Below are 144,179 nucleotides of genomic sequence, written 5' to 3'. Positions count from 1 at the left end.
TACGCGCAGCGGGCTCGAGAGAGAGACGATCGCCAGCGCTCGTGCGCTGGGCAGGGCAGGGCAGGTCGCAACGGCTAGTTGGCTTTGTTGATTTTCAAAGGAAAGCCAGCCTGCCGCGCTCGGGCTCGGCTTTGGCTATTTTTTTTTTTTGAGACAAAGCTACTAGCGGCTGGTTGTACCCTGACACCACCGGCAGCGGCAGGACTGGCAGCTTTTGGGCTGGGGCCTCTTCTGACGGAAATTTGTTGACGCTGCTGGGGTAGTTTGATTTCGTGCGCCTCCTCTGCGCTGCGTGTCTGTGTGGTGGTAATTGCTGCTGGGCTGGGCTGGGCTGGGCTGGGCTACTGTTTGCGCATTGCGCTGGTGGTGGCTTCTGCCTGCCTGCTGGCGCTATCCTATCTGTCAAGTCAAGTCCAGCTCCAACGGCTACTCCGATCCGCGGGCAACTGTTTCTTCTAGGACGGAGTACTAAAAAGGACTGTGTGTTCATCGCCGAGGTATACATTGGACTATGCCTAAGTTTTGAACAACGATGCCCGTGCAAAAGTTTAGGTCATCTCTAGCCTCTAGCCTCTAGGACGACGCCATGCGCTCAGAGTTAACAATCCGTCCGTTGAGGCGTACTACTACTAGTAGTGTACGAAAGGCTCCATTCAAATCCATTTGCTCTCGATCATTAGGCCACTAAGCACTCTGCCCGTAAAGTTAACCAAGGTGGGGGGTGAAATGGATGGTGCCGGTCCTGTGCCTGCCGATGTTGCGCGTCCAAGCCAAGAAAGCAGCAGCCAACCAAGTGTACTGTATGTGGGTGTAGCTTTGTCAAACCGTCCTAAAAGGCTCAATGACTTTCAGACCCCACACCCACTGTTCCATTTCCGTTCCGTTCTATTCCACTGTATATCATCCCCATCCCCATCCCCGTGGTATGTACTAGTATGTACTACACACTTTTGGCGGATGCGTGGCTTATCTTTCAAACTAAATAAAATAGACTATAACAACATGAGCTCTGTGGTACGAATTTGACCAAACTGGGTCAGGACATTTTGTCACGAGATACATACATCTGATTCTGACCTAATACGTGTGTGTATTCTTCGAAGCGAAGGATCGGGAGAGAAGGATAGCGCAAGTGGGGAAAGGAGCTGAGAAGGAGGAGGGCGACTTGCAGAGTTGCAGTTGCAGGGACGGCAAGCTCGTGTGGCTTGCGGCATGGGGACACGTGCCACATAATTGGATGAGAACAGCAGGTTCTTGTGCGGCGTGGGCCAGCCCAACCCGTGGTCGGTTGTAAAGGTGGTGTGTGTGGGTCGATAGATATTAGATACTGATAGGTACTACCCCGCGTGGTCCGGCCCAAATCAACACCCCATCTGTCTGCTGCAGCTCAACTTTCTCGAGGGAGTAGAGTAATTTCTTCCATAAACCAAGGTAAAAAGACGCAGAATTTCCTCAAAAAAGGGGGTGGAAGGATGCATATAGGAATCCAATTGGTGGGTGCGAAATCCGCCCCCACTGGCTCATGTTTCTAGGAGACGGCATATAGCGCGTCACGCTTTGTGGGCTTGTATATACATACTGCTGCTGCTACTGCTCGTAGTTTATAGACTACTCCACCGCCTGTCTGAAATCGGGTACTGAACCACTACTTACTCGGCTGCATTTTCCGTGTTGCCCCTGCTGCCTGTGGCTTCTTTCTTTGCCGCGCCAACGAAGCTTCCGAATCAGGCTCGAATTTCATCGACGCCGTTCAATTGGAAACGACTAGATCTTCCGTTCCGCCGGTGCCACCTTTTGTTATTTCAGTCAGAAACAGGCCCACCTTTCAATTTGCCGACGCTCATGTTCCACAAAGCACAGACAGGACGCACATCACTCACATCTTTCCACACGCTACAAGTTTAGCAAGGCGTCCCGCACCTGCAGCGCCGAAACACACACACACACACACACACACATTTCTTTCACTGGGCACACCGTAGCGTCGATCCTACGGGTTATCGGGCTTTGATCGCATGCACACAAATCACAAATGAACTCGAGCAACGCGAGGCCCCAAAAGGCAGCGAGCAAAGATGAACATCAGCATACTATGAGACAATGAAGCTGTGAACTAGCATACGCTTCCCGTTGCTTTCTTACAGCATCAAGGACTTTCTCAAAGCGATGAAAGCGACGAAGAAAATCGGGGAGACGAGAAAGAGCATGTACGGGATGATCTCCCGGATCCCGACCTCGGGCTCGTCCGGGTTCGCGTAGTAGTTCCTCTGCCCGCCAAACTGGTCGAAGTACCCCTCGTAGCCCGTGTCGCGCGGCATCGGCACGCCGTCGACCTTCAGGAAGTCCGCCGCCTTCGCATGACAGGAGAGACCAAGGAAATGTTGTTCTGGGTCTTGTTTGAAAGAGCGGGGGAGACGTTGCATGAGCAGTTTGAGTGAGACGCTTACCTGAAAGCTGAACATGAACATCTTTGCCTTCTTGCTGACTCGATCGTTTGGGTGGTACTTGAGCTTGCTATACATGCCCATGGCTTCCTTGGACCTGCCCAAGCAAGATAGATATTCCATGGAAAATACATCCGGAAATGAGAGAACCACACAGATAAGTTTCAAAAGAACAGAAATATGGAGATTGTAACAGACTGACAGTATTGGTGCATGTTTATGTTCATGTGCAGCTTAACTCAAAAATTCATTGCATGCATGCGAAAAATCTGCACACCAGAACATGGATTCACACACACAGTAATCGTAGTAAACCATAGAAAACACCAGGTCCAAAACAGGAGAGCCAAATATATAGTAGGTTTGTTCAGGGGATTGGAATATTGCATCGCGTTTGCACCTTAACAGGAAAAACATGCATGATTGATGAATTGAACGGCCATGCAGGAAAGGACAAAGGGAGCAAAGGGTACCTGCAGAGTGAATCCAGACAGATGGACCACTGGAGCGCAGCCAATCCATGAAGTTCGGTCTGCATGTAACTTACTTTGAGTAAAAGATACGACAAGGACACCACAATGAAGCAGGAATACAGGCATATTACAAGGAGCATCTGTGTGACAAAATACAGAGGTTTCGTATCTGAACTGAAGCAGAGCATACAACGACATGATGCTGCTTACTTTTAAGTATCTACAGCAACTGCACTTGCATTCCTTCAGATGCTATGTCCTAACAAAATAGTCAAAACTAATATCCATAGTAGTTCTAGTGCAAAAATAAGGACTATATATGTACTCCCTCTGTAAAGAAATATAAGAGCGTGGATCTGCGTAGATGTAAATTAAATTGGAGATAGACCCAGCGCACAGATAGAAGTCGGATGGATCTGCCTAGCATGAAGGGGCAATTTGCTGTAGAGGACAGGACTTTCTGCAAGTTGTCCATGCTAGGTGCAGCAAGCTTTGTCACAAGGGTGCAATTTTATTGTCTAACGTACTCGAGCATAAAATGGAAGGGCTATGATGTGCTATTACTGTGATTCGGAACTAAAACAGCAACAATATTGGCTTTCTCACAATTAAAAAGAGTGCAGAAGAGAGGTCCACTTAATTACCACAAGCCAACATTTATTTAATGATAACATTTACCTTAAAGTCCGCAGCCTGCATCACTTTTTCATAATAAGGCAAAGCTTGTTTCAGCCTTCCAGCATTCATAAGTTCGTCACCTTCCTTCAATGCCTTAAACATGCAAAATATAAAAATCATTATCGTAAACCAAAGTATGAAAACATCAAAAGCCCATGACATTAAAGAAGTAGTAATAGGTATATCCATATGGATTAACACGGGGTTCAAAAGGAGAATGTGGCAATTGACTTCAAAACCTGGATATGATCTTAGAAAAGCAAAACATATTCATTAACAAACAATATCCATATGGTTTATCTCAGAGCAGAAGAAAATTAACTAATGCATATACTACACTGATTAGCTTGCCAAATCATCAACAATTTTCCAATGAGAAACTAGCAGTTATCCATGCTCTACAAAAAATTATTTTGCACCGATTATTTAATAACCTCCACCTGAACTTCCTTATTACCTATTATTCTGATTTATCACTAGACGGATTCTAATATTACCAAACAACATCTAATATTTTTCCTACTATACATCACTGCCACCACGTTCGCTATCCAAAAAATGGTTGTGTGAATTTTATTGGTGCAGAGCCCGGAGTAAGAAGCTTCTATTATCTACAAAAAGGTTGCTAGCAAGAAAATACTTGGTTTGTTGATCAGAAGTTAATTCATGAAAAAATAAATATATATAGGTTCTCTATTCAACCACAAATAGATACAGGATATCCTGCAAGTATACAGATACAAAGTGCCGATCAAAAAATTTAAAGGCTCCTCGATTGACACAGGAAAACCCACACATATAGTGTTCACGGGTACTTAATAAACAAACCACTGCCGGTTAATTTACATGGAATGATGTTTCAGTCATGTACCTTGGTGCACTCTGCCATTGTTTTTGCATCGAGTGTCTTGTTTTTTCCACCAATATATGCAGCTAGTAGTTCTCTGGTACGTTTATCTTTAGCTGCTTTCTCTTCAGCACTTAGGGTCTCTCCACCAAGGCTTATATTTCTTCCACCACCATACTAATGAGGAAGTAAGGAAATATCAAAACTGGGAAAAGGTAGCACTACTACGAGCCTATATTCCTAATTGAATTATATCAAATAAATTGCTAATGGTTTTACAAAGGAAACTATTTTGAAACATGTATAGAACAAGCCAAGGAAATGTGCAAAAGAGCACAATCACTACAGAATAATTTTCAACTGTATTTCAGATGTTTTTCCTAGTATATCAATCAAACAAGAAGGAAGCAGTGTAGATAGCAAGAAAATTTTAGAAGTGTTTTTATCTTGTATTTCAGACATGGCAATACCTAAAAAATTGTTAAAAGTCTAAACCAGCCCAAATATATGTGATGTGCATTGCATAATTCCTACTCCTTATATGTGGTTCTTGGACAGTGGCCTAGAGCCATAGTGGATGATGTCATGTTGTCCTTAACAAGGCATATGAAATGTCCAGAACTAGAATCAAACATTGTGCACCAATATGACTGTTCAAATTATATTTTGTGATGAATGGTTATCCTGTAAAAACAATATTACACTGAATAATTTCCCATTTCGTCATAGTGAATACTTCCAATGGATTAACACTAAATATGCTGACCGGAAATTGTTTACAGTAACATTACCAATTTACCATGACTTCAACAAGTTTTTGTTCAAAGAGATAGATGTGCCTCCAGAAAATCCTTAGGTTCAGACACCGAAGTCAAGTCATAACAAATGGTTCTCACTTTCTCCGAGCAAAGTTACAAGAATATTCAGAGTAATTGGCACATAGATATTATGCATTTCATCGTATTCTATCATTCCACTCTAATCAAATCACTGCTCAGTGTAACAGCTGAAAGGGGGATAACCCGGTTCAAAGATAATAATAATTGCAGCATCCTTTAAAACTAGTGGGATAGGAAATTGTTTGATCTTACCGCCTTTGAAATATTTTGTGGCCGTGGAAACATTCCCCACGTTGTAACCCTGGGTTTGTAGGACTCTGAGTTTTCATCATCTTCAGGTTCAGTAACAGTTGAAAGCGGTGTTTCCTCAAGCTTGCTATCTTCATTTTGTTTGCCGTCTTTTGAACGCGAAGTTTCCTCAGACTCGCTAGCATCTACAGGTTGATTTTCAGTTGAACGACGAGACTTCCCAAATTTACTAGGGTCGCCAACTACTATCTCCACCTCAGGAAAATCTTCATTTGAAAAAGGATCAATTCCTTGAGACAGCCCTGGTGGTGGACCTTGATAACGTTTTTTCTCAAAGAAACTGAGGCCCAAAAAGTCGGTCTCATCGTACGCATACCCTCCCTTTTTCTTTGCCACTTTGCCAAATGCACCCTCTTTACTAGTAAACGTGCTTTGGCCTGCAAATAGAACAAACCATGGTAGCTATTGAAATAGGAAAAATAAAATAAAAGAATCAATTATTTGTGCGAATTTAAAGAGCAGTTAACTGTTAATGTGGGGGATCTGATATTGAAGCGATCAGTACTGGATTTTTCTTTTCTTTTTTGGCCAGTACCGAAACAAATTAAACGGCATCGTGGTTTGCTGTTCCAGAATTCAGATGATATGCCAATATACTTTTAACTCTCTGGCACAAACAGAACTGGAATCATTACAGAAAGATAGAGAAACTTTGCAAGTACCTCACCACAATGGCAAAGGCCTCCACTCCAACCAACATTTTAATAATCATGCTTTAAAACACCCTTAATCCTCAGCTCCGACCACATTTTCATCAGCAACACATAACGAGCGATCATAAGAACAGAACGAGGCTTTGACACCTCGATTTAGCGGCTAACACGCTTCTATTCAAAACACGCACCCATTTCCTTTTGATTTCAACAGTTTCTACTATGCCCTGATTGCAAACGACTTCTGCACCCTGCAGAGCGCGTCCTGAGACGACGCGAACCAACCAAGTTAGCGAGAGCCTTGGCGCCTCTACTCACCGAAAGTCGGCGACGGATTGAGAAGCGAGGAGCCGCCGTCCAGTCCTCCCCCGTTGCCGTTCCTGTACTCCAGCGCCCGCTCGAAGGCCTCCTTGCTGCCGCTGGACTCCTTCGCGGAAGGCTGCGGCGGAGGGGGAGGCGACGGTGGCGGTGGCGGTGGCTTGGGATTAGCCCTCTCCTTCTTGTAGGCGGCGGCGCGGGCGAAGGCGAGCTTGACGGGGTCGGTTGGCTCAGCATCCTCAGGCGGAGGCGGAGAGGAGGGGGACGCGGCGAGGGGGTGCAGGAGGCGGGGTGGCTTCGGTGAGAGCGTCAGGGTCTTGTTGGCGGCTAGGAGGGGTTGGCGGGTCGGGGTGGGACGGAAGGGGAGGCGGCGCTGGGAAGTGGAGGGGACAAGGGAGGATGCCGCGCCTGCTGCTGCCGCTGCGGCGGCCATTGCTTTGCGGCCCCGGCGGATCAGAGGTGCTTGGTGCCGGAAGCCGACAAGCCAAGCAAGCGTCTGTTACTTATCCGTTGTCCTGCGTGGCGCGGCAGAATTGACAAATTTAACCTTAAAGTGAAAGTATTTACAAACTAAACTGTTTTTGAAAATATTTCACACCGCTGACTCTTTTATGCAGCTCCCAACAGTAAGGCGCTGCACTCTACTGTGCAACTCCTTACAGTTAGGCGTTGCACAGTGTAGTGCAACTCCTTACAGCTAGGCGCTGCACAGTGTGGCGCCTGTGTGTTAGGCGCTGCATAGTAAGAGTGTAGCGCCTTACTGTTGGGCGCTGCACATTAGAGGTCAGCTGGGTGAAATACTTTCAAACATAGTTTAGTTTGTGAAATAGTTTCATCCTGAGGTTAAATTTATGTTTTTTGCCGCGTGGCGCGGCGAGTGAGCCGACGGCGCCGTGGAGTCTGCGGTTGATTTGCAGAATTTGTCTCTGAAAAAGGTTAAATACTTTAAGAAAAACATCCTCCAATGTATTGATAATAATAACCATCTGCACGACTACAAACCCTTGAAAGAATGTATTGATAATATCATAATAATAACCATTTTCACGACTACAAACACTTGAAAAAGTCAAAGGCGCGTTGCCCGCGTCAAAAAAAACAAACCATATTATAATTGACAGTCGAGAGATTGTCATGCAAAAACCACAAAGCCCAACACATCGGAACAACGTTTGTCACCGATGAAGGAGAATCTAAATCAAAAAGACTATACATGCAAACACACCAACGACTAAGATGATCGACTAAGCCTAGACGATTCCGTTGGAGACCAACGCCGACCAGATCGAAACAGATCCGTTGGAAACACAACTCCACGCGACCTTTGTCGACACTCGGTGCATCATCAGAGCGGGGATAGGGTGGGGAGGACATTATTAACTTTATGACGTCGTCGCCTCACTATCCCGATCATGACACTAAAAGACCATCCACATGTCATATCATGTTTGATAATTCTCATTCTGTCATATGTTATGGACGAGATTTTGAATATTTTCATAATGGTTATGTCATCTCTATTAAATTCAACTTGATTTGTGAATATTTTCTATAATAATGATTTCTGTAAATAGACATGTCAATGTCGGCATGGAGCCCAAGTCCACGCTGTAGGCCAACTGGCCAAGGCATTAAAACTTAGTTTGGTCGTGTCCCGAGCTAGGTGCACTTGACATACTGTTAAAGTTCGAGACCAAGGATGCATTTGGTTACCTGCATCGTTTTTTAGAGGTTACATAAAAAGGGGGGGGGGGGGGGGGGGGCAGGCTGAGTAGAGTCTGGTTGAGCAGATACAAGCCAAAATACGACGTTTGTATGTTGATTGGTTACCTGCATATAAGTTGCCTGCATCATGGAAGACTCCTCTACCCGATATTTGATTGTATGCATGCATCGCCATTAGGAGTTAACAACTAGCAGAGAGGTTAAAGTAGAATGTTCACTGGCTCCTCCTCTGTCGGCTCCCTAGAGCTCCAACACCGTCCACCGTGTCTCCTCGCCGGCCTCCTTCTCCCGACGATAGAAGGCGTTGATGGTGAGGACGACAAGTGTGGCGGCCGTGAGCTGTTGCCCGCGGCCGCCGCGGGGCGGGTCAACGGACGGGGTGGAAGGGAGTGTTGGCAGTGCAGGAAAGAGAGTGGCCCCTGCGCAGCCGTCGCGCTCGGCGAGGGCGGCGCACGCCCGGCGGAGCGAGGACGGTACATGGGCGATGACGAGACGAGGTCAGACGGGGACAGGGACGGGTGGCGGCGGAGGCGGTCGACGCGGGCGGCGATGGTGTTGCAGGCATCGAGGAGCGTGACGCCGGCGTCCAGGTGCGTGGCGACGACGTCCTTCCCCTGCCCGGGGCCGGCGGCGAATGGCGGCTAAAGCTTCAAATATGAACACAAAATTCAACATATAGAGTGAACGAAACTACGATCTGATCGCCTAAATGGAACCAGAACACCGACGTGCATATTTTTCTTGTACAATTTATCACGAATCAAAGCACGATTGTTTAGAAGGGATGAAGGAGATTAGAGAAGTGCTTAGAAAAAAAATACGTGCTAACCACGTACAGGCATGGCTCCCCAGAGCACTCGAGTGCATTGAGCAGGCCTTACTCGCTGGAAATGGTCGATTAGGACGTTTTCAGCGATGCATCCAAAATCAAGCATATGAGAAGAGAGTTTCTTGAAGTTAATTTTCGCTTTGAGTCTAGAGTGTGTAACTTTGAGGCACATTCTTCAGTTAAGGCCGCTGTTTCTTTACCAGCTGGTCGCCACCTGTGGCTAGGGTTTCGTCCTGATATTATTTGTATCCCATACATTGTGGACTTATAATAAAACCCTAGTTCACCTCAAAAAAAAAAATTGCCACTGTCCAAAAACGGTAGCTTCCCTAAGAAGTTAGACAGCCTCCAAGAAGTTTGAGGGAAGGGGATGCCAAGAAAATCATAAAACATTTTATGGGAGGTTCTGGTCAAAAAAATTATGAAAAATACTGAAGTAGCGTAGTTCATATTTTTGCACATGTGAAACATACATGATCATGAGATACTACCATAATTCTCTTGGCAGAAAATAAGTTGGCTAAAATGTCGCTCCTTCACAAAGGGGTTTTCAAAGGAATTTAAAAAAAGTAATATTAAATCAACAAGGCTGGTCGTGGGAAGAACATATGTTGATAACAGGCAGGAGAAAACTTGACTAGTATAACTCCAACTCATTTGAGCCAAGGAAAAGGGTGAAACCAATTTCTGCAATTAAATTCTAAAAGAAAATCCAAAGGAAAGAATATCCATAGAAAACCCAAAAAAGTCGGGAGGTCCAATTTGTGAAATTTGATCTATGACGAGCCCCCAAATCCTCGGATATAAATTCTAGGAATAGATTAGTTAGCAGAGAATAGTGCCATTTTTTATTGTACAACTAAGTCTATCCAACTTACTCGCCCTTCTGCCCAGATGTTCCATTTCTTATCTCACACTTCAGAAGCACGATTTTATGCTCTCAATGAACATCACCTTCTTGACCTTGAAGATGTACTGGTGATTTGTGACTTTTCGGATGTCTTTTCACAGGAACTGCCAGCAATGCATGCCACCTGACAGATGGGTAGAATATTTCATAGAGCTAATCCTAGCACTGCTTCTCAATCTCCAAATGTCCATACAGGATGGCCTCAAACGAGTTAGCTGAGCTTAAGGAACAACTCGAATAGTTGGAAGCCTTTATCGACCCGCTAGCTCGTCGCCATGGGGTTGCCCCGTCCTCTTCGTCAAGAAGAATGATGGAACATACCAGATGTTTGTTGACTATCATCCTCTTAATCAAGAGGTGATACAGACCAAATATCCACATCCTAGGATTAGTTATCTTTACTAGATGACCCGTTGCACCAATGGCGCAAAGGGCGAGAGCAAACTAAGCTTTCGAAGCATGTGAGTTGGAATATTTAAGACACCGGCCGTAAAATTGTTGAAGCATAGAAAGGCAGGAGATTAGTTCATGAAAAGCAAGGTTACATAGGCAAAGATACATCATATATATGGCTTTGGTCACCTAGCTTATGGTAACTCGACATCAATTCATACCACCTCTGTTTTTAAATGTAAGATGTTTTTACAGTTCAATTTAAACTGCAAAATGTCTCATATTTAGGAACGAAGGGTGTACATTATATACAGAAGCACTCGGGTTCAAACAATGAAATCAAAGATGTGCTATGTACAGTGGTGTTTCAAACATATAGTAAACCACATGGCCCTTTTGTGTTTTGAGCAATGCAAATCAGCTTCCATATCTATCATCACTCGCACCAGCAACTCTCATTCAAATCAATTTCTTGCTAGAAAATGTCCTTGTTGTGATGGGCCTCTGCTGGAGGGTGTATCATCCAAAAAAAAAAGTCTACTATGTTTGGGAGGAGCTCACAGCATATGGGAGTCTTGTACCTGCCGCTGGATGTATGAAAACCTCCTGAATTCACCATAGAATAAGATAATGCATATTAAGAATGAAATTGCATGTGTTCATGTACTTATGCTTGAGGACCAATTTGGTGTGAAGACGCAGATTACCCTGAGATGCAGATGGAATGTATGGTCTGAGAAATCTATGACATTGTTAAGTTGCCGGAGTATTGTGCGGGAACATGAGGATCTGGCAACGTTACTTGTAGCAAGGTCAAATCCTTGAACTAAAAAGCGAAAAGAAATAACTCATGTCAGCAATTTGAAGATGGGCATCATCAGAAAACATCGATGCTTCTAGTTACATTTGTGAGTACCGAACACATAGGAAAAACTCTTATTTATATATAATATGTGAATTCTAAGAAATATAAATTTAATATCTAAGCAGCTAGCTATTACAGTAAGCGATAAAACACAAATAACTGTAATACGCCTTATATGTTGATTCCTGCAAGAAATTCTCCACCTTATTGAAATATAAGGTACGCCACTTCAATTGTCTATTTGTACTCAGGGTGGCAAGGTAAGTATCTAGCTCTATACATAGTGCCCACATCCTGGAATAGATTAACCAAGATGTACTAATTAACAAACTTGGCTACTGGATATTCCCTCCTTCCGAAAATACTTGTCGGAGAAATGGATGAATCTACACTTATTTTAGCTATATATACATCCAATTTTATCCATCTCTCCGACAAGTATTTCGGGACGGAGGGAGTATTTTGGAAGCCTCTCAAAAAAGAACTACATGCCCAGCTTTAATTTCTTAGTTCAGACAATCAAATACTTCTCGCAAGCATTTAAAACCTAGTCAATTTGAATTACAATGTGAATTATGGTCAGAAAGGCAATGCAAAATATCCATAACTTTCAGTGATTTTTTCTACCACACCTAAAACTGCTCCGGTGTGTTAATGTTATGTGAAGGGATCATTAAGTAATAGAGGCATGATAAATTACCAAAGGATATGTGCTTAACATAGAGGTTGCGAACATGAGCAATGTGGAAAACAAACAAAATGAAATTTGGCATAGAAGAAGTGGAAAGAACAGTGCCAAACTACCTGATATGGTCCATGTTGACATGCCCATCTCTACTTCGCACACAAAGTCCATATGTGCATCGCCGCTGTTGCTAATGCAAAATTGGCATATCATCCCAATCATCAATGACCCAATAAATGCTACAGTTCATGTTTGCTAATCGTAGGGAAGGGGCTAGTAGCAAGAAAGTGTGGTATGGACCTGTATTAGTCATACAATTTAAAGAAAAGGCTTGGAAGGCAAAGTAGGACCAGATATAATGTAGTTCATCATCTTGTAATATAAAGAAGGCTTTCCTTACCAATACATTGCCCGTGAGAAAAGAGAGTTACAACATATAGCAACCAATTTGTTGACCCAATAATCAGCACATATACTTCTCAACATTTAATTTTCTATATAATAACAAAACTGATTGGCGCGCATATGAAAAATACGAGTACTTGTTGTCAATGTGTAAGAGAATGTATGATTGGTATCTATATCAGTAATGGTGCAGACAGGGGGGGTCAGCAAGGGGTCTTAATTTCCTATGAACAATGCAATTTTTATTTTTCATCTCTAACCAGCCATCCCGAACATGCAAATTCATTGAATCCTGCCTCCGTCACTATATCGATCAGCCTGTAGCACATGTTACATTCCGAAAGCACCGATGTAACATCCTGAATTTTCAATTTGGAATGTTATACATAGTCATCCATGCATATTATATTTTATTGCATTTCCTTTTCGTAAATCCTCGAAATCCTAAGCAATTCAAGGACCCACGGAGAGAGTTGGGGATTTTCCCGGTTCTTCATATTTGATTTTTCTCAAATAATGAAACCAGGATTTTGATTTTAATTATTTTTCTCTCCGAAAAATATTTCTTATCAAAATATATGAGAGGAGATAATATGACTTCTCTAAAATAATTGAAATATTGGAGAAAAAATGTTAAAATCATTTATTTGATTTTATTCGGATTTTATTTGCATTAGAAAAATTGCACGTTTTCAAAGTTGCATTTTAGGGCCAAGAAAATGTTCATCTCGTTCTAAATATTTTATTTAGACGGTGAAATTTGTTTTGGCATTTTTAGATTTTTATTTATTTTTCTAGAATTTTATTTCTGTCGGCGAAATTATTTAAAAAAAAGTTTCCGCGCCCGACTGGGCCTAAGGCCCAGCCGAGCCAGGCTGGCCAGCAGCCGCCGCCGCCTCCCCGCGCGCGCGCAACCCCGCCGCCGCTCGGACCCGGAGTCCGAGCCGGACTCCGCCTCGTCGCCGCTTGCCCCCTCCTCCAAGCAAGCCCCCCTCTCTTATAAGCCGCCACCCCCGCCGCCCAAACCCACCACCACCACCGCAGCCCCGCCGCCTGCCGCAACCGCCGCCGCCAAGCCCCACCGCCCCGCGAGCCGCCGCCCCGCCCCGCGCCCCGCCTCGCCGGACCCCCCCCCCCCTCGCCGGAGGTATCCGTCGGATCCGAGCCGCCGGTTTTTCTTTAAAAACCGTTCGGTTTTTTTGAAACCCTAGTTTTCGTTTTTTTGAAATAGATCGGTTTTTCTCCGGTTTATTTATTTAGCTAGCGTTCTTTCGTTCGTTTAACGAACGGTTCATCATTTAGATCCAGATAACGAACGTTCGTTCGTTAGTATGTTCGTCAGTTTTCTTTTTCTCGGATTTATTCCGCGATTTTTCTGATCGCGATTTCTGATCCGATCTTAGTTTCTGTTTATCTTTTCGCTCGTTTATCGGAATCAGACGATTCAAGCACCTGGAGTTTTGTCTCGAAACCCTCTTTCTGTTTAACCAACTCAAATAAGTTTTTGCTACTGTAAAATTTGACCTAGTAAACGAAGCTTCTTTCTTTCGCCGTTTGAGTTTCGTTGCTTCGTTCGATTTGATTCTTTTGCGAACCGGAGTTCTTAAGTTGAACTTTCTGGTCAACCTCTCTTATTCAAGTTTTTGCTTGTGCATCATTGCTTGTTACTTATGTATGCTATTGTTTGCTTGCGATAGAATTCCCGGAGTGCGAAGCTTGTTACTACGAGTCTCTAGGATTCGCGGATCGTTAGCAAGGCAAGTAACACATTGATCATACTCTTTTTATACCCAGTTTTTATGCATTAGTTCCACTCCTCAAACATTGCATGATTAGGATGTCATTAACATGTGGGTTGGGAAGTAGTTGATGAGGTAGTACCTATTGCCCTGTAATATTCAAACCCTTGGGAGTTACTTCTACGCTTGCTTATATTACTATGCTATGCTATGCTCGTAGACGTGGTTTGGGTTTGAGTGAAATCCATGACAGATGTGAGATTGTTAATTAATGGTTCAACTTAAGGTGGCAACTTAATCAAACATCTGGGTGGATTGAGGCACCTGGGGAACCCAGTGTTGCCTGTATTTTTGGAAATCCCGGAGTACCCGTGTGATCTTCCTATGGACCGCCACCCAGGCTCAAAGGGAACTGAGATGATTTATGCTAGAAACTTCCGTGTGCAGCCACAAGCTATTATGGGCTCTAGCATAGTTGAGTAAGTTATGTGAAGCTCTTGAAGACGCAGATCAGCAGGTAGTGGGATGTAAGTTTGGTATGGTCTGTCCGGAGTAGAGAGTTAATGTTTCTGAAAGGCTGTGTCTCGGTCATCCGTTTCTTAAACACCATGTAGTGCGAGAAATCCAACGGAGGCGATCGAGTCTTGTGGGGAAAAGTGCGCAAACCTCTGCAGAGTGTATAATCTAATCATGGTTAGCCGTGTCCCCGGTTATGGACAATTCTTGAGTATCTAGTACTTGGGTTATCACATGTATCTCATCATGTTTAATTAATACTGTTGGGTTGTTAATCACTTTAATTGGGATTGAGTTGGAGGAACCTTCTCAATGTTGTTCAACCACCATGATAGTTAAATTAAAGTCTATTCCTTTGTTGTAGGGAAAAATTGGCTTTTCGCAAAAACTATAACCATAGAGCTTTCCACTAGCCAAATATGCATGTAGTGATAGCATTATTCCGTTCTTGCTCTACTGTGTTATATTGCCAGCATATTCCATGTGCTGACCCGTTTTCGGGCTGCAACATATTATGTTGCAGACTTTTCAGACGAGGAGTAAGGTTCGTTAGGTCATTGCCGTGCAGCTCAGCTATGCCGTTGGAGTTTATGGACTCGCTTATCTTTCAAGCCTTCCGCTGTTATCGTATTAGATAGCCTTAAGCCATATTATTGTAATAAGTTCTCTTTTGAGACAGTCAATGTAATAAGTGTGTGATTGCTACTCTGTTATAAATCCTTCGAGTACTGTGTGTTTCAGCATTACCGATCCAGGGATGACACTGAAGCACAGAGACTTGACCATCTGAGGTCAGGTCGCTACAAGATGGTATCAGAGCACACGCTGAGTGTAGGACACGACCATTAAGAAAAAAACCATAGGTCACACTTCTCTACTCATTTCTGACTCCTCTCCATTTTCTACTCTTTAGGATGGCGGAGATGAAGAACAAGTTTGCACAACCGGATGAAGACACACCTTTTGGACGCCACTTGAAGGAAGTCACTAGATACTTGAACATTGGAATACCAAGCTTCACCGGGATGTACAATGCCACTTTACCTGAAGAGGAGCGCTGGATGATTCAAGTACAAGTTTCAGGAAGGACGTTCTTGCCAACTTCTAAACCCATAGAGTTTTCTTTCGAAGCATCCACCTGGAGTCTAGGCAAGAGCATGGCAGCCCACATTACCATGGGACGCATTGGAGAAGTATACAACAGGGAGCTTAAGGACACTATCTACCAAATATGTGGGCGCCGAGACGAGCAATGGGAAGTAATCAGCACCAGGAAGGATAGGTCCATTGCAGCTTTCATCCAGGAGTTAAACCAGCACATTCGACATCAAGAGAACCAGATATGCGCGGACATGATGGACTTGAAGAAGGCGAAGACCAGGATCATCGAACTGGAGGAAGAACTCAAGTTTACACGCGATGGATATGAGGAGGAAATCAAGACACTACTGGAGAAGAATGACGACCTGATTAAGAAGATCGGAGTATTCATGGGAGGACTAGCACCGGGAGAAGAAGATGATGATCCCATTTGCCCGGACAACTACATCATCATCGACGACACCGACTTTGACCCTAGTGATGATGACTTTGAAGACGAAGCTAGAGCAGACATCATGGAGTCTTCCACCGATCAAAATTTCTAGATGACCACCAACTATTAGTAGTATTTCCCCCATGTATTTAGTAGTAGTTGAGCACTTTTTGCGATAGTTCTAGACCATTTGTATGCCCTTGCTTGATTGATTGAGTGAAATGTTTGTGTTGTCTCATGTGCATATGGGTAGTGTTTTCTCATTAGACCCCTGTTCTATTCTAATCTCTTCCATCTAAACCCATCAGATGCCTCCGAGACGTGACACCGGTTTTGCTTTCCCACCGGAGCTCACCCAGTTGATCCAACAGCAGAATGCGTTGATGCAATTGCTAGTTCAGAACCAGGGCAACAACAACAACAACAACAACAACAACAACAACCCGCCGCCAGTGGACAACCTAGCCCGTTTTCTAAGGTTACAGCCGCCGGTGTTTTCCAGTAGCACCGAGCCCATAGTTGCTGACGATTGGCTACGCCGTATTGGAAGGGAGTTGACCACCGCAGGATGCACAGATGCTGAGAAGGTGCGCTTTGCCGCACATCAATTGGATGGACCAGCAGCCTCATGGTGGGAGAATTACACAACCACTTTTCCTATAGCCAATGTCACTTGGGACTAGTTTCAGCAAGCTTTCCGCACCGCCCATGTCTCAACTGGAGCTATGCAAATGAAGAAGCGGGAGTTCCGCAACTTACGCCAGGGGAACCGTATTGTGGCACAATACGTGGATGAGTTTAGCAAGTTATCTCGCTATGCCCCTGATGATGTGGCCACAGATGCCATGAAACAGGAGAAGTTTATGGAAGGGCTGAATGATGAGATGAGCATGCAGTTGATGGTAGCAACCTTCAACAACTACCAGGAGTTGGTAGATAAGGCTCTTATGATTGAAGGGAAGCAGCAGCAGATTGAGAGACGCAAGAGGAAGTATGGACAAGGGAAGTACAACTCAGGAGCTTAGCAGAAGCCTCGCCTAACCCCGAACTCGGGAGGACTTGTTCATAACCATGGAGGTCACAACCACACTGGAGGAGGATCGCATAACCACAATGGTTCTAAGAATGAGAATGGGAATGGGAACGGAGCCAACAATAATCAGAACCGCCCCAATCCAGCCACACCCGCCAAAAGGGACTTAAGTCACGTTACTTGTTTCAAGTGCGGGAAGACTGGACACTACGCCACGGAGTGCCTTGAAGGAAAGAATGGAAACGGAAATGGGAGCGCTGGTAAGAAGCCAAACCCATTCAACAAAGGACAAGTGAACCACGTTAACATGGAGGAGGTTGAAGAGCAGCCGGACGCGGTAATAGGTAAGTTTATGGTTAAGTCATTTACCGCTCTTGTTCTTTTCGATACTGGTGCATCGCATTCATACATATCAAGGGGATTCGTGGATAAGTTTAAACTACCAACCCAAACCCTTAGGACCCCTCTTTTAGTGAGTTCACCCGGAGCAGAGTATATGGCTAGTCGATGGTGCGACCAGATACCATTAACCATTGGTACACATGTTTTTCCGTCCGACCTAATTATCTTGGAGTCACAAGGATTGGGTGTGATATTGGGTATGGACTGGATGTCAAAGTTTGGAGGAAGTATTGACTGTGCTAGTAAGTCGATTTATCTCACCACCCCGGAGGGAAAAAGGATTAAGTATGTATCTAGGCATGTGCCTAGGAGGAGCCAAGTGAATGCCCTTACGGGAGTTGTTCAGGAGGAAGTGCCTGTAGTGAAGGATTACCCGGATGTTTTCCCAGAGGAGTTACCAGGTATGCCACCGGATAGAGACATTGAGTTTTTGATAGAGCTGTTGCCAGGTACATGACCAATATCCAAGAGACCCTATCGGATGCCCGCAAATGATCTAGAGGAAATTAAGAAACAGATCAAGGAGTTATTGGAGAAAGGACACATCCGAAGAAGTTCATCACCTTGGGGAGCCCCAGTACTTTTGGTTGAGAAGAAGGTAAATCCCTAAGGATGGTTGTTGATTATCGAGCCTTGAATGAAGTAACGATTAAGAACAAGTGCCCACTGCCGATGATCAACGATCTGTTTGATCAGTTGCAAGGAGCTAAAGTATTTTCAAAGATCGATTTGCGATCGGGGTATCATCAGTTGAAGATACGAGAAAAGGATATACCGAAGACAACGTTCACAACGCGGTATGGACTATACGAGTACACGGTCATGTCATTTGGACTGACTAATGCCCCTGCATATTTCATGAGCATGATGAACAAGGTGTTCATGGAGTATTTGGACAAGTTTGTTGTGGTGTTTATTGATGATATTATGGTATACTCGAAGAACGAGGAGGAGCACAAGGAGCATTTGCGCTTAGTTCTCGAGAAACTCAGGGAACACCAGTTGTATGCTAAGTTCAACAAATGCGAATTTTGGTTGAAGGAAGTTGGATTCCTTGGACATGTTATATCAAGAGAAGGTATAGCAGTAGACCCCAGCAAAGTTCAGTCAGTCACTGAATGGTTGGCACCCACTTCAGTTAGCAAGATCTGCAGTTTCCTTGGACTCGCAGGATACTATCGGAGATTCATTGAGAACTTTTCCAAGATTGCGAAACCAATGACTGAACTGTTGAAGAAGGATACTAAGTTTAAATGGACAGAAGATTGCGAGGCAAGTTTCCAGGAGTTGAAGAAACGTTTGACTACAGCACCAGTGCTAACACTACCAGATATACATAAGGAGTTCCAAGTGTATTGCGACGCTTCTCGCTTAGGACTTGGATGCGTGCTTATGCAGGACGGAAGAGTTGTTTTGTATGCCTCACGACAACTAAAACCTCATGAGTTGAATTATGCCACGCATGATTTGGAGTTAGCAGCCGTAGTGCATGCATTGAAGACCTGGAGACATTACCTTATTGGGAACCGATGTGATGTGTACACGGATCATAAGAGTTTGAAGTACATTTTCACCCAGAAGGAGTTGAACCTTAGACAGAGGAGATGGTTGGAGCTTATAAAGGATTATGACATGAAGCTGCACTATCATCCAGGAAAGGCCAATGTCGTAGCAGACGCCTTGAGCCGGAAGAGTTATGCTAATATCCTTGAAAGCAAGGGACTGCCGAAGGAGTTAGCAGAGGATATCATGGAACTTCGATTAGAGATTGTTCCTAGAGGATTCGTTGCAACAATGGAGGTTCAGTCGACATTGCTAGACAAGATTCGGGAAGCTCAGAAGGATGACAAAGAGATTGCCGAGATAAAGGAGAAGATGGGCAAAGGAAAGGCCAAGGGTTTTCGTGAGGATGAGCACGATACCCTATGGTTTGAGGGTCGAGTTTATGTGCCCAATAACTAGGAGATCAGGAAGTTAATACTTCAAGAGGCTCATGACTCACCATACTCGATACACCCCGGAAACACCAAGATGTATTTGGATTTGAAGGAACGTTTCTGGTGGACCGGTATGAAGAAGGATATTGCTGAGTATGTAGCCGTATGTGATGTATGTCAGAGAGTGAAGGCAGAGCATCAGAAGCCAGCGGGATTGTTACAGCCTATGCCGATACCCGAATGGAAGTGGGATAAACTGGGCATGGACTTTATCACCGGATTGCCCAGGACTAAAGCAGGATATGATTCCATATGGGTAGTAGTGGATCGCTTAACCAAAGTGGCTCACTTCATCCCAGTGAAAACCACTTATACAAGTGCGAAGTTGGACAAGATTTATATGTCCAGGATCATATGTCTGCATGGAGTTCCGAGGACCATCGTATCAGATAGAGGAACACAGTTTACTTCAAAGTTTTTGCATCAGTTACACCAGACTTTGGGGACGAGATTGGAGTTCAGTACAACATTTCACCCACAGACAGATGGACAAACTGAGAGAGTCAATCAAATTTTGGAGGACATGTTGAGAGCCTGTGCGCTAGATTATGGATCTAGTTGGGATGACAATTTACCTTACGCAGAGTTCTCATACAACAATAGCTACCAAGCCAGTTTGAAGATGGCACCGTTTGAAGCTCTGTACGGACGAAGGTGCAGAACACCGTTGATGTGGGATGAGGTAGGAGACCGACAGTTGTTTGGACCAGACTTGATCAAAGAGTCTGAGGAGAAGGTTAAACTGATCCGTGACAGACTGAAGATTGCGCAGTCCAGGCAGAAGAGTTATGCAGACTCAAAACGCAAGGAGGTAGCCTATGAAATTGGAGACAGAGCATACCTGCGAGTATCACCCTTGCGAGGAGTGAAACATTTTGGAGTTAAGGGAAAGTTAGCCCCGAGATTTGTAGGACCGTATCGTATTTTGGAATGGATGGGAGAAGTTGCCTACAAGTTGGAGTTACATGAAGGATTGTCAGGAGTTCATGACGTGTTTCACGTTTCCCAGCTAAAGAAGTGTCATGCTGAGATGGTCGATATACTGTTAAGAGATACAATACCCTTGGAGGCAATTCAGTTGGACAGTGATTTAACTTACGAGGAGAATCCAGTTAAGATACTTGAGTTTGCCAGCAGAGTCACCCGCAGTAAGGTTATCAAGTTTTGCAAAGTTCAGTGGAGCCATCATACCGAGGATGAAGCCACCTGGGAACGAGAGGATGATCTCTGCAAAGACCACCCACACCTATTTTCTAGCCAACCTGAATCTCGAGGGCGAGATTCATCTTAAGGGGGGTAGGTTTGTAACATCCCAAATTTTCAATTTGGAATGTTATACATAGTCATCCATGTATATCATATTTTATTGCATTTCCCTTTCGCAAATCCTCGAAATCCTAAGCAACTCAAGGACCCACGGAGAGAGTTGGGGATTTTCCCGGTTCTTCATATTTGATTTTTATCAAATAATGAAACCAGGATTTTGATTTTAATTATTTTTCTCTCCGAAAAATATTTCTTATCAAAATAAATGAGAGGAGATAATATGACTTCTCCAAAATAATTGAAATATTGGAGGAAAAATGTTAAAACCATTTATTTGATTTTATTCAGATTTTATTTGCATTAGAAAAATTGCACATTTTCAAAGTTGCATTTTAGGGCCAAGAAAATGTTCATCTCGTTCTAAATATTTTATTTAGACGGTAAAAGTTTGTTTTGGCATTTTTAGATTTTTATTTATTTTTCTAGGATTTTATTTCTGTCGGCGAAATTATTTAAAAAAAGTTTCCGCGCTCGACTGGGCCTAAGGCCCAGCCGAGCCAGGCCAGCCCGCAGCCGCCGCCGCCTCCCCGCGCGCGCGCAGCCTTGCCGCCGCTCGGACCCGGAGTCCGAGCCGGACTCTGCCTCGCCGCCGCTTGCCCCCTCCTCCAAGCAAGCCCCCCTCTCTTATAAGCCGCCACCCCCGCCGCTTAAACCCACCACCACCACTACAGCCCCGCCGCCTGCCGGAGCCGCCGCCGCCGCGCTGCAGCCGCCCGCCGTCGCCGCTTGCCGCCGCCGCCAAGCCCCGCCGCCCCGCGAGCGGCCGCCCAGCCCCGCACCCCGCCTCGCCGGACCCCCCTCGCAGGAGGTATCCGCCGAATCTGAGCCGCCGGTTTTTCTTTAAAAACCGTTCGGTTTTTTGAAACCATAGTTTTCGTTTTTTTAAATAGATCGGTTTTTCTTTGGTTTATTTATTTAGCTAGCGTTCGTTCGTTCGTTCGTTCGTTTAATGAACGCGTTCATCGTTTAGATCCAGATAACGAACGTTCGTTCGTTAGTCCGTTCGTCAATTTTCTTTTTCTCGGATTTATTCCGCGATTTTTCTGATCGCGATTTCTGATCCGATCTTAGTTTCTGTTTATCTTTTCGCTCGTTTATCGGAATCAGGCGATTCAAGCGCCTGGAGTTTCGTCTCGAAACCCTCTTTCCGTTTAACCAACTCAAATAAGTTTTTGCTACTGTAAAATTTGACCTAGGTTCAGATTAGTAAACGAAGCTTCTTTCTTTCGCCGTTTGAGTTTCGTTGCTCCGTTCGATTTGATTCTTTGGCGAGCCGGAGTTCTTAAGTTGAACTTTCTGGTTAACCTCTCTTATTCGAGTTTTTGCTTGTGCATCATTGCTTGTTACTTATGTATGCTATTGTTTGCTTGCGATAGAATTCCCGGAGTGCGAAGCTTGTTACTACGAGTCTCTAGGATTCGCGGATCGTTAGCAAGGCAAGTAACACATTGATCATACTCTTTTTATACCCAGTTTTTATGCATTAGTTCCACTCCTCAAACATTGCATGATTAGGATGTCATTAACATGTGGGTTGGGAAGTAGTTGATGAGGTAGTACCTATTGCCCTGTTATATTCAAACCCTTGGGACACTAGTAGAAAAAGGGTCAAACGTGAAGCACATTAGTGCCGGTTTGTATTTGAGCCGGCACAAATGTATACATTAGTGCCGGTTCCAACGGCTAGCCGGGCCGCTCTCATTAGTACCGGTTCGTGGCTAACCTTTAGCACCGGTTCGTGCCATGAACCGGTACTAATGAGAGTGGTGGCAGGATGTTGTCAGTCTGGGCCCCCTCCAGCACCTTTAGTACCGGTTCTTGCCACGAACCGGTACTAAAGGTCGTCCTACATAAACCCTTTGTCCACCCGAGCTCGCTCTGTTCTTCCCCTTTCCCCTCTGCTCTCTGTTCTTCCCCTCTTCCTCTCGATCTCATCACACATTTTGCCCAAAATTTGTCAAGATTTGAAGGCCCCCATCCATTCAAATGATCACAAAGGTTAGCAACTTTGTCCTTTCATCTCTCATTGCTAGATTAGCTCTTGCAATGCTTTATATAGTGATTAATTTGTGAGTTTAGTAATTTGGGAGGAAATATATATATATATATATGTGCTAGTATTTGATTTATATGCAATTTGAGGTCAAAAATAACACTTAGTTTACATATGTAGGTGTGGTTTACTTAGTGCCTTCTAAATCTCCGTCGTAACCACCATCGATCGCCCGCACCGTCCCGTCACCGGCACCACCTTGTGGTGAGCCTCTTGTTCATGAAATTTTATATAAAAATTGATGTTTGTGTGATTTGGATATATAGTTACTCGTATAATTATCTTACCCGTACGTTGTTTGTTATACATATAGTGCCATGGTTTTGATATCCGTCCCCGTCGGCCCTCGTCCTTGTTATGATTAGGATGTGGTATATATATTCTCTTTTAAAACTAGTTGCATTTCGTGTTTATGACAAATTATGCCCATCAAGTTGACATAGAAATTTTTTCTAGGAGGTACGTGAACCGGAAATTCCAACTGACCCTATTGTCGAGGGGTTAAATTTAGTTGAAAGAGAAAACGAGTACTTGAAAGAAAAATTGAAAAGAATTGAGGGGGAGAAGATGGAATTGGAGTTGCATGTTGCCGATGTCGTCGATGATCACAAGATGAAGATGGAGAAAATGTGCTTGAAGATTAGAAAGATTAGAAAATATGACATTGATAGTGAGGCTTGGTATCATTATGCTGTTGGATCAATTGTTACCTTAGTTGCGATCTTGATCGCATTTGTTGTTGCATTTAAATGCTTTAGCTAGAGAGTTATTTGTTTGTTGCATTTAAGTGTTGTATGAACTTTATGTATGAACTTGTATTAATTTGGTGTTTTCGGTGCTGTGTATTGAAGATGAGCCGGCAATGGATGTACGATGACCGATGCTCTCCCGAGTTCATTAATGGCATGCAAACTTTTCTGCTTGCGGCTGAGGCAAACAAGCGGGCGGATGGTTTTATGCCTTGTCCATGTGCTGGCTGTAAGAATGGTCAAAATTACTCTAAGTCAAGAACCATTCACGTCCACCTGTTTGAGTCCAGTTTCATGCCCCACTATAATGTTTGGACCAAGCACGGAGAAAGAGGGGTTATGATGGAAGACAATGAAGAAGAAGAGGACGACGACAACTATCCTGGCCATGGGTTCCCTGAATACGATGATACAACAATGGGGGAAGAAGCTGAGCCGGTAATGCGGGAAGAAGCTGAGCCGGCAATGCGGGAAGAAGCTGAAGGAGAGGCATCAGATGAGCCCGTTGATGATCTAGGTCGGGCCATTGCCGATGTAAAGAGAAACTGCGCAAGTGATTTGGAGAAGAAGAAGTTGCAGCACATGTTAGAGGATCACAAAAAATTGTTGTACCCGAATTGCGTAGGTGACAAGAAAAAGCTGGGCACCACACTGGAATTGCTGCAATGGAAGGCAGAGAATGGTGTATCCGACAAGGGATTTGGAAAGTTGCTGGTAATGATAAAGGATATGCTTCCAAAGGACAACGAATTGCCCGAGAGTACGTACGAAGCAAAGAAGGTTGTCTGCCCTCTAGGGTTAGAGGTGCAGAAGATACATGCATGCCCTAATGATTGCATCCTCTACCGCGGTGAGTACGAGGATTTGAACGCTTGCCCGGTATGTGGTGCATTGCGCTATAAGATCAGCCGCGATGACCCTGGTGATGTCGAGGGTGAGCGCCCCAGGAAGAAGATTCCTGCCAAGGTGATGTGGTATGCTCCTATAATACCACGGTTGAAACGTTTGTTCCAAAACAAAGAGCATGCCAAGGCGATGCGATGGCACAGAGAAGACCGTAAGAAAGACGGAAAGTTGAGAGTACCCGCTGACGGGTCGCAGTGGAGAAAAATCGAAAGAAAGTACGGGAAGGCGTTTGCAGATGACGCAAGGAGCGTATGGTTTGGTCTAAGCGCAGATGGCATTAATCCTTTTGGGGAGCAGAGCAGCAACCATAGCACTTGGCCTGTGAATCTATGTTTGTATAACCTTCCTCCTTGGTTGTGCATGAAGCGGAAGTTCATTATGATGCCAGTGCTCATCCAAGGCCCTAAGCAACCCGGCAACGACATTGATGTGTACCTAAGGCCATTAGTTGAAGAACTCTTACAACTGTGGAATGGAACAGGTGTACGTGCGTGGGATGAGCACATGGGGGAAGAATTTGACCTAAAGGCGTTGCTGTTCGTGACCATCAATGATTGGCCTGCTCTCAGTAACCTTTCAGGACAGACAAACAAGGGATACCGCGCATGCACGCACTGTTTGGACGATACCGACAGTATATATTTGGCTAATTGTAAGAAGAATGTGTACCTGGGACATCGTCGATTTCTTCCGAGCAGGCATCCCGTAAGAAAGAAAGGCAAGCATTGCAAAGGTGAGGCGGATCATCGGACGAAGCCTCGCCACCGTACTGGTGCTGATGTACATGATATGGTCAAGGATTTGAAGGTGGTCTTTGGAAAGGGTCCTGGTGGACAACCTGTTCCGAATGACGCTGACGGACGCGCACCCATGTGGAAGAAGAAATCTATATTTTGGGACCTGCCCTATTGGAAAGACCTAGAGGTCCGCTCCGCAATCGACGTGATGCACGTGACGAAGAATCTTTGTGTGACCCTGCATGGCTTCTTGGGCGTGTATGGGAAGACAAAAGATACACCTGAGGCACGGGAGGACCAGCAACGTATGCACGGAAAAGACGGCATACATCAGGGTCATGCAAGCTACGCTCTTACCAAAGAAGAGAAGGAAATCTTCTTTGAATGCCTGCTCAGTATTAAGGTACCGTCTGGCTTCTCGTCGAATATAAAGGGAATAATAAACATGGCAGAGAAAAAGTTCTAGAACCTAAAGTCTCATGACTGCCACGTGATTATGATGCAACTGCTTCCGGTTGCATTGAGGGGGCTTCTACCGGAAAACGTTCGATTAGCCATTGTGAAGCTATGTGCATTTCTTAATGCAATCTCTCAAAAGGTAATCGATCCAGAAATCATACCAAGGTTAGAGAATGATTTGGTGCAATGTCTTGTCAGTTTCGAGTTGGTGTTCCCACCATCCTTCTTCAACATCACGACGCACGTCCTAGTTCACCTATGCGAAGAGATTAACGTTTTGGGTCCTGTATTTCTACACAATATGTTCCCCTTTGAGAGGTTCATGGCCGTCAAAATGAGGAGGTCATTGAGTTTTGTATTGACTTTATTCCTGACCTTAAGCCGATTGGTGTTCCTGAATCACGGCATAAGGGCAGACTGGATGGAAAAGGCATGCTACGAGGGGAACAAATAATATGTATGGACGGACATTCTCTCACTGAAGCACACTACACAGTTCTACAGAATTCCACCTTGGTGGCTCCGTATATGGATGAACACAAGAATTTGCTACGCTCCAAACACCCAGAGCGGTCTGATGACTGGATTACACGTGAACAAACCAGGAGTTTCGCCAGCTGGTTGCAGACACGTACCATGCATGACACCTCTATTGAAGATGACCTGTACTTGCTGTCCCAGTTACCATCTTTGAATATAATGACTTTCAAAGGGTACGAGATAAATGGTAATACATTTTACACGATCGCCCAAGATAAGAAGAGCACCAACCAAAACAGTGGTGTCTGCTTTGATGCAGAAACCAAGACGGGAAAGGAAACATATTATGGTTATATACAGGACATATGGGAACTTGACTATCGACGTGGTTTGAAGGTCCCTTTGTTTCGGTGCAAATGGGTCAATATGACACGAGGCGGGGTAACGGAAGACCCACAGTACGGAATGACAACGGTGGATCTCAACAATCTTGCGTATGCAGACGAACCATTCGTCCTAGCCAATGATGTGGCACAGGTTTTCTATGTGAAGGACATGTCTACCAAGCCAAGAAAAAGAAAAGATAAGGAAGCGAATGCATCGTACGATGAGCCAAAGCGGCACATAGTTCTTTCTGGGAAGAGAAACATCGTGGGAGTGGATGACAAGACAGATAAGTCAGAAGATTATGAAAAGTTTGATGAAATTGCTCCATTCATAGTGAATATTGACCCGAGCATCCCGTTAAATGATGAAGATTTTCCATGGTTACGGCACAAAGGGACACACGCGAAGAAAAAGTTTCACACCCAAAGATCTGGGATGTGATTGGCTTCACTATCACCACTTTCTTCTGTGTTTCACACCCAGAAGGGAATCTCTGTAATAGTTAGGGTAGTTAATTATGTGTTTTGGCATTTGAAACGCGAAGAAATTTTATGTGCAAACAAATTCTTCCATGCCTTTACTGATTTTTAAAGTTAAGTTATTCACAAACTAGTGATTCACACTAATTTCAAATAATTCAAAATTTAAACTATTCAAATTTGAAAACTACGGGCACCAACAGAAAGTTTGTAATTTTTTGTACCTAAAGCAAAAATATTCACAAAGAAACTCTAAATACACAAAAAACAACTCAAAAATAAATAAAGCAAAAAAAATAAAAAAAAGTCCGCCTACTAGGCCAGAGCGGCCTGCATACGACTAGAAACCCAACATGTTGTTGGGCCAGGATGCAGGCCCGCAAAGGCCCAGTAGGCCAACAGGGCAGCATAGAACATGTAGGCCCAGTAGGCCTGCTTTGGAGAGGAGCTCGAGAGAGCTACCGCATGAGGGTTTATAAACCAGTGCGGTCGCCCCTCGGCTAGCGAGGTGGGACTAAACTTGCGCACTGCACCTGCGCCAGCGCACCCCCTTTAGTACCGGTTCGTGGCACCAACCGATACTAAAGGGGGGCCTTTAGTACCGGTTGGAGCCACCAACCGGTACTAAAGGGGGTGCGGTTCCCGCCGCTTGGCCTGGCCAAAACAGGCCTTTAGTACCGGTTGGTGGCTCCAACCGGTACTAAAGGCGCCTTCTATATATACAACACTTACAAAAATTTCATTCTCCCTCTGTTTGTTCCTTTGTTTCCCCATTGAAGCACCGCTCGCGCGCCCCGATCGATCGACGCCGTCACCGTCGCCGCCCACGTCCCCGTCGCCGCCCCCGTCCCCGTTGCCGCCCTCGTCTCCGTCGCCGCCCCGGGCCCATCCCCGTCGCGCCATCCTCGCGTCGCCGCCCCCGCGTCACGCCCCGGCCCGTCGCCGCCCCCGGCCGTCGCCTCGCCGTCGCCGTCGCCCCACTATGAGCTCTCCCCCTCTAACCCCTCTCCCTCGCCCCCGGCGGCCACCATGGGCGCCGCCCCTCCCTGAGCCCATACACACACAAGCATGATGAACACACACACACACACGTACATATGTATGAATTAATGCATGTATATATTAGTATATACGTATTTTGTATGTTTAATTAGTTTAGATTTTTTAGATTATTATTTTTTCACTAGTATATATGTATGAATGCATGTTAGATGGATATAATTAGTGTTTAATTAGTATGGAATTTTTTTATATAATGTTGTTTTTCAATTTTTTAATGGATGTATAGAAGTTCTGTTTTCTGTTTTTAGTGTTAGATGCTTAATTAGTATGAAATAGCATATAGAATTTTGACATATGCAATGATAGCATAATTAGTGTTATATAGAAATGTTAGAAATTTTAGTTATCAAAATCCAATCATTAAAAAAATGTTACTTTTTGCGGGCATATAGCTAGTATTTGTTCTCGACGATGCCCGGCCCGCATCCTCGCCGTCGACCCGTCCGCGACGATGTCCGGCTGACCCATGTCCGGGACTGGGCTCCGCCGGGCTGGCACTGGGAGGTGCTGCCTGGAGGGGCGCGCCGCTTGATGAGGAACCCGGCCCCGGGTCCCGTCGTCAACCCTGATCTCGTTTGGTGGCGTTCGCGTGGGCCAGTTTCGGTGCGGAGGGAGCCGACCCCGCCGGAGGTGGTACGTCGTCGTGTCAGTGAGGAGGACAAGCACGTCCATCGCTACATGGTTGCGTTAGAGGGCGGAAGGTTCTCCAATACCTGGCAGTTTCTTCAGGGATCTCACTTCAGCTATGATCCTGTGAGGGTTCCTTCTCTTTGGGTGTCCACCGCCCGCGCCGCAGGAACCGTGAGTGTCCTAGATTCTTCTGTAGTATTCGATCTTTAATTAGCTACCTAGCCAGTGATGTACTATTCAATATTATATATTATTCGAGACGATGTATTCGAGATTATATCTATTATTCGAGACGATGTATTCAAGATTATATCTATTATTCGAGACGATGTATTCAAGATTATATCTATTATTCGAGACGATGTATTCGAGATTATATCTATTATTCAAGATGATGTAATTTGAATACTAAATTGTTTTATATTTCTTTTGGATTAGTTAAATAAAAGCTATGGCGGACAATACCGACAGAGAGGGAGAACAGACCATGTTCGATATGATACGCGGGCCAGATGATGATTAGAATGAAGAAGATTATGACGGCTCTAAATTTCTAAACAACACCGGAGAGGGTGATATGATATTCGATCGCGACGACCGAATTGATGAAGTCATGAACTACGATTAGGACGATGACGAAGAACATGTTGATCCTGAAACAACAAAGACCGGCGAGGTATATATATTTATATAAGCAGGCATCTGGTGATCATCACATGTTTTAAATGAGTTGAAGATATATTAACGAATCGATCTTTCTTCTTTCAGCCATCCGGATCGAGCAAATCTTCAGGCAACGGGACGAAATGAGGCCCGGACAAAAAGTTGAAGGAGGGCGTAAAGTACAATATCGAGGCAATCAGACCTAATGGCGAACCATTAGCGCCTAAGAAGATTGCGGACAAGTTCGTTCGTCAGTGTGGAGTTCTTGTGAAGGACCAACTCCCGATCTCCCTTCAAGAATGGAGAGAGCCAGCAAAGCCACGTCCAAATGTTACTTTTGTCGATGACAGACAAAAAAACTGCTTTGGGATACTCTCATGGAACATTTCACCCTACCAGATCATTTCACAGATGCAGATGTGGAGAAAGTCAAGGACGCCGCTCTTAGGAAGATGGCGGTTGCATTCAAGAACCACAAGAATCGTGTATGGGACAAGTACATCAAGGATGGAAGGAAGACTCCAGTATTCGAGGGAACACTAGAGAATCAAAGTGCTCATTGGGACGATTTCGTTAAATTCAAGGATTCAGAATTAGCTAAGGAACGGTCGAGAATAAACAAGAAGAATGCCGAAAAAAAGGATAAGTTCCATAAGCTGGGGCCAGGTGGCTACGCGGTGGCAATGCCTAAGTGGGATAAGTCTGAGAAATAGATGGAGGATGCAGGTGTCACTCCGGTTACTAAGAGCTGGCCCCCCAGGTGTAGGACTTGGTTCTATGCGCATGGGGGGGAGTTGGACCCGAAGACAGGCAAAGTTTCGACGAAGGCATGTCTGAACGGAGCCGACGATAATATACTTGTTGCAATAGAAGAGGCTCGAATGGGGGTGCTCCAGCCCAACAGAGAGAACGACGAGCTTACGCGTGCCCTGGGAAATCCTGAACACCCGGGAAGAACACGAGGCAAGGGCGCTATTCCGTGGTATGAGGGGTTTTCGGACTGGAACACCGACTGCAGAACCCGTGCGAGAAGGAAGACTGCGGAGGAGAAGCAGAGGAAGATGGAGGAGGAGAAGAGGAAGCTGGACTATGAACGCCTTCAAGGCCTAGAATCAGCGCACGCGGACTTGGCAGTCAAATTCCAGTGGCAGCAGGAGCAGATCGACTCACTTAGCCAGCAAAGGGGGTCTCAGCAGCTGCAGCAGCTAGCGGATGATCCAACATTGGATACCACCGCCCCATCCATGCCGAGAAGCAGCATGGGTTCCGCCCCGTTTGACGCAATGCTGGATAGATACCCCGTGGATGACATCGCGGAGAACACTAACTGCGAGCTACACTTCAAAATTAAGAACATATCCTTGAAGATGGCGGACGGCGTTGCTTATACAAATTCCCCCGATGCAACCTTCCATTGCAACCCAATTCCAGCAGGCTATGCTCGTGTCGTGGTTGATGAGGTGGTGGACCAATATTCGGGGCTAGAGCTTGACATTCCTGGAGGTGACGAGGAGCACACACTCGGAGATGCCAAACATCGTATCATCCTATGGAGAAAGGATTGCATCATCTTTCGAAGGCCACCGACACCGCATCACCCGACTCCTCGTCGAAGTCCGCCACCGAGTCAGCAGACTCCCACTCCTCCAAGTCCACCAACGCGTGAGGCCACTCCTCCTCCTCCAAGTCCGGCAAAGTGTCAGGCCACTCCTCCTCCAAGTCCGACACAGCGTCAGACGTTCACTCCTCCTCCAAGTCCGGCACAACCTCAGGCCACTCCTCCTCCAAGTCCGGCACAGCTTCAGGCCACTCCTCCTCGTCCAACTCAGCCCCGTCAGCCATCTCCGCCGCCTCAGCAATCGCAGAAGAGACACCCTGCAGCTATGGTGCGTAGCGGTATGAGTCGAGGTCATAGTACAAGAAGTACAGGCGGAGGCAAGCGATATAAATATGGTCCAAACCTCACTACTCCTCTTCCTGAGAGGGCTTATGACAGGACCGAGGAGCAAACCAATGCCATAGTGGGGGCAGAAGTCGATGCCCATTTTGGACCGAAACCGCCACCGCCGCCAAGGGAGAAAGTGCCTGTGGAAGTAGTTGACCACTTCATTCGTATGGCTCAACCACCAGCTCCTAAGCCTGCTGACACAGACTATGAGCGCCACATCAGGAAGTTACATCGACAACGTCTATAGAAGGAGGCGAGCTCGAGCTCGACCAAACAACAAGCAGCTGTCAAAAAATGTGGGAAAACCGTTGCCCAGCTGGGAGAACAGTGGGCGCAATCGATCCCCCCGCTTGTTGTGCCAACAACACGTGACAGTACGCGCGCCCAATATTATTGTGGGCAAACAGTTTACGTTCCCGAGATGGGCGATGTGGTAATAACCCAGGAGCATATAATGCAGGATGAAACTCTCAACATCACTGTTGGACAACTCCTCGAGATCGAGGACATGCCTATGCTTACAGAGGAGGAAATAAAACGGAAATATGCCCGGGGCCAACCTTTGGTCAAGCCAGAAGAGGTCAAGAAGCTCCCAACAAGAATGTATGAATTGCATCAATGGTACATGGACATAACCAAGAGATCCGATCGAGAGTCCCTCATGGTGCAAGTCAAGAAGGATCATTACTACCATCAGAAACCTGTGACCGTTGAGTATTCTGAACTGTTTCAGTTATACAATCAAGACGCACTCAACAAATCTATCGTCAGTTGCTATTGTCTGTAAGTGATTTCTTTCTGTAATTTAAGTCTCAAGCTAGCTGTAGTGATCCTTTTGATCAATCATTACCTGTAATTATCCTCACTATATTCTTTTCTGTGGTATTATGCAGGATGAAGATGTATGAAATGAGAAAAGGTGGACGCTATGGCATTGGGTTCATTGACCCAAACACCGTTAATGAATACACATGGAAAATAAACAAGCATCATGAAAAGCAGGTAGAGGACAACATGCTAGAGTTCTTGAAGCGCCTCAAATACAATGAAGATATACTACTTCCTTACAACTTCCAGTGAGTCACACTTTCTTGTACTACAAATTCTCTGTTTTTGCCTACTAGCTAGCTAGCTACATGTTTTTGCTTACATATGCCCGCTTAATTAAGACATGCAAACGTGTGTGCATGCAGATTTCACTGGATCTTGTGTATCATTAAAGTTGACGCCGGAACAGTTGAAATACTGGACTCACTACTCAAAGCAAATAGTGACTATAACATCTTGTTTGGGATAGTCAACAGGTAATTTTAATCATTATTAACTATATATCTCGGCCTATTTAGTTCGTCATTTCATGATATGAACTATTTAATAACCCCTTTATTCATTTTCTTTGTCGGCGGGCAGGGCTTGGGCAAGGTTCATCAGCATCACGGAAGGCGAATGGAAACGACAGCTGAAATGGTTTCGACCCAAGGTAAGTAATTAAGTAGTACTAGCTAGCTAGCTAGCTGCCATCTCTTTAATTATCATGCTTGATTAATTATTATCTGATCAAATTAAATTCCATTCTCGTAAAGGCCCTGAAGCAGGCGCAGGGGACTGATCTGTGTGCATTCTGCGTTTGCGAGAACATTCGCATGATGGCGTCCGAAAGGAGCAGATCTCAAAGACAGGAATGGGTACGCTTGTCAGAACACTATTCACAATTTTTACACCATTATCGATATCTAGTCACACAACTAATACACATGCATATTGATCTCCTTCTTAACAGTTCACAGAGGTGCGGGACAAGCTCCTAGAAACGGAGCGCGTAGAAGCACTTCAAGAGGAAATAGCGGGATTTTTGCTCGACCAGGTCATAAATCCGAAGGGAGAATACTATTACCCGCTACCGCCCCCATCGACCAGGTCATGAACCACTTCCAATTGTCATCGTGCTCCGAAGGCACCAATTAGGCTAATGCCACTAGCTCCGAAGGCAACATGCATATGTAGGAGAAATTGTATATAGCTATATATACATGTGTGTATGTGTGAATTAATATGGTGGTTTGTGAGACATTGATGATATATATATGATTGGTTCTACTAGAAATTATATTTATATATATATATATATGCATAACGTGTACAATGTGTAGTATCGTAAAATACCAGCAACCAAAAAAGAATTAAAATGGAAAACACAAAATTAAATGAAAAAGAAATCATAAAACCAAAAACCCCCCAAACATTTTAGTACCGGTTGGTGTTACCAACCGGTACTAAAGGGCTCCCGGCCCCCGGAGCTGGCTCGTGCCACGTGGTTGCCCTTTAGCACCGGTTCGTGCTGAACCGGTACTAAAGGGGGGGGCTTTAGTGCCCACACTTTAGTGCCGGTTATGGAACCGGCACTAAAGGGCCTTACGAACCGGTGCTATTGCCCGGTTCTGCACTAGTGGGAGTTACTTCTACGCTTGCTTATATTACTATGCTATGCTATGCTCGTAGACATGGTTTGGGTTTGAGTGAAATCCATGACAGATGTGAGATTGTTAATTAATGGTTCAACTTAAGGTGGCAACTTAATCAAACATCTGGGTGGATTGAGGCACCTGGGGTACCCAGTGTTGCCTGTATTTTTGGAAATCCCGGAGTACCCGTGTGATCTTCCTATGGACCGCCACCAGGCTCAAAGGGAACTGTGATGATTCATGCTAGAAACTTCTGTGTGCAGCCACAAGCTATTATGGGCTCTAGCATAGTTGAGTAAGTTACGTGAAGCTCTTGAAGAGGCAGATCAGCAGGTAGTGGGATGTAGGTTTGGTATGGTCTGTCCGGAGTAGAGAGTTAATATTTCTGAAAGGCTGTGTAACGCCCCGAGACCGATGTGCCAGGTGTCCTCTAGTTATTCGCTGTTGTTGCCTTGTCATTGATTGCGTGTCATGCATTGCATATCATGTCATCATGTGCATTTCATTTGCATACATGTTCATCTCATGCATCCGAGCATTTTTCCCCGTTGTCGGTTTTGCATTCCGGCGCTCCTATCTCCTCTAAGGGTCATTTCTACCTTCTTTTCATGTGTGGGGGTTAAAAATTTCCGGATTGGACCGAGTCTTGCCAAGCGGTCTTGGTTTACTACCGGTAGACCGCCTGCCAAGTTTCATGCCATTTGGACTTCGTTTGATACTCCAACGGTTAACCGAGGGACCGAAAAAGCCTCGTGCGTGTTGCAGCCCAACACCCCTCCAAAGTGTCCCAAAACCCACCTAAACCCTCTCCATCATCTAGAGCGTTCGATCATGATCGCGTGGCCGAAAATCGCACCTCATTTGGACTCTCCTAGCTCCCCTACCTATAAAAGAGCACCCCTCCCCGAAATTTCGGATCATTTCGCGGTCCAACCCTAGCTTCTTCCTCCTCCCGCCGACGGACATGTCCACCCTCTCGCCCGGACATGTCCGCCTCGTCCCGCGCCCAACCGCGGCGCGCCACCTGTCCTCGCCAGCCGCCTCCCACCGAAGCCCGCCGGGCCCGTGTCCGGCCCTTCCCGTCGCAGATCTGGGCCGCGCCCGCGCGCCCCGGCTCCCTCTTCTTCCCCGACCGCGGTGCCCCGCTCGCCGCGCTGCCGTCGTGGGCCGCCGCCGTCGCAGTCCAGCGAGCGCGCGCCACCACCTCCATCCGCCGGCGCCGCCCATCTCCGCCCTCGCCCGCCGGTGACCTCCTCCGCGCGAGCCGCCCGCGTCCTCGCCCCTACGCGACCCCGCCTCCTGCCTGAGGTCACCGCCGCCGCCATCTTACGCCGGCCACCGCGCCGCGTTGCTCCGGTCGCCGGCCGCCGCCGCCATCGCCGGAGTTCGATCCGGCCGGATCTGGCGGATCGGGATCAGATCCACCAGCCCTTCGAACCAAACGCCCGCGCCCGTCCCCTGATCGCTTCGTCCTGGAACCACCTCGTCCACCCGTTGACTTTTCCCGTGGGGTAAAATTCCACGAAGTCCCCGAAATTCCCAGATTCATATGTCCATGTTCATCGCATCGTAACTTTGCATCCGTAACTCCGATTTGAGCATATAGCATATCAAAATGTTCGTCTCAGAGAGCACATCATTTCATCTCATTGCATCATTTTCATTTGAGTTCATCTTGATGCCCGCAATGCTGTTAGAAGAGTGCTACTTGAGATAATTGTCAGATCTGCTGCTCCATTTAGATATTTGTCATTTTTGCCATGATTATTGTGTGCATGATATTGTTGGGGAACGTAGTAATTTCAAAAAAATTCCTACGCACACGCAAGATCATGGTGATGCATAGCAACGAGAGGGGAGAGTGTGATCTACGTACCCTTGTAGATCGACAACGGAAGCGTTTGGTTGATGTAGTCGTACGTCTCCACGGCCCGACCGACCAAGCACCAAAACTACGACACCTTCGAGTTCTAGCACACGTTCAGCTCGATGACGATCCCCGGACTCCGATCCAGCAAAGTGTCGGGGAAGAGTTCCGTCAGCACGACGGCGTGGTGACGATCTTGATGTACTACTGTCGCAGGGCTTCGCCTAAGCACCGCTACAATATTATCGAGGACTATGGTGGAAGGGGGCACCGCACACGGCTAAGAATATGATCACGTGGATCAACTTGTGTCTAGGGGTGCCCCCTGCCCCCGTATATAAAGGAGCAAGGGGAAGAGGCTGGCCGGCCCTATAGGCGCGCCAAGGAGGAGTCCTCCTCCTAGTAGGAGTAGGACTCCTACTAGGAGGGGGAAGGAAGTGGGGAGGGAGAGGGAAAGGGGGGCGCCGCCCCCCCTCTCCTAGTCCAATTCGGACCAGGGGAGGAGGTGCGCGGCCCACCTTTGGATGCCCCTCTCTCTCCACTAAGGCTCATATGGCCCATTACTTCTCCCGGGGGGGGTTCCGGTAATCCTCCGGCTCTTCGGTTTTCTCCGAAATCACCCGGAACACTTCCGGTGTCCGAATATAGCCGTCCAATATATCAATCTTTATGTCTCGACCATTTTGAGACTCCTCGTCATGTCCGTGATCACATCCGGGACTCCGAACTAACTTCGGTACGTCAAAACTCATAAACTCATAATATAACTGTCATCGAAACCTTAAGCGTGCGGACCCTACGGGTTCGAGAACAATGTAGACATGACCGAGACATGTCTCCGGTCAATAACCAATAGCGGAACCTGGATGCTCATATTGGCTCCTACATATTCTACGAAGATCTTTATCGGTCAGACCGCATAACAACATGCGTTGTTCCCTTTGTCACCGGTATGTTACTTGCCCGAGATTCGATCGTCGGTATCTCAATACCTAGTTCAATCTCGTTACCGGCAAGTCTCTTTACTCGTTCCGTAATACATCATCTCACAACTAACTCATTAGTTTCAATGCTTGCAAGGCTTTATGTGATGTGCATTACCGAGAGGGCCCAGAGATACCTCTCCGACAATCGGAGTGACAAATCCTAATCTCGAAATACGCCAACCCAACATGTACCTTTGGAGACACCTGTAGAGCACCTTTATAATCATCCAGTTACGTTGTGATGTTTGGTAGCACACAAAGTGTTCCTCCAAACGGGAGTTGCATAATCTCATAGTCATAGGAACATGTATAAGTCATGAAGAAAGCAATAGCAACATACTAAACGATCGGGTGCTAAGCTAATGGAATGGGTCATGTCAATCAGATCATTCACCTAATGATGTGATCCCGTTAATCAAATAACAACTCTTTGTCCATGGTTAGGAAACATAACCATCTTTGATTAACGAGCTAGTCAAGTAGAGGCATACTAGTGACACTCTGTTTGTCTATGTATTCACACATGTATCATGTTTCCGGTTAATACAATTCTAGCATGAATAATAAACATTTATCATGATATAAGGAAATAAATAATAACTTTATTATTGCCTCTAGGGCATATTTCCTTCAGTCTCCCACTTGCACTAGAGTCAATAATCTAGTTCACATCGCCATGTGATTCAACACTAAGAGTTCACATCACCATGTGATTAACACCCATAGTTCACATCGTCATGTGACCTATACCCAAAGGGTTTACTAGAGTCAATAATCTAGTTCACATTATTTATGTGATTAACACCCAAAGAGTACTAAGGTGTGATCATGTTTTGCTTGTGAGATAATTTTAATCAACGGGTCTGTCACATATAGATCCGTAAGTATTTTGTGAATTCTATGTCTACAATGCTCTGCACGGAGCTACTCTAGCTAATTGCTCCCACTTTCAATATGTATCTAGATCGAGACTTAGAGTCATCCAGATCTGTGTCAAAACTTGCATCGACGTAACTTTTTACGACGAACCTTTTGTCACCTCCATAATCGAGAAATATTTCCTTATTCCACTAAGGATAATTTTGACCAATGTCTAGTGATCTACTCTTAGATCATTATTGTACTCCCTTGCTTAATAGAGTGTAGGGTATACAATAGATCTGGTACACATCATGGCATACTTTATAGAACCTATGGATGAGGCATAGGGAATGACTTTCATTCTCTTTCTATCTTCTGCCGTGGTCGGGCTTTGAGTCTTACTCAATTTCATACCTTGTAACACAACCAAGAACTCTTTCTTTGACTGTTCCATTTTTTAACTACTTCAAAATATTGTCAAGGTATGTACTCATTGAAAAAACTTATCAAGCGTCTTGATCTATCTCTATAGATTTTGATGCTTAATATGTAAGCAGCTTCACCGAGGTCTTTCTTTGAAAAACTTCTTTAAGAACACTCATTTATGCTTTGCAGATTAATTCTACATTATTTTCGATCAACAATATGTCATTCACATATACTTATCAGAAATCCTGTAGTGCTCCCACTCACTTTCTTGTAAATACAGGCTTCATCGCAGGTCTGTATAAAACTATGTGCTTTGATCAACTTATCAAAGCGTATATTCCAACTCCGAGATGCTTGCACCAGTCCATAGATGGATCGCTGGAGCTTGCATATTTTGTTAGCACCTTTAGGATTGACAAAACCTTCTGGTTGTATCATATACAACTCTTCTTTAATAAATCTATTAAGGAATGCAGTTTTGTTTATCCATTTGCCAGATTTCATAAAATGCGGCAATTGCTAACATGATTCGGACAGACTTAAGCATAGATACGAGTGAGAAACTCTCATCGTAGTCAACACCTTGAACTTGTCGAAAACCTTTTGCGACAATTCTAGATTTGTAGATAGTAACACTACTATCAGCGTCCGTCTTCCTCTTGAAGATCCATTTATTCTCAATTGCTTGCCGATCAGTGGGCAAGTCAACCAAAGTCCATACTTTGTTCTCATACATGGATCCCATCTCAGATTTCATGGCTTCAAGCCATTTTGCAGAATCTGGGCTCACCATCGCTTCTTCATAGTTAGTAGGTTCATCATGGTCAAGTAGCATGACCTCCAGAACAGGATTACTGTACCACTCTGGTGCGGATCTCACTCTGGTTTACCTATGAGATTCGGTAGTAACTTGATCTGAAGTTACATGATCATCATCATTAGCTTCCTCACTAATTGGTGTAGTAGTCACAGGAACAGATTTCTGTGATGAACTACTTTCCAATAAGGGAGAAGGTACAATTACCTTATCAAGTTCTACTTTCCTCCCACTCACTTCTTTCGAGAGAACCTCCTTCTCTAGAAAGGATCCATTCTTAGCAACGAATGTCTTGCCTTCGGATCTGTGATAGAAGGTGTACCCAACAGTAACTTTTTGGGTATCCTATGAAGACACACTTTTCCGATTTGGGTTTGAGCTTATCAGGATGAAACTTTTTCACATAAGCATTGCAACCCCAAACTTTAAGAAACGACAACTTTGGTTTCTTGCCAAACCACAGTTCATACGGTGTCGCTCAACAGATTTAGATGGTGCCCTTTTAATGTGAATGCAGCTGTCTCTAATGCATAAGCCCAAAACGATAGTGGTAGATCGGTAAGAGACATCATAGATTGCACTATATCCAATAAAGTACGGTTATGACGTTCGGACACACCATTATGCTGAGGTGTTCCATGTGGCATGAGTTTGTGAAACTATTCCACATTGTTTTAATTGAAGACCAAACTCGTAACTCAAATATTTGTCTCCGCGTTCAGATCGTAGAAACTTTATTTTCTTGTCACGATGATTTTCCACTTCACTCTGAAATTCTTTGAACTTTTCAAATGTTTTAGACTTATGTCTCATCAAGTAGATATACCCATATCTGCTCAAATCATCTGTGAAGTTCAGAAAATAACGATACTTGCCGTGAGCTTTAACACTCATCGGACCGCATACATCAGTATGTATTATTTCCAATAAGTCAGTTGCTCGCTCCGGAGAATGGAGTCTTAGTCATCTTGCCCATGAGGCATGGTTCGCAAGCATCAAGTGATTCCAAAATCCCATCAGCATGGAGTTTCTTCATGCGCTTTACACCAACATGACCTAAATGGCAGTGCTACAAATAAGTTGCACTATCATTATTAACTTTGCATCTTTTGGCTTCAATATTATGAATATGTGTATCACTACAATCGAGATCCAACAAACCATTTTCGTTGGTGTGTATGACCATAGAAGGTTTTATTCATGTAAACAGAACAACAATTGTTCTCTAACTTAAATGAATAACCATATTGCAATAAACATGATCAAATCATATTCATGCTCAACGCAAACACCAAATAACACTTATTTAGGTTCAACACTAATCTCGAAAGTATAGGGAGTCTGTGATGATGATCATATCAATCTTGGAACCACTTCCAACACACTTCACCCTTAACTAGTCTCTGTTTATTCTGCAACTCCCGTTTCGAGTTACTAATCTTAGCAACTGAACTAGTATCAAATACTGTGGGGTTGCTACAAACACTAGTAAAGTACACATCAATAACATGTATATCAAATATACTTATGTTCACTTTGCCATCCTTCTTATCTACCAATCACTTGGGGTAGTTCCGCTTCCAGTGACCAGTCCCTCTGTAGTAGAAACACTTAGTCTCAGGCTTAGGACTAGACTTGGGCTTCTTCACTTGAGCAGCAACTTGCTTGCTGTTCTTCTTGAAGTTCCCCTTCTTCCCTCTGCCATTTTCTTGAAACTAGTGGTCTTGTCTACCATCAACACTTGATGTTTTTCTCGATTTCTACCTTCGTCAATTTCCGCATTACGAAGAGCTTGGGAATCGTTTCCGTTATCCCTTGCATATCATAGTTCATCACGAAGTTCTACTAACTTGGTGATGGTGACTAGAGAATTCTGTCAATCACTATCTTATCTGGAAGATTAACTCCCACTTGATTCAAGCGATTGTAGTACTTAGACAATCTGAGCACATGCTCACTAGTTGAGCGATTCTCCTCCATCTTTTAGCTATAGAACTTGTTGGAGACTTCATATCTCTCAACTCGGGTATTTGCTTGAAATATTAACTTCAACTCCTGGAACATCTCATATGCTCCATGACGTTCAAAACGTCTTTGAAGTCCCGATTCTAAGCCATTAAGCATGGTGCACTAAACTATCAAGTAGTCATCATATTGAGCTAGCCAAATGTTCATAACGTCTGCATCTGCTCCTGCAATAGGTTCGTCACCTAGCGGTGCATCAAGGACATAATTCTTCTGTGCAGCAATGAGGATAAACCTCAGATCATGGATCCAATCCGCATCATTGCTACTAACATCTTTCAACACAATTTTCTCTAGGAACATATCAAAATAAACACAGGGAAGCAACAACGCGAGCTATTGATCTACAACATAATTTGCAAAATACTACCAGGACTAAGTTCATGATAAATTTAAGTTCAATTAATCATATTACTTAAGAACTCCCGCTTAGATAGACATCCCTCTAATCCTCTAAGTGATTACGTGATCCAAATCAACTAAACCATGTCCGATCATCACGTGAGATGGAGTAGTTTCATTGGTGAACATCACTATGTTGATCATATCTACTATATGATTCACGCTCGACCTTTCGGTCTCCGTGTTCCGAGGCCATATCTGTATATGCTTGGCTCGTCAAGTATAACCTGAGTATTCCGCGTGTGCAACTGTTTTGCACCCGTTGTATTTGAACGTAGAGCCTATCACACCCGATCATCACGTGGTGTCTCAGCACGAAGAACTTTCGCAGCGGTGCATACTCAGGGAGAACACTTCTTGATAATTAGTGAGAGATCATCTTATAATGCTACCGTCAGTCAAAGCAAGATAAGATGCATAAAAGATAAACATCACATGCAATCAATATAAGTGATATGATATGGCCATCATCATCTTGTGCTTGTGATCTCCATCTTCGAAGCACCATCGTGATCACCATCGTCACCAGCGCGACACCTTGATCTCCATCGTAGCATCGTTGTTGTTTCGCCAATCTTATGCTTCCACGACTATCGCTACCGCTTAGTGATAAAGTAAAGCATTACAGCGCGATTGCATTGCATACAATAAAGCGACAACCATATGGCTCCTGCCAGTTGCCGATAACTCGGTTACAAAACATGATCATCTCATACAATAAAATTTAGCATCATGTCTTGACCATATCACATCACAACATGCCCTGCAAAAACAAGTTAGACATCCTCTACTTTGTTGTTGCAAGTTTTACGTGGATGCTACGGGCTTAAGCAAGAACCAATCTTACCTACACATCAAAACCACAACGATAGTTTGTCAAGTTGGTGCTGTTTTAACCTTCGCAAGGACCGGGCGTAGCCACACTCGGTTCAACTAAAGTTGGAGAAACTGTCACCCGCTAGCCACCTTTGTGCAAAGCACGTCGGGAGAACCGGTCTCGCGTAAGCGTACGCGTAATGTCGGTCCGGGCCGCTTCATCCAACAATACCGCCGAACCAAAGAATGACATGCTGGTAAGAAGTATGACTTATATCGCCCACAACTCACTTGTGTTCTATTCGTGCATATAACATCAACACATAAAACCTAGGCTCGGATGCCACTGTTGGGGAATGTAGTAATTTCAAAAAATTTCCTACGCACACGCAAGATCATGGTGATGCATAGCAACGAGAGGGGAGAGTGTGATCTACGTACCCTTGTAGATCGACAACGGAAGCGTTTGGTTGATGTAGTCGTACGTCTCCACGGCCCGACCGATCAAGCACCGAAACTACGGCACCTCCGAGTTCTAGCACACGTTCAGCTCGATGACGATCCCCGGACTCCGATCCAGCAAAGTATCGGGGAAGAGTTCCGTCAGCACGACGGCGTGGTGACGATCTTGATGTACTACTGTCGCAGGGCTTCGCCTAAGCACCGCTACAATATTATCGAGGACTATGGTGGAAGGGGGCACCGCACACGGCTAAGAATATGATCATGTGGATCAACTTGTGTCTAGGGGTGCCCCCTGCCCCCGTATATAAAGGAGCAAGGGGAGGAGGCTGGCCGGCCCTATAGGCGCGCCAAGGAAGTGGGGAGGGAGAGGGAAAGGGGGGCGCCGCCCCCCTCTCCTAGTCCAATTCGGACCAGGGGGGAGGAGGCGCGCGGCCCACCTTTGGCTGCCCCTCTCTCTCCACTAAGGCCCATATGGCCCATTACTTCTCCCGGGGGGGTTCCGTAATCCTTCGGCTCTCCGGTTTTCTCCGAAATCACCCGGAACACTTCCGGTGTCCGAATATAGCCGTCCAATATATCAATCTTTATGTCTCGACCATTTCGAGACTCCTCGTCATGTCCATGATCACATCCGGGACTCCGAACTAACTTCGGTACATCAAAACTCATAAACACATAATATAACTGTCATCGAAACCTTAAGCGTGCGGACCCTACGGGTTCGAGAACAATGTAGACATGACCGAGACATGTCTCCGGTCAGTAACCAATAGCGGAACCTGGATGCTCATATTGGCTCCTACATATTCTACGAAGATCTTTATCGGTCAGACCGCATAACAACATACGTTGTTCCCTTTGTCATCGGTATGTTACTTGCCCGAGATTCGATCGTCGGTATCTCAATACCTAGTTCAATCTCGTTACCGGCAAGTGTCTTTACTCGTTCCGTAATACATCATCTCACAACTAACTCATTAGTTGCAATGCTTGCAAGGCTTTATGTGATGTGCATTACCGAGAGGGCCCAGAGATACCTCTCCGACAATCGGAGTGACAAATCCTAATCTCGAAATACGCCAACCCAACATGTACCTTTGGAGACACCTGTAGATCACCTTTATAATCACCCAGTTACGTTGTGACGTTTGGTAGCACACAAAGTGTTCCTCCGGCAAACGGGAGTTGCATAATCTCATAGTCATAGGAACATGTATAAGTCATGAAGAAAGCAATAGCAACATACTAAACGATCGGGTGCTAAGCTAATGGAATGGGTCATGTCAATCAGATCATTCACCTAATGACGTGATCCCGTTAATCAAATAACAACTCTTTGTCCATGGTTAGGAAACATAACCATCTTTGATTAACGAGCTAGTCAAGTAGAGGCATACTAGTGACACTCTGTTTGTCTATGTATTCACACATGTATCATGTTTCCGGTTAATACAATTCTAGCATGAATAATAAACATTTATCATGATATAAGGAAATAAATAATAACTTTATTATTGCCTCTAGGGCATATTTCCTTCAGATATGCCCAAGAGCTCTACATATGTTTTGTTAAGGGTTTTGCCATCTTTCAGAGGTGCAACCCATGTATTTTTGTGATGTGTGTGGTGACTAGCACAAGCTTGCAAAGTGGTGCACTTGTTAATGCTGATTTCAGGGACTTAGCATTTCCACTAAGTCCTTGGTCTGTTTATCTCATTATGCCATATGTTCATGTTGTTTCCTAGTGATCCGTGCCTCTTTTGAGGATGATCAGTAAGGATGTTTTGTTAATATTGTAGTGCTCTATCCATCCATGTCTTTGTTTGCAATTATGGAGCACCCTAGCTTGAGTCAATCGAGTTCTACTTTTGCTATTTCGTGAATCTGGGCAGATTGTCTACTTGTTAGCGATTTTGCCGGGGTTGTTGAAGTTGATCCGTGCATGCCATGTTATTGTTCTTGCCATGTCTAGCTTTTATTTTGTGTATCCTTGATGGGTGTATGCTTAGATTGTCATGACTTGCTCTGTAGTGAGTGCATCGAGCTCGTAAACATGCCTACTTGATGTCTGTTTCAGCATGCTCCAGTTTTCACTAAGTCTGAGAACTGATTATGTTTTTGCCATGTTCACATGCTTGCAATTGTATTTTCTAATCCCTTTTGGCTCAAGGTCACTATGGGACTTTTGTTAAGCTCTTTGAGTAGCTCCATGCCATGCTTGACTTTGCTATGTTCAGGTCCTGTAGCATATTGTTTTCTTGCTCCAAAGAGTGCTATCTGATCTGAAATTCCAGACAAGTGTTAATTTCACCAAGTCTGAAATCTGTTTACCATATGCATTTTTGCCATGCTTGTTTGAACCTGTTAATGAATGAATTGGCCGTAGCTCAATGCTAGTCTTTTGTTAAGCATCATGAATGGATCCCTGCCATGTATTTTGTTGCCATGTTTGGGTGCTGTAGCATGTCCATCCTATTGCATTTAGATGGCTACTTGCTGTATATCGCAGACCAGTGCCATATTTGAATTGCTTGCCATTTCCAAACCGTAACTCCGATTCCGGCGATCTTTATATCATTTTCAAGCTATTTCATCTCATCTTTCCAGTGGCACACTTGGATTTCCAAGTTGAGGCCAGGTTCATTCATTCCTTTGCAAATCATGCATATGCATCGCATACCGCATCCCGCATATCATACCATGTTCATGTGTTGGTTGTTCACTATGTTGTGTGTTTCTTTTCCGGTGTTGTTTCTTCGGGTTGGTTCCGTTAACGTCGTGTTGTGAGGATTCGTTCGACTACGTCCGTTTGTCTTCTTCATGGACTCGTTCTTCTTCCTTGCGGGATTTCAGGCAAGATGATCATACCCTCGAAATCACTTCTATCTTTGCTTGCTTAGTTGCTCGCTCTTTTGCTATGCCTATGCTGTGATACCTACCACTTGCTTATCATGCCTCCCATATTGTTAAACCAAGCCTCTAACCCACCTTGTCCTAGCAAACCGTTGATTGTCTATGTTACCGCTTTGCTCAGCCCCTCTTATAGCGTTGTTAGTTGCAGATGAAGATTGAAGTTTGTTCCTTGTTGGAACATGGAGATGTTGTTCCTTGTTGGAACATGTTTACTTGTTGGGATATCACTATATATCTTATTTAATTAATGCATCTATATACTTGGTAAAGGGTGGAAGGCTCGGCCTTATGCCTGGTGTTTTGTTCCACTCTTGCCGCCCTAGTTTCCGTCATATCGGTGTTATGTTCCCGGATTTTGCGTTCCTTACGCGGTTGGGTTATAATGGGAACCCCTTGACAGTTCACTTTGAATAAAACTCCTCCAGCAAGGCCCAACCTTGGTTTTACCATTCGCCACCTAGCCTTTTTCCCTTGGGAGTCGCGCATCCCGAGGGTCATCTTTATTTTAACCCCCCCGGGCCAGTGCTTGTCTAAGTGTTGGTCCGAACTAGAGTCCTTTGCAGCGCCACCTCGGGGAAACTTGAGGGCTGGTTTTAGTTGTACGGAGTGCTCATCCGGTGTTTCCCTGAGAACGAGATATGTGCAGCTCCTATTAGGATGTCGGCACATCGGGCGGTCTTGCTGGACTTGTTTTACCATTGTCGAGGATGTCTTGTAGAACCGGGATACCGAGTCTGATCGGAATGTCTCGGGAGGAGGTCTATTCCTTCATTGACCATGAGAGCTTGTCATGGGCTAAGTTGGGACACCCCTGTAGGGATTTGAACTTTCGAAAGTTGTGCCCGCGGTTATGGGCAGATGGGAATTTGTTAATGTCCGGTTGTAGATAACTTGAACCTTAACTTAATTAAAATGAGTCAACTGCGTGTGTAACCGTGATGGTCTCTTTCCGGCGGAGTCCGGGAAGTGAACACGGTGTTGGAGTTATGCTTGACGTAGGTTGTTTTAGGATCACTTCTTGATCATACTTTTACCGACTGTGCTTTGCCTTCTCTTCTCGCTCTCATTTGCGTATGTTAGCCACCATACATGCTAGTCGCTTGCTGCAGCTCCACCTCATACCTTTACCTTACCCATAAGCTTAAATAGTCTTGATCGCGAGGGTGCGAGATTGCCGAGTCCCCGTGGCTCAGAGATACTCCCAAAACCAGCTTGCAGGTGCCGATGAGTCTGTGCAGATGACGCAACCAAGCTCAAGGAGGAGCTCGATGAAGATCTTGTCTTTTATGCTGTTTCATTCTAGTTGATCAGTAGTGGAGCCCAGTTGGGGTCGATCGGGGACCGTGTCGCATTTGGGGTTCTTCTTTTATTTTGGTTCCGTAGTCGGACATTGATTGTATCTGGATGATGTAATGCTTTATTCATGTAATTGTGTGAAGTGGCGATTGTAAGCCAACTATGTATCTCTGTCCTTTATATATTACATGGGTTGTGTGAAGATTACCTCACTTGCGACATTGCTTTCAATGTGGTTATGCCTCTAAGTCGTGCTTCGACACGTGGGAGATATAGCCGCATCGAGGGCGTTACAGGTTGTGTCTCGGTCATCCATTTCTCAAACACCATGTAGTGTGAGAAATCCAACGGAGGCGATCGACTCTTGTGGGGAAACGTGCGCAAACCTCTGCAGAGTGTACAATCTAATCATGGTTAACCGTGTCCCCGGTTATGGACAATTCTTGAGTATCTAGTACTTGGGTTATCACATGTATCTCATCATGTTTAATTAATACTATTAGGTTGTTAATCACTTTAATTGGGATTGAGTTGGAGGAACCTTCTCAATGTTGTTCAACCACCATGATAGTTAAATTAAAGTCTATTCCTTTGTTGTAGGGAAAAATTGGCTGTTCGCAAAAACTATAACCATAGAGCTTTCCACTAGCCAAATATGCATGTAGTGATAGCATTATTCCGTTCTTGCTCTACTGTGTTATATTGCCAGCATATTCCATGTGCTGACCCGTTTTCGGGCTGCAACGTATTATGTTGCAGACTTTTCATACGAGGAGTAAGGTTCGTTAGGTCGTTGCCGTGCAGCTCAGCTATGCCGTTGGAGTTTATGGACTCGCTTATCTTCCAAGCCTTCCGCTGTTATCGTATTAGATGGCCTTAAGCCATATTATTGTAATAAGTTCTTTTTTGAGATAGTCGATGTAATAAGTGTGTGATTGCTACTCTGTTATAAATCCTTCGAGTATTGTGTTTGTCAGCATTACCGATCCAGGGATAACACTGAAGCACAGAGACTTGACCATCTGAGGTCAGGTCACTACAACCGAATAAACATGCTTTCTGGGTAATGCGCATTTGGCATATGGTGCCGAACCTATATGGCAATAATAAGACATGGCCGATTCTAGATTATCAATACATGTTAGTATGAAATAAATCGATGACTGTGCATATTTATGGTATTGACTTGTAGAATAATTTTGCTGGGAATAGCACTCGAAGATGTTAGGCCGCGATAGGGTTAACACAAGTTAAGCTTGTGCAAATAATAAATTACGCAGACGTCTAGACATAGAGAACAATAGAACAAGCTCTAACGATGCATCCAAAAGGGTATGTGTAGTCTAAGTAATCACTTCTAGAATCATAATATACCGCACTACTCTGGGCATGGCCTTTGATGCTTCCGCTCCTGGCCTTTGATCATTAGATGATGCCCATAATTGCCTAGAGTGCTTCACCTTCTAGTTTAGCTTGCTTCTACAATATAGAAGGCTGCGTATTCATTAGATGACAGAAGTTTCTTGTATGCTTTAACAGGAAAGCACAGAAAATTAGATGTTTTGTAATGAAATACTAACTGAATATATGAAGTCGACCATGAATATATACGAGGCCGAAACATGAAAACAACGTAATTAATCTATAGAAAAGAGTCACTAATGCATACATCTTGTCAAAGAGGGCGAACTCAACCTCATCATCAGTTCATCACCCTTTGCACCAACGTTATGAATTCAATACCTAGCAATTTATTTGATGGATACATAACATTACTGTTGAGATTGATACATACCATTACTGTTGAGAATCATACACTCAAAGCACAACATACTAATTGTTTCTTGTACAACGCATCAGTACTGGCATAGCAGGATTAGAGCATCTTTATTGAGTAATGCATGGAATTGACTACTTAGGGCATGTGGTACAAGAGAATCAAGCACACCCATGGCCACACGAACCAATCCAGAAGAAGAAGAAGAGGGGAGGGAAGGGGAGGGGAGGAGGATGGAGGGCGTGCGTGTGTACCTTTGAAGTCTAGGTGCTGCAGCCCGTCGCGGGCATCAAGGGCCACCGCATCAGGAAGCTTCGCTCCCCACCCCATCGAGAGAAGGTCGCCGCCGTCATCATCCATGGGTGGGTGTGGGGCTAGGGTTCCGCCCCCATCCATCGATCCTCGAGGACCAGGTGGACGACGGCGCGCCCGTGCTGGTGCCGCTGCGGATCTGGGCGTCGATTCGCTCGATCTGGGGCCTCCCCTACCCTTCCCTTCCATTCCTTTGGAGAGGAAGGAAGGTGATGGTCACGAGAGAGGGTGGAGCCGCGGTGCTGGAGGGAGAGGAGACCCTCGGAGTTGGGGTCGAGTGGAGAGCGGGGAGGGATGCAGCGACTACGCAGGGTGTGGCGGCGCTAGGGTTCGTGAGAGGAGGGGAGGGAAGTGGGGGAGAGGCGGCTGGAGCGGGGAAGAGGCGGCTGGAGCGGGGAAGCAGAGGAGAGAGGCGGCTCGAAAAAGTAAATTTACCGGAACCGGTTAGAAATCCACCGCACATGCATTTCATCAAGATTCGTGTGGTCTGACGACGTAAATCATATGCTGTATACATTATGAATACTGACACAACCAGACAGAAAGTACATATACAGACTGGGTGTCAGCCTTTTACAGAGGAGACAGAGATAGCGAGGAGAAAAATAACCGTGCATGCATGCATTCAGAGGCGGAGCTAGCATGATAGCGTTGGGTTCAGATGAACCCAACGATTTTTCCTGGTCTAGTACATGTACGGTTGTACATACTGCTATGAACCCAATGAAAAACAAGGGCTGAACCCATTAAGTTTCAACGCCCAGAGAACAGCCTAATAAAAAAACCCAAAAGCCCAAATAATAAATTGGGTCTGTACCTAGCCTGTTGGTGTCCCTATCTATTCTTCACCGCAGCTGCACTACACGAACAGGACTTGTCTTTCCTGTTCGCCTCTCCGTCTATTTCTCCTGTTCGCCCTCGATCGGCCGTCACAAACAACGGCATCTCGGTCGCAGCAAGCCTGCGCCCGGCGATTGTTGTGCAGAACTCCATATTCTAGGTGCTGAGATCGTATCACCACGTCGCTTCTCTATCATATGTACCCTAATTTTTTAATTGTTTATACTCCACGTACTGGCTGATCTAGGTTACGGAATGAAAAAGAAAATCGATCAACAGATCGAAATGATGATGCAAGCACTTCAAGGCCACCCATCAGGCGAGGTGCATCAAATGTCACTGCAAACAGTCTTTCAAAGCCTTCTATTCAAAGAGAAATTAATTTGGATGAGTTGTCTTATGATTCCGCTAATTGGAAGATAATTTCATAATACACAAGAAATTCTATCAATTTAAAAGGGGGGCCTGTGTTCTATCAATTTCTAAAGATAGTACTGGTATTATCAGTTGCCGCAACATCTGTCAAGAGATGCTTTTCACTATGAATGTTGTCAAGAATAAGTTGAGCAATAAAATAGGAGATCAGTTTATGAGAACCTAGCTTGTTGAGCAATAAACTGTACCTAGCCTGTTGGTGCCCCTATTCGATTCTTCACCGCAACCTTCATGAGATCTCATGTTGATATTACCTCATTAAAAACCTTTATGAGAATCTATATAGTAAACTCATGAAGGGAAAAAGAGTATAATATGATGCATTGAACAAGAACTACTTAGGAAGATACTCCCCCTGATTCTTGCAAATTCCAAAGCCGTCACATACCAATTCCATGAACATGTTTCTGGAATGTAAAAGTTGGTAGAGACTTGGTGAACAAATCAGTTGCATGATTTGACTTGCAAGATATGCAATATAAAGATATTGCTTATTAGTAACATGTTTGCATCCGGGCAACACAAGCAACATTATTATTGAGATAATGGTTGCTGGATGTAGCCATGAGGTCTGTTTTAAAGACTCTTCATGAGAGGGCTACCACACCTAGTATGAACACTAAGCTTGTCTACGATCTGACCAAGTGGGGATCTGATCGAAGTATCCAATGATATCGGTGTTCACATTTCTGTGAAACTGAAAAACCAGGACAAGATGTTTGATGCCTTTGGAGATATCGAAAGATATTCTTGAGTACCAACCAATTGTGTTTGGTGGATCCAATGGCATTATGGAACGTTGAGTCCCAATATCTCATTTCCATCATCTCTTGGTCTAAATAGACATTTCTCTATGTCTAGAGAATGAACTACCATGAGAGTTATGGATGGATAAGATTTGTCCATAATGAATTTCTCCAATATATTATGGATATAGACAACATAGTATACCATAATGTATGAATGAAGGTGCTCAAGTTGTAGTAACGAGCAGTATTTTGGTTTACCCAAATCCTTCATTTTAAACTCCGTTGAGGGAGTCCTGGATTAGGGGGTGTTCGGGTAGCCGGACTCCTGGACTATGAAGATACAAGATTGAAGATTTCGTCCCGTGTCCGGATGGGACTTTCCTTGGCGTGGAAGGCAAGCTTGGCGATGCGGATATTCAAGATCTCCTACCATTGTAACCGACTCTGTGTAACCCTAACCCTATCCGGTGTCTATATAAACCGGAGGGTTGTAGTCCGTAGGCAATCAACTCCATACACAACAATCATACCATAGGCTAGCTTCTAGGGTTTAGCCTCCTTGATCTCGTGGTAGATCTACTCTTGTACTACCCATATCATCAATATTAATCAAGCAGGAGTAGGGTATTACCTCCATCGAGAGGGCCCGAACTTGGGTAAAAAACATCTTGTCCCTTGTCTCCTGTTACCATCCGGCCTTGACGCACAGTTTGGGACCCCCTACCCGAGATCCGCCGGTTTTGACACCGACATTGGTGCTTTCATTGAGAGTTCCTCTGTGTCGTCGCCTTTAGGCCCGATGGCTCCTTTGATCATCAACAACGATACGGTCCAGGGTGAGACTTTTCTCCCCGGACAGATCTTCGTCTTCGGCGGCTTCGCTCTGCGGGCCAATCCGCTCGGCCACCTAGAGCAGATCGAAAGCTACGCCCCTGGCCATCAAGTCAGGTTTGGAAGCTTAAACTACACGGCTGACATCCGCGGAGACTTGATCTTCGACGGGCTCGAGCCACGGCCAAGTGCGCCGCACTATCTTGAGGGGCATGATCTAGCTCTGCCCCCGGACAGTGTCCTGGAGGCCGCACACGCATCGGTTCCGACCCCTAACTCGGAGCCTATTGCGCCAATTGAGGATGAGCGGTTGGACGTCACCTCGGGGGCTGCGATCCCGAAAGCGATCGAGCCAAACGCTAGCCCCGCACTCTGCACGACCCGTGACTCCGAGGATCCGGACTCCTCCCCGGACTCCGAACCCCCCGCGCCCCTGCCAATCGAATCCGATGGGGCGCCGATAATGGAGTTCACCACCGCAGACATCTTTCAGCATTCGCCTTGTGGCGATATCCTGAACTCTCTCAAGTCTCTCTCCTTATCAGGAGAGCCCTGGCCGAACTACGGTCAGCGAGGATGGGATACGGACGATGAAGAAATTCAAAGCCCACCCATCACCCACTTGGTAGCCACTGTCGACAATTTAAACGACGTGCTTAACTTCGACTCCGGAGACATCGACAGCATGGATGACGATGCAGGAGATACCGACGAACCAACGCCCATAGGGCATTGGACAGCCACCTCATCTCACGATGTGTACATGGTGGATACCCCTAAAGGAAGCGACAACGAGGAAAAAGGGGATGGGACGGGAGATCGACCCCCCGAAAAGCAATCAAAGCATCGGCGTAAACGCCGACCCAAGCCCCGCCTCGACAAAAACCCAGCCATAGAGCAGGACAAGCCGGTAGACGACGAGCAGGCCTTAGAGAAACCGTCCGAACAGGGCAACACGGATAGAGAAACTGAACATCCCTCCCCCGGTGAAAACGGCATTCCGGACGACCTCACGCCGAATAAACCTATGGAGTAGAAGAATCTCCACGAAAGGCTCGTTGCAACTGCACGCAGCCTAAAGAAGCAGAAGCGGAAGCTAAAAACAGCGGAAGACGCACTCCGGATTAGATGGAGCAAAGTAATCAATACCACAGATAAGTACGGCGACAGTCGCCGCACTAAAAGCTATCCGAAAAGAAAGCTACTGCCTGAATTCGATGAAGAGGCCCTAGAGCCCTTGCATTCAAAAAATGAAAAAGCCACACGGTCGGATAGACGACCCCATAAAGCGGCAAGGGGCGCCGCACCTAAATCGGCATGCGACCCACTTAAGGATTCACATCATGGCCCAGTCAGGTCCATTTATGGGCCAAGAAAGCAAGCTCTCGTAAGCAACGCTATGAAGCCATCATCAGAATCCGGCACACCCAAATACAGGGGCGCCGCACACCCCCTATGTTTCACCGATGAGGTCCTGGACTATGAATTTCCAGAGGGATTCAAACCCGTAAACATAGAGGCATATGATGGAACAACAGACCCTGGAGTCTGGATCAAGGATTATATCCTCCACATACACATGGCTAGAGGAGATGATCTCCACGCCATAAAATATCTACCCCTTAAGCTTAAAGGGCCAGCCCGGCATTGGCTTAAAAGCCTTCCCGAAAACACAATTGGAAGCTGGGAAGAGCTCGAGGATGCTTTCCGAGCAAACTTTCAAGGGACCTATGTCCGCCCTCCGGATGCAGACGATCTTAGTCACATAACTCAACAACCCGGAGAATCAGCTCGGCAGTTCTGGAATAGATTCCTCACTAAAAAGAATCAGATAGTCGACTGTCCGGACGCCAAAGCCTTAGCAGCTTTCAGGCATAACGTCCGAGACAAATGGCTCGCCAGACACCTCGGCCAAGAAAAGCCAAGAACAATGGCCGCACTAACAAGTCTCATGACCCGCTTTTGTGTAGGGGAGGACAGCTGGTTGGCAAGGTGCAGCCCCAACGACCCAAGTACATCCGAAACTAGGGATGGAAACGGAAAACCGCGACGCAACAAGGACCGTCGCCGGACTAAGGAAAAAAGTCCGAAGAGCACGATAGTCAATGCCGGATTCAAAGGCTCACGATAAAATCAGGAAAAATCGCCCCCTCAGGATAACAGGGACGATCCATCCAACCTAAATAAAATCCTGGACAGGATATGTCAGATACACAGTACTCCCGGGAAGCCTGCTAACCATACCCACAGAGACTGTTGGGTTTTCAAACAATCCGGCGGACTCAATGCCGAACACAAGGGGCTCGACACATCAAGCGAAGACGAGGACGAACCCCAAAAGCAGAGCACCAGAAAACAAAAGAATTTCCACAAGAAATAAAAACAGTGAACTCACTTCACATAACAAAACGTGCGGCGCCCGTAAAGGTACGCACCACACGGCCCATCCCCAAAGGGTCCTGCCACTGGTTGTCAAAACCGATCATCTTCGATCAGCTAGATTATTCTAGGAATATCAAGAATGTAGTCTGGACTGCCTTGATACTCGATCCAATAATTGGCGGACTCCAGTTTTCAAATGTCCTTATGGACGGCGGCAGCGGACTAAACCTGATATATCAGGATACAATCCGGCACATGGGGATAAACCCAGCAAGAATCCGCCACAGCAAAACCTCCTTTCAAGGGGTAACACCTGGTCCGGACACCCATTGTATGGGTTTTCTCCGGCTCGAAGTTATATTCGGCTCTGCCGATAACTTCCGCCGCGAAAAGCTGACCTTCCATATCGTCCCGTTCTCAAGTCGCTATCAAGCACTACTGGGACGCGAAGCTTTCGCCCGCTTTAACGCAATACCGCATTATGCATCTCTCACGCTTAAGATGCCCGGTCCACGAGGCATCATCTCTTTGAAGGGGAAGCACTAAAGTGCGCCTCCCCAAGCGGGGGACTGTGCGGCCGCTTTGACAGCCCCACAGTAAAATGGCCTCACCGGCCAAAAAACTTCGAAATAGGTCATTAAAGACCATGAACGCGGATAGACGAGTTCGGTACAAAATCATCATTGATACAGGCTTAGTGGCCATATACCCCCGCACTAGGGGCTCCATGCATATACAATAAGAGACAATAAAGCTGAATTTTATATATTTTACTTTACACTTTGTTTATTTTAAACTTTTGTTCGGCACAACCCGTTTTCAACTCAGTTCCTCTCTTTTACAGATAAACGTCGTGCGGCGCCCGTCTAGGATACGGCACAACGGAGACACAGGCACAGACGTGCAGTAGGGACCCGTCCTAAAGGATTCTTTTTAGATTAAGACCCTGCGTAAACCTTTTTTACTGTCTCTTGTTGCTACACATCCCCTGGTTTTTTCTGATATAACCAAGGAGGAGGCTGGCGTCTTGGCATGTGGCCACGTTAGAAATTTTTGCACGTACCTGGACACTAGGGGCTTTTTTAATAAAGAGTGTTGTTTCGCCCACACTCATAAAGACCGAACACCTTAGGGAGTGTTCGGCGTCGCGAGTTTTGGCATTATATGCATCAGCTCCGAATCATGTCTTTGGTCAAATGTTGGGTTGCCCGGCTCCTGAGTTCGGCTACCTTACGTTCCGCTCTATCGGCTAAGGTAGCACCCAGAGAACTACTGCGATTGTGCCCCCGGTTCGGCCGGGCGAGCACCTCAGTAGAGAAAGCCGAAAACTGACTGTCATGATGTAGCGTGAGACTGGTTAGCCACTCGATGACCTGTCGGAATCTATCGGATTCCTCCGCTTTAACGAAGGGCCGCTTCCCGGTCAGGCACATACGCGCCCCGAATTCGGACGAGCGCAGTTGCCACCAAGGAGCTACCTAAAGAGTCTCATTGTCAAACTCCTATGGCTAAGTGAAAGTGTTAAAGCATTATAGTCCGGTTGCCTGGCCCGCTGCGCTATCGCCTCCTTTGTAGGACCAAGACGTTGGGTTAAGTGTGAAAATGCATCTTCTGCGAGCACCCCCACACTATGTGCGTGGGGGCTGAAGCCAACGACTGCCATCTTTCAGATTCTCTCTCTCTATATATATATATCTTAAAACGGCCGCACAGGAGGTGTTCCCAATACTTGGAGGCACAAGTATAAAAAAAGGCCACTACAGTTTATCAAAATATTACTTTATAATTACATATGCTATCATAACATAGCATCTTTCGGGCACTGCGTCTCTATTACACGAGCGCCTTCAAGAACTTCCTGAAAATAGTGCTCGAAGGGTACTCGGCTTTTGTCTAAATCTCGGGATGCAACAACGGTGGTCTCCATCTCTGCCCAGTATGTCTTAACACGGGCAAGAGCCATCCTAGCGCCCTCTATGCATGCTGACCTCTTCATTGCATTTATACGCGGCACCGCATCAAGGAATTGCTGCACCAAGCTGAAATAACTCTTCGGCTCCGATCTCCCCGGCCACAGGTGACCCATGACGTACTTCATGGTGAGTCCAGACAACTTATTCAGTTCGGCCCATTGAGCCAAACGATCATCCACTGCCAGTGGACGCTCTGGATTGTGAAACTGCGACCAGAAAAGCTTTTCCACTTCGCGATCTTTCTGATCTCGAAAGTGTTCGGTCGCATCAGCAGCACTTGCTGCCAAGTCCAGATAGGTATCCTCCACACTCCACATCCGGTCCAATGGAGCAAACTTCGGATCACAAAATTTCCTTCGCAGTATAAAGGGCTTTCCAGCCGCAATTTGTTCGGCCTGACGCAGCTCCTCCTTCGCAGCTCTCATCGCAGAGCGAGCGTCCTTGGCATCGGCAACGGCCTTCTCTAAGTCCGTCTGTCTCGCCCGGTCTTCTTTCTCAAGAAGTTTGCAACGGTCTGCAGCACTCTTTAGCTTCTCGGTCATCTCGGCCATCTCTTCTTTGCTTCAGCAGTGAGCAGCCTGTTCGGCTCTCAGCTCTTCAAGGGCCTTCTCGGCATCCGCATCACTTTTTCTGGCTTGCTCCTTAGCTCGGGCAAGTTCTGCCCTAAGATTCTCCACGGCGGCCGTACCATCTGCGTCAAGCACACACATCGTAAGACACTGGCATGAAGCTCCTCTTACCCGATGCCGCCCGAAGAATTACATACCTTGAGCCTCATCAAGCCGCTTGTTGACAAGCGCGATATCGGCATCTGCCACGTCCAGTTGCCGCTTTAGTTCGGCTACATCATCAGTTCAGCTAGATTCCGGACACCTCGCCACCTACATTCAAAGGCGACATCTTAGACCTGGGATTATGATCCTCTGCGTGCCGTCATTTCTTGACAACGCGCAGAGTCTCAGGGGCTACTATCTACACAGGGCGCATCTTACTTATGCGCAACTGACAAAAGTGTACACTATCTAACGTACCTCAAAACCCGTCAGTAAACTTTTGACGGCCTCATGCAATCCGCTTTCTGCGGATGAAATCCTTTCAATCACCGTGTCCATCAACGCACAGTGCTCCTCTGAGATAGAAGCTCGCCCCAGCAGAATCTTTAGCTCCTCCGGCCGAGCACCAGACGGTGCCAGACTTGTCCTATGGCCTCTTTCGAAGGCCACACGCGGAGAGCCTTGGGGGGCCACATAGCTATCTTCCGCCCCTGCCGGATTCAGAGAAACCCTCCGCGACGACACCTCAGGGTCGCTCGCCTCGCTAGGCGGTACGGCAGGGGGAGGCGTCCCGCTCTCCATCATCTCCGGAAGAAGATCCCCTGAAGACGAGCTCTGCTGAGAAGGGCTGAGGTCCGAGCTACAAGGTAAAATTTCGGTTAATCTTCTCAGATATAAATCAAGGATTTCTTTCATCCCTCAAAAGGAAAACCTCTCTCTACTTACGGCTCGCTGGAGGGCTGATCCCTTTGAGGGCGTAGTCCGGCCGAGGAATTCCCCGGCGTCGGATCCTCTGACGAGGATTTTCTCCCCCGCTTCGGGGCCATGGTCTCCGGGTCGTCAGAGGCGGCCCTCTTCTTCCTCTTGGGAGAGGAATTGTCGGTTCCTCCCTTCGGAGCAGCCTCCTTCGAGGAGGCCATAGTTCCCTTGTCCTTCCCCTTACTTCCCTCCAAAGGCATTATCTTCAACATCCTGACAAGCACGGGATCCGGCCTGGTTTCGGGAAGGGGAGCCAGACACCTGATCAGCTTTGCCTTCGCTATCCACTCCTGTTTAAAAGGACAGCTCTTTTAGGGGCAAGTTTATGACGATTATATGGATAGTACGTCCGGGCACAAGGTTACTTACTTCGATATCCGGGCGATTGCAGCTTAGGCCTGCGTCCTCGGTCAAATCCGGACACATCATTTGTGATCCAAAGAACAATTTATACATCTCCACGGGCGTTGCGCCCATAAAATGATGGAGAGCTCGTGGTCCCTCCGGATTGAACTCCCACAGACGAAGGGAGCGACGTTTGCCGGGCAGTGTTCGGCGAATCAGCATGGCCTGCATCACCTTGACCAGGTTGAGGTCTCTTTCTAAGAGACCCCTGATGCGGCCCTGCAACAAGGGCACGTCTTTGGATAACCCCCAATCTAATCCTTTGTTGACCCATGACGCTAGCCGTGATGGGGGACCCGAGCGAAAGGCAGGAGGCGCCGCCCACTTGGCGCTCCTGGGAGCGGTGATATAGAACCATTCTCGTTGCCACAAGCCGAGCTCCTCTTGAAAGGAGCCCTCGGGCCATGGAGCATCAGCATTCTTACTTATGACAGCGCCTCCGCACTCTGCGTGCCGTCCCTCGATCATCTTCGGCTCCACTCCAAAAGTCTTGAGCCATAATCCGAAGTGAGGAGTGACACGGAGGAACGCTTCGCACACAACGATGAATGAGAAAATGTGGAGGATGGACTCCGGAGCTAAGTCATGAAATTCCAGCCCGTAATAAAACAGCAGCCCCCTCACGAAGGGATCCATCGGGAAGCCTAACCCCCGAAGGAAGTGAGACATGAACACTACGCTCTCACCGGGCTGGGGACTGGGAATAGCCTGCCTTTGAGCAAGCAACCTATGCGAAATTTCGGCGGTCAAGAACTTAGCCTCTCTCAACTTTAGTACGTCCTCCTCCGTCGCATCCATCGGCCTTGAAGGTCGGAACCGGACATTGTCGAAGGTCCGAAGCGCCTAGAATCTCGAGCCTAGGGTGTTGGAACTCGAGGCGACGGGCGAACTCGTTTGAGATTGGAAGAAGGAGTAAGGCCTTGGTCTCTTTATAAGAGGTTGAATACCAGGAGCCCTCCCCGTAACCGTTTAGGACTCGCTTTTAATCGAGAAAACATGCTAACAGGCACGATTGGGTTACCCACGTCCGTATTGATGAGAAATCCCGTAAAAGGGGGGCACACGATCTCTGCTTTGACAAGACGTGCCAAGGAAACCGCCTCGCAAAACACGCTGAGGTGGAAAAGTAAAAACGATTCGAGTAAAGGACTTGGCTGTAGTGTGATGACGCACTGCGGAATACGTCAGCAGATTTGATTTGTGTTAGTATTATTCTCTCTATGGCAATATGTGGAAGCTTATTTTGCAGAGCCAGACACTACTCTTGGTGTCTACAATCTTCTATGAAGGACTTGGAGGAGGAACCCGCCTTGCAATGCCGAAGACAATTTGCGCGTCGGACTCATCGTCATTGAAGCCTGGTTCAGGGGCTACTGAGGGAGTCCTGGATTAGGGGGTGTTCGGGTAGCCGGACTATACCTTCAGCCGGACTCCTGGACTATGAAGATACAAGATTGAAGACTTCATCCCATGTCCGGATGGGACTTTCCTTGGCGTGGGAGGCAAGCTTGGCGATGCGGATATTCAAGATCTCCTACCATTGTAACCGACTCTGTGTAACCCTAACCCTTTCCGGTGTCTATATAAACCGGAGGGTTGTAGTCCATAGGCAATCAACTCCATACACAACAATCATACCATAGGCTAGCTTCTAGGGTTTAGCCTCCTTGATCTCGTGGTAGATCTACTCTTGTACTACCCATATCATCAATATTAATCAAGCAGGAGTAGGGTATTACCTCCACCGAGAGGGCCCGAACCTGGGTAAAAAACATCTTGTCCCTTGTCTCCTGTTACCATCCAGCCTTGACGCACAGTTCGGGACCCCCTACCCGAGATCCGCCGGTTTTGACACCGACATCCGTCATTTAGATGATTACATGTGTCATTATTGTAGACACACAAATATGGATAATCATTATTGTAGGAGTAATCCTTGTGAATAAGGAACTCACTACGTCGGTTGTACCAAATGTACCGACGATAATAATAAGTCATATGGTGACTTATTGAGTTTACACAATGTATGTTGCATTTTGTACTTCGATTCAGAATTGAGGTTCCGTCAGGAACTATCTATATCTGAATCTAGTGATCTACATGGATATGTAATCACTACATCTATCAACTGCAGAGATAGATGATTTTGAACTGCCAATGATATAAGGTATCGGAATGAGATTCCACCTCTGGAGAATAGTTGGGTATCTGCGTGAACCCTTGTGCTACAATACTTGCTCTTTGTTTCACCACCTCGTTATTCTCAATTCTGTTTCCAGAAGAAAACTGGTGTAGGTATTGCTTATGAATACCTTCTCACTATTGAGCAAGATCATTTCTACCTAGATTATACCCTTTGCTTGAGTTCAGTCCGGGTGTTGTTCACACTTTGCCATGGCCATGGTCTTTGGATCTGAATCACTTGAAAGGTTTTTTCAATCTAGTTGAGAAATGTAAGTCGACAATTGTAGACTTCCGCTTATATGTTTCTCCAGAATCTATATATCAATATATAGTTGGTGGAAATATCGTTACCCATGGTGACTGCCAGTGATTTCCCAATGCGATTGAGTCGGGTATTCCGATGTCTCGGTCATTGTGTGCACTATGACTTGGGTTGGTGGAGGTTTCCCGTCCACTAGGTGTATACTACCCATTAGGTGTCTGTCAACGTTAAGTTGACTTGCATTTACTGATTCACAGGCCTTGATATCCTTGATTGCGAGAAGCTGAATCCTGATGTACTATTGTCGTAGTTCTCCCCCTGTTTCTTTGAACGGGGAGTTGAGTGGTTTTAGTTGGTACCTCCACTCTTTCCGACATATTTTCAGGATTGTAGGATTGTATGACACCTTTATATTCAGTAAATGAATGTGGCAGGTTATTTGCAATGAATTGCAAATCTTTTGAACACATGGTTCAGATCTTTGAGTACATGGATTTGAGGCAGAAATGTGTTGAACATTCCACTAATTTCCTGGCATTCTTTATGGTACTTGAAATCTCCCCCTAATGCCTGGAAATGTTCCTCATTGAATCAGCATACTGGCCTTGAATAACTCCCCATGCGAGGGGCTCGAGGTATTGACGGAAATACAGTTATTCCTCACATAGATCCCAACTATATGTTGAGGGGCCAATGATGTATGCCGGGTGGTGATATCGGTATGCAACCGAATTACCGCAGATAGGAAATACTTGGTAGATATCCACATATCAAAGATAGAGGGGAATGATATTATGCAGTTCTGTCATGAGTGTGTAAAACTGCATGACTCCAACATAAAGTTGGTAAGTTGCAATTCCAAAGTAAAGATAATGCAATAAGCTTAACTCTTTGGATAGGATTCTACCAAACCATTTTGAGTCTAGACATTAGGACAAATAGCTAAACTTCAATCCAAGGGCCATAGAGAAGCCACTCAGGGAGAATTCTGCAATGTTATCCATTCAATTTGCTTGAAATCGATGTCAGGATAATGAGCCAGTGGTTTCGTGTGAATAAAGCACACACTTAGATCATCATGTAGATATGTCTTTTAGACCCATGGAATACCTTAATAGTCTAGTCAATGGATGGGAAGAGCCACTTACCTCAACTTGATGCATTCAAGGAGTCTAAGTGGTTCAACGTAGACTTTAAGGTGTGCGAGCCTTAAAATTAGCTTCCCTGTGTCACTTGTAGTACACATAAAATCCAAATGGTGTTAGAATTTAGCATCATAATAATCATAAACTATTGGAATTTGCTGATAGTTCGGTTTCAACCCAATGTCTCGATGACCAAGGCGAGTATGCCAAGTTTGTCATGTACAAGACACTCTGAAAAACTATCTCGTACACAACATGTGCTACGGGTTGTGTCGTATGTGTAGTACAATCCAGATGATACACAGAGAATGTGCTTGCTATATCCGTTGCATATGGTAAAGAGAAGTTATTTCTCTTTCTTGTCATCATAAGTTTCGCTATGGAAACTATTTTGATGGATACCTTCATGTTTAGTAAGGTACGAGTTAAACCTGGGAGGCAAAAAAGTATCCCGACGTTACTAGAGTACCCACAGGGATAGTAAATATGACTCGAGTTGAGCCAACAAATACCTCATCGCGTCTAGCAATTTAAATATCTCCTTTCTCTCAATGAGAGTGGAAACATTGGACTTCCCTGAGTATAAAGTTTGTGGTGCATATGTCCACAAGGCAAATATCATTTTTCATCAGATTGACTCCGGTAGCAATCTATATATAGACATGAAGATTTCCAATATGAAAATCACTGTCAGATATATAGAATACATACAAATGTATTTGTATCGAAGTGCTGATACAGTATATTGTGATATACCATATATGATGACAACAATAATCATGTTCTTATCAAAACATCATAAATGGACATAAATAAATAGATCGCTAAGGAGACTAAGGGACTAAATATATATAGTCTCCAAACATGTCGGTTGATGCATATTCAACCATCATACTCTTCATGCTCATAGGGTCTCGTGACAGTTTGATGGTGTCAGGTTGAGGGTTTGAAGTGAGTTTTAAACCATAACCCTTGAGGTCCTTTGCGTCCCGGTGGCGTGGCTTGGATTGCACGTGCTATCCATGGGATGCAAGATTGATCTTGATGTCCATGACCTGCTTAAGTAAGTTGTGACCATTGAGGGCAAGAGCCTCAAATTGTTAGCCATCAATTACTTATAGGGGCAAGACAGAAATAATTAATTTACAAGAAGTAAATTAAAATCCACCATGATTTTGTAATAAGAATGTAAAAATTTGACTCAAGTGTATAACTTGAAAATGCTCAACCCTAATTGTGGGAACATAACACATTGAAAATCATACAGATCTCACAGTAATAGAGATAATCTGCACATCCAACTCATTGCCTTGTGTTTTCCTAATATAATAAGGGAGATGTTATTGTAAATTTTTTACAAGTTGTTGTGTGGGAGAAATCAATCTCGACCACTGTGACATGTTCATGAACAATGGCAATCTGGTAAACACATAGAACATATCATCTTCGGTGAAAACCCGGTAGTTTATTTATATTACAGATTGCGTAATATAAATACATTTTAATGTTGCAAAGTTAATAGATTTCAAGAAGGTGGCTCAAAATCATTAGTGTGAACCTCAAATTGCTAAGGATGACACCCTGAATTTTGCATATGTATTTGCAAGAAATTGAAAATCTCAACTGCAAATAGATGTATTAATCTCGACATGTGTTTAACATGAAAATAGATACATCATAGAAATATTCCGGAATACTTTGTACTCAATGGATAAACAGACTGTATTTGCAAGAAATTAAAAATCTCAATTGCAAATAATATATGTAATTAATCTCAACATGTAAGAAACATGGAGATATATTACATCATAGATAGATTCTGGAATAAAGTGTAAAACTTGAATTTTATCGACCTCAGATTAAACGAGATGATCTTGTATCAAGTTGCAAGATAATTCAGCGGGGTGAATTAGTATTTTGCGAGAGAAAATAAATCTCAATCGCAATGAGATTGTTTTATGAGAAAAAAAATCTCAATCGCAAATCAATATTGTTGTGCGAGAAAAATCGCAAAACAGTGTCATTGTACTAATACAACATGTTAAAGGGATTGCCAAAAAGCAAACACATTGAACATGTCAAGCATCAACAACCACACATTTCTGGAATTTTTAAACTCAGCAGAAAATGGGCTAAATGATGATCTGCATATGGCCTCATGTTACTGGTGCTAATCAACAGCAACTAGTTAGACCAAGCTGCAATATCCCGAAACATCCAGGAATTAGCTGTAAAACAATGACGGAGGCAAGTTTTGACCTATTTCGGAAATAGGTAAAGCCACAAGGCTGAAATGCAAAACTTGCGAAGAGATAAGATTCCTATATCTCTTTACTCCCGAGCGCTTTCCACCAGGAGAAATCCTGTAACCGCCCGCCGCTGTTTTGGCACACCGGCCAGGGCCGCGACTGTGGGAGCGCCGTCATCTCCGTTGTGGGAGCCATGCCGAAGGGCGCCGCTGCCTCCGGGGCCGGAGGGCCAGCCGAGGGCCGTTGCCTCGGGCGCTGCCTGCACGGATGCAAGCCGAGGCTGCGGCATCGCCTCAGCCTTCCACGCCGCGTCGCGGTTGGGTGCCTCCTTCGCGGGCGCCGAGGCTGTCGTCTGCGGCGTGCGTATTGGGGAGCGTCTCGCCATGCGCGTGTGCGTTGGGCGTCGCCGTGGTCACGCTTTAGGCGGCCTCGCGCCGAGGCCGCGCCGCCACATCATGGCTGGTGCGCCGGAGGGCGTTGCCGTTTCGTCGAGGTCCGCGCAGTGCCTCCGCGTTGAGAGGTCAAGGCCACGCAGTCGTGCCTCGCGTTAGAGGCCGGCAGACACCTCGACGCGTCGCTGGACAGCCGTGTGTGTGCAAGGTGCATGGACGCGGGCCCCGCTGACGATGCTTTTTCCTTTTTGCACAATGAATCGATGGGAATCCATTGGCGTTCATTGTTGAGGCCTTCAATTCTTGAATCGATGGAGATCCACAGCCTCTGTTCTTTCTCATTCTGCCCTGACTGCCGCGCAGGACAGAGCTGATGCTCCAAGCGCTGGCCGTTGGTTGCTCCTGTGGACGCGCTGCCGGGAGCCCGCGGTCGCGCGTGGGTGCCGCCTTCCGCCGGGAACACCGCGTTGCCGCGGAGTAGCCGTGGAGGTGTGCGCGGCACCATGCGCTGCCTTTTCTAGCGCTGGCTTCCTTTGCCACGTAGGGCCAAAGGGCATCGCGACGCTGCGCGCTCGCTGCCGGCAGTTTGGCCGTGAAATCGCTCCGCCAGAGAGCGTGCTGATAAGAGCGTCTCCAGCCGCGCTCCCAACAAGGCCCCCCAGGCGACTTTTCGGCCGCCGGCGTAAAAAAATTGACCCAGTCGCGCCCCCAAGGGCCTAATTTTCGCCGGCTCGGACCAAAATTGGCGCCGGCGGATCCAATCCGAACCCGGCGTGCTGGGGGCGCTCTGGGGCGCCGGGCGAATCATTTTTGGCGCGAAAGAGCCGCGGGCCCTCCTTACCAGCGACTCGTCTTGCTTCTCGCCGCTTCGTCGTCCTCATCGCCTCGTTTCCCGTGGCGAATCAATGCCAAAGCTGCCGCGCGCTGGCGTGCCGGTCAGCCTCCGCCATTGATGCCTTACGGGCAACGCAGTGAAGGCGTGACGACGCGCGCCCCCGCGCATGCCACACGTAGACGCGGCGGCCACGCGTAGATGCGGCGGCCACGCGTGCTCGCGGCGCCTCCGCCTATATAAAATGACCCCAGCGCGCCGGTGGCACGCACATAGTCTCCACCGCCGATGCGCCCTCTCTCCCCTTCCTCTCAACTCGCCGTCCCCTCGCCGTCGCAATGGCCGAACTATTCCCAGGCGACGACGCGGCGGCGAACGGCTTCGGTCGCCGCCACCTTCACGAGGACGAAACTCGGCTCCTCTTCGAGGCCGAGTACCCGGTCCCGCCAGACATGCGGGTGCCCGGGGCGTGGAGAATCAGTGCCGGCGGGGTCCCGGTGCCACCACCGCCCACCAGGGCGGCGCGACATGCGGAGATCGCGCGTATCCGCGCCTCCCTGCCGCGGTCGGCGAGGGAGGGGCCGCGCAACGTCCTCGACAGCCTGCTCTGGGAGCCATATTTTCGGCGTCGTCAAGCCGAGCAGCTCGAGGCTACCAACGGTGTCGTGCCCTTCGGCAGGCTCAACTCCGAGGGGGCGGCGCCGATGGTGGGGCGTGCCTGGCCACACGCTGGAGGCCGTCCTCGAGTACATCGAGGGCCGCAACACGCGAGGCTGGAGTACCCCGAGCCCTCGTCCTTCTCTCGCCATCGTGGGAGCTCGTGGACGCCGAGGCGCATGGACACCCCCGAGGCGTCCTCCTCCTCGTCTGGTCGGTCGACCGGCTGTCCCTGCCTCCGCATCCGCAGCTCCAGTGTCCGCATCGCCGACTCCACCCCCCCTCTGGCCGCCTCGTCCTCGTCGCGTCCAAACCGGAGCCCAGCCTCCCCCTGAAGTATGTGGAGCTAGCCCAGCGCGGCTTCTCCGACGAGGACGCCCTATGCTGGGCGTGCGATGACTACCTCCGCGACGAGATGGTCCGGCAGCGCCGGGGCCTGGAGGAGATCGCCGCCCGCAAGCGTGGGCGCGAGGACGAGCACGGCGTCGTCATCCTCGACAGCGACGACGAGGACGCCGCCGGACCGTCCAACCCGTCGCGTCAACCGGGGGAGGGTTGCAGCAGGGACGGCAGCCGCGGCGGAGGCGACGACAACGGCGGCGACTATTGTAACACCCGGATAATCATGCTACAGTAATCCCACGCTAATCGTGCCATGACACCTCGGATACTGTTGCTATCCTCGCAATAATTCGAAACCGTTCGAAATTCAAATTCAAATTAATGATAACAATAAAAGTTTTTAAAAGTTAAAACTAAAATGTTCGGTTGGTGCCAAATAATGCTTAGGTAATTATTGTTGAGAAACCACACTTTTATAAAATGTTTAAGTAAACTAAAATGAGTAAAACAGTAGCTAAAACAATTAAATAAATGCTTTTTAAATTTTATAAAATATTAAACTATTTTGTTCAGGGGTAAAACTTTTTAAGACAGTAGTTGGAATTGTAACTCCATTTAGGGTGTGGGCTTTATTTTTGTAAAACTATAAAGTATTAAATAAATAAAAGCAAACAGAAAAGACAAAAAAAACAAAAATAAAAAGAAACCCCCCAGGCTAGCTGGGCCTCGGCCCAGCCAGTGGCCTGCCAGGCCGGCCCACTCCCTCCCCTGGCCTATAACCCCGTGGGGGCACCGAACCCTAGCACGATCCCCATTCCTCCCTCGCACTCCTCTCTCTCCCTCCTCTGCCCGATCTGGATCGGGGCGAACCCCCCGATCCCATCGGCCCGACGCCGCCGTCGATCCCCGTCGCCCCGCCGCCGTTCACCATCGCCACCGCCGCCCAGCTCCCTCCTCCTCAACCCTCCTTCCCAGAGCCCCCCACGCTCGGCTGGTTCTGGATCGGGGAGGGGCCCGATCCCGCGTCGCCCTGCACCCCCGATTCCGTCGCCCGTTGCCGCGACGACCTCGCGTCCACGTCTTCCTCCCCGAGCCCCCACTGCCCGTGCCCTACTCCTCCCGATGTGAGCCCCGCCTTGCTCCCTCCCTCGCCGCGGTCCCCGCCGATCTCGCCCTCGGTTGTCATTAATCTGTTTTTCGAATTAATTTAAATAATTAATTAAATTCCAGAAATTAATAAAACCTTTAGAAAATCATATCTTTTAATCCGTAACTCGGATGAAAAAGTTTTATACATGAAAGTTGCTCAGAACGACGAGACGTATCTGGATACGCGGTCTGTTCGTTCGTCACGCGTCCCTAGCATAGTGAACCTGCAACATTTCACCTCCGGTTCATCTGTCCGAAAACGCGAAACACCGGGGATACTTTCCCGGATGTTATCCCCCTTCACCGGTATCACCTAATACCGCGTTAGGGCACCTCTAACGTCGTTACTTGTCATGTCATGCATCACTATGCATATGCTTGCTTATATATTTATTGTTTCTCCCCCCTCTTCTCTCGATAGACACCGAGACCGACGTCGCTGCTACCCAGTACGACTACGGAGTTGACGATCCCTCTCTCTTGCCAGAGCAACCAGGCAAGCCCCCCCCCTTGATCACCAGATATCGCCTACTCTTCTCTATACTGCTTGCATTAGAGTAGTGTAGCATGTTACTACTTCCCGTTAATCCTATACTGATGCATAGCCTGTCCTTGCTACTACTGTTATTACCTTTACCTGCAATCCTAATGCTTAGTATAGGATGCTAGTATTTCCATTTGTGGCCCTACATTCTTGTCCGTCTGCCTTGCTATACTATCAGGCCGTGATCACTCGGGAGTTGATCGCGGGTATATACTATATACTTTATACATGATACATGTGGTGATTAAAGACGGGTCGGCTCGTAGGAGCACCCGCGAGTGGATCTTTGAGGCGGAGCGGCAGGGCAGGTTCCGACCACCTAGGAGAGAGGTGGGCCTGGCCCTGGTCGGCGTTCGCGGATACTTAACACGCTTAACGAGATCTGGGTATTTGATCTGAGTTTGGCCATTTGGTCTATACGCACTAACCATCTACGCGGGAGTAGTTATGGGTATCCCGGCGTCGTGGTATCAGCCGAAGCCTTCGTGACGTCAGCGACTGAGTGGCGCGCGCCGGATTGGAACGTAAGCCTGCTCTTGTATTAAGGGGGCTAGTTCTGCTTCCGGCCGCGTTCGCAACGTGCAGGTGTGCTAAGGGAGATGGGCCCAGACCCCTGTGCGCTTAGGTTTAGACCGGCGTGCTGACCTCTCTGTTGGTCTAGGTGGGGCTGCGACGTGTTGATCTTCCGAGGCCGGGCATGACCCAGGAAAGTGTGTCCGGCCAAATGGGATCGAGCGTGTTGGGGTATGTGGTGCACCCCTGCAGGGAAGTTAATCTATTCGAATAGCCGTGATCTTCGGTAACAGGACGACTTGGAGTTGTACCTTGACCTTATGACAACTAGAACCAGATACTTAATAAAACACACCCTTCCAAGTGCCAGATACAACCGGTGGTCGCTCTCTCACAGGGCGACGAGGGGAGGATCATCGGTTAGGATTATGCTATGCGATGCTACTTGGAGGACTTCAGTCTACTCTCTTCTACATGCTGCAAGACGGAGGCTGCCAGAAGCGTAGTCTTCGAGAGGGCTAGCTATCCCCCCCTTATTCCGGCTTTCTGCAGTTCAGTCCACCTATGATAACCTTATTCCATTTGATACCAATGCATACATATGTAGTGTAGCTCCTTGCTTGCGAGTACTTTGGATGAGTACTCACGGTTGCTTTCTCCCTCTTTCCCCCCTATCCCTTCTACCTGGTTGTCGCAACCAGATGTTGGAGCCCAGGATCCAGACGCCACCGTCGACGACGACTCCTACTACACCGGAGGTGCCTACTACTACGTGATGCCCGCTGACGACGACCAGGAGTAGTTTAGGAGGATCCCAGGCAGGAGGCCTGCGCCTCTTTTGATCTGTATCCCAGTTTGTGCTAGCCTTCTTAAGGCAAACTTGATTAACTTACGTGTGTACTCAGATTTTGTTGCTTCCGCTGACTCGTCTATGATCGAGCTCTTGTATTCGAGCCCTCGAGGCCCCTGGCTTGTAATATGATGCTTGTATGACTTATTTTATTTGTAGAGTTGTGTTGTGATATCTTCCCGTGAGTCCCTGATCTTGATCGTACACGTTTGCGTGTATGATTAGTGTACGATTAAATCGGGGGCGTCACAAGTTGGTATCAGAGCCGACTGCCTGTAGGAACCCCCCTTCCACACTCCTTGGCCGAAGTCGAGTCTAGACATTGCAAAAACTTTTACTAACTTGGCTGTGTGCTTTACGGGCCCATGTCGCCATCGGGTAGTACTAGGATCTTTTACTCCTCGACCTTTACTCTGGGACTCTGAACTCTCTTCTACTCGGGTTAAACGAATTTACTAACTCTGACACTAGGATCCCGTTACGACATTCACCCCAAAGTTGGATAAGCCCTAGTTATTCTTTAGAATTGTATTTGAACATTATCCACATTGTCATTTGACTCCTGTGAAAACATCTGTGTTTTCAGATGGAACCCACGAGGCAGGTCGTGCGCCACACGACGGCCATTGGTGCCTCAGGATCACCTGCTGTGTTGGTTGAGATGATGACCTATCTGGGTTATCGCTGGCACCCTGAGTACACCGTCTATGAGGAGTATCAGGACTTCAACCAGGAGCAGTACCGTGCCATCGTCCACCTCTACTCTCAGGAGTATGACTCCACTACCGTGCTGCACACTGCTCATGGTGTTGGAGTGACCATCGACATGGCGGTCCACGATGCTGCTTATGCTGCTCTGACACGTCTTCGAGGAGAGTATCAGGAGTTGGACACCTCCCCCTTCAGGCACATTGCTATCGCGTCCGATGTTGGCGCGGAGGGATACTACACTGCTGCCTACTCCACTGTCACCCGAGAGCCCTTCTACCATCAGAACCTGGTTCTGCATGCTGATGGGCTGGATAGAGCTAACCGAGCTCTTCGCCACGAGTTGTACACCACCCGTCAGCACCTGTATCGTGCTCTGACGCTGTTACACCCCTCTGTCCACTCTGGTGATCTGTCGCGTTCTGCGATCTACCCTGCCCGGACCGTGATGCCCCAGGGCGTCGGCTGGCCAGATGTGGGAGGCTACTCTCCTGCATTGGGTCCTCTCCTGCCACCTGCGCATCGGGTTCCGCACCAGAGTATCCGCGGACCCCAGGCTACTCGCGTGGAGGTCTTCCCTTCGCGTCACTACCAGCTGTCGGGCTACACCTACCTCCGCAGTGCCGCATGGGACTGACGTAGACTTGCTTATTAGTGTTAGCTGCATTCGCCGCGAGCCTGTGTGCCGCCTATGATGTCTTAGCCTATGTACCGAACTCCGTGTAACGAACTCTATGCTGATCTCTTTTGTAAGATATGCCGACTACTATGTAGCATCTATCGTGCTACGTTCGTTGTGCATGTTTCATCATGAATGATTCTTGTTTTTTGCAATTCCTCAATGCTGAACTACCCCTGTTAAATATTAGCAGGATGGTTAGACCAGGTGGTCGTGGTCGTGGTGGCAACGCCCCACCACCGCCTGAGTACATGGCTGGGATGATGCAACAGTTTGAGCTGAATCGTCAGTTCATGGAGAATATTATGGCTCAGTTTCCTCGCCCCAATATGAACCAGCAGCCAACCCAAGTGACTCTGCAAGATTTCATGCGCCTCAACCCAACCGTGTACCGCAGCTCAACTCAGCCTCTGGATGCTGACGACTGGCTCCGTGACATCACCTATGAGATGGAGTCTGCTGATGTAGCCCCTGCCAGCTATGTCACCTTTGCTTCCTTCTTCCTGAAAGGACCCGCGGCTCAATGGTGGGACAGCCACAGGCGTACTCTGCCAGCTGGAACAATCATCACCTGGCCAGACTTCCAAGCTGCCTTCCGTGCTCGCTTCATTCCTCAGGGAGTCATGGACCGGAAGAAGCGTGAATTCCGCAACCTCACCCAAGGCAGCAAGACTGTTGAAGCTTACCAGTGGGAGTTTCTTGAATTGTCCCGCTATGCTGAAGAAGACATTGCAACTGATGCACGCAGACAGGAGAAGTTCCGTGATGGCCTTCAAGCTGACATCAAGCTCGCACTTCTAGTGCATGACTTTGCTGATTTCGCCACCCTGGTGAACAAGGCCATCAATGTCGAAACTGGTCTGCAAGAATACCAGGGCTCTCACAGGCGCAACCGTGACACGGGCTCATCTTCGGGCCCGCCTTCACAGAAGCGTAAGATATGGATTCTCAACAGTATGTACCAGCCAAATGCACCTGCCCCAAGGCAGACCTATGCTGCACCTCGTCTGCCTGCTCCTCCAACTAGGCAGACAAGACTTCCAGCTCCACCACCACGAGCTCCTGTTCCCACTCCCAATAATGGTCTCTGCTACAAGTGTGGACAACCAGGTCACCGTGCTAGGGATTGCAATCAGAACCAGAATCAACTGGCCCTCCCAGCAACTGGCCGTGGAAGCAACCAGCCTCGCATCAACAGTGCCAAGTCTTATGGTCGTGTTCATGCCAACCATGTTGATCTCAATGAAGTTCTAGACCAGCCTGCTACCGTGATGGGTACACTCCTCGTAAATTCAGTACCAGCATCTGTTTTATTTGATACAGGAGCATCACATTCATTCATATCAGCTGAGTTTGCATTCATGCATGGCATTAAATACGAAGAGATGAACACTGCGATTGTGGTACACACCCCTGCGGGCCAGTGTCAAACCTCTATGGTTAGTCACAACGTTCCCGTTGAAATTGAAGGGCTGGAATTCCTTGCCTCTCCCATCGTACTGAAGTCCTGTAGCATCGACCTCATTCTGGGAATGGATTGGTTGAAAGCGCATACTGCTTCTATAGTTTGCGCCACTAAGGTCGTCCATCTGCTACACCCTTCTGACGAAATAATAGCTTACCAAGCTCATCTAGTTCAGAATGCCGAGGCACGACTTTATGCCTTGAATGCGTTGAACGCTGCACCACTCGAGGGCATTGAAAACATTCCCGTCGTTCGTGAATTCCAAGATGTCTTCCCAGAAGAACTTCCAGGGATTCCCCCTGCTAGAGCTGTCGAATTCATCATCGACTTGAAACCCGGCACTACCCCTATAGCTAAACGACCCTACAAGATGCCGCCGCATGAACTCATTGAGCTTAAGGAGGAAATCGACAAATCTCTTGTCAAAGGTTTCATTCGCCCAAGTTGCTCTCCTTGGGGAGCACCTTCTCTCTTTGTTAAGAAGAAGGATGGGACAAACCGATTGGTCCAAGACTACCGTCCTATAAACCAAGCTACCATTCAGAATAAATACCCTCTTCCTCGGATCAATGATCTTTATGATCAACTGGCTGGCTCATCAGTGTTCTCCAAACTCGACTTGAGGTTGGGTTACCACCAGATCCGTGTTCGTGAGGAGGACATCCCAAAAACCGCCTTCGTGACTCGGTATGGATCATACGAGTACACCGTCATGTCATTCGGCTTAACGAATGCTCCAGCCACCTTCTCTCGTCTGATGAATTATATATTCATGGATTACCTCGACAAGTTCGTCGTGGTTTATTTGGACGATATCCTTGTATTTTCCAAGAACAAGGAGGAACATGCTGAACATCTTCGTCTTGTGCTGGAAAAGCTTCGGGAGCATCAGCTGTATGCTAAGTATTCCAAATGTGAATTCTGGCTCCCCGAAGTAATCTATCTTGGGCATGTCATCTCCAAAGATGGTATTGCCGTCAACCCTGAACGAGTTCAGGCTATTCTCGATTGGACTCCTCCGAAGAATGTCAAGCAAGTCCGAAGTTTTCTCGGTCTCGCCAGCTATTGCCGTCGATTCGTCGAGAACTTCTCCAAGATTGCCAGGCCTCTGACTAATCTGTTGCAGAAGGGTGTCAAGTTCGAATGGACAGACAAGTGTCAGGAAAGTTTCCAGGCGCTCAAAGACAAGTTGACTTCTGCCCCCGTGCTTGCTCCACCTGATACTAAGAAGGACTTCGTCATTTACTGCGATGCTTCCCGCCAAGGATTAGGCTGTGTCCTAATGCAAGAGCGCAGAGTGATTGCTTATGCCTCTCGTCAATTGCGCCCTCACGAAGAAAACTACCTAGTTCACGACCTCGAGCTTGCTGCTGTCATTCATGCACTGAAGCAGTGGCGACATTACCTTCTCGGTAATCGTTGCGAGATCTTCACCGACCATCAAAGTCTGAAGTATCTGTTTACTCAGCCAGATTTGAACCTACGTCAGCAAAGATGGATGGAGACTGTTGCAGACTTTGACGTGGGTATATCTTATACCCCCGGCAAGGCTAATGTAATGGCCGATGCCTTGAGCCGCAAGTCTTACTGCAACCACCTCCAGGTTCATAAAGTTCAGCCCTCGCTTGTCGAAGAATTTAGAAAGCTGAACCTCCATATTGTTCCTCCTGGAGCACTCGCTCCCCCTCCCCTGGAGTTCCGCAAGATGAATCTTCTTGTTGTTACTAAGGGTTCTCTAAATACCCTGGCTGTCGTACCAGATCTCGTAGCTGGTATAAAGACTATACAAGGTTATGACTCTGAAGTCCATAAGATTAAACGCCATCTAGCAGAAGGAAAGCCCTCATTCTTCACTATCGCCGACGATGGCGCCTTGTATTTCAAAGGCCGCCTAGTGGTACCATGTTCGAAGAAAAACCTGGATAAGACTAAAAGGGTTATGCAAGAAGCTCATGATACGCCTCTGTCCATCCATCCTGGTAGTACGAAGATGTACCAGGATATTCGTCAAAGATTCTGGTGGTCTAATATGAAGCAGGACATTGCTCGTTATGTTGCTGAGTGTGACGTTTGTCGCCGAATCAAAGCAGAGCATCAAAGGCCTGCCGGAACTCTGCAACCTATCTCTATTCCTGATGGAAATGGGACCATGTTGAAATGGACTTCGTCACTGGATTTCCCAAATCGCAGAAAGGTAATGATGCTATTCTTGTCGTCATTGACCGGCTTTCCAAAGTTGCCCATTTTCTGGCGGTCAAAGAGACAATCACTGCTAGTCAGCTTGCTGCTCTCTACATGTCCAGAATTGTTTCACTTCACGGTATTCCACTGGTTATCAGTTCGGACCGTGGCAGCTTATTCACTTCAAGATTCTGGGCAAGTTTCCAAGAAGCTATGGGGACTCACTTATCGTTCAGTACTGCGTATCATCCGCAGTCACAAGGGCAAGTTGAACGTGTCAACCAAGTTCTCGAAGACATGCTTCGAGCTTGTGTAATCTCATTCGGCAAGAAATGGGAGGAATCTCTTCCATATGCCGAGTTCTCTTATAATAATAGCTATCAAGCTAGTCTGAAGATGTCCCCCTTCGAAGTGCTATATGGACGAAAGTGTCGAACCCCTCTGAACTAGTCAGAAACTGGGGAGCGTCCACTCTTCGGTCCGGATATTATCCAACAGGCCGAAGAACAAGTTCGCATTATTCGCGAGAATCTCAAGACTGCTCAGTCACGTCAGAAAAGTCAGTATGACCGTCATCACCAAGACATGGTCTATCAACCTGGCGAAAAGGCTTATCTTCGAGTTACACCAATGAAGGGTGCTCACCGCTTCGGGATCAAGGGCAAGCTAGCTCCTCGCTATATCGGTCCCTTCACTATTCTCGAAAGGCGTGGAAAGGTAGCATATCAATTGGAGCTTCCGCCGAACCTTTCTCAGGTTCACGATGTGTTCCATGTGTCACAACTCCGCCGTTGCTTCAAGGATCCAATCCGAGCGGTGGATCATGAAGTGCTCGAATTGCAACAGGACCTCTCTTATAAAGAGCATCCGGTCCGCATTCTTGACCAAGCTGAACGCCGCACACGTCAGAAGGCGATCAAGTTCCTCAAGGTCCAGTGGTCGAATCACTCTGAAGACGAAGCCACCTGGGAACGCGAGGATCGTCTTCGTGATGAATACCCCGCACTGTTTCCTTCTACCTCCTAAATCTCGGGACGAGATTTCTTGTAGTGGAGGAGATTTGTAACACCCGGATAATCATGCTACAGTAATCCCACGCTAATCGTGCCATGACACCTCGGATACTGTTGCTATCCTCGCAATAATTCGAAACCGTTCGAAATTCAAATTCAAATTAATGATAACAATAAAAGTTTTCAAAAGTTAAAACTAAAATGTTCGGTTGGTGCCAAATAATGCTTAGGTAATTATTGTTGAGAAACCACACTTTTATAAAATGTTTAAGTAAACTAAAATGAGTAAAACAGTAGCTAAAACAATTAAATAAATGCCTTTTAAATTTTATAAAATATTAAACTATTTTGTTCAGGGGTAAAACTTTTTAAGACAGTAGTTGGAATTGTAACTCCATTTAGGGTGTGGGCTTTATTTTTGTAAAACTATAAAGTATTAAATAAATAAAAGCAAACAGAAAAGACAAAAAAAACAGAAATAAAAAGAAACCCCCCAGGCTAGCTGGGCCTCGGCCCAGCCAGTGGCCTGCCAGGCCGGCCCACTCCCTCCCCTGGCCTATAACCCCGTGGGGGCACCGAACCCTAGCACGATCCCCATTCCCCCCTCGCACTCCTCTCTCTCCCTCCTCTGCCCGATCTGGATCGGGGCGAACCCCCCGATCCCATCGGCCCGACGCCGCCGTCGATCCCCGTCGCCCCGCCGCCGTTCACCATCGCCACCGCCGCCCAGCTCCCTCCTCCTCAACCCTCCTTCCCAGCGCCCCCCACGCTCGGCTGGTTCTGGATCGGGGAGGGGCCCGATCCCGCGTCGCCCTACACCCCCGATTCCGTCGCCCGTTGCCGCGACAACCTCGCGTCCACGTCTTCCTCCCCGAGCCCCCACTGCCCGTGCCCTACTCCTCCCGATGTGAGCCCCGCCTTGCTCCCTCCCTCTCCCTCGCGCGCTCGCGCTCGTCGCCGCGGTCCCCGCCGATCTCGCCCTCGGTTGACGCGCTCTGGCCGCGTCCGATGCGCGCTCACTGCGCCGGCGACGCCGCTACACCCGCGGCCAACTCCGAGCCCCGCCCTCTCTCAGCTCTGTCCGCGCCCGCACTCCCCTGGAGCGCGCCGGCACCCGCGCCCGCCGGTCACCACGCGCGCACGCGTGCCTCGCCGTTCCCTGCTCGCGACCCCGCTTCCCACGGCCCTACTTGCCGGCCCGCGCGCGCCCGTCGTGGCCGCGTCCGGCCACAGCCCTCCGCCCCGCTTCTTCAGTCCCGTCGCCGCTCGCTGGCCGGACCCCGCTCCGGCCATGGCCTCGCCATGGCCACTGACCTCCCCTGCGCCGGCGCCCTGCCGGGTCCGCTGCCCCTGGGCGTGCGCCTGCTCGGGCAACATCGCCCCACGGCCCCGTTAACCACCACCCGCCCGCCTGCTATGGCCCTTTGGCCCACTTACACGCGGGCCCCAGCGCCCAGAACGTTTTATAAAAAAAATGAATTAATAAAATTAATAATTAATTAGTTAATTAATTAGTGAATTAATTAAGTTAATTAATCATGTTTAAGTTAACTAATCTCTAATTAACCTAAACAGTGTATGACAGGCGGGTCCCACTGGACCCACTGGTCAGGTTGACCAAGTCAACCCTGTTGACTGCTGATGTCAGCATGACATCATGCTGATGTCATTAATCTGTTTTTCGAATTAATTTAAATAATTAATTAAATTCCAGAAATTAATAAAACCTTTAGAAAATCATATCTTTTAATCCGTAACTCGGATGAAAAAGTTTTATACATGAAAGTTGCTCAGAACGACGAGACGTATCTGGATACGCGGTCTGTTCGTTCGTCACGCGTCCCTAGCATAGTGAACCTGCAACATTTCACCTCCGGTTCATCTGTCCGAAAACGCGAAACACCGGGGATACTTTTCCGGATGTTATCCCCCTTCACCGGTATCACCTAATACCGCGTTAGGGCACCTCTAACGTCGTTACTTGTCATGTCATGCATCACTATGCATATGCTTGCTTATATATTTATTGTTTCTCCCCCCTCTTCTCTCGATAGACACCGAGACCGACGTCGCTGCTACCCAGTACGACTACGGAGTTGACGATCCCTCTCTCTTGCCAGAGCAACCAGGCAAGCCCCCCCCCCTTGATCACCAGATATCCCCTACTCTTCTCTATACTGCTTGCATTAGAGTAGTGTAGCATGTTACTACTTCTCGTTAATCCTATACTGATGCATAGCCTGTCCTTGCTACTACTGTTATTACCTTTACCTGCAATCCTAATGCTTAGTATAGGATGCTAGTATTTCCATTTGTGGCCCTACATTCTTGTCCGTCTGCCTTGCTATACTATCGGGCCGTGATCACTCGGGAGTTGATCGCGGGTATATACTATATACTTTATACATGATACATGTGGTGATTAAAGACGGGTCGGCTCGTAGGAGCACCCGCGAGTGGATCTTTGAGGCGGAGCGGCAGGGCAGGTTCCGACCACCTAGGAGAGAGGTGGGCCTGGCCCTGGTCGGCGTTCGCGGATACTTAACACGCTTAACGAGATCTGGGTATTTGATCTGAGTTTGGCCATTTGGTCTATACGCACTAACCATCTACGCGGGAGTAGTTATGGGTATCCCGGCGTCGTGGTATCAGCCGAAGCCTTCGTGACGTCAGCGACTGAGTGGCGCGCGCCGGATTGGAACGTAAGCCTGCTCTTGTATTAAGGGGGCTAGTTCTGCTTCCGGCCGCGTTCGCAACGTGCAGGTGTGCTAAGGGCGATGGGCCCAGACCCCTGTGCGCTTAGGTTTAGACCGGCGTGCTGACCTCTCTGTTGGTCTAGGTGGGGCTGCGACGTGTTGATCTTCCGAGGCCGGGCATGACCAGGAAAGTGTGTCCGGCCAAATGGGATCGAGCGTGTTGGGGTATGTGGTGCACCCCTGCAGGGAAGTTAATCTATTCGAATAGCCGTGATCTTCGGTAACAGGACGACTTGGAGTTGTATCTTGACCTTATGACAACTAGAACCGGATACTTAATAAAACACACCCTTCCAAGTGCCAGATACAACCGGTGGTCGCTCTCTCACAGGGCGACGAGGGGAGGATCATCGGTTAGGATTATGCTATGCGATGCTACTTGGAGGACTTCAGTCTACTCTCTTCTACATGCTGCAAGACGGAGGCTGCCAGAAGCGTAGTCTTCGAGAGGGCTAGCTATCCCCCCCTTATTCCGGCTTTGTGCAGTTCAGTCCACCTATGATAACCTTATTCCATTTGATACCAATGCATACATATGTAGTGTAGCTCCTTGCTTGCGAGTACTTTGGATGAGTACTCACGGTTGCTTTCTCCCTCTTTCCCCCCTATCCCTTCTACCTGGTTGTCGCAACCAGATGTTGGAGCCCAGGATCTAGACGCCACCGTCGACGACGACTCCTACTACACCGGAGGTGCCTACTACTACGTGATGCCCGCTGACGACGACCAGGAGTAGTTTAGGAGGATCCCAGGCAGGAGGCCTGCGCCTCTTTTGATCTGTATCCCAGTTTGTGCTAGCCTTCTTAAGGCAAACTTGATTAACTTACGTGTGTACTCAGATTTTGTTGCTTCCGCTGACTCGTCTATGATCGAGCTCTTGTATTCGAGCCCTCGAGGCCCCTGGCTTGTAATATGATGCTTGTATGACTTATTTTATTTGTAGAGTTGTGTTGTGATATCTTCCCATGAGTCCCTGATCTTGATCGTACACGTTTGCGTGTATGATTAGTGTACGATTAAATCGGGGACGTCACAACTATACGCGGTCCTATAGCCTCCTCGGCATGTAGAACGACGACGAGCGGCGAGGCGAGGGAGACGGCGGGCCTAGTTGTGTTTTTTTATTTTTTGTAAAATATTTTAAATATGTACGAACTCTCGCCGTATTTGGTTGAATTTGGTATGAACTCGCCGAAATATGTATGAACTTGCGCCATGTTTGAGCCGCACTGGACGCCGCGACTGTGTAGCATCACGCCCCCAGCGCGCGTTTTGCGCCGTTGCGCCCCCAGGGGGCGATTTTTAGCGCCTCCTGGGGGGCCAACGGCTGGAGATATTGTAACGTGTTAGAGTAGAACGAGAGAAGTAATGAAAACTGTGTATCCTTTATTAGATGAGATCTGCTATTTATACAAAGGGAAGATACACCACTAGAAAAGCGTCTGTTCACGGAGGTGCCTATTCGGCAAGGAACCGACGTGGCAGATGCAACTGCTTGCTGTTAGTAAAAGCAGGGATTATCCCTTAATTAACAATCATTAATTAATTCTAACAATTTCAATGTGGTGTTGCAAGTTGTGAAACTATTTGTTGTGAAAAATATATGAAATTACTTCTTTGAAATATATAAAATTGATCTTTCTCATATTTGTAACTTCTTATTTCGGTGAGATATGTATTGAAAATATGAAATTACTTCCCTGAAATATATTTCAATGTGGTGTTGCAAGTTGTGAAACTATTTTTTGTGAAAATATATGAAATTACTTCTCTGAAATATATGGAACTGATATTTCTCATATTTGTAACTTGTTATTTCGGTGAGATATGTATTGAAAAATATGAAATTACTTCCCTGAAAAATATTTCAATGTGGTGTTGCAAGTTGTGAAACTAATTTCTGTGAAAATATATGAAATTACTTCTCTGAAATATATGAAACTACTATTTGTCATATGCGTAACTTGTTGTTTCAATGAGGTGTTGCAATGTATTGAAAGATATGAAATTACTTCCCTGAGAAATATGTAATTACTTCCCTGAAATATATTTCAATGTGGTGTTGCAAGTTGATAAACTAATTTAACTGTAATGGTTTGTGCAAGATATGTGAAATTTATATTTCAATGTGGTGAAACTAGATCATTTTAGCTTGTGGAAGTGTTATATATTTCTCAAAATGATTGCAATGCTTTTTGAACCAGTTGAAATGACATTTCAGTTAGATACGAATTGAAATAGCTATGTTTAGATGAGTTGTGGACAAAAAAATGAAATTGGCATTAAAAACGAAATTATAGTTTAAAAGGTATGACTAAATGAAATTGTGAAAGAAACAATAAATGTAGGGATTTGTGGAGATAGAGAGGAGAAAGAGTGAGTTTATTATGTGCATGCACATGCACTTTGTGTGACCCACCCATACTTGTGTATGACAAAAAGCTGTCAATAGTACGCATGTGGAAGAAAAGTTGTCAGAGAAAGAAAGAGAGATACGAAAGTGTGTGAAGCTGAATACATGCATATACTTATGAGGTGATGGAACCGGTGCACAGATTTGAAAGCAAACCAACCATGGATGTTCCACCGGTACATCCCTGAACCGGTAAAAAGAGGTTTCTGAGAGGCGGGTAGGGTGTGTGTGTGGGGGGGGGGGGGGGGGGGGGGGCTCGCTCGCCGTGCGCACTATTCATAGGGACACGTGGGCGGCGCGAGTCTGCCTAGCACCCCCTTCGTCCTTTCTATGTTCAACTAGCGGTTGGGGCACCACCCGGTGGCGCCGCTTAAGAGGAAGCTGGGCGGTGCCAGGTGGGAGGCGCCTCTTCGGCTGCTTTTTTTCTTCCATACATGCATTTACAACTGAAAAACCTTGTTAATCAATGTCCATAAAGCAAGCCAAATGCCTTGAGAATAGTAATCCAGATGGACTAAACATCTAGAAAGAAGCATTTCATCCACATCCGGAACTTAAGAGAGATCTACTGACCAACGTCAATAGCTTCTTGTCTAACCAAAGAGAAAACATACAAGGGTAGAAGATCATAGAAATTATATTGATGTTAACAGGCAGAAACTTTCTACCTTTTTAAGAAAAAGAAAGCTAAAATCTTCAGGCACGGCATACTTTCATTCTTTTAACAATGTATCGATCGTTCTTGTAAAGAGCAAGCACATGGCCAATTAGAACTGTACTATCATCATCAATTCATGTTTCCTGGAAACAAATAACAAAGAACAAATAAGATTACTTTCAATGTAGGAGGTAATCCTTCCCTTTTTTATGGAAAATGCAAAACAGTACATGATACTGAAATAATATGTGCTACGACTACCGATTTTCTCAAAGAGAAAACTTTGTTTTTGCCACTCCAGTTTTTGACCACTTTGCTTATGCCACTCTAGAATTTGACATTTCACTTTTGCCACTCATAGTTTCTGACAATACATCACAATTGCCATTCCGTGGCAAAAGCAATAATTTTATAGTGGCAATTGTGATACTTGTCAAAATCTAAGAGTGGCAAAAGTGAAATGAAAAGTTATTGCTTTTGCCACGGAATGACATTTGTGATGTATTGTCAAAAACTAAGAGTGGAATAAGTGATATGTCAAATTCTAGAGTGGCATAAACAAAGTAGGCAAAAGCTAGAGTGGCAAAAACAAAGTTTTCCCTTTCTCAAAAGAGAGTAAATTATTAAACCAATTCCCATTTCTGAAAACAATGCAAAATAACCAGGGTAATGTTGAAGATGCATGTGCAATTAGAACAAGCATGCATTCTTGACTAACAATGAGACTTATAGTTGGCACAACACTCGACCAGTTGAGGCTCAGATAGAACTGCAATCAAGATGCAGGAGGGGAGGGGGGAGTGACCAGTTGGCACAACACACGCCTTGTTATATACTCCCTCCGTCCGGAAATACTTGTCCGAGGAATAGATGTATCTAGATGTATTTTAGTTCTAGATACTTCCATTTGTATCCATTTCTACGACAAGTATTTTTGGACGGAGGGAGTATTCATTTCCCATTTTTTTCCAAGTAGCCTATTATTAGTAAGAATTAATGGTCAGAATATTCAGTGCGTGGAAATACTACAGTAAGAATCTCACATAAGAGAACTTGCGCGGAATAAATAATGTGTGTGCCTATCAAAGGCGACACGAATACTATTCTTTTTCTTGTTTAACATTCAACCAAGAGATAAAAGAAGCATAGTTTCTTTTTACCAATTAAAATAAGCATAGTTATAGGCACCTGTGAGATCATCTTCAAACGTGGAGGCACTCACCCTTGGTACTGACCATTGTAGCGGCTATACTTATACTCAGAGCATAGTGAAGCTAAAATAGTAGTTGAGGGCATGAGAAAATATAAGCACTTCTGCACAACAAAAAGGAAACTATATGTCAGCAATATACACGCACACAGATGGTATGGCAGAAGAACAACTGAAAACCCTGAAGCACTGCAATATCTTGTTTGTATGGCAAAAGAACAAATGAAAATCCTGATGACACGGTATAAAAACATGACGAAACAAATCTCAAATTGGTAAACCAATAAGTTCTCATGAAAGATAACCTGGAAAGCAAATCACAAGCACATCAATGTCAAACAGAAAGAAAATTTGTTTCATAAAAGGATATCATACTATTTAGTATTTACAATACCTATGAGCAGATACCTAGTAACAAAGTTGAATAATTTTAGTCCTTTCAGCCCTAGTTGATGCAGCAAAAGATGCACTAAATAATGTCCCTTACAACAGGTTTGTCCGGGACTGGACATAGACGGGTTGGAGCAGAGTGTCGTCGACGGTGAAGTGAGAGGCTGCAGCAGAGGGCTTCACAGCGAGGCGACGGGTTGGAGCAGAGTGTTGTCGACGGTGTAGTGAGAGGCTGCAGTAGAGGGCTTCACGGTGAGGCGACGGGCTGAAGCAAAACAAGCACGCAAAGATGCATCTGCACAATAGAATTTTAAACATGAATCTGTAACTAAAGCCCCGGCGGCGCCGGCACCGCGGGCGCGCCTCCTGGATGTACATGTGCGTACATGTCTAGCTTGCTTACTTGTGAACGTGCTTATTTGATCTAGAGAAGTACAAGCAGCGTATATAAGCTACAGATGCCGAAGAAAAAAGAAATAGATCATTATAATGTGCATTCATATATACATACCAAACAGACCAAGGCATGAGATCTATATTAACAGGTAGATCATGGTCTTGCCAGAGCACAGCCATTGATTGAAATCGAAGCCTAAGATGCTCGAAAAAGATGGTCAATGTCCAAAATTTGATCATCACACCGGAGGGATATCAAGTCTTAGAGATAAGCTAAATAAGGTCGATGGATGATATTCATAGGCGATAGAAGGCGCTGACGGTCCAAAGACGATGGACGGTGAGAGAAAGGTGGTGCCAGTCCTTGCGCTTGAAGTGAAAAGCGCAAATGTCGCCCTCACAGATGTTGGTGGGATGGCTAAATATGACCAGTTCATCGTGATGGTCGCTCTCTTGTCGGTTCCAAGCATGAATCGGGCGCCACAGCCAACGGTGCCTTCTGCGTTCTCGAGTGGGAGGGTGTCATCGTCTTCCTGAATGTATTCCTGTAGCTCGTCCTCTATGTACTCCACCTGAAAGTACTGCCAGACAAAGAAAAGCAATTAGTTCATGGCAAGACTGCTTCTCAAACATTACACTTGTACTAACAGGAAGATACAAGAACTAATTGCAAGATATTATTATAGTGAGAACGATTGCCGGGAAAGAAAATTGAGCTCAGAGGTAAACAGAGCAAATCAAAGTTTTATTTGTCACATACAGAGTGGGCATGGCAGTAAAGCATGAGTAGTGTTGAAATAATAAAGTGAACAACCAAGATTCTCGATGCTAATTAAGCAGCAAGTCTGATGTGAGAAAAAACAATAGAAAGTGGCACTCTATAGTATGGAATTATAAGTTTCTACATCATGAAGTTACTAAGCATTTATTTTATGAATAGCAGCCTTTATGTTCGAGGATACCATGCGCTAGCCTGGTTTGACAAATGTCTGGTGGATGGTGCAAACGTAGTACTCGATCTTTGGCTTCTTGTGCCGAAAATTTGCGAAGAGCTTATCCACCTGATGTTCATAGAGCTTCACTTAATTGAGCCAGAAGAAAGTCCTCCAGCTCGCCAAAGTACTTGAGACCGCCAGACGTGCTTGCATGCGTTTTGTGCTTTACGTCAGGCACACCGCCAACAAAGGCGACATACAGCTTTTGAAAGGACTCTGTGTGTGCTTACGATGAATGATGTAGTCCCAGGGCTCATGTTCGAGCTGTTGTGCCTGTAAGTATGAAATGCGAATGATTATAAGTAGGTTAGAATAAAAAGAAGTAAAGGAGGCAAAACAAAATTTTCTAATTTAGGTGCTACTATATGAGCAACTTAAATGCAACAGAGGGTGTATGCATATCACAAGATAGCCAAAAAAAGTGTCAAATTTGATTCATAATTATAACTTGGTAATCAACACTTATCAGGATAACACAATTAGTTCAGCACCTACGTAGGAAAATATGGTTGTTAGAGACACAATTAGTTCAGCATGTGCGTCATCGAGATAATCGTGCCAGGTACATTGATCTTGTAGTTAAGTATTATTTTTGATGCACCAGTAAATTAAGAGTTAATATAACCATTTGATATGGCAAGAAACAATCATGAACAAGACCAAATGTATTGATCAGAGAACCATGTTTATAGATTTCTGAATGACAACTGTGGAGATAGAGTGCTTTACAGACAGATTTAGTTCTGCTGTAATCATGTTTAGCTTTGTACCATATTTAGTAAGTGAATGGAAAGTAAATGAACATTAAAAATGATGTTTGTAAAGTATAACATATGAGTGAGAGCCAGTAAACATTGGATTTATGTATGGATTCAAATTTCTGATAATTTCAGGCAAGCATATGAAAAGATAGAAATCCATTCGAATCAAGCTCAAACAAATCCATCTTTTAAGAAGAAGCTGTTTTTGGTTGACAGGACAAGATCCATGATATGCACATATCTTTTTAGTATATTTCCAATGAAACCAAGGCATCATGTGAAGAACTCAGGTAGACACTTTACAAAAAAGAAGACATGCAGAAATCATCTCATCCCCCCTGTGCAACAGGCATGAATGAAAAATTAAAAAACTTGAACTATGACAGGCATGATGGCTACAACTAAGCATCCATATAATTAATCGTGAAGGCAAAATCTGAAACAGTGACTAAAGTAGATTAATATATAATCCATGGAGTGATACCGGCATTCATGTAAATTAGACAGTGGGTGAAACTGAATCTTAACCTGCATACAACAGATTCGAAGTGGCAATCGATGAGCTAGTGCATGAAAAGCCGATCAGAACTTTTTGGCGAAAGCCACTCCGCAATCTGAGCATCACCCTTTGAAATCTACACCCAACCAGATAACAGTAGTACTATTGGAATGGCTTCAAAGATCAAGTATTAAGTTCTTAATGACTACCTACCTTCTGATAAAGAACAAACCTTAATTCGATCATCAAACGGAATGTGTCCTACGAGCTTTATGTAAATAGTTACTCCACAAGATCAGATATCCGACAGTGATCTGTAATCTCCTCTGTTCTGCAGAACCTGGATATATTTGGCACAAGAATTAGCAAATATTGTATACTGTAAAACAGATAAATGGTCTGAACTCTGAAGGTAAACAGTGTCTTACCTTAGGTGCAATATAGTTGGGGCTACCACAGGTTGTATGCAGCAATCCGTCATTTTGAAAAGTTGCAGATCTTAAATTCAATTCAATTAAAATATCCTCATTTAAAAATCAATAAAAATATAATGCTCAATACAATGAAATCACCGATAAGTCTATCATACCCCAAGATCTTGATGTTGCCTTCCCGGTCAATAAGAACGTTTTCTGGTTGTAACATGTAATATTGGGACAAGTCAGGAAGAACAGAGACAGAGCAATCAAGCCATATTGGCTATCTCGCGAAGTACATGATACATGGAAATAATAATGATAGATAGTCGTATGCCCATGGCAATAGCTCGCACCTTCAATAGCTCCTGAAAAAAATCCTTCTTCCTTCTCGTTCGGATAATTTTCTAATCACAGCACCAAACCTTAAATCTCGACATCAACAGACCAACCACTAAAAACCAAACATAATGCTCACCTAGAATATAATCAAACAGAGATTAGAGAGACAGGTGGTGGGAGAACCAAAAAAAAGTGAGGGCAAAAGAGAGGGAGAGGGCTCACCTAGCCTTCCGAATCTTCGTCTCATTGTACCTCTGCGCCAACCTTCCCCACATCCAGGAACTACAAGATCAACACGCATTGCCGCGGCCTGCGGGGAGGAGTATCACCGATGAAAGATGGCAGGGTTGTCGCCGCCTTGCCATCGGTGTCGTAGGGAGGAGCAGCGCCGTAGCTTGCTACGAGGATGCCAGAAGACCCGGGGGGAGAAGCGGGCATTCCATCGGTGGCCAGCGTGGGAGGAGCGATAGGGCGGCGGGTCGGCGGCGGCGGCGTGCTACCTCTTGAGCACTGCGTTGGTTTCCCTTGAAGAGGAAAGAGTGATGCAGTAAAGTAGCGTAAGTATTTCCCTCAGTTTTTGAGAACCAAGGTATCAATCCAGTAGGAGACCACACGCGAGTCCCACGCACCTACACAAACAAATAAGAACCTTGCAACCAACGCAATAAAGGGGTTGTCAATCCCTTCACGGCCACTTGCAAAAGTGAGATCTGATAGAGATGATAAGATACTATTTTTGGTATTTTTATGATAAAGACTAAAAGTAAAGAAAGCAAAATAAACGGCGACAGAAATGACGGTAGATTAATATGATAGAGAATAGACCCGGGGGCCATAGGTTTCACTAGTGGCTTCTCTCAAGAGTATAAGTATTACGATGGGTGAACAAATTACTGTCGAGCAATTGATAGAATTGAGCATAGTTTTGAGAATATGATCATGTATATAGGCATCACGTCCGTGACAAGTAGACCGACTCCTGCCTGCATCTACTACTATTACTCCACACATCAACAGCTATCCAGCATGCATCTAGAGTATTAAGTTCATAAGAACAGAGTAACGCTTTAAGCAAGATGACATGATGTAGAGGGATAAACTCATGCAATATGATATAAACCCCATCTTTTGATCCTCGATGGCAACAATACAATACGTGTCGTTTCCCCTACTGTCACTAGGATCGAGCACCGCAAGATTGAACCCAAAGCTAAGCACTTCTCCCATTGCAAGAAAGATCAATCTAGTAGGCCAAACCAAACTGATAATTCGAAGAGACTTGCAAAGATAACCAATTATACATAAAAGAATTCAGAGGAGATTCAAATATTGTTCATAGATAATCTTGACCATAAACCCACAATTCATCGGATCTCGACAAACACATCGCAAAAGAAGATTACATCGAATAGATCTCCAAGAGAATCGAGAAGAACTTTGTATTGAGATCCAAATAGAGAGAAGAAGCCATCTAGCTAATAACTATGGACCCGAAGGTCTGAGGTAAACTACTCACACATCATTGGAGAGGCTATGGTGTTGATGTAGAAGCCCTCCGTGATCAATGCCCCCTCTGGCGAAGCACCGGAAAAGGCCCCAAGATGGGATCTCACGGGTACAGAAGGTTGCGGAGGTGGAAATAGGGTTTTGGCTCCTGTTCTGATGTTTTCGGGGTACGTAGGTATATATAGGAGGAAGAAGTAGGTCGGTGGAGCTACGAGGGGCCCACGAGGGTGGAGGGCGCGCCCAGGAGGGTAGGCGCCCCCTGCCTCGTGGCCTCCTTGTTGATTGCTTGACGTCCACTCCAAGTCCTCTGGATCACGTTTGTTCAGAAAATCACGTTCCCGAAGCTTTCATTCCGTTTGGACTCCGTTTGATAGTCCCTTCCTTCAAAACACTGGAATAGGCAAAAAAACAGCAATTTGGGTTGGGCCTTTGGTTAGTAGATTAGTCCCAAAAATAGTATAAAAGTGCACAATAAATCCCATTAAACATCCAAAACAGAATATATAATAGCATGGAACAATTAAAAATTATAGATACGTTAGAGACGTATCACGGCGCCAACCCTAGACGGGGAGTGGGGAGACAAAACGAGAGATGCTGCATGTGAGAGAGGCCCAGCCAAACCCACACATTTTTATTTCTCCCCCTCATAGTTGCACAGTAAAAAAATATTGATGACATGGGTGCGGCGAGCGTCCAACCCCTCCTGCCCACGTGGCATGCGCGAGACATCGCCCTTGATGCACAGCTTAATGTTTTTAATGATCAGTTGGATGGATACTTAATCTTTTCAAGATGGATTTGAGGTTAGGTTGCCATCAAATCAAAATAAGGAACAAGGACACTCTGAAGATGGCTTTCACTACCCGTTATGGTCTTTACAAGTATATTGTCATGTACTTTGGCTTAACCAATGCCCATGCCACCTCAAGTTCATCATGGTGAAGGAAATATGCCCTAGAGGAAATAATAAAGTTGTTATTTTATATTTCCTTATATCATGATAAATGTTTATTATTCATGCTAGAATTGTATTAACCGGAAACTTGATACATGTGTGGATACATAGACAAAACACTATGTCCCTAGTAAGCCTCTACTAGACTAACTCGTTAATCAAAGATGGTTAAGTTTCCAAACCATATACATGTGTTGTCATTTGATGAATGGGATCACATCATTAGGAGAATGATGTGATGGACATGACCCATCTATTAGCTTAGCATATTGATCGTATAGTTTTATTGCTATTGCTTTCTTCATGTCAATTACATGTTCCTCCGACTATGAGATTATGCTATTCTCGGATACCGGAGGAATGCCTTGTGTGCTATCAAACGTCACAACGTAACTGGGTGATTATAAAGATGCTCTACAAGTATCTCCAAAGGTGTCTGTTGGGTTGGCATAGATCGAGATTAGGATTTGTCACTCCGAGTATCGGAGAGGTATCTCTGGGCCCTCTCGGTAATACACATCATAAGAAGCCTTGCAAGCAAAGTGACTAATGAGTTAGTTGCGGGATGATGTATTACAGAACGAGTAAAGGGACTTGATGGTAACGAGATTGAACTGGGTATGAAGATATCGACGATCGAATCTCGGGCAAGTAACATACCGATGACAAAGGGAACAACGTATGTTGTCATTATGGTTTGACCGATAAAGATCTTCGTAGAATATGTGGGAGACAATATGAGCATCCAGGTTCTGCTATTGGTTATTGACCGGAGAGGTGTCTCGGTCATGTCTACATAGTTCTCGAACCCGTAGGGTCCGCACGCTTAACGTTCGATGACGATTTTATTGTATGAGTTATGTGACTTGATGACCGAATGTTGTTCGGAGTTCCGGATGAGATCACGGACATGACGAGGAGTCTTGAAATGGTTGAGAGGTAAATATTGATATATTGGATGATAGTATTCGGACACCGAAATTATTCCGGAGTGTATCGGGTACATATCGGAGTACCGGGGGGTTACCGGAACCCCACGGGGGAAGATATGGGCCATAGGAGGGAGGCACACCAGCCCACAAAGGGATGGCACGCCCCCCACAGGGAAGGAGGCCGAATAGGACTAGGAGAGGGGGAGGCACCCCCCTTTCCTTCTCCCCTCTCTCTCTTTCCCCTTTCCCCCTCCGGTAAAAGGAAAGGGGGGGGGGAATCCTACTAGGAGCCCAAGTAGGACTCCTACTTGGGGCGCGCCTAGGTCCGGCCTCCTCTCCCTCCCTCCTTTATATACGTGGGGAGGGGGCGCCTACAACACACAACATTGATTCCCAACCGTGTGCGGTGCCCCCCCTCCACAGTTTACGCCTCCGGTCATATTCTCGTAGTGCTTAGGCGAAGCCCTGCGCGGATAACTTCAAACACACAATCATCATATACTGGCGACTTGAAGTCCAAAGCCAGGCCTGGTTCATAAACTCCAGATATGCTCAAATATGAGACATAGAGATGAAGGCTACATGGCCTGAATTGTCTCGAGCCATATGTTAATATGGTGTAAATATATGAATCCAGAAAATGCTCAGAAAAAGATAACAAATCAAATCGAGAAAAACAAGGCTTTCATAGGCCGCCAAGCCTAAATCTCCAAGGCTTTCATGGGCCGCCAAGCCACTGAGTTAACCTTTTACACTTTGTGAACCGGGCCTCACATGACCGCCGTTTTAACCTTGACAAGTTCAGGGTCTTTATAAGATTGAATGTCAAGAGTTCGGCGGGTCATTTCGGGATTACCCGGGCAGAGTGGCAGATTCTACAAAGCAGGATAACCCAGAAAGTTTTGGTGAATACACCTAGCATTCCACGCCAAAAGGTTATGTCCTCTTTGGTGAATACACCTATGTTTGAACAGATAACCCGGAAACTTTGGTGAATACACCTGGTGTTCCAAGCCAGTCGGGTAGTAACGCTATGTTCTCTTTGGTGAATACACCTATGTTTGAATAGGAAGCCCCCAAGTGTTTTTTAAGCATGGCGTAGAAGCCGGATCAAGAGGGATATTCACAGCTATGCTCAATGAGCAAGAAGCCCCTAAGTGATTTGTAAGCGTGGCGTATAAGCCGGATCAAGAGGGATATTCACAGCTATGCTCAATGAGCGGGAAGCCCCCAAGTGACCATCTGAAATGATAAAGACTCATTATTCTTAGAAATGAAACGACAGAGGCCCTGAATTATCAGGGATGCCAACTTTATTATAATCTTCATAATATATACATTGTCAAAAATATGTACATCACAAGAGCCAGTGGCTCACATGTAGTAAGGCCGAAGATGAGCGATATTCCACGGCCGGCGGGTCTCCTCCTCCGACGTGCGTGAGTCCTTGTGGTCTCAAACATCGATAAGGTTGTATGAACCATTGTTCAGATTCTTGCTGACCACAAAAGGCCCTTCCCAAGGTGGGGATATTTTATGCATATCAATCTGATCCTGGATAAGCCGGAGCATCAAATCACCTTCTTGAAAGGTTCTGGTCTTAACCCGGCGACTGTGATAACAGCATAGATCTTGCTGGTAAATCGCCGAACGAGCCGCCGCAAGGTCACACTCTTCATCCAACAAGTCAAGTGCATCCTGGCGTGCTTGTTCACTATCAGCTTCAACATAAGCCGCCACTCGGGGAGAGTCATGACGGATATCAATAGGGAGAACTGCCTCTGCTCCGTAAACCATGAAGAAAGGTGTGTAACTTGTAGACCTGTTGGGGGTAGTATTGATGCTCCATAATACTAAAGGTAACTCTTCGACCCAACAACCCGGCGTCCTATGCAAAGGGACCATAAGCCTTGATACCTCTCAAAAATCTCTTGATTGGCTCTCTCAGCTTGACCATTGGACTGGGGGTGAGCCACTGATGACACATCAAGTCGGATGTGCTCACGTTGACAAAATTCTTTCATAGATCCTTTGGATAGATTAGTGCCATTATCAGTTATAATGCTATGGGGAAAACCAAAATAGAAAATCACCTTTTTGATGAATTGAACCGCCGTCGCCGCATCACACTTATTAACCGGCTCTGCTTCAACCCATTTTGTAAACTTGTCAACCGCCACCAAAAGGTGGGTCTTTTTATCCTTGGATCTCTTAAAAGGCCCAACCATATCAAGCCCCCAGACTGCAAATGGCCAAGCAATTGGAATCTTCCTCAATTCTTGAGCTGGCACATGAGCCCGTCGTGAGAATTTCTGACAAGCATCACATTTACTGATCAAGTCCTCTGCATCAGCATGAGCCGTTAGCCAATAAAACCCATGACGAAAAGCCTTGGACACAATGGACTTTGAACCGGCATGATGACCGCAATCTCCTTCATGAATCTTGCAAAGAATCTCACAGCCCTACTCAGGAGAAACACAACATTGAAACTCCCCTGTGACACTGCGATGATGCAACTCTCCATTGGCAATAGTCATTGACTTAGACCGCCGGGTTAACTGCCTAGCCAAAGTTTCATCCTCAGGTAACTCGCCCCGGGTCATATAAGCCAAATATGGAGCTGTCCAATCAGGAACAGCATGAAGAGCCGCCACCAATTGTGCCTCCGGGTTGGGAATAGCAAGATCTTCCTCTGTGGGCAATTTAACTGAAGGGTTATGCAGAATATACAAAAAAGTGTTAGGTGGCACCGGCTTACGCTAGGATCCTAACCGGCTCAAAGCATCAGCCGCCTCATTTTTCCTCCAATCAATATGTTCCACTTGATATCCTTTGAAATGACCAGCAATAGCATCAACCTCGCGGCGGTAGGCCACCATGAGTGGATCCTTAGAATCCCACTTGCCAGAGACTTGCTGAGCCACCAGGTCTGAGTCACCAAAACACCTCACCCGGCTTAGGTTCATCTCCTTAGCCATCCGAAGACCATGGAGTAAGGCTTCATAATCAGCTGCATTATTAGTACAAAGGAACATCAACCTTAAAACATAACAAAAATTATCACCTCACGGGGAAGTTAAGACAACTCCAGCCCCCGAGCCCTCCAATTGCCCGAACCCATCAAAGTGAATAGTCCAATATGTGTTATCCGGCTTCTCCTCAGGCATCTGCAGCTCTGTCCAATCATTGACGAAATCCACAAGTGCTTGAGACTTGATAGCCGTACGAGGCATATACTTCAAACCATGAGGTCCAAGCTCAATCGCCCACTTGGCTACCCGGCCCGTGGCCTCTCTGTTTTGAATAATGTCTAAAGGAGTAGAACTAACCACGGTGATGGGATAACCCAGAAAATATTGTTTGAGCTTTCGACTGGCCATGAACACCCAATATACTAGCTTCTACCAATGCAGATATCTCTGCTTGGACTCAATAAGCACCTCACTAATGTAGTAAACCGGCCGCTGAACCGGATATTCTTTTCTTGACTCCTTCCGTTCTACCACAATAGCTGACCGCCCGGGCATTACAGCCACATATAACAACAGTGGCTCCTTATCAATGGGAGCAGCAAGGATTGGCGGCTCAGCTAGCTGTTTCTTCAAGGCTTTAAACGCTTCATTGGCAGCATCGCTCCAGACAAAGTGATCTGTTTTCTTCATCATCTGATATAGTGGTATAGCCTTCTCACCCAGCCGGCTTATGAACCGGCTCAAGGCCGCAATATGACCGCCAAACGCTGAACATCATTGACACACGCCGGTTTAGTCAGGGAAGTAATGGCCTTGATCTTCTCTGGGTTAGCTTCAATACCTCTGTCAGAAACCAAAAAACCCAAGAGCTTGCCTGCTGGCACGCCGAAGACACACTTGGCCGGGTTAAGCATCATCTTGTAGACCCGGAGACTATCAAATGTCTCTTTCAAATAATCTATCAAGGTTTCCTTCCTTCTGGACTTCACCACAATATCATCCACATAAGCATGGACATTGCACACAATATGATCATGAAGGCAATTCTGCACACATCGCTGGTAAGTCGCCTGGGCACTCTTGAGCCCAAAAGGCATAGACACATAATAGAAGGCTCCAAAAGGAGTGATGAAAGCTGTCTTCTCTTGGTCTTTAATCGCCATCTTGATCTGATGATAACCAGAATAAGCATCCAAAAAGCTCAAGCGCTTGCAACCCACCGTAGCATCAATGATCTGGTCAATACGGGGAAGAACAAAAGGATCAGTCGGACATGCTTTGTTTAAATCTATGTAATCCACACACATACGCCAAGTGCCATTCTTCTTAAGTACAAGCACCGGGTTAGCCAACCACTCAGGATGAAAGACTTCAACCATGAACCCAGCCGCCAAGAGCCGGGCTACTTCTTCACCAATGGCCTTACACCTCTCTTCATTAAAGCAACGAAGGAATTGCTTGACCGGCTTAAACTTCGGACCAATATTAAGAGTGTGCTCAGCGAGTTCCCTTGGTACACCTGGCATGTCATAAGGCTTCCACGCGAAGATGTCCCGGTTCTCACAGATGAACTCGATGAGCGCGCTTTCCTATTTAGGATCCAGATTAGCACTGATGCTGAACTGCTTGGATGAGTCGCCAGGAACAAAATCAACTAGCATGGTGTCATCTGCCGATTTAAACTTCAACAAAGGGTCATGTTCTGTGGTGGGCTTCTTCAAAGATGTCATATCCGTCGGGTCAACATTACCCTTGTAGAATTTCAGCTCCTTTGCTGCACAAGCAGACTCAACATAAGCAACATCGCCCTCTTCACACTCCAAGGCTACCTTGCGACTCCCATGCACTGTGATGGTGCCCTTGTAACCCGACATCTTAAGCTGTAAGTAAACATAACAAGTCCATGCCATGAACTTGGCATAAGCCGTTCGTCCAAACTAAGCGTGATACGGGCTTTGAATTTTGACCACTTCAAAGGTTAACGTCTTGGCCCTGGAGTCATGCTCATCTCCAAAGGCTACTTCCAACGCGATCTTGCCTACCGGATACGCCGACTTTCCAGGCACCACCCCATGGAAAACAGTATTGGACGGCTTAAGATTTTTGTCAGTCAATCCCATACGACGGAAAGTGTCATAGTAAAGGATATTAATACTGCTACCCCCATCCATGAGTATCTTAGTGAATTTGTATCCTCCAACCTGAGGCGCTACCACCAAAGCCAAGTGACCCGGATTATCAACCCGGGGCGGTTGATCCTCACAACTCCACACAATGGGCTGCTCAGACCATCGCAAGTAACGAGGAACCGCTAGCTCAACGGTGTTCACAACCCTTTTATGGAGCTTCTGATCCCGCTTGCATAAACTCGTTGTGAAGACATGGTACCGCCCGCTATTCGGCTGCTTCGGATTACTTTGATAACCAGATTGCTGTTGCTGATTCCCTTGACCAGACTGCTGATTAAAACCACCTTGATTGCCTTGGCCCTGGAAACCAAAATTAGAACCGCCACCACCGTAACCCAGACCATGAAAGCCGGAACCTGAGCCACCGCTTGGCCCATGATTGTTTTGGAACAAATCGGAATTTTTGTACTCCTTCATAATGTGGCAATCCTTCCATAGGTGACCGGACGACCTTTCCCGTGTACCATGATTCGGGCAGGGCTGATTCAGCATCTGCTCAAGATTGAAACTTGGCCCTCCTGTCCGGGGAGGTGGCTTTCTGATGTCTACTACACAGCCTTCTTCTTGTAGACGTTGTTGGGCCTCCAAGTGCAGAGGTTTGTAGGACAGTAGCACATTTCCCTCAAGTGGATGACCTAAGGTTTATCAATCCGTGGGAGGTATAGGATGAAGATGGTCTCTCTCAAACAACCCTGCAACCAAATAACAAAGAGTCTCTTGTGTCCCCAACACACCCAATACAATGGTAAATTGTATAGGTGCACTAGTTCGGCGAAGAGATGGTGATACAAGTGCAATATGGATGGTAGATATAGGTTTTTGTAATCTGAAAATATAAAAACAGCAAGGTAACAAGTGGTAAAAGTGAGCGTAAACGGTATTGCAATGCTAGGAAACAAGGCCTAGGGTTCATACTTTCACTAGTGCAAGTTATCTCAACAATAATAACATAATTGGATCATATAACTATCCCTCAACATGCAACAAAGAGTCACTCCAAAGTCACTAATAGCGGAGAACAAACAAAGAGATTATTGTAGGGTACAAAACCACCTCAAAGTTATCCTTTCTGATCGATCTATTCAAGAGTCCGTAGTAAAATAACATGAAGCTATTCTTTCGGTTCGATCTATCATAGAGTTTGTACTAGAATAACACCTTAAGATACAAATCAACCAAAACCCTAATGTCACCTCAAGTATTCGTGGGTATGATTATACGATATGCATCACACAATCTCAGAATCATCCATTCAACCAACACAAAGAACTTCAAAGAGTGCCCCAAAGTTTCTACCGGAGAGTCAAGACGAAAACGTGTGCCAACCCCTATGCATAGATTTCCAAGGTCACGGAACCCGCAAGTTGATCACCAAAACATACATCAAGTAGATCACGTGAATATCCCATTGTCACCATAGACAGGCACATGCAAGACATACATCAAGTGTTCTCAAATCCTTAAAGACTCAATCCGATAAGATAACTTCAAAGGGAAAACTAAATCCATTACAAGAGAGTAGAGGGGGAGAAACATCATAAGATCCAACTATAATAGCAAAGCTCGCGATGCATCAAGATCGTGCCAAATCAAGAACACAAGAGAGAGATCAAACACATAGCTCTTGGTACATACCCTCAGCCCCAAGGGTGAACTACTCCCTCCTCGTCATGGAGAGCGCCGGGATGATGAAGATGGCCACCGGTGAGGGATCCCCCCTCCGGCAGGGTGCCGGAATAGGGTCCCGATTGGTTTTTGGTGGTTACAGAGGCTTGCGGCGGCGGAACTCCCGATCTAGGTTATGTTCTGGAGGTTTCTGTATTTATAGGAATTTTTTGTGTAGGTCTCACATCAGGGAGGTGCCCGAGTCGTCCACGAGATAGGCCGGCGCGCCCGGGGGGGTGGGTGCGCCCCCACCCTCGTGGACGGTCCGAGACTCTTCTGGCCCAACTCTTTTACTCCGGGGTCTTCTTTTGGTCCATAAAAAATGTCAAAAATTGGCACGTCCATTCGACTCCGTTTGGTTTTCCTTTTCTGCGATACTCAAAAACAAGGAAAAAACAGAAACTGGCACTAGGCTCTAGGTTAATAGGTTAGTCCCAAAAATTATGTAAAATAGCATATAAATGCATATAAAACATCCTAGATGGATAATATAATAGCATGGAACAATAAAAAATTATAGATACGTTGGAGACGTATCACGTTCCCTTATGACGTTGGCCATTATTCTGCGTGTTGGTATTAGCCACAAAATGCAAATTGTTATCAGCCTTGCGCTTACCATTGCCCCCCTGACTCGCCGGGTTACGATGCTGCCCCTTGGTGTTGCTACTCTTCTTTCCCTTTCCCGGCTTTTCATCATCAGACTCGGGGTCCTTCGTACTATCAGAGTCGGCATATTTAACTAGAGCCGCCATCAGCTCCCCCATGTCGTTGCAGTGGCGCTTGAGCCACCCCAGCTTTTGTTTAAGGGGCAAAAACATCAATTCTTCTCTAACATTAAGACTGCTGAGCCAGCATTGATGCGATCCAATGAGTGCAGGATAGCTGAGACCCGGTGCACCCAATGGGTTGTTGACTCGCCCTCTTCTTGGACATAGGTGTCCAAATCCACAATTGACATAGGCTGCTTGCATGTATCTTTAAAATTCTGGATAAACCAAGCTTTTAACTCGGCCCATGGTCTAATGGAGTTGGCAGGAAACCCTTTCAACCAAGTACGGGCCATCCCCTCTAGCATCATGGTGAAGTACTTAGCACACGCAGCATCACTAACATCCAGCAGCTCCATAGCCATCTCGTAACTCTCAACCCACACTTCAGGGGGTAAGTCAGCTGTGTAGTTAGGCACCTTACGAGGGCCCTTGAAATCCTTGGGCAGACGCTCATTACGCAGAGCCGACACTAAACATGGCACACCCAAGGTTCTAGAGATCATGCCTGCCTCCACCGAAGTGGTTGGATAAACCGGAGAATGCTGATGAGCCGCTTGCTGAGCCGCCAAAGCTTGAGCACCATCACACGCCGGGTCATGTCCATGAGGCTGGTTACAGCGCCTGTCACTACTTGAAACTGCTGGTGAGTCAATGTTCTGCTATAGCTCCGACTCGGGCGAGGGGTTGAGTGAATCCTCTCACGACTGTAAGAATAAGCCGCCTACTGGGCCACAGCCGTCTGAAGCAATTCTCCGGCTCGTCGTATTTCCATTGCTGCTGGCGATTCGTCTTCGACTGGTAGAGCTGCTAGTCGCGTCGCCGCAGTAATCATATTATCCAAAGGGTTAGAATAGTGACATGGCGGTGTTGGTACATACTAAGGCGGAGTAGTATTCAAACGGGGCGGCTCCATCGTACGCGGCTGAGCCGGCGCCCCAGCCCCAGGTGCTTCTACCCGGTTTATCTCCGGCGGGTTACTGGTTCCTGGACCAGGCGTGTTGAAAAGATTCCTTGCCTCATAAACCGGGGGCAAGCGACTCTGGTGCCTCCTCATGACCTCGTTTGAGGCATTCTGATCCATGGTTAGCCAGAAAGACTCTGCCTGAATTTGCTGTGCCCGAGCATCCAGAGCAACTCGTTCCGTGGCCATCCTGGCATTCTCCGCGTTCAGCTCCTCCTTGGCTTGTGCTATCTCGTCACACAATTTTGCAACATCCGCGTTATGCTGAGCTTGATTTGCCTGGTTAACCTCCGCTGTTAACAATGTTGTCAGATTGTCCAGCAAGTCGGTTAAGATCTGAGCTGGCGGGCGCACAGGGCTTCCTGCCCCGGCAACCATTGCCATTGCTGACCCAGAGATTATTGCTGCCGCAGTTGCGGAATTCTGTGCTAGCTGAGTACCGGCCATGAAAATCGCGACCCTATTCGGCAGCTCATAGGGGTCCGGAATACTATTGCCATCGGAATAGCCCCCAAGCCGTCTGTCCTGCAGCTGATACAACGACTCAGTTTCACCGGTGGACGACTCACCATCAGAGTAGATGACCGTCTCACCGCCAGACACGGATCTATCCTCAGACTCCGCCCCATGGATGAATCCAACGAAGGCGCGTTTCACGGCGGGCTGAACTTGGGCGGGTCGTGCACGCTGAGCTGTCTCGATGATGTCGGTGCAGATGTCAAGCTCAGGGCCCGGTTCGTCGATCTTGCCGATGAAGACGTGGATTCCGCCGAAGGGGACCTGGTACCCGTACTCAATTGAGCCGGCCTCGGGGCCCCAACCTGCATCGTTGATGTAGAGCTTGCCGCGACGACTCTTGGTCATCCGGCCTACAGCGTATCCCTTAATCGCTTCGAAGCTGCCCTTCAAGAACTCAAAACAACCATGCGCTGGCCCCACAGTGGGCGCCAACTGTCATGGAATTGTCACGTCAGATGTCCTGGCAAAAGGACTTAGTCGTGGAGCCATCGCAACTTGGTTAGCTTAAAGGGGTTAAACGGGACAAAGGACACATGGAGTTTATATTGGTTCGGCCCTTTGCGGCGAACGTAAAAGCCTAATCCAGTTTGAGGTGGTATTGCTTAGGTTTCGATTACCAGGGAGCGAATACGCTTGATCTAGCTTTCGATATCTTGTTTCTTTCCCTTAACCCGCCACCGGGTCGTCCCTTTATATACATAGGTTGACACCCAGTGGCTCACGAAGTCCCGACCAGCTCATAGACAAACAGAGTGTGACTAGTATGCCTCTACTTGACTAGCTTGTTGAATCAAAGACGGTTAAGTTTCCTAGCCATAGACATGAGTTGTCATTTGGTTAATGGGATCACATCATTAGAGAATGATGTGATTGACTTGACCCATTCCATTAGCTTAGCACTTGATCGTTTAGTATGTTGCTATTGCTTTCTTCAAGACTTATACATGTTCCTATGACTATGAAATTATGCAACTCCCGTTTACCGGAGGAACCCTTTGTGTGCCACCAAACGTCACAACGTAACTGGGTGATTATAAAGGTGCTCTACAGGTGTCTCCGAAGGTACTTGTTGAGTTGGCGTATTTCAAGATTGGGATTTGTCACACCGATTGTCGGAGAGGTATCTCTGGGCCCACTCGGTAATACACATCACTATAAGCCTTGCAAGCATTGTAACTAATGAGTTAGTTGCGAGAAGATGTATTACGGAACGAGTAAAGAGACTTGCCGATAACGATATTGAACTAGGTATTGAGATACCGACGATCGAATCTCAGGCAAGTAACATACCAATGACAAAGGGAACAACGTATGTTGTTATGCGGTTTAACCGATAAATATCTTCGTAGAATATGTAGGAGCCAATATGAGCATCCAGGTTCCGCTATTAGTTATTGACTGGAGACGAGTCTCGGTCATGTCTACATAGTTCTCGAACCCGTAGGGTCCGCATGCTTAACGTTTGGTGACTACCGGTAATATGAGTTTATGTGTTTTGATGTACCGAAGGTAGTTCGGAGTCCCGGATGAGACCAGGGACATGACGAGGAGTCTCGAAATGGTCGAGATGTAAATATCGATATATTGGACGACTATATTCGGACATCGGAAAGGTTCCGAGTGATTCGGTTATTTTTCGGAGTACCGGAGAGTTACGGGAATTCACCGGGAGTATATGGGCCTCATTGGGCTTTAGGGGAAAGAGAGAGGGGAGGCTGCGCGTGCCCCAAGGCTTAGTCCGAATTGGACTAGGGGGAGGGGCAGCGCCCCCTCCTTCCTACTCTTCTCTTTTCCCTTTCCTTCTCTCCTACTCCTACTACTTGGAAGGGCTCCTAGTTCTACTAGGAAAAGGGGAATCCCACTCCCGGTGGGAGTAGGACTCCCCTAGGGCGCGCCATAGAGAGGGCCGGCCCTCCCCCTCCTCCAGTCCTTTATATACGGGGGAGGGGGCACCCCATAGACACAACAATTGATCATTGATCTCTTAGCCGTTTGCGGTTCCCCTCTCCACCATAATCCACCTCGATCATATCGTAGTGGTGCTTAGGTGAAGCCCTGCATTGGTAGCAACATCATCACTGTCACCACGCCGTCGTGCTGACGAAACTCTCCAGCGAAGCTCTGCTGGATCGAAGCTCACGGGACGTCATCGAGTTGAACGTGTGCTGAACTCGGAGGTGCCGTACGTTCGGTACTTGGATCGGTCGGATCGTGAAGACATACGACTACATCAACCGCATTGTGCTAACGCTTCCGCTTTTGGTCTACGAGGGTATGTGGAAACACTCTCCCCTCTCGTTGCTATGCATCACCATGATCCTGCGTGTGCGTATGATTTTTTTTGAAATTACTGCGTTCCCCAACAGTGGCATCCGAGCCAGGTTTTATGCGTATATGTTATATGCACGAGTAGAACACAAGTGAGTTGTGGGCGATACAAGTCATACTGCTAACCAGCATGTCACACTTTGGTTCAGCGGTATTGTTGGATGAAGCGGCCCAGACCGACATTACACGCACGCTTACGCGAGACTGGTTCTACCGACGTGTTTTGCACACAGGTGGCTGGCGGGTGTCAGTTTCTCCAACTTTAGTTGAACCGAGTGTGGCTATGCCCGGTCCTTGAGAAGGATAAAACAACACTAACTTGACGAACTATCGTTGTGGTTTTGATGCGTAGGTAAGAACGGTTCTTGCTCAGCCCGTAGCAGCCACGTAAAAACTTGCAACAACAAAGTAGAGGACGTCTAACTTGTTTTTTCAGGGCATGTTGTGATGTGATATGGTCAATACATGATGCTATATTTTATTGTATGAGAAGATCATGTTTTGTAACCGAGTTATCGGCAACTGGCAGGAGCCATATGGTTGTCGCTTTATTGTATGCAATGCAATTGCCCTGTAATTGCTTTACTTTATCACTAAGCGGTAGCAATAGTCGTAGAGGCAATAGTTGGTGAGATGACAAAGATGCTACGATGGAGATCAAGGTGTCGCGCCGGTGACGATGGTGATCATGACGGTGCTTCGGAGATGGAGATCACAAGCACAAGATGATGATGGCCATATCATATCACTTATATTGATTACATGTGATGTTTATCTTTTATGCATCTTATTTTGCTTAGATCGATGGTAGCATTATAAGATGACCTCTCACTAAATTTCAAGGTATAAGTGTTCTCCCTGAGTATGCACCGTTGTGAAAGTTCTTCGTGCTGAGACACCACGTGATGATCGGGTGTGATAAGCTCTACGTTCAAATACAACGGGTGCAAGACAGTTTTGCACACGCGGAATACTCAGGTTAAACTTGACGAGCCTAGCATATGCAGATATGGCCTCGGAACACTGAGACCGAAAGGTCGAGCGTGAATCATATAGAAGATATGATCAATATAGTGATGTTCACCATTGAAAACGGTTCCATCTCACGTGATGATCGAACATGGTTTAGTTGATATGGATCACATGATCACTTAGATGATTAGAGGGATGTCTTTCTAAGTGGGAGTTCTTAAGTAATATGATTAATTGAACTTTAATTTATCATGAACTTAGTCCTGATAGTTTTAGCATATCTATGTTGTAAATCAATAGCTCGCGTTTAGCTCCCCTGTTTTATTTTTGATATGTTCCTAGAGAAAACTAAGTTGAAATATGTTAGTAGCAATGATGCGGATTCGATCTGTGATCTGAGGATTATCCTCATTGCTGCATAGAAGAATTATGTCCTTGATGCACCACTAGGTGACGGACCTATTGCAGGAGCATATGCAGATGTTATGAACGTTTGGCAAAGCTCGGTATGATGACTACTTGATAGTTTAGTGCACCATGCATTATGGCTTAAAACCAGGACTTAAAAATGTTTTGAACGCCACTGAGCATGTAAGATGTTCCAAAAGTTGAAATTGGTATTTCATACTCATGCCCGTGTCGAGAGGTATGAGACCTCTGACAGTACTTTGCCTACAAGATGGAGGAGAATAGCTCAACCAGTGAGCATGTACTCAGATTCTCTGGGTACTACAATTGCTTGAATCAAGTGGGAGTTAATCTTCCAGATAAGATAGTAATTGACAAAGTTCTCTAGTCACTATCACCAAGTTACAAGAACTTCGTGATGAACTATAATATGCAAGGGATGACGAAAACAATTCCCAAGCTCTTCGTGATGCTAAAATTGGCGAAGGTAGAAATCAAGAAAAACATCAAGTGTTGATGGTTGACAAGACCACTAGTTTCAAGAAAAAGGGAAAACGGAAGAAGGGGAACTTCAAGAAGAACGGCAAGCAAGTTGCTGCTCAAGTGAAGAAGCCCAAGTCTGGACCTAAGCCTGAGACTAAGTGCTTCTACTGCAAAGGGACTGGTCACTGGAAGCGGAACTACCCCAAGTATTTGGCGGATAAGAAGGATGGCAAAGTGAACAAGCTATATTTGATATACATGTTATTGATGTGTAGTTTACTAGTGTTTATAGCAACCCCTCAGTATTTGATACTAGTTCAAGTTGCTAAGAGTAGTAACTCGAAACGGGATTTGCAGAATGAAGAGAGACTAGTTAAGGGTGAAGTGACGATGTGTGTTGGAAGTGGTTCCAAGATTGATATGATCATCACCGCACACTCCCTATACTTTCGGGATTATTGTTGAACCTAAATAAGTGTTATTTGGTGTTTGCGTTGAGCATGAATATGATTTGATCATGCTTATTGCAATACGATTATTCATTTAAGTTAGAGAATAATTGTTGTTCTGTTTACATGAATAAAACCTTCTATGGTCATATACCCAATGAAAATGGTTTGTTGGATCTCGATCGTAGTGATACACATATTCATAATATTGAAGCCAAAAGATGCAAAGTTAATAATGATAGTGCAACTTATTTGTGGCACTGCCGTTTAGGTCATATTGGTGTAAAGCGCATGAAGAAAATCCATGCTGATGGGCTTTTGGAATCACTTGATTGTGAATCACTTGATGCTTGCGAACCATGCCTCATGGGCAAGATGACTAAGACTCTGTTCTCCAGAACAATGGAGCAAGCAACAAACTTGTTGGAGATAATACATACTGATGTATACGGTCCGATGAGTGTTAAGGCTCGCGGCGGGTATCGTTATTTTCTAACCTTCACAGATGATTTGAGCAGATATGGGTATATCTACTTGATGAAACATAAGTCTGAAACATTTGAAAAGTTCAAAGAATTTCAGAGTGAAGTGTAAAATCATCGTGATAAGAAAATAAAGTTTCTATGATCTAATCACGGAGACGAATATTTGAGTTACGAGTTTGGTCTTCAATTAAAACAATGTGGCATAGTTTCACAAATTCGTGCCACCTGGAACACCACAGCATAATGGTGTGTCCGAACGTCATAACTGTACTTTATTGGATATAGTACAATCTATGATGTTTCTTACCGATTTACCACTATCGTTTTGGGGTTATGCATTAGAGACAACTGCATTCACGTTAAAAAGGGCACCATCTAAATCCGTTGAGACGACACTGTATGAACTGTGGTTTAGCAAGAAACCTAAGCCGTCATTTCTTAAAGTTAGGGGTTGCGATGCTTATGTGAAAAAGTTTTCATCCTGATAAGCTCAAACCCAAATCGGAGAATTGTGTCTTCATAGGATACCCAAAGGAGACTGTTGGGTACACCTTCTATCACAGACCTGAAGGCAAGAAATTTGTTGCTAAGAATGGATCCTTTCTAGAGAAGGAGTTTCTCTCGAAAGAAGTGAGTGGGAGGAAAGTAGTACTTGATGAGGTAATTGTACCAGCTCCCTATTGGAAAGTAGTTCATCATAGAAATCTGTTCCTGTGACTCCTACACCAATTAGAGAGGAAGCTAATGATGATGATCTTGTAACTTCAGACCAAGTTACTACCGAACCTCGTAGGTCAACCAGAGTGAGATCCGCACCAGAGTGGTACAGTAATCCTGTCCTGGAGGTCATGTTACTTGACCATGATGAACATACAAACTATGAGGAAGCGATGATGAGCCCAGATTCCGCGAAATGGCTTGAGGCCATGAAATCTGAGATGGGATCCATGTATGAGAACAAAGTGTGGACTTTGGTTGACTTGCCCGATGATCAACAAGCCATAGAAAATAAATGGATCTTCAAGAGGAAGACGGACGCTGATAGTAGTGTTACTACCTACAAAGCTAGACTTGTCGAAAAAGGTTTTTTGACAAAGTTCAAGGAGTTGACTACGATGAGACTTTCTCACCCGTAGCAATGCTTAAGTCCGTCCGAATCATGTTAGCAATTGCCGCATTTTATGATTATAAAATTTGGTGAATGGATGTAAAGACTGCATTCCTGAATGGATTTATTAAAGAAGATTTGTATATGATGCAACCAGAAGGTTTTGTCAATCCTAAAGGTGCTAACAAAATGTGCAAGCTACAGCGATCCATCTGTGGACTGGTGCAAGCATCTTGGAGTTGGAATATACGCTTTGATGAGTTGATTAAAGCATATAGTTTTATACAGACTTGCGGTGAAGCCTGTATTTACAAGAAAGTGAGTGGGAGCACTACAATATTTCTGATAAGTATATGTGATTGACATATTGTTGATCGGAAATAATGTAGAATTTTTCTAGAAAGCATAAAGGAGTATTTGAAAGGAGTTTTTCAAAGAAAGACCTCGGTGAAGCTGCTTACATATTGAGCATCAAGATCTATAGAGATAGATCAAGACGCTTGATAAGTTTTTTCAATGAGTACATACCTTGACAAGATTTTGAAGTAGTTTAAAATGGAACAGTCAAAGAAAGAGTTCTTGCTTGTGTTACAAGGTGTGAAATTGAGTAAGACTGAAAGCCCGACCACGGCAGAAGATAGAAAGACAATGAAAGTCATTTCCTATGCCTCAGCCATAGGTTCTATAAAGTATGCCATGCTGTGTACCAGATCTATTGTATACCCTACACTGAGTTTGGCAAGGGAGTACAATAGTGATCTAGGAGTAGATCACTGGACAGCGGTCAAAATTATCCTTAGTGGAATAAGGATATGTTTCTCGATTATGGAGCTGACAAAAGGTTCGTCGTAAAGAGTTACGTCGATGCAAGCTTTGACACAGATCTGGATGACTCTAAGTCTCGATCTAGATACATATTGAAGTGAGAGCTATTAGCTAGAGTAGTTCCGTGCAGAGTATTGAAGACATAGAATATTTGCAAAATACATACAGATCTGAATGTGGCAGACCCGTTGACTAAACTTCTCTCACAAGCAAAACATGATCACACCTTAGTACTCTTTGGGTGTTAATCACATAGCGATGTGAACTAGATTATTGACTCTAGTAAACCCTTTGGGTGTTGGTCACATGACGATGTGAAACTATGGGTGTTAATCACATGGTAATGTGAACTATTGGTGTTAAATCACATTGCGATGTGAACTAGATTATTGACTCTAGTGCAAGTGGGAGCATGAAGGAAATATGCCCTAGAGGCAATAATAAAGTTATTATCTATTTCCTTATTTTCATGATAAATGTTTATTATTCATGCTAGAATTGTATTAACCAGAAACTTGATACATGTGTGAATACATAGACAAATAGAGTGTAACTAGTATGCCTCTACTTGACTAGCTCGTTGAATCAAAGATGGTTAAGTTTCCTAGCCATAGACATGAGTTGTCATTTGATTAACGGGATCACATCATTAGAGAATGATGTGATTGACTTGACCCATTCTGTTAGCTTAGCACTTGATCGTTTAGTATGTTGCTATTGCTTTCTTCATGACTTATACATGTTCCTATGACTATGAGATTATGCAACTCCTGTTTACCGGAGGAACACTTTTTGTGCCACCAAACGTCACAACGTAATTGGGCGATTATAAAGGTGCTCTACAGGTGTCTCCGAAGGTACTTGTTGAGTTGGCGTATTTCAAGATTGGGTTTTGTCACTCCGATTGTCGGAGAGGTACCTCTTGGCCCACTCGGTAATACACATCACTATAAGCCTTGCAAGCATTGTAACTAATGAGTTAGTTGCGAGATGATGTATTACGGAACGAGTAAAGAGACTTGCCGGTAACGAGATTGAACTAGGTATTGAGATACCGACGATCGAATCTCGGGAAAGTAACCTACCGATGTCAAAGGAAACAATGTATGTTGTTATGCGGTTTGACTGATAAAGATCTTCGTAGAATATGTAGGAGCCAATATGAGCATCCAGGTTCCGCTATTGGTTATTGACCGGAGACGAGTCTCGGTCATGTCTACATAGTTCTCGAACCCGTAGGGTCCGCACGCTTAACGTTCGGTGACGATCGGTAATATGAGTTTATGTGTTTTGATGTACCGAAGGTAGTTCGGAGTCCCGGATGAGATCGGGGACATGACGAGGAGTCTCGAAATGGTCGAGACTTAAAGATCGATATATTGGATGACTATATTCGGACATCGGAAAGGTTTCGAGTGATTTAGGTATTTTTCGGAGTACCGGAGAGTTACGGGAATTCACCGAGGAGTATATGGGCCTTATTGGGCTTTAGGGGAAAGAGAGAGGGGAGGCTGCGCACCCCCCAAGGCTTAGTCCGAATTTGACTAGGGGGAGGGGTGGCGCCCCCTCCTTCCTTCTCTTCTCTTTTCCCTTTCCTTCTCTCCTACTCCTACTACTTGGAAGGGCTCCTTGTTCTACTAGGAAAAGGGGAATCCTACTCCCGGTGGGAGTAGGACTCCCCTAGGGAGCGCCATAGAGAGGGACGACCCTTTCCCTCCTCCACTCCTTTATATACGGGGAGGGGGCCACCCCATAGACACAACAATTGATCATTGATCTCTTAGCCGTGTGCGGTGCCCCCCTCCACCATAATCCACGTCGATCATATCGTAGCGGTGCTTAGGCGAAGCCCTGCATTTGTTGCAACATCATCACCATCACCATGTCGTCGTGCTGATGAAACTCTTCGGCGAAGCTCTGCTGGATCAGAGCTCGCGGGACGTCATCGAGTTGAACGTGTGCTGAACTCGAAGATGCCGTACGTTTGGTACTTGGATCGGTCGGATCGTGAAGACGTACGGCTACATAAACTGCGTTGTGCTAACGCTTCCGCTTTCGGTCTACGAGGGTACGTGGACATACTCTCCCCTCTTGTTGCTATGCATCACCATGATCCTGCGTGTGCGTAGGAGTTTTTTTTTGAAATTACTACATTCCCCAACACCAACAACACCATCGCCACGCCATCATACTGACGGAACCCATCTACTTCCTCGACGATCTACTGGATCAAGAGTTCAAGGGACATCATCGAGCTGTACGTGTGTAGAACTCGGAGGTGCCGTACGTTCGGTGCTTGATTGGTCGGAACATGAATAAGTTCGACTACATCAACCGCGTTGTCAAACGCTTCCGCTTTCGGTCTACGAGGGTACGTAGACACACTCTCCCCCTCTCGTTGCTATGCATCTCCTAGATAGATCTTGCGTGATCATAGGAATTTTTTTGATATTGCATGCATGCTACATTCCCAACAGTGGCATCATGATCCAGGTCTATGCTTAGATGATATGCACGAGTAGTACACAAAGAGTTGTGGGCGGTGATCGTCATATTTCTTACCACCAATGTCTTGTTTTGATTCGGCGGTATTGTTGGATGAAGCGGCCCAGAGCAACCTTACATGACCACGTTCATGAGACTGGTTCCACCGTCAGACATGCAACTAGTTTTGCATAAAGGTGGTTGGCGGGTGTATGTTTCTCCTACTTTAGTTGAATCGAATTTGACTGCGGTCGGTCCTTGTTGAAGGTTAAAATAGCAAACTTGATAAATCACCGTTGTGGTTTTGTGTGTAGTTAAGAATGGTTCTTGCTAGAAGCCCGTAGCAGCCACGTAAAACTTGCAACAACAAAGTAGAGGACATCTAACTTGTTTTTGCAGGGCATGTTGTGATGTGATATGGTCAAGGCATGATGTGATATACGTTGTTGTATGAGATGATCATGTTTTGTAAGTTATTGGCAACCGGCAGGAGCCTTATGGTTGTCTCTTTATTGTATGAGTTGCAAACACCTTGTAATTGTTTTACTTTATTACTATGCGTTAGCGATAGTCGTAGAAGCAATAGTTGGCGAGACGACCACGACACTACGATGGAGATCAAGGTGTCAAGCCGGTGACAATAGAGATCATGGCGACGCTTTGGAGATGGAGATCAAAAGCACAAGATGACACTACAAAAAAAATACACTTCCGTGATGATACGTGTTTGTCACAGTAGGTCTCGTTTTCTGTCATGCATGTACATCCATGACGATTTTATTACAGAATGAAGATAGTCATACATTTGCTGTCGTAGAAGTGTTCCATGACATTACCAAACTTATCATCACGGAAGTGTCCACTTCCATGCCGATAAATCACGCGTCCTAGAAGTGCTTTCGTCAAGGGTGACCGACATGTGGAATCCACCGTAACGGGTCGCCGTCAAGCTATGGGGTTTCGGTTTGGATCCGATAACCCGGTAACAGCGCAGACCAATGGGGATTTTCCACGTGTAAAATTCTCATTGGCTGGCAGATCCACATGTCGGCCCGGTGTCCGGACAGTTGTCATCCAGCGAATGGACGGAATGCGCCTATGATACATCGACACGTGTCTCAGCCCAACAGTGGCCCATTCAGGTTAAAAGGCCGGGCCGGTCAAAATAAGCGAGCCGGCCCATTAGCGGCCTACTTGAGTGAGGCCCATTTACAGGCACGACCCATACAAGTTACACAGAATCGGCCCATCAAAGGCCCATTCTGGATTTGACAATTTCCATCCCATCGTCAGTTTAAGCCCATTAACGCCCTGCTACATCTTTGGGCCCAATTGTGGCCCGAGCTTCTTTCAGCCTGTTAGCAGCCCATCGTCAGTTCCAACCCGTTAACGTCCTGGAATGTCTTTCGGCCCTTTCTCGGCCCATTTTGCAGTTGGGCCAATTCTAGCCCGATGTGACTTTAGGCCTGTCCGTGGCCCATTTGATAAATGGGCCAACTCCTAGCCCATTTTGTCTCTTGGCCTGTTAACGGCCTGCACAACAGTTCGGCCTTCGACTTTAGGTCCATTAGGGGTCCACGTTCCGCAGGGTATCATTTCAGCCCAACGCGACTTTCGGCCTGTTAAAAGCCTAGTTTGCAAATTGGGCCTCCTCTGGCCCATAACACTTTCGGCCTCTTACTGGCCCGTAAAGTAAAAGGGCCGAAACAAAATTGACATGTATTTCGACCTGCTAGAGGCCCGCGGGCCATTTCCATTTATACGGCCCTATCGAGCTTTTGGCCTGTTAATGTCCTGCTAAAAGCCGTTGTTACGGTGGGCCACATCATTTGGGATCCACTTAATATTATTTTAACCAGCTCAATTAAGGCCCACTTTGACTACACATGTTTGTTCGTTTGTATGGCGTCCAGGAAATGTTTGGATGTGTTGGCCCCCGTTTCAATGATATAGCATATTCAAGAATTACCCTACACTATATTATCGCCTCTGAAAAACATACACTATAGAATAAAAAGACTAAGGCATAGAAACGCAGAATAATCCTACACTATACAATAAGGAAATTACAGCCGAATATACCTACTGGGCATTAGTTCGGCACCAGTGATAATAAAGCATACACAAACATCAAATTACATACACTGGACAAATAAAGCTCATACATCATGGACACGCATCAACAGAACTTCCCATTTGAACTATAATCTCTTTAGAAAATAGGATTGGCCAGATTCAGATAGCACAAATTTCATTCTGCAAAATCTCCAATTCCTTCATGGTTACCTCAGTGTCTTGTTTCATTTTTTTGACTCCTGCATCTAATACCTGCAAGTCCAGTCTCAATTTGTTGATTGTACGTTGAGAATCATGTACACGTTGTCTTCCCACCTCTAGTTGATGCTCGAGAACATCAGCACATTCCAATTACAATCCATAATCATTCGGTAACGTCCATGCCGCACTGCTCGCAGATCTTTGTGTTGATGTCACTTCATCCTGAAATGTTTCTATAAGTACACATGACTAGGGCAAAAATATAGTTACAACAGTGAAGCGAGCAAGACATACTATTTTGTACATGGCAAAACAGGACTAACAATAATGTTACATGTCATGAAGCATAAGCAGGTGATATTTTAAAAATTATAAACATGGTAGTCTGTGCAGCTCCATACAGAAATCTCTCTTAGCTCACTAGAGGAGCATGATGTTGGGGCCAAATCCAAAACACAGACAAGTTACAAATTTAGACAACACGTTGCGTATAAGTAAGCAAGCAGTTGGCCATTCTATAGCTCAACTAAAGTCTTAGGGAGCATAATGAACAACGGAGGGATTCATACAAACCTACTACAGCAAGCAAAACTATGCAATCATTAGCCTAGTATAAACTAGATTGTGAGCCTCATTCAATAATAGTTGGTTAATAGACTTCAAAGCTTCAGGCACACTTCGCCAGAGTAATTAAATGGTAAGGCCTTTAATTATGTCAACTAATAGTTATACAAGTACCCAACATCAGGCATCATTATTTGGAAATCTCATTAACCGAGGACAAATAAAGCAATTGAAAAGAGCAAATTAACTATGCCTGAAACAAACAAGGAATTGAATTATTGATTTTGATGCAGTGACTTACCTTAACTGGTTGAATAGGCTCAGCGCTGCTCCTACTTCTCTTACAAGGCTCCTTCCAAGCATATTGTACTTGGAAATCCTCAATCTTATCTTCATTGCACCCCCTCTGCAAGGTGACACAAACTAGTTACTCGTCTACTTGGAAGATAAATATGCATACTTTCCAGTCTGTGAACAACACAAAAGGATGAGATTATAACAAAACAACACCACATAATGAAACATGCCACATCTCTTGCACTTGCACACAATGAAATGAGCATTTACTATGTCTGCACTATGTAAAAACTAGGCATACATTCGAACTGGATCTCTAGGTACTCTTGGAGAGCCTACTTTAGTGTACAACCAAACATTTATGTCACCTATGAGTTAGACAAGCCCCCACTACAGCATCCCTTAGTATTTAAATCGTTGACAAGCTCTGTTAGAGTGTTATGTCGGCGTTCTGGGAATGGGGGTCCCCAGACTTGCCTGCCTGCGGCCTACGGCGTGGCTCAAGGAGGGCCCCAGCATGGCCCATCTTCATCAACACAGACCCAAGACCCTCGCGAGGGGCCAAGCCTCGCGGGGCGGATGACATGGAGCTTCCTCAGGCAGGTCCTCATCAGGCTGGCTCGTGAGGAGGCGGAGAGATCAAGGCGGGGTACCTCACGAGGTGCCCGTGACGCAAGCCATGACGACCAAGGGCGCCAGGTGGGCGCCAGCCCGCGCAGTGTCCTCCTTTCCTCTTTGGTGCAAGGGGAGCAAGCGCAGGCGAGAGCATCAAGCAAAGGCACCTGTTTCGGTGCAATGAGACCAAGACCAGCCCAACGGCAGGGAGGAAGTCATTGTGGAGCCCAAGCCAGCGTCACCACCAGAGCCTTTGGCAGGCGAGGACCAACTTTAGTTAGGATAAGTGTACCAGATGTTCCCCTTCAAAATGGCCAATTGTTGGCGCCCTTCCCGCTCAATATTTGGGAAGAGGCCCAGGGCCTTTGCCTATAAATAGGACTAGCCACCCCCAGGGTAGGGGCAATCGGCCAATCCAGAAACAAGCTGGGATCGGATCGAGTAGCATCACACAAAGAGAGAAAGAGAAGGGTGACTGAACTCTTCCTAGCAGTTCATCGCCCCAGCCAAGAACAGCCCCTCGCGAGGCTGTTCTTCCTTGTATTGCGCATCATCATCAGCCCAAGAGGCAATCCACCGCACCACAAACTAGAGTAGGGTATTACACCACAATGGTGGCCCGAACTAGTATAAACCCTGTGTCTCTTGTGCTGTTCTTTCCATAGCTTAGATCTTAGCGAGGCGGTGGGGTGCAGGTAGGTAGAAGGCAAAATCTTCGCGCGCACCCCAGTGTTCGAACCTCAAGGGACTGCCGGAACCTGAAATCCGACATTTGGCGCGCCAGGTAGGGGGTGCACCGGAGTTTTCCCTTCCGCCACCGCCGCGACCTGCCTCGCGATGAGTAGAGCGTCGCCGCTCCGGCCGCCGGCGCCAGCACAGGGGCCAGGGGGCTCCAAGCCCTGGCCCCAGCCCTGCAACGGGTACGGTGGCCAAACAAGTTCAAGCCAACGACGCCGCCGCACTACAGCGGCGCGACTGATCTGCTGGCCTTCTTGCTGGCGTATGAGGAGGCCATCCTTGAAGCTAGAGGTGATGATAGGGTCATGGCCGACTGGCTTCCCATGGCCCTCATCGGTGCTCCGTGCGCATGGCTGCTCCACCTGCCGGCAGCCTTCGTGGCCTCTTGGGAAGAGCTCCACGGCCTCTTCCTCGCCCGCCACGCTACACCAACACCCCCGGTCATCGCGGCCCTCCTGGGCGGCTTGCAGGCGCCGCCTACAAGTCACCACGTCAAGCCGTTCATCCGCCGGGTCAGCGCCGCTTCCACGCGGCAGGGGGCCCTCCCGGACCGGGCCGCACCCAAGGCCGGCCTGACCTTCAGCTTGGAGGACCACCCCTCCAACTCGGCCTGCTCGGGTGCGCTCCCCATGCTATGCACCCCCACCATCTGCCAGGTGGCCGTCACCAGAACTCTCATCGATGGTGGCGCTGGCCTCAGCGTGCTCTCGTTGAGGCCTTCAACCTCCTCTGCATACCCCTGGAACTGCTGCAACCCAGCCGGCCCTTCTCAGGCGTTGGGGGCGGGTCATCCAGCTCCTTGGGACAGATCTGGCTCCCAGTAACCTTCGGCACCTACGACAACTTCCGCACGGAGCTGATCAACTTCGACATCGCCCCCATCGGCCTCCCCTACAACGCCATCCTCGGCTATCCAGCGCTGGCCCAGTTCATGGCCGCGACGCACCCGGCGTATAACCTCATGAAGATGCCCGAGAGCAGCGGTGTCCTCACCGTGCACGGGGACACCGGAGACGCGCTGCGAGTGCTCAAGCTCGCCTTCAAGACGGCAGCATCGACACAGCCCGCCGACTCAGAGACCCCCGAGCCCAAGGGGGCTGCACTCGCCAAGAAGAAACAGTTGTTCACCCAAGACAAGGCAGAAACCAAGAAGATACCCGTCGATGAGGACGGGTCCACCAACGCCACTTTCACCATAGGCGCCAACCTCGAGCCCGAGCAGGAGGAGGCCCTGGTCAAGTTCCTGCGCGCGAACAAGAAGGTATTCGCTTGGGAGCCTGACCAGTTGGCGGGGATCCCTAGGAGCATAATCGAGCATCACCTCAACATGTGCCCCAACGTGCGCCCTGTGAAGCAGAAGGCAAGGCGGCAGTCCATAGAAAAGCAGGCCTTCATCGTCCAAGAGACCCGCAAACTAGAAGCCGCTGGGATCATTCGCGAGGTCCGATACCCGGATTGGTTGGCCAACCCTGTCGTTGTGCCGAAGAAGGGAGGGAAGGAGCGCATGTGTGTCGACTTCACCAACCTCAACAAGGCATGCCCGCAAGATCCATTCCCGCTCCCCCGCATCGACCAGATCATCGATTCCACCACAGAATGCGACCTGCTATGCTTCTTGGATGCCTTCTCTGGGTATCACCAGATCAAGATGGTGGTAGAAGACGTCGAAAAGACAACCTTCCTAACCCCATGTGGGGTGTAATGCTACACATGCATGCCATTTGGGCTGCGTAACGCAGGGGCGACCTTTCAGCGGCTGATGCACATCACCTTGGGCCCGCAGCTCAGGAAGAATGTTGAGGCTTACGTCGATGACATTGTGGTGAAGTCTCGGGAGGCCAGGAACCTGATACAAGACCTGGAGGAAACCTTCACGAGCCTCAACGCAGTGAACCTGTGGCTCAACCCAGAGAAGTGTGTGTTCGGAGTCCCCTCGGGCAAGCTCTTGGGTTTCCTCGTGTCCCACCGAGGCATCGAGGCTAACCTGGAAAAGGTCAGGGCGGTCGAGGACATGAGCCCGCCAAAGACCCTCAGAGAAATGCAGAAGCTCACTGGGCGCGTTACCGCGCTAGGGCGCTTCATCTCCAAGTTGGGGGAGCGAGCACTGCCCTTCTTCCAGCTAATGAAGAAAAATGGGCCCTTTGAATGGACTGAAGAGGCCGACAAGGCATTCCAAGATCTCAAGAGATACCTGACCAGCCCTCCGGTCATGGTGGCTCCGCGCCCTCAAGAGCCCCTGGTGCTTTACCTCGCCACCACTCCCTACTCCACCAGCGCAACCCTAGTGGCGGTTAGGGAGGAGCGTCGAATCAAAACCACAACAGCAGCCCGGGACAAGGCAAAATAGGAACAAGGAAGGCCCACAGAAACCACCACTGCGGCTGAGGAGGATCAGCCGCCGCAGAGGAGTGCACCGGAGGCGGAAGAGGCCCCTCTCCCAGATGGCCAGCCTCCGGAGGCCTCATCGCCTCAGGAGGCGCCATGGTCTCCGGAGGGCGCCACCAGCACTGAAGCACCCAACCTCGTTGAGCACCCAGTGTACTTCATCAGCACGGTGTTGCGGGACGTGAGGGCACGGTACCCCATGCCTCAGAAGCTCCTCCTCGCGCTACTGGTGGCCTCGCGCAAGCTGCGGCACTATTTTCAGGGTCACCCCATCAAGGTCGTCTCGTCATACCCCTTGGAGAGAGTGCTCAGGAGCCCTAACTCAGCCGGAAGGGTCGCTGAGTGGAACATAGAACCGCAAGCGTTTCAGCTCGAATTCAGCACGACCGGAGTCATCAAGGGAGCAGCATTAGCGGATTTTGTGGCAGAATGGACGGAGGCACCAGGCCTTAAGGCCGACGAGGATCGATCCCTCTCCCCGGGAAGCAAGGCGCCAGAAGGCTGGGTCATGTACTTCGATGGGGCGTTCTCCAGGCATGGCGCCGGGGCTGGGGCTGTGCTTATATCGCCCACTCAGGACAAGCTCTACTACGCTATACAACTCTGTTTCCAGCAAGGTGAAAAGGTCTCCAACAACATAGCGGAGTATGAAGGTCTAATAGCGGGCTTGAAGGCCGCAGCTGCCCTGGGGGTGAAACGCCTCACCATCAAGGGCGATTCGCAGCTCCTTGTCAATTTCTCCAACAAGGTGTATGAGCCGAAAGATGAGCACATGGAAGCCTACCTTGCGGAGGTCCGCAGGATGGAGAAGCAGTTTTGGGGGTTGGAGTTGCAGCATGTGCCCCATGGCACCAATCAGGAGGCCGACGACATCGCCAAACGGGCGTCCAGGCAGTTACCTCAGGAGCCTGGCGTCTTTGAGGAGCGGCTCTTCAAGCCCTCAGCCCTGCCGTCATTGTCAAACACGGCTCAGCCTCGGGAGGAGCTCCCCCAGCCACCTGCCTCAGGAGCCCCGGTCTATGGCCCGGCCTCAGGAGCACGCCTGCTCCTGACGATGGAGCCTCAGGAGGGGTACTGGATCACGGAGCTCCAGAGTTACTTAACACAAGGGACCCTGCCAGAGAAGGAGGAGGAAGCGGAGCATGTGGCACGGCTGGCCACGGCATACTGCATCAAGGATGGAGAGCTCTACCGGAAGCGACCAAACGATGTATCCCTGCGCTGCATCTCCAGGGAGCAAGGAAAGGGACTGCTGGAAGATATACACGGCAGAGACTGTGGACATCATTCATCATCACGGACCCTCGTCGGCAAGGCGTTCCGTAGTGGGTTTTATAGGCCCACCGCACTCAATGACGCCGTCGAACTGGTGAAGGCTTGTGAGGCCTGCCAGTTCCATGCCAAGCAGATCCATCGGCCGGCAGGAGGCCTGCAGACTATACCCCTTTCGTGGCCGTTCGCAGTTTGGGGGCTAGACATCCTGGGCCCGTTTCCTCGGGCGCCAGGGGGCTACCGCTACCTCTACGTCGCCGTGGACAAGTTCACCAAGTGGGCTGAAGTAGAGGCCGTCCGCACCATCCCCGCGGGTTCCGCGGTCAAGTTCATCAGGGGCATCGTGAGCCGGTTCAGGGTGCCGAACTGCATCATCACAAACAACGGTTCGTAGTTCACCAGTAACCTCTTCAAAACATACTGTGCTAACCTTGGAACGCAGATATGTTACGCTTCGGTGGCACACCCCCGAAGCAACGGCCAGGCCGAGCGAGCCAACGCAGAGGTCCTGAGGGGCCTCAAGAACAGGACGTTCAAGAAGAAGCTGGAGGCCTGCGGCAGAGGTTGGTACGATGAGCTTCAGTCCATGTTGTGGTCCATCCGCACAACCGCGACCAAGCCGACTGGAGAGACCCCGTTCTTCCTGGTCTACGGAGCTGAAGCGGTCCTCCCTCATGAGGTCAGATGTCACTCCGCACGGGTCCTGGCGTTCGACGAGGCGCGGCAGGACGCCATGCGGGGGATGGACCTCGTGCTGGGGGAGGAACGTCGCCGAGAAGCCACGCTGCGAGCGGCGAGGTACCAACATGCACTGCGACGATATCACTGCCGCAACATCCGCCCTAGAACTCTCGAGGTAGGAGGCCTCGTGCTCAGGCGGGTTCTCTCCAGGGAGGGACTGCACAAGCTCTCTCCCATGTGGGAGGGCCCGTTCAAGGTTGTTCATGTTTCCAGGCCTGGCTCCGCGCGCTTGGAGACTCAGGAGGGGGTGCCGGTCCAGAACGCATGGAACATCCAGCACCTCCGGAGGTTCTACCCCTAAAAAGGCCCAGAGCCTGTGAAGAAGGCGAATGCCTGTGAAGATTATCCTTTTTGGAAAAGGCCCAGAGCCTGTGAAGAAGGCGAATGCCTGTGAAGATTATCCTTTTTGGAAAAGGCCCAGAGCCTGTGAAGAAGGCGAATGCCTGTGAAGCTGTCGCGTTTTGGAAAAGGCCCAGAGCCTGTGAAGAGGGTAAATGCCCGTGAAGATTGCTTCCCCCAAGAAAGGCCCGGAGCCTGTGAAGAAGGCCAACGCCTGTGAAGCTCGCCGCCCGTGACACTCTCACGTAATAATGAGTTGGGGCTGTACACGCCCCGGAGTCTCAAGAGCGCCGGCCTCAGGCCCTGGGGCTCCCTCCCACGCCCAGTGGCAGCACTTAGCTCCGCGCTGGTGAGAAGACGTCGAAGACTAGATTAGGTGCCGGACGCGGCTTTTTCATTTGCTTTCCGCAGTTGGCTTGTTCATTCTCATTCGAAGTTTTGTTGAAGCTGTTACCATCTTTGACTTGCGGTTCTTCGACTTTTCACTCTCCTGCCTCGATTTCTCTTATGCAAGGCCTCGCGAGGGGGGCAGCCAAGCGCCCTCGTGAGTGTTTCTGTCCTAGTCGTTCAAAGGTTTTGCGACCTGGGTCCATTACAGGAGCACCCCTCTAGTCCGTGCCCCACGGGCACCGCGACACGAACACAGGGCCTGGGTCGGTCGCCCCCCCACGGCTGGGGCCGAGAACTATCCACGCGCGGGCACATAGCCGGAAGGCACGATAATGGAAGCAAAGCGATGATTAACAGCAATAACCCAAACACACCCCCGCGGGGATCCACGCTACTGTCTTTTTACGCAGGAAAAAGGAAAAGAAAGAGCAAATCAGGCGCAGCTCGCCTCACACCGGCCTGCAGGGAAGACTCGAGCTGCCTCCGGGGCTCAGGCAGACTCCCTCTCGCGCTTCACCGAGGCGCGACGGCGGGCAGACGCGCTACCACCTTCCAAGCAGGTACGGCGGCGTGGAGGCTGACCGCGGCCACTGCTAGAAGAGTCGCCGCCTGAAGAAGAACCGGTGAAGCTTGGGGAACCCTGAGCGCCGCCAATCACGCGAGCGCTGTCCTCTCCATCATCGTCGGGGCTGGGTCCCCGACCACGGTCGTCGTCCTCAGGGTAGCACCCTGCGCGGCGACCATCTTCCCCAAACACCCTCACGTAGAGGGTGGCATCGCCGTCAAACTTGAAGTGCAGGGTGCACCGACGGCTCAGGCCACGCGCGCGGGCAAACGTCTGCCAACCGCGGGTCAAGGCCAGGCTCCCGGCTGCGGAGACCTCCAGTGAAGCCCATGAGGCCCGGCTGCAGCAGCCGTCTGCCTAAAGCCAGAGGCCGCCCGGGGCGCCGGCCGGGAGCTCGCCGAGGAGGAAGCGAGGAAGTTGAAGCCGGGTGCTAGTCGGCTCCGCCGACCACACAACGAACTCCGGCAGCACCTCTACAGCGCGAAAGCGTGACCTAGGGGAACGCGCGACCGAAGCGCGCCCCCCCGGCCGCAGCTGTCCGCCCGTCACCGTGCTGGAAATCATCTCCACGGCCGCGGGGAGCTGCCGTGGTGGCCACAGGATGTTTGCGAGGGCGCCCTCGGCCGCGCTTGGGCGGGGGAGAGGCAGGCTCAACCTGGCAAGCCTTCCCCTTCTCTGCGGCCGAGAACCTCCTCGACGGAGCCATGAAGAAGACGGAGAAGCAAGGGGGGATGAACTGGAAGGGCGCACGCCGCTCCGTACTTATAGCCGGCGAGGGCCAACCGTCGGCCTCCACGATCGCAGGTAATCATGACCCGCTTTGCATACAGGGGCTTGTCCAATCCGTGCAGTTGCCGAGGCACCATGGGGAAGTGGAGACGCCCACGTCCAATCAACCGCCATGCGGCGCCCAAGGCCGCAGGCTTTTAGGGCCCGCAGCGCTTCGCTCTTGCCCTTTCGCCTCCCTGCACGGCCAAGTCCGGGCGTGCCTTGGGCCCGGGGGCTACTGTCGGCGTTCTGGGAACGGGGGTCCCCAGACTTGCCTGCCTGCGGCCTGCGGCGTGGCTCGAGGAGGGGCTCAGCACGGCCCATCTTCATCAACACAGACCCAAGACCCTCGCGAGGGGCCAAGCCTCGCGGGGCGGACGACACGGAGCTTCCTCGGGCACGGCCTCATCAGGCTGACTCGCGAGGAGGCGGAGAGATCAAGGCGGGGTACCTCACGAGGTGCCCGTGACGCAAGCCATGACGACCAAGGGCACCAGGCGGGCGCCAGCCCGTGCAGTGTCCTCCTTTCCTCTTTGGTGCAAGGGGAGCAAGCGTAGGCGAGAGCATCAAGCAAAGGCACCCGTTTCGGTGCAACGAGACCAAGACCAGCCCAACGGCAGGGAGGAAGTCATTGTGGAGCCCAAGCCAGCGTCACCACCAGAGCCTTTGGCAGGCGAGGACCAACTTTAGTCAGGATAAGTGTACCACATGTTCCCCTTCAAAATGGCCAATTGTTGGCGCCCTTCCCTCTCAATATTTGGGAAGAGGCCCAGGGCCTTTGCCTATAAATAGGACTAGCCACCCCCAGGGTAGGGGCAATCGGCCAATCCAGAAACAAGCTGGGATCGGATCGAGTAGCATCACACAGAGAGAGAAAGAGAAGGGTGACTGAACTCCTCCTAGCAGTTCATCGTCCCAACCAAGAACAGACCCTCGCGAGGCTGTTCTTCCTTGTATTGCGCATCATCATCAGCCCAAGAGGCAATCCACCACACCACAAACTAGAGTAGGGTATTACACCACAATGGTGGCCCGAACTAGTATAAACCCTGTGTCTCTTGTGCTGTTCTTTCATAGCTTAGATCTTAGCGAGGCGGTGGGGTGCATGTAGGTAGAAGGCGAAATCTCCGTGCGCACCCTAGTGTTCGAACCTCAAGGGACTGCCGGAACCCGAAATCCGACATGTTAGGTCAAGAACAACAAGTAATCAAAGCAATCTGTCCTAGTATGGCTAGCTGATGCAAACGAGTAATTGAACGGATGTGTGAGCAAATCTTACATATCAAGAAAATAAGCATAGAAGGAGGCTTAAAGACCATCACTTGACTGACCAGATTTAAGGGGCATTTAAACATCATGTGCAACGTATGAACTAACATAAACATTGCATATTCCATATTCTACAATGAAATGCACATGTATTAGGTTATGCCATGTATGATGATGCCTAAATGTACACTATAGCAGGTAGGAGTGATTCATCATTGCACGCACAATTGAATTGCAGGTTAAGGGCCAGTTCTATTCCGCCCTTTCAGAGCTTATTGTCAAAATAAGCCATAAAAGATGTAAAGAAGTCATTTTTGAGTTATGGGCTTGGGCTTAACTTATTTCGCTTTGGAGGGGGGTGTTTCGGGTAGAAGCTCACAAAAAATTGAAGGGAAGGGGAATAGTGAAATGACTCTGTTGTCTGCCTATATTACACTCAAAATGCAACTGCTCACGCCTACGTCACTAACCCTCAAGTAAAAACAAACATGAAAGCGTTCTTTGCCCTGCCCGCTTGCATCTACTCTTCCATTTCCCTCTACCTCGATCTCGTGCCTGCAACGCTAGGGTTCCTCCAGCAAGCCGTCGCCACTGGTCCCATTTGGCCTGGTCCTCGAGATGCTCTGTCCAGCTAGGCTACATGGCCGGCGGGTAGGGCCAAATCTCCCCGGCTGCTCCTCCCTCTGGCGCCGCCCCTCATTTTTATGGTCTCCAGCAGCTGCTCCACTGTGGTCCGTCCAACGCACTACTCCGGCGGGCGCCGCACAACTACGGATGATGCCACACTGCGGCAGAAGGAACCTTATTCCCCCTACCCTCCTCCTAGGCCGTGGCCTTGAGGTGCTGTTGAAGGATGAGCTCATCCAACAAGGTGAGGATCTCCTCTGATTTTTTGCCAAATTTTCATTCTGATCCACTATATGATGAATTGCTATGAGATGCTTCTGATGCTGCTATATGATGCATTGCTATGAGCTGATCCTACTGCTGCTATATGATGAATTGCTATGAGCTGCTGCTGCTATATATATGATGAGTTGTTATAAGCTGCTCCCGCTGCTGTTATATGATGAATTGCTATGAGCTACTCCTGCTGCTGCTATATGATGAATTGCTATGAGCTTCTCCTGATGCTGCTATATGATGAATTTCTATGAGCTGCTCCTGCTACTGCTATATGATGAATTGCTATGAGCTGCTGCTGGTATATGATGAATTGCACACTGCTGCTGCTGTATGATGAGTTGCTATGAGCTGCTGCTGCTATATGATGCTTTCAGGTGGTGCTGCTATATGATAATAACCAACCACTTGGACCGTCGAATTTTAATAAATAATTGTTCTTCATTTAAATGTGGGTCATGCGTTCTTCGTTTAAATTAGGCAATGGGATCTCTATGGAAGACATTGACCAAAGTAGATTGTGCCAAGTAGATGGTATCTTTGTATTTGCATTTTGAACAAACAGTGATGGTCTGTTTTCCTATCATATTAATTACTGCACTAGGTTCAATTTGTGATGTTTGCAAGTCAATTTAATTTTCATGTGGGCAGCAAAATGACAAAATATAATGCAATCTAGACTTTTCACTAATCATACCAAAGATAAGCTGAAAAGGAAGGCAATGAAAAGAACTAATTGGCTTATTACCTAGAGCTTATATTCACAGGTGCTTATTTTCTTAGGATAACTCGTAATAATAGTCCCTAAGAAACTTGGCCAATAGAACTGACATACAAATAACATGTCACGATGATTGAAATGGAGGAGTGACCTACTATAGCACACTGTATAGGTGTTGGGGAACATAGTATTTTCAAAAAAAATCCTACGATCACGTAAGATCTATCTAGGAGATGCATAGCAACGAGAGGGAATAGTGTGTCCATGTACCCTCATAGACCGAAAGCGGAGGCGTTTAGTAAGGCAGTTGATGTGGTCGAACTTCTTCACAATCCAACCGATCAAGTACCGAACGTACGGCACCTCCGCGTTCAGCACACGTTCAGGTCGATGACGTCCCTCATGCTCTTGATCCAGTTGAGGACGAGGGTGAGTTCCATCAGCACGACGGAGTGATGACAGTGATGATGAACTTACCGGCGCAGGGCTTCGCCTAAGCACTACGACGATATGACCGAGGTGTGTAACTATGGAGGGGGAACCGCACACGGCTAATAGAAGGCTTGGTGTGTTTTGGGGTGCCCCCTTGGCCACGTATATAAAGGAGGGAGGAGGAGGAGGCCGTCCTAGGAGGGGCGCACCTATAGGGGGAGTCCAACAAGGATTCCCAATCCTAGTTGGAGTCCCCTTCCTTTTCGAAGAGGGGAGGGATGGAAGGAGTAGGAGAGGGAGAAGGAAAGAGAGGGGGGTGCCACCCCCTCCCTAGTCCAATTCGGACTTGCCATGGGGGGGGGGCGCGGCCAACCCTTGAGGACCTTCTCTCCTTTCCCGTATGGCCCATTAAGGCCCACTACTTCCCCCGGCGAATTCCCGTAACTCTCCGGTACTCCAAAAAATACCCGAACCACTCAGAACCTTTCGGATGTATGAATATAGCCTTCCAATATATCGATCTTTACATTTCGATCATTTCGAGACTCCTCGTCATGTATGTGATCTCATTCGGGACTCCGAACAATCTTTGGTCATCAAATTGCATAACTCATAATACAAATCATCATCGAACGTTAAGCGTGCGGACCCTACGGGTTTGAGAACTATGTAGACATGACCGAGACACATCTCAAGTCAATAACCAATAGCGGAACCTCGATGCTCATATTGGCTCCTACATATTCTACAAAGATCTTTATCGTTCAACCCGCATAACAACATACATTGTTCCCTTTGTCATTGGTATGTTACTTGCCCGAGATTTGATCGTCGGTATCATCATACCTAGTTCAATCTCGTTACTGCCAAATCTCTTTACTCGTTCCGTAATGCATCATCCCGCAGCTAACTCATTAGTCACATTGCTTGCAAGGCTTATAGTGATGAGCATTACCGAGAGGGCCCAGAGATACCTCTCCGACACACGGAGTGACAAATCCTAATCTCGATCTATGCCAACCACTACTGGAATCAGCTACTTTGCCATCTGCCAGCTCTTTGCCATCAGCTAGCTGACGGCAAAGAAGCTCTTTGCCATCAGCTACCCAAAAGCAGACGGCAAAGAACTGGCTGATGGCAAAGAAGGTCTTTGCCATCAGCCAGTTCTTTGCCATCCGCTAGCGGACGGCAAAGATTCTTTGCCGTCAGCTGGCAGATGGCAAAGAGGGAGGTGGCCCACACTAACGGGCTGATGAGTGAAAACCTAATGGGGCCCCTCTTTGCCGTCCGCTAGCAGACGACAAAGAGTAATAAACGGACGGCAAAGGGGGGCGGACGGCAAACATATAGGATACTAACGGCCGAGCCCCACCCCCCGCCCATCTCTGTTTCTGTGCCCCCTCTCCTCCCCCGACGACCACCGCCACCCGCCGCCGCCCCCGCCACCCAACGCCGCCCCCTTGCCCCTCCTCCCCTCGCCCCGTCGCCCCACCGTCCCAACCAGCCGCCGCCGCCACCACCGCCGCCACCCGCCATCGCCCCCTGGCCCCACCGCCCCTCGCCCCGTCGCCCCCACCACCGGCCACCGCCCGGCGCCCCGCCCCGGCGCCTCGTCGCCCCCACCACCTGCCACCGCCCGGCGCCCCGCCCCGTCGTCCCCACCACCCGCCACCGCCCGGCGCCCCGCCCCGTCGCCCCCACCACCCGTCACCACCTGGTGCCCCGGCGCCTCATCGCCCCGTCGCCCCCACCACCCGCCACCGCCCGGCGCCCCAACCAGGCTCGCCGTCGCCCCTGCGCCCGACCCCGACCCGCCGGAGCCAGGCCCGCCGCCGCTGCCCTAACCGCGGCCGTCCACCACCATCCCCTGCCCCCGGAGCCAAGTGAGCATTTTTTTGTTTTTTCTACTGTTTTTCTTTGCTGTTTATGTTTAATTAGTTTATTGATAGGTTTAGGTTAGTGGTTGGTTTAGGTTACTGCTAGATTTAGGTTTAGATAATTAGAAGAAGAAGAAAGTTGAATAAAAGAAGAAGTAGAAGAAGAGGAAAAAGGAAAAAAGGAAGAAGAATAAGAAGAAAGTTGAAAAACAGAACAATATAGAAGAGGAAAAAGGAGAAGAAGAAAGAAGAAGAAGAAGAAGAAGAAGAAGAAGAAGAAAGAAGAGGAGGAGGAGGAGGAAGAGGAGGGAGAAGAAGAAAGAAAAGAAGAAGAAGAAAGAAGAAGAAGATCCCGACACGCCACCCCGACACCCCGGCACGACAACCCGACCCCGACCCCCGACCCCCGACACCCCGGCAGTGACACGCCACCCCCGACACCCGGGCCCGACACCCCGACCTCGACCCCCGACCCCCGACCCCCGACACCCCGACCCCGACCCCCGACACCCGACCCCGACACGCCACCCCGACACCCAGGCCTGACACCCCGACCCCGACCCCCGACACCCTGACACCACACCCCGACCCCGACACGACACCCCGACACCCCGACACCCGACCTTGACCCCGACCCCCCGACACCTGACCCCCTGACCCCCCAACCCCGACACCACACCCCGACACCCCGACCCCGACACCACACCTCGACAACCGACCCCCTGACCCCGACACCCCGACCCCGACACGACACCCTGACCCCCCGACCTCGAAACAGCACCCCGACCCCGACACCGACACGACACCCCGACCCCCGACACCTCCCGAAAAGGTGTTCTTTGGCCTTCCAGAGGCCGACGGGGTCATATATTTGTGAATTATTAGTTAGGTCATATATTCTTCGATTTTGTTATGAAAAACATCATATATAATTGTGTTGACCGGGTAGTTTTAAATGTGCAGTTGTTTCATCGTTGAGAGGTTTGGTGTTCGACGACCTCGCCGTGCGTCTGACGAGCTCTGCCCCTTCATTCGTGGGTGAGCACAAATGACATGTCCTCCTCCCCCATTAATTATTTGCTATATTCCGATGAAGCTTGATAGCTAGCTATATATGTGTCTTGAATCATCAGTATGCATAACCAATATGTGTCTCCCGTTCGAAAGCGTCATAGTTATAAATATGCATGCATTTGCATATTTATAACCTTGATTCTTTCGAATTGTCCAACGCTATCCATGGACAGCCCGAGTATGTGTAGATTGGGTTCGTTTTCCCATATGCTTTGCTCCGGATCTGACGCATAAATTTCGTCAGTGCCTTCCCTGTTGTTCTCCGGGTACACATCCTCTCTTTTTATTGCAGAGACGTGTATCAGGAGAACAGCGGGGAGGTGCTGCCAAAATTTTGCGTCGGATCCGGAGCATAGCATGGGAAAATGAACCCAATCTACACATACACGGGTGGGATTAGGACCTATCATTACCTATTAGAGTGTAGGTTGCATGGACGTAATAAAATTGACAAAGTAGATCAACTGATGAATATATACATGGTGAATTACATATATAATTGTTGTGTGTCCAGTAGCTCTGAAAGTCAAGATGAGAAGATGAGTGACCATGCATGGATGTATACCGGTCACACTGGTCAGAACAAATGGAGCGCTGAATGGTTCACAAAAACCAAGGGGTTTGTGCAAGCCGCATTTGCAAATGGCCAGAAGAAAACCTGGTGCCCCTGTTTCCGGTGCGGCAATTGGGAAAAGAAGACAGAGGCAGAAATGGGCAAACACCTGCAGAAGAGTGGTTTTACGCCGGATTATACGGTGTGGACATTTCATGGTGAGTCTGCCCAACGTGACCGAGCTGAGGTTGATCGTCGTCGCACCGACGAGCATGGTACCGGGATGGAAAACATGGTGCAAGACTATGATGATGCTCGGGATCTGGATGAGGAGATGGAGGAATCTGCAAAGGCCTTCATTGAAATGTTGGAGTCTTCAAAACGTCCGCTCCACGAGCACACTGAGCTTTGTCAGTTGGATGCCATCTCACAAGTAATGGCTCTGAAGGCTCAGTTCAACTTGGGCAGAGAATGCTATGACGCAATTATGACAGTATTTGGACGCTTTCTACCCAAAGGCCATGTAATGCCTGCAAACCTGTACCAGTCGGAAAAAATCCTCTGTGCACTGAAGATGCCCTATGAGAAGATACATGCTTGTGAGAAAGGATGTGCCTTATTTAGGCTTGACTATGCGGACTTGAACTATTGTCCCATTTGCAAGTCCTCCAGGTATATTGTGGTAGACAACAGTATGGGTGAGAAGACACAGACCAAAATCCCCGTTAGTGTTCTTCGGTATATGCCAATCATACCAAGACTTCAACATCTTTTCATGGTCGAAGAGACGGCCAGACAGATGACATGGCACAAAACAGGCAAAAGAACCGAACTAGATGCAGATGGGAATCTGATGATGGTACACACATCAGATGGTGTTGCGTGGAAAAAGTTTGATGAATTACATGCTGACAAAGCGGCAGATCCGAGGCATCCTCGAGTCGGCATCAGCACGGATGGGTTCAGTGTGTTTGGTATGACGGGAACCCAATACAGTTGTTGGCCCGTATTTGTCTTTCCACTCAATCTCCCCCCGGACAGATTATGCAAAGAAAGAACATTTTCCTGACGTTGATAATTCCAGGGCCCAACTATCCGGGGAAAAATATGAATGTGTACATGCAGCCGCTTAAGGACGAATTGCATGAAGCCTGGGATAATGGGTTCAAGACATACGACGCCTTTAGCAAACGGAACTTCATAATGCATGTCTGGTACATGTACTCGACGCATGACTTGCCGGCGTATGCGCTATTCATTGGCTGGTGTGTGCATGGAAGGTTCCCGTGCCCCACATGCAAGGGAGCTCTTGAGTTTCGTTGGCTTCAGGCCAGTCACAAGTTTTCTTGCTTCGACATGCATAGACAGTTCCTGGATCCTCGCCATAAGTTCAGGAAAGACAAGAAGAACTTCATCAGGGGTAGAGTTGTCAAAAACTCTGCACCACCTGCATTGACAGGCCAACAAACCCTGGATCAGTTAAATGCTCTCGAGCCTGATCCACAACGTCCAGGGTACTTCAAGGGGTATAATACTAAGCACGCGTGGACTCACAAAACATGCTTATGGGATCTGCCTTACTTCAAGACCTCCTTTGCCTACACAACATCGACGTGATGCACACTGAGAAGAATATCGCCGAGGCACTTTTTGGTACATTGTTCGGCATAGATTTGAAGTCAAAGGATAATACTAAGGCTAGAGTCGATCTGGAGGCGCTATGTGATAGGCCATTACAAAACATGAAAGAACCGAAAGGAAAGCAGAACTGGACGAAGCCAAAGGCATGGTTCAATCTTGGAAGGCCAGCTATGAGGGAAATTATCTTGTGGGTGCAACAGCAGTTGATGTTCCCCGATGGGTATGCAGCGAATCTAAAGAGGGGAGCGAATCTTGATAAACTGAAGATATTTGGTCTCAAGAGTCATGATTGGCACATATGGATTGAGCGGGTAATGCCGGTGATGTTGCGTGGCTTCATCCCTGAGGATGAATGGCTAGTACTGGCAGAACTCAGCTATTTCTTCCGTGTTCTTTGTGCAAAAGAACTATCACCTGGCGTGCTAGAAGAAATGGAAGAGTTGGCACCGGAGTTGATCTGCAAGTTAGACAAGATCTTTCCACCGGGCTTCTTTAATCCAATGCAACATTTGATTTTGCATCTCCCGTCCGAGGCAAGATTGGGGGGGCCCACGCAAAATCGTTGGTGCTAGCCAACTGAGAGGATGCAGAAGACGCTTCGAGAAAAATGTAAAAATAAACGTAGAATTGAAGCATCGATGGCTGAGGCATTCATCACAGAGGAGGCAGCAAACTTCGTAACAGCGCACTACGAAGCCAAAAATCGTCATTTGCATAATCCGAAGCCTCGGTACAATGCTGACGACCCTAAAAAGGGTGGATCCAACCTCAGCCTATTCAAAGGGAATCTCGCACCAGCTAGTGTTTCATATCCAGTATCTTGGGATAACGAAGAATGGCGGACCATTTCGTTGTATATCTTCAACAACCTGATAGAAGTGCGGCCGTACATCAAGTAAGTTATCGGTACATTGTTTCGCAACTTCTATTTCCTTTGAACTGCTCTTATTCCTGGATATGTCATACAGTCGATACGTCGCCATATTCTCGTATGGAGCGGAGATCCAAAAGGATTCCGTCGAAGAGTATGAGCTTCTCGCAAAGCAAGGAGGCAGCTATCCCGGTTTCATCTCTTGGTTCAAACAAACGGTAATTTCTATTAGACAATTTCATTTCATTCGCTAATTTGTGCGTAATGCAACAATCCTTTTATATTAAACTTGTAGGCTAATTCAGAGTCTATGGACGCCGAATTGAGACAAGTCGCTAATGCATTTAACTATAAGGTCCGTTCATTTGACAAGTACGACATCAACGGGTATCGCTTTTGTACCTATGGCAAAGAGCTATCTATGGCCGACCAAAAGTCTACAAATTGTTGTGTATCTGCTATCGGCAAAGGAGGTACTGAGTATTATGTGAGAGTTGAAGCAATTTATGAACTTCTGTTCTATGGTGAAAACCCACCGAATGTCGTAGTCTTCAAATGTTATTGGTTTCAGCCAAAGGAGACTAGAAGGACTCATGAACATATAGGGCTAGTTGAAATCAACCAAAGCACCCATTTAGATGTTCCTGATGTCTATATTACGGCTCAACAGGCGACCCAAGTATTCTATCTACCGTGGGCCTACCAAACTAATCCAAATCTGAAAGGTTGGGATGTCGTTTATGAAGTGCCGCCACGTGCTAGACTTTCTCCCCCAAAGGAAGAGGATTATGAACCTCACATTAACCCAGGCACATATGAAGGAGAATTCTTCCAAGAGACACGTCTTTCCAAAAAGCGTTTCAAGAACCGCTATACTTCACCCCAAAACATTAAAGTAGACAGCGACAATGAATCTGACATCACCCCAGAGGAGGAACAAGAAGAGCCAGAACAAGAAGAGGTTACTGCTGCGGATGACCTGTCAATGCTTGACTGATTACGTCAAGGTGGCCTTGCACATGTTGATGCCAATGAACCCTATGAGCCCATCATTGATTATAGTGATGATGATGATTATGCATTTATTGATGATACTGATCGAGATTATTAGTAGTGTCAGGTATTCAATTTTTTTATGTTGTACTTGATGATGATACACTTAAGTGATATACATATTATTATTCATGTCGGTACTTTTTTTTTATGTTGTACTAATTTCGTTTATTCTTTGTCATGGCAGGTGTTGAAAGATGGTGGGCACTGGTCGGGAGCGCGCTGAGGCCCCTTCTTCATCGGCGCGTGGTGCGAGGTCTTCCATTCCACACGCACCTCTCCGCCGAGCGTTGCTGGACAGTATGACGACACCGCCGGGCCCTTCTTCGTCGACCGCGGTGCCCAGCAGGGGACGAGGTAAGAAGAAGAGAGGAGGTGGAGCATGTGGTCGTGGGAGAGGAGGTAGGGTGACTCTTACGGCGCCTTCCTCGCTGCCGCCCCAATTGTTTCACCCGAGCACGTGACTGCTAGGGTGGACTCGTCTGAGGAGGAGGCTGCACGGACTCCGGTCCACGGGTCTTCAGCCCACGAGCCTCGGGTCAACGGGCCTTTGGCCCACGAGACTTGGGCCCACGAGACCCCGGAGGAGCACACGTCTGGATGGGGTAACTGGTCGGGTCAGCCTGAGGAGCCGAGTGGCCATGCTGATGATGGCGGGGAGCCGAGTGGCCATGCTGATGATGGCGGGGAGCCGACTGATGAGGAGGGGCAGGAGGGGGGCAACGTCTACCAGCGTGGTGCTACACGGCTCCCGTCCGTGCCGGCGACCCGCGAGCAGAGGTGGTTGATTGTCCCTGATGGGGAGAGGTATGTGCATTTAATCTTTTTGTACCTTCTGCATTCACGTTTCTTCAAATAACTGATGTGTTGGCCTTGTCATGCTGCAGGGGTTGGGACCACCATGAAAGTGTCCGCCGGCCCAACTCCGTCCTTGGAGTTCTGATTCGGCAAAACTTCTTGGGGTTTGTCATGTTGCCTGGTGAGGGTCGGCTTCCAGAGGTTGGATTGACTTGGGAGCACTACTTGGCTTCCCCGGCCCCGCCGGGTGAGATTATCGACGGTGTCTTGTGCAAGACGAGGGCAGACGTGGTGATCAGAAAGTTCTGGGTAATTGCTCCTTTACACAATTAAAAATATTCAACTAGAGGGCAGACGTGGTGATCAGAAAGTTCTGGGTAATTGCTCCTTTACACAATTAAAAATCTTCAACTAGCTAGTTATTAATTGTACTAATCAATATTGTCTCATTTGATTGCATACATTCTACAGGTGTGAGGAGGGATACGAGGAGGAGGCGGTAGATGTTGTCCACAAGGAGTGCAAGCGCCTACTTCAGAACTTATGACATGAGGTTCGGGTGCAGGCTATTCGAGACTACTACGCCGGGCGTGGTATCAAGAAGCCCAAGCAGGAGTGCCGCGATAAGTTCTTGAGTAAGGAGAAGTACATGAAGGTAATTCCTAAGGGCTTGTACTTCCTTCATTTAGTAATTCATAGCCGTAGCGCTCAAGTTTCTATTTGCTAACTTAGGCCCCTCCGAGATGGTGTGCGGATCGGATGGATTGTTGGGAGGTGTTGGTCAATTCGTGGTGATCAAAAGAATGGCTGGCCACCCACAAAGAGGCCAAGGACAAACGTGCCCAAATGGAAGGTGTGCCACACCACCAAGGCAGCTCCAACTTATTTCAGTATGGGCGGAACTGGGTATGTGGTTTGCTTCATGATTCATGCAATTCATTCATCATGCTAACTTTAGCCCTTTAATTACTAATTTACTTTGTTTCTCTCTTTCAGGCATGCTACAATAAGGCGGATAAGGTGCCAGAGGTGTACGACCTGTATGCCATGGCCCACACTGGCCCTTACAAGAAAGTCAAGGCATTCTCTACGCCTGACCTCGATGATCCAACGAACTTCACCAACATCTCCGCCCACGACAAGCTCGTGCAATATAGAGATCAGGGGAAGGCGAGGAAAGGGGAGGACTTTAACCCGAGCCAGGGTCCCATTGATACAGAGCTGCTGATGATATCTGGTGGCGGGAGGTCCCATGGCTCCATAGCCATGGGAGATGGACTTATCCGTTGTCCTAGCACTCTCCCGGAGATCAAGGCGCGCCAGTCGAGCTCCGGTCCTGAGATAAGGCCTTGTGAACGGCCAGTCCAACTCGCCTTCAAGGTTAGTTATACGTACTCAGCTATCTTTCTCCATTACATTGTGTGCGCTTCCATCAATGATTACAAATGGTCATGTGAGTGGTGTTGCAGGCTGCTATACAGAGTGAGAGAGATAGAAAGGAGAAACTTCTGGCGGAGGTGGCGGAGAGGCAGCGGGAGTTGGAAGAGAGGACGACAAAGATGTTGGAGGAGGAGAGGGCACGGAATGACATGCAGGCAAGGGCCATGTACGAGCTCCTTGTGGTAAGTTTCTTCTGCAGATTACTTGCTAGTCTTAACATTTGAGTCTCATTACTAACTAGTATGACTCTATTGTGAAAACCAAATGTGCAGTCTGTGTGCGAGAAGTCCGGTCAGACCGCTCCGCCGATGCCAGTGATTGCTCCTGGGAGCACGGTGAGTTTAATTTGAATGGACATTACTTGCTAGTCTTAACATTTGAGTGTCATAATGCTAACGAGACATTGGAAATGATCTTTGGTGCAGCTTAACTCCAGAAATGCATCGCACGATCCTTCTCCAGCTACCGGCGCGAGCCAGCCCGCTCCTACACCTCCGTGATCACGGTAAGTTTCTCTAGTGTTTTGCTTAAAAATGCATAAAGACCTAGATCTAGCTTTATTTCCTCCAATATGCTTACCATAATGACCTAGAGTTAACTTCTTTTCCTCCAAAATGACTTAATAAGCTTACTGACCTCATAAACCATCCATTTTACCTAAGTTAGCTCTAAAACGATATGTACTTAGCTTACTTATGTCAAAAATTGCATAATTAACTTAGTTAGCTCATAAACGAGCCATTTTACCTAAGTTAGCTCTAAAATGACTCATTTTACCTTAGTTAGCTTATAAGTGATCCAATTTATCCAAGTTAGCTCTAAAATGACCCATTTTACGTAGATTAGCTCCTAAATGATCCATTTTACCTACGTTAGCTTTAAAATGACCCATTTCACCTAGGTTAGCTCCAAAATGACCCATTTCACCTAGGTTAGCTCCAAAATGACCCATCTTACCTAGGTTAGCTTATAAATGATCCAGTTTATCCAAGTTAGCTCTAAAATGACCCAATTTACCTAGAGTAGCTCCTAAACGATCCATTTCACCTAAGTTAGCTAAAAACGATCCATTTCACCTAAATTAGCTCTTAAATGATCCATTTCACCTAAGTTAGCTAAAAAACGATCCATTTCACCTTAGTTAGCTAAAAAAACGTGGCATTTCACCTTAGTTAGCTCATAAACGACCCATTTCAACTAAGTTAGCTCAAAAACGATCCATTTCACCTTAGTTAGCTCAAAAATGATCCATTTCACCTTAGTTAGCTCAAAAACGATCCATTTCACTTTAGTTAGCTCAAAAACGATGCCCTTCACCTTAGTTAGCTCATAAACGACCCATTTCAACTAAGTTAGCTCATAAATGATCCATTTCAACTAAGTTAGCTCATAAACAACCCATTTCAACTTAGTTAGCTCATAAATGATCCATTTCAACTAAGTTAGCTCATAAACAACCCATTTCAACTTAGTTAGCTCATATATGATCCATTTCACCTAAGTTAGCTCATAAATGACATATACTTCTTGTTCTAGTCTTCTTCTTGTTCTATTCACCTATTTCTAACTTACTTATTTACCATTTTGCAGATTTCACTCACTTCATGGAAGCTAGCTTGCTATGATGGAGTGCTTGCTTTTTCTTTGCTAAAACTTTGCATTGTATCTAGCTTGCTATGATAGAACTTGCTATGTTGATGAAACTTTGCTATGTAATATGTATATGGAACAATGTGTATGGATGGAACTTGATATGTTGATGAAACTTTGCTATGTAATATGTATATGGAATTATGTGCTGGATATGTGATATGTTTGCTGTTAAATATATCTATATATGTCATATATATTTGCTGTGAAAATTGTTGGATTAAAAAAACAGAAAAAAGAGACAATATGCAGGCACTTTGCCGTCCGCCACCGACGGCAAAGGGCTCTTTGCCATCAGCAGCGGACGGCAAAGAGGCCACGTGGCAGGCAACTGTGCTTCCTGGGAGGCTGACCAATTTGGTCAGTTTGCCTACAGTGGCTGACGGCAAAGGCTTTGCCATCCGCCGCGGACGGCAAAGAGTAAAAACTTTGCCTACAGTGGCGGACGGCAAAGGCCTGCCGTGTAGTGACGTCGGCTGACATCATTCGGCGGACGGCAAAGGCCTTCCAAAGTTTGCCGTCAACGGCGGATGGCAAAGCCCTGCCGTTAACCACCTAACTGGGTATGTGGTTTGCTTCATGATTCATGCAATTCATTCATCATGCTAGCTTTAGCCCTTTAATTACTAAATTACTTTGTTTCTCTCTTTCAGGCACGCTACAATAAGGCGGATAAGGTGCCAGAGGTGTACGACCTGTATGCCATGGCCCACACTGGCCCTTACAAGAAAGTCAAGGCATTCTCTGCGTTTGACCTCGATGATCCAAAGAACCTCACCAACATCTCCGCCCACGACAAGCTCGTGCAATATAGAGATCAGGGGAAGGCGAGGAAAGGGGAGGACTTTAACCCGAGCCAGGGTCCCATTGATACAGAGCTGCTGATGATATTTGGTGGCGGGAGGTCCCATGGCTCCATAGCCATGGGAGATGGACTTATCCGTTGTCCTAGCACTCTCCTGGAGATCAAGGCGCGCCAGTCGAGCTCTGGTCCTGAGATAAGGCCTCGTGAACGGCCAGTCCAACTCGCCTTCAAGGTTAGTTATACGTACTCAGCTATCTTTCTCCATTACATTGTGTGCGCTTCCATCAATGATTACAAATGGTCATGTGAGTGGTGTTGCAGGCTGCTATACAGAGTGAGAGAGATAGAATGGAGAAACTTCTGGCGGAGGCGGCGGAGAGGCAGCGGGAGTTGGAGGAGAGGACGACAAAGATGTTGGAGGAGGAGAGGGCACGGAATGACATGCAGGCAAGGGCCATGTACGAGCTCCTTGTGGTAAGTTTCTTCTGCAGATTACTTGCTAGTCTTAACATTTGAGTCTCATTACTAACTAGTATGACTCTGTTGTGGAAACCAAATGTGCAGTCTGTGTGCGAGAAGTCCGGTCAGACCGCTCCGCCGATGCTAGTGATTGCTCCTGGGATCACGGTGAGTTTAATTTGAATGGACATTACTTGCTAGTCTTAACATTTGAGTGTCATAATGCTAACGAGACATTGGAAATGATCTTTGGTGCAGCTTAACTCCAGAAACGCATCGCATGATCCTTCTCCAGCTACCGGCGCGAGCCAGCCCGCTCCTACACCTCCGTGATCACGGTAAGTTTCTCTAGTGTTTTGCTTAACAAATGCATAAAGACCTAGACTTAGCTTTATTTCCTCCAATATGCTTACCATAATGACCTAGAGTTAGCTTCTTTTCCTCCAAAATGACTTAATAAGCTTACTGACCTCATAAACCATCCATTTTACCTAAGTTAGCTCTAAAACGATCTGTACTTAGCTTATTTATGTCAAAAATTGCATAATTAACTTAGTTAGATCATAAATGATCCATTTTACCTAAGTTAGCTCTAAAATGACTCATTTTACCTTAGTGAAAGTGCAACTATCCCTAGGTGGTTTTGGTAATTCATAACAACATATAACTCATTGAGCTAATGCTATTCCAAGATGATTATTTCACGAAAGCTCAATGATTGGCATGGCATGGATGTGAAAGTGGAACCCTCAAAATGTTAAGGACAAAGGATTGGCTCAAGCTCAAAATCTCAAGACTCTTCATTTTATATTTTAGTGATCCAAGATCACATTGAGTCCATAGGAAAAGCCAATACTATCAAGGAGGGATGAGGTGTTGCTTAATGAGCCTCTTGCTTCATGTGCTTAATGATATGCTCCAAAACCCTCAACTACTTTCCCATATCCACATATGACCTAAACTCTAAGCCAAACTCGGTCCTACCGATTTTTCCTATCCGGCGCCACCGAGTTTCAATTGTCATTAGCCACTACCAAACCCTAGCAATTCGGTCCTACCGATAAGGATCTCGGTCCCACCGAGATGGGGTTGCAAACTCTCTGTTTCCCTTTCGTAACTTTTCGGTCCCACCGAAAGAGCGAATCGGTCCCACTGAGATTGCAATGTAAACTCAGTGTTTCCCCTTTGTAACTTTTCGGTCTCACCGAGTTCCACTCGGTCTCACCAAAAGAGCAAATCGGTCCCACCGAGTTTGCCTAACCAACTCTCTGGTTAGCTAATTACCAAACTCGGTCTCACCGAGTTTGTGTAATCGGTCTCACCGAGATTACGTTATGCCCAAACCCTAACCGAATCGGTCCTACCGAGTTGCATGTCAGTCCCACCGAAATTCCTAACGGTCACTAGGTTTAGCATTTCGGCCCGACCGAGTTTTCTGATTCGGTCCCACCGAGATTGGTAAATTGTGTGTAACGGTTGGATTTTGAGTGGAGGCTATATATACCCCTCCACCTCCTTCTCATTCGATGAGAGAGCCATCAGAACACACACATCATTCCTACTCATATGTTCTGAGAGAAAACCACCTACTCATGTGTTGAGATCAAGACATTCCATTCCTACCATATGAATCTTGATTTCTAGCCTTCCCAAGTTGCTTTCCACTCAAATCTTCTTTCCACCAAATCCAAATCCTATGAGAGAGAGTTGAGTGTTGGGGAGACTATCATTTGAAGCACAAAGAGCAAGGAGTTCATTACCTACACACCATTTGTTACTTCTTGGAGAGTGGTGTCTCCTAGATTGGCTAGGTGTCACTTGGGAGCCTCCGACAAGATTGTGGAGTTGAACCAAGGAGTTTGTAAGGGCAAGGAGATCGCCTACTTCGTGAAGATCTACCGCTAGTGAGGCAAGTCCTTCGTGGGCGATGGCCATGGTGGGATAGACAAGGTTGCTTCTTCATGGACCCTTTGTGGGTGGTTGCTTCTTCGTGGACCCTTCATGGGTGGAGCCCTTTGTGGACTCGCGCAACCGTTGCCCTTGGGTGGAGCCCTGTGTGGACTCGCGCAACCGTTACCCTTCGTGGGTTGAAGTCTCCATCAACGTGGATGTAGGATAGCACCACCTATCCGAACCACGGGAAAAACATCCGTGTCTCCAATTGCGTTTGAAATCTCCAAACCCTTCCCTTTATATTCTTGCAAGTTGCATGCTTTACTTTTCGCTGCCAATATACTCTGTGCAAGCTTGCTTGAATTATGTGATGATTGCTTGACTTGTCCTAATATAGCTAAAATCTGCCAAGAACTAAAATTGGGAAAAGGTTAAGTTTTTATTTGGTCAAGTAGTCTAATCACCCCCCCTCTAGGCATACTTTCGATCCTACACTTAGTTAGCTTATAAGAAATCCAATTTATCCAAGTTAGCTCTAAAATGACCCATTTTACGTAGATTAGCTCCTAAATGACCCATTTTACCTACGTTAGCTTTAAAATGACCCATTTCACCTAGGTTAGCTCCAAAATGACCTATTTCACCTAGGTTAGCTCCAAAATGACCCATCTTACCTAGGTTAGCTTATAAATGATCCAGTTTATCCAAGTTAGCTCTAAAATGACCCAATTTACCTAGAGTAGCTTCTAAATGATCCATTTCACCTAAGTTAGCTAAAAACGATCCATTTCACCTAAATTAGCCCTTAAATGATCCATTTCACCTAAGTTAGCTCAAAAACGATCCATTTCACCTTAGTTAGCTCAAAAACGTGGCATTTCACCTTAGTTAGCTCATAAACGACCCATTTCAACTAAGTTAGCTCAAAAACAATCCATTTCACCTTAGTTAGCTCAAAAACAATCCATTTCACTTTAGTTAGCTCAAAAACGATGCCCTTCACCTTAGTTAGCTCATAAACGACCCATTTCAACTAAGTTAGCTCATAAATGATCCATTTCAACTAAGTTAGCTCATAAACAACCCATTTCAACTTAGTTAGCTCATAAATGATCCATTTCAAATAAGTTAGCTCATAAACAACCCATTTCAACTTAGTTAGCTCATACATGATCCATTTCACCTAAGTTAGCTCATAAATGACATATTCTTCTTGTTCTAGTCTTCTTCTTGTTCTATTCACCTATTTCTAACTTCCTTATTTACCATTTTGCAGATTTCACTCACTTCATGGAAGCTAGCTTGCTATGATGGAGTGCTTGCTTTTTCTTTGCTAAAACTTTGCATTGTATCTAGCTTGCTATGATAGAACTTGCTATGTTGATGAAACTTTGCTATGTAATATGTATATGGAACAATGTGTATGGATGGAACTTGATATGTTGATGAAACTTTGCTATGTAATATGTATATGGAATTATGTGCTGGATATGTGATATGTTTGCTGTTAAATATATCTATATATGTCATATATATTTGCTTTGAAAATTGTTGGATTAAAAAAACAGAAAAAGAGACAATATGCAGGCTCTTTGCCGTCCGCCACCGACGGCAAAGGGCTCTTTGCCATCAGCAGCGGACGGCAAAGAGGCCACGTGGCAGGCAACTGTGCTTCCTGGGAGGCTGACCAATTTGGTCAGTTTGCCTACAGTGGCTGACGGCAAAGGATTTGCCATCCGCCGCGGACGGCAAAGAGTAAAAACTTTGCCTACAGTGGGGACGGCCAAGGCCTGCCGTGTAGTGGCGTCGGCTGACATCATTCGTCGGACGACAAAGGCCTTCCGAAGTTTGCCGTCAGCGGCTGACGGCAAAGCCCCGCCGTTAACCACCTAACGGAGTAACAGCGTATTTATTGCCGTCTGCACTCTTTGCCGCCCGCTGCTGATGGCAAAGGCCCCTTTGCCGTCAGCCGCCCGAACCAGACGGCAAAGTACCTCTTTGCCGAACCTTACTTTGTCATCACCTTTTGCCGTCCGTGGCAGACGGCAAAGACCTTTGCCGTCAGCCATCCATGCCTTTGCCGTCTGCCGTGGCAGATGGCAAAGTAGCTGATTCCTATAGTGAACCCAACAAACACTTTCGGAGACACCTGTAGAGCATCTTTATAATCACCCAGTTACGTTGTGACATTTGATAGCACACAAGGTGTTCCTCCGGTATTCGGGAGTTGCATAATCTCATAGTCAGAGGAACATGTATAAGTCATGAAGAAAGTAATACTAAGCCAATGAATGAAACTGTAATGATCATAATGCTAAGCTAACGAATGGGTGTTGTCCATCACATCATTCTCCTAATGATGTGATCCCGTTTATCAAATGACTTCACATGTCTATGGTTAGGAAACATAACCATCTTTGATAAACGAGCTAGTCAAGTAGAGGCATACTAGGGACACTTTGTTTTGTCTATGTATTCACACATGTACTAAGTTTCTGGTTAATACAATTCTAGCATGAATAATAAACATTTATCATGAAATAAGGAACTAAAATAGTAACTTTATTATTGCCTCTAGGTCATATTTCCTTCATTCTCCCACTTGCACTAGAGTCAATAATCTAGTTCACATCGCCATGTGATTTAACACCAATAGTTCACATCTTTATGTGATTAACACCCATAGTACACATCGCCATGTGACCAATAATCAAAGGATTTACTAGAGTCAATAATCTAGTTCACATCGCTTATGTGATTAACACTCAAGAGTAATAAGGTGTGATCATGTTTTTCTTGTGAGAGAAGTTTTAGTCTATGGGCCTGCCACATTCAGATCCGTAAATATTTTGCAAACTTGTATGTCTACAATGCTCTGCGGGGAGATACTCTAGCTAATTGCTCCCACTTTCAATATGTATCCAGATTGAGACGCAGAGTCATATGGATTGGTGTAAAAGCTTGCATAGACGTAACTCTTTACGACGAACTCTTTGCCACCTCCATAACCGAGAAATATTTCCTTAGTCCTCTTTAAGTACCTAAGGATAATTTTGACTGCTGTCCACTGATCTACTTCTAGATCACTATTGCACTCCCTTGCCAAAACACATAGCAAGGTATACAATAGGTCTAATACACAGTATGACATACTTTATATAACCTATGGCTGAGGCATAGGGAATGACTTTCATTCTCTCTCTATCTTCTGCCGTGGATGGGTTTTGAGTCTTACTCAACTTCACACCTTGTAACACAGGCAAGAGCTCCTTCTTTGACTGTTCCATTTTTGAACTATTTCAAAATCTTGTCAAGGTATGTACTCATTGAAAAATCTTATCAAGCATCTTGATCTATCTCTATAGATCTTGATGCTTAATATGTAAGCAGCTTTACTGAGATCTTTCTTCGAAAAACTTCTTTCAAACACTCCTTTATGCTTTCCAGAAAAATTCCATATCATTTCCGATCAACAATATGTCATTCACATATACGTATCAGAAAGGCTGTAGTGCTCCCACTCACTTTCTTGTAAATACAGGCTTCTCCGAAAGTATGTATAAAACCATATGCTTTGATCAACTCATCAAAGCGTATATTCAACTCCGAGATGCTTGCACCAGTCCATAGATGGATCGTTGGAGCTTGCACATTTTGTTAGCACCTTTAGGATTGACAAAACCTTCTGGTTGCATCACATACAACTCTTCTTCAATAAATTATTAAGGAATGTAGTTTTGATATCCATTTGCCAGATTTCATAAAATGTGACAATTGCTAACATGATTCAACAGACTTTAAGCATCGATACGATTGAGAAAATCTCATCGTAGTCAACATCTTGAACTTGTCGAAAAGCTTTTGCGACAATTGAGTTTCGTAGATAGTAACACTACTATCAGCGTCCGTCTTCTTCTTGAAGATCCATTTACTCTCAATGGCTTGCCGATCATCGCGCAAGTCCACCAAAGTCCATACTTTGTTCTCATACATGGATCCTATCTCAGATTTGATGGACTCAAGCCATTTTGCGTAATTTGGGCTCATCATCGCTTCCTCATAGTTCGTAGGTTCACCATGGTATAGTAACATGATTTCCAGAATGGGATTATCGTACCACTCTGGTGCGGATCGTGCTCTGGTTGATCTACGAAGTTCCGTAGTAACTTGATCTGAAGTTTCATGATCATGATCATTAGCTTCCTCACTAATTAGTGTAGGCATCACTGGAACTGATTTCTGTGATGAACTACTTTCCTTTTCGGGAGAAGGTACAATTACCTCATCAAGTTCTACTTTCCTCCCACTCACTTTTCAAGAGAAACTCCTTCTCTATAAAGGATCCATTCTTAGCAACGAATATTTTGCCTTCAGATCTGTGATAGAAGGTGTACCCAACAGTTCCCTTTGGGTATCCTATGAAGACGCACTTCTCCGATTTGGGTTCGAGCTTATCAGGTTGAAGTTTTTTCACATAAGCATCGTATGTTGGGGGAACGTAGTAATTTCAAAAAATTTCCTACGCACACGCAAGATCATGGTGATGCATAGCAACGAGAGGGGAGAGTGTTGTCCATGTACTCTCGTAGACCGAAAGCGGAAGCGTTAGCACAACGCGGTTGATGTAGTCGTACGTCTTCACGATCCGACTGATCAAGTACCGAACGTACGACACCTCCGAGTTCAGCACACGTTCAGCCCGATGACGTCCCTCGAACTCCGATCTAGCCGAGTGTTGAGGGAGAGTTTCATTAGCACGACGGCGTGGTGACGATGTTGATGTTCTACCGACGCAGGGCTTCGCCTATGCACCGCTACAGTATTATCGAGGTGGATTATGGTGGAGGGGGGGCACTGCACACGGCTAAGAGATCAATGATCAATTGTTGTCTCTATGGGGTGCCCCCTGCTACCGTATATAAAGGAGCAAGGGGGAGAGGTGCGGCCAGGCTTGGGGCACGCCAGGAGGAGTCCTACTCCCACCGGGAGTAGGATTCCCCCCTTTCCTAGTTGGATTAGGACTTGGGGAGGGGGAAGGAGCGGAGGAGAAGGAAGGAAGGGGGGCGCCGCCCCCCTCTCCTTATCCTATTCGGACTAGGGGGGAGGGGCGCGCGGCCAGCCCTTGCCTCCTCTCCTCTCTTCCACCTAGGCCCACTAAGGCCCATTAAGTTACCGGGGGGTTCCGGTAACCTCCCGGTACTCCAGTAAAATCCCGATTTCACCCGAAACACTTCCTATATCCAAACATAGGCTTCCAATATATCAATCTTCATGTCTCGACCATTTTGAGACTCCTCGTCATGTCCGTGATCACATCCGGGACTCCGAACAACCTTCGGTACATCAAACATATAAACTCATAATATAACTGTCATCGTAATGTTAAGCGTGTGGACCCTATGGGTTCGACAACTATGTAGACATGACCGAGACACGTCTCTGGTCAATAACCAATAGAGGAACCTGGATGCTCATATTGGCTCCTACATATTCTACGAAGATCTTTATCGGTCAGATTGCATAACAACATATGTTGTTCCCTTTGTCATCGGTATGTTACTTGCCCGAGATTCGATCGTCGGTATCTCAATACCTAGTTCAATCTCGTTACCGGCAAGTCTCTTTTGTCGTTCTGTAATACATCATCCCGCAACTAACTCATTAGTTGCAATGCTTGCAAGGCTTAAGTGATGTGTATTACCGAGAGGGCCCAGAGATACCTCTCCGACAATCGGAGTGACAAATCCTAATCTCGAAATACGCCAACCCAACAAGTACCTTTGGAGACACCTGTAGAGCACCTTTATAATCACCCAATTACGTTGTGACGTTTGGTAGCACACAAAGTGTTCCTCCGGTAAACGGGAGTTGCATAATCTCATAGTCATAGGAACATGTATAAGTCATGAAGAAAGCAATAGCAACATACTAAACGATCGTGTGCTAAGCTAACGGAATGGGTCGTGTCAATCATATCATTCTCCTAATGATGTGATCCCGTTAATCAAATGACAACTCATGTCTATGGTTAGGAAACATAACCATCTTTGATTAATGAGCTAGTCAAGTAGAGGCATACTAGTGACACTCTATTTGTCTATATATTCACACATGTATTATGTTTCCGGTTAATACAATTCTAGCATGAATAATAAACATTTATCATGATATAAGTAAATAAATAATAACTTTATTATTGCCTCTAGGGCATATTTCCTTCAGTCTCCCACTTGCACTAGAGTCAATAATCTAGATTACACTGTAATGATTCTAACACCCATGGAGCCTTGGTGCTGATCATGTTTTGCTAGTGGAAGAGGCTTAGTCAACGGGTCTGCAACATTCAGATCCGTATGTATCTTGCAAATTTCTATGTCTCCCACCTGGACTAGATCCCGGATGGAATTGAAGTCTCTTGATGTGCTTGGTTCTATTGTGAAATCTGGATTCCTTCGCTAAGGCAATTGCTCCAGTATTGTCACAAAAGATTTTCATTGGACCCGATGCACTAGGTATGACACCTAGATCGGATATGAACTCCTTCATCCAGACTCCTTCATTTGCTGCTTCCGAAGCAGCTATGTATTTTGCTTCACACGTAGATCCCGCCACGATGCTTTGTTTAGAACTGCACCAACTGACAGCTCCACCATTTAATGTAAACACGTATCCGGTTTGCGATTTAGAATCGTCCGGATCGGTGTCAAAGCTTCCATCAACGTAACCATTTACGATGAGCTCTTTGTCACCTCCATATACGAGAAACATATCCTTAGTCCTTTTCAGGTACTTCAGGATGTTCTTGAACGCTGTCCAGTGATCCACTCCTGGATTACTTTGGTACCTCCGTGCTAGACTTATAGCAAGGCACACATCAGGTCTGGTACACAGCATTGCATACATGATAGAGCCTATGGCTGAAGCATAAGGAACGTCTTTCATCTTCTCTCTATCTTCTGCAGTGGTCGGGCATTGAGTCTTACTCAACTTCACACCTTGTAACACAGGCAAGAACCATTTCTTTGCTTGATCCATTTTGAACTTCTTCAAAAATTTGTCAAGGTATGTGCTTTGTGAAAGTCCAATTAAGCGTCTTGATCTATCTCTATAGATCTTAATGCCCAATATGCAAGCAGCTTCACCGAGGTCTTTCAGCGAAAAACTCTTATTCAAGTATCCCTTTATGCTATCCAGAAATTCTATATCATTTCCGATCAGTAATATGTCATCCACATATAATATCAGAAATGCTACAGAGCTCCCACTCACTTTCTTGTAAATACAGGCTTCTCCAAAAGTCTGTACAAAACCAAATGCTTTGATCACACTATCAAAGCGTTTATTCCAACTCCGAGAGGCTTGCACCAGTCCATAAATGGATCGCTGGAGCTTGCACACTTTGTTAGCACATTTTGGATCGACAAAACCTTCCGGTTGCATCATATATAACTCTTCTTCCAGAAATCCATTCAGGAATGCAGTTTTGATATCCATCTACCAAATTTCATAATCATAAAATGCGGTAATTGCTAACATGATTCGGACAGACTTAAGCATCGCTACGGTTGAGAATGTCTCATCATAGTCAATCCCTTGAACTTGTCGAAAACCTTTTGCAACAAGTCGAGCTTTGTAGACAGTAACATTACCATTAGCGTCAGTCTTCTTCTTGAAGATCCATTTATTCTCAATTGCTTGCCGATCATTAGGCAAGTCAACC

The 144,179-nt window shown here is 46.7% G+C and overlaps 2 protein-coding genes across 2 annotated transcripts; one reads left to right on the top strand and one right to left on the bottom strand.

Annotated features, from left to right (window-relative positions):
* Nucleotides 1-2,033: 2,033 nt before the first annotated feature.
* Nucleotides 2,034-7,051, bottom strand: LOC125515875 (cytochrome C oxidase subunit). The gene is made up of 7 exons (XM_048681369.2): nt 6,562-7,051; nt 5,534-5,967; nt 4,467-4,619; nt 3,596-3,688; nt 2,918-2,976; nt 2,448-2,541; nt 2,034-2,351 (listed from the first exon to the last, which is right to left on the bottom strand). Exons 1-7 carry the CDS (start codon nt 6,992-6,994, stop codon nt 2,139-2,141), a joined length of 1,479 nt encoding a protein of 492 aa, XP_048537326.1. The 5' UTR covers nt 6,995-7,051; the 3' UTR covers nt 2,034-2,138.
* A 63,832-nt stretch (nt 7,052-70,883) lies between these two features.
* On the top strand, nt 70,884-133,277 carry LOC147991541 (uncharacterized). The gene is made up of 2 exons (XM_087538716.1): nt 70,884-71,829; nt 133,243-133,277. The coding sequence occupies exons 1-2, from the start codon at nt 70,884-70,886 to the stop codon at nt 133,275-133,277; spliced, it is 981 nt and encodes a 326-aa protein (XP_087394842.1).
* The last annotated feature ends 10,902 nt before the right edge of the window (nt 133,278-144,179 follow it).

This window comes from Triticum urartu, chromosome 1A (assembly GCF_056163025.1).
Source record: "Triticum urartu cultivar PI428250 chromosome 1A, HENAU_Tu73, whole genome shotgun sequence".
NCBI lineage: Eukaryota > Viridiplantae > Streptophyta > Magnoliopsida > Poales > Poaceae > Triticum > Triticum urartu.
This window is presented reverse-complemented; position numbering and strand designations above follow the sequence as displayed.

Coding starts and splice junctions, on each gene's coding strand:
- LOC125515875 (XM_048681369.2), bottom strand. CDS start 6,994: ATGGCCGCCGCAGCGGCAGCAGCAGGCGCGGCATCCTCCCTTGTCCCC. Junction 3,689..4,466: donor CAATGGCAGAGTGCACCAAG/GTACATGACTGA, acceptor TGCATGTTTAAG/GCATTGAAGGAAGGTGACGA. Junction 2,542..2,917: donor TGTCTGGATTCACTCTGCAG/GTACCCTTTGCT, acceptor TTGCTTGGGCAG/GTCCAAGGAAGCCATGGGCA.
- LOC147991541 (XM_087538716.1), top strand. CDS start 70,884: ATGAACCAGCAGCCAACCCAAGTGACTCTGCAAGATTTCATGCGCCTC. Junction 71,830..133,242: donor CCAGCCTGCTACCGTGATGG/GTACACTCCTCG, acceptor ACCATTTTGCAG/ATTTCACTCACTTCATGGAA.